Genomic DNA, 139,577 nt, shown 5'->3' with positions numbered 1-139,577 from the left:
GCCAGGGACTGTGTGACAGATGGATGCAAAAGGAGCAAGACTGGAGGCAGAAGGATGGTGGTGATGGTCACAGAAGCAGACGAGTATACCCAATACCACCAAATTGGGGCACCTGGGGGGCTCAGTCAGTGAAGCATCTGCCTTCGGTTCAGGTCAGGAGCCCGGAGTTTCTGGATCAAGTCCCACATCCGGCTTCCTGCTCAACAGGGAGTCTGCCTCTCCCTCTGCCCTTCACCTTGCTGTGCTCTCTCTCTCTCTCAAATAGATACATAAAATCTTTTTTTTTTTAAATGCCACCGAATTGTACAGTTACAATGGTTAAGATAGTAAGTTTTTCTTTTAAGATACTAAGTTTTATGTTATGAGTATATTGCCACAATAACAAAAATGGGGGGATAAGGAAAGACTGGAGATGGGAGAGTCGAGGTCTAGGTCAGTGAGAGAGTCCAGGGAAGAAATGCTACGAGGGTGTCAGACAATCGTGGGAGGTGCTGTCCACGTAGACCATGATGGAGTTGTGCTCAGCACAGCACTGCTTGTGGACAGAACTCTGAGCGTGGCCAACATTGTGGGAGCAGATAACCAAAAGAGGAGGTTGGGAGAGAAATCTGCAGGGCAAGGAGGACAGGACACAAAAGAGGGTACTGTCAAGGAGGCCAGAAAACGGAGGGGCGCCTGGGTGGCTCAGTCGTTAAGCGTCTGCCTTCGGCTCAGGGCGTGATCCCGGCGTTACGGGATCGAGCCCCACATCAGGCTCCTCTGCTGGGAGCCTGCTTCTTCCTCTCCCACTCCCCCTGCTTGTGTTCCCTCTCTCACTGGCTGTCTCTCTCTGTCAAATAAATAAATAAAATCTTAAAAAAAAAAAAGCCCCATAAGAGCCCTACATTAAATCCAGCGACCTTGCTGAACTCCCTTATTAAGTCTGATAGTTGGATTGCAGGGGTTCTTTGGGATTTGTATGTGCACAGCCATGTCATCTGTGAATGACAGCTTCATCTCTTCCTTTCACTTCCAATGCTTTTTATTTCTTTTTCTTACTTTATTGCACTGGTTATAACCTCCAGAATAATAATGACTAGGAAGAGGGATAGCAGGTATCCTTCTCTAGTTCCTGATCTCAGGAGGGAAAGCTTCCACTATTTTACCTTTTTTTTTTTAAAGATTTTATTTATTTATTTATTTATTTATTTATTTGTCAGAGAGAGAGAGAGAGCGGACAAGCAGGGGGGAGTGGCAGGCAGAGGGAGAAGCAGGCTCCCCGCTGAGCAATAAGCCCAAAGCGGAACTCGATCCCAGGACCCTGGGATCATGACCTGAGCCGAAGGCAGACGCTTCACCGATTGAGCCACCCAGGTGCCCCTCAAAATTTTACCATCAAGGATAATGTTTGGTGTAAGTTTTGCATGTACATACTGTTTATCAGATGAAGGAATTTCCATTCTCTTCTAAGTCTACTAAGCATTTATATCATAAATGAGTGTTGAACTGTATTTCTGGTTTCTCTGGCTGACCCCCTGGGAAAGTTACTTAAAACTGTAAACTCTAAAATGACCTCCTGCTTTGGCATTAGATATGTCTGGGTTCAAATTCCAGCTGTACCATTTTCTAGCTGCGACTCTGGGCAATTTAATTCAGTTTCCTCATAGAGAAAATGGAGATAATTATAGTCATTCCCTCATAGAAATCTGCAAATTTTTTTTTTTTTGTAAGCTCAAGAGCCCAAGAGGCTGGTTTTGAAGCAGGGCTAGGGTTTAACATTCAGAGCCCAGGGACTCAGCTCTGAGATACTCTGCAGGGGCTAATGTTCCCAAGAGCCTTGCCATCTTGGGCTCCTCACTCAGGATCTCCCAGAACCCTCCTGATGATGAATGAGGATGGATCTGAGCTCTTCCATCTGCATACTCGCACTTTGCCTCCCACAACTGAGGACACAAACATCTGAGTGGTTGGTCCACCATGATAGCTAGTCTTCAAAGATGGCCCCCATGATGCGTGTTTCCTGGTATTCACTCACGCCCTTCTGTGTGCCCTGCTTTTGAATCTGCGTGAGCTTGTGACTCTCTGGTAACTAAGTGAATGGGCAGAAGGGATACTGCATCATGTCCAAGGCTAGGTCAGAAGAGGCTTTCTAGATTCTGTCTTATTCTTTCGGAACACTCTCTTCAAGACCTGGGCCACCGTATAAGAAGTACTACTACCCTAAGACCACCATGCTGGAAGTGCCACAGATGCGAGCCACATTCTGCAGTCCCAGCTAAGTCCAGCCTTCCGGCCATCCCTACCAAAGCACCACTCATATATGTGAAGCCAACTTGGATTCTCCAGACTGGTACGTCCACCACCTCGTACCACTGAGAGACCTTAGTCAGTCCCACATGGAGCAGAAGACTCGTTCATCCTAGTCTCTCTCCCTTTTTTTTTTTTTTAAGATCTTATTTATTTATTTGACAGAGAGAGACAGGCAGCGAGAGAGGGAACACAAGAGAGGGGAGTGGGAGAGGGAGAAGCAGGCTTTCCGCCGAGCAGGGAGCCCAATGCGGGGCTCGATCCCAGGACCCTGGGATCATGACCTGAGCCAAAGGCAGACACTTAACTGCTGAGCCACCCAGGTGCCCCTCCCTTTTTTTTTTTTTTTAAGATTTTATTTATTTATTGGAGAGACAGAGGAGAGAGCACAGAGGGAGAGGGAGAAGCCAACTCTACGCTGAGCATGGAGCCTGATGCGGGCCTCAATCCCAGGACCCCGGGATCACGACCAGAGCTGAAGGCAGACGCCCAACTGACTGAGCCACCCAGGCACCCCAGCACCCGTTCTAGTCTTGCCCTCATTCCTGGCTCACCAGATCGTGAGATACAGTCACATGGCTGTTATTTTGAGCCACTAAGTTTGGGGGCTGTTCACTGTGCAGCAAGAGATAACTGGGATACCTACCTTACGCGGTCAGTCTTCGTCAGTGAAATGTGCTGAGCAAACCTGTCTCATGCTCGAACCTATGACAGTCCTCCTCTTTGACCCTATTCTAACCACTTGAGTCAACCAGATTCAAATAAGCCATTTTTAAGTACTGAGAAAACAGTGAAAGAAGGAAGTCATTTCGCTCTAAATTTCCTGCAGGCTTTGTACCTTAAGTCCCTCTATTAACAAGGAGGGGCACAAACAGATAATCCTCATAGCAACCCACAAGGTTGGTCCCATGATGTCCGGTTGTTTTTGAAGGTTGAGAAAATGAAGGCTCGAAGAGAATAACTGACTGGCCCCGTATCACACAGTTAGTTAAATGGCCAGCTCGGGACTGGAGCCTGATACTAGACACTACAAACCGAGCCTTTTTTTTTTTTTTTTTTTTTTTTTTTAATCTTGGTTGGGGAACTTGTAGTTGGCAATCAAGGAAACCAATTCATAGCAGGACAAGGAACAGAAGAGAATTGACCAGAAGAACAGAGCAGCACAAGCACAGCCAGGCCTCCCCGGGGGCAGGACCTGGGCACTGAGTCCCCCCCAGGAACCCATCTTTGCCCTCTCTGGGGCCTCATGTTTCTGAAGGCCTTCTGTGACTTTACTGCACTTTATTATTCTGTGCCTTTCTGCAGACCCGCTTTCCCTGGCCCGGCATCCACAGGCTGGAACACAATGGCCCCACGCTCAGGCAGGGCTGACCGCATAACGTGCAGGGCCCAGAACGAAATTAAAATGCAGGGCCCCAGTCAGGGGCAGAGAAGTCAATCTCTGTTTCCCACGTGTTTACCGCCTCCACCCACGGCAGGCGGTGGCCTCCAAGGGATCACAGCCACCACACTGGGACACCCGGTGCCTGGATCGGCAGTGGGTGAGTGGGAGGCCCCCGCGGAGTTGCCAGCCAACCGTGCTGTGGTCCTCCCAGCCCTGGGGAGGGAAGGCTGCCCCCTTGCCCCACCCCCATGTTAGCACTCAGGTCCCTACCAGGGGCAGAGGGTGTGAGGCCGGGCCGGGCTGGAGGAACCGGGGGCTGGGAAGCAGGCATTTGAGAACCCATCTCAGGGAGCTAAACCAGGAAGTGAGACCATGCAGGAGCCGAGGCCCCAAGCCCCTGGTTCATGCTCCAACGTCCCATTAGGCTTCACTTACCAAACGCGAATTAGAAATCACAGTCTTCAGCATGTCAAGAGAGCAACTGCAGAGCATTGAACCCTGAGCGTGGGGCCCTTCTGAGCAGGGGGCTGGGTGATTGCTATAGTCACACACCGTGGAGCCAGCCCTGGCCTGACAGACCAGCTTTCTCTCCCAATCTGCCCTTCCCAACAAAAAGAACAGAAGGGCTCGGCCGGGGGCAGTCTCCCCCTGGAACTACAGCAACATAGAGCCTGCTGGTGACCTGACCTCGGGGAGGAGACGAAGGGCCCCTTCCAGAGAACTGGGGTGCGAACCAGGAACAGGGACCCAAAGGTCCCTCCTGAACCCTCTCCTACCACCTACTAAGTATTTTCCTGCTATCTGCCACATATCTTTGTGCATAGATGACCAGAGGAGGCCAGTCGCCCACCGCAATGGCCACCCCTCCTCCTCCTTTAGTAAGGTGAGGGGGCAAGGCACCCAAGCTAGAAGGTAACACTTCTCATCGTCCCTTGCAGCAAGAAGGGGCCAATGAGACAGACATGGAAATCACTGGGCGAGACTTCTGAGAAATCTTTTTAAAGGAGGCTGACTCAAATGGAAGGGGGCGTCCCATGTGCCCCTTGTTCCTCCCCTTCTTGCTGCTTGAAGGATTTTAAAGCAGTGAGTGGCATGATGAGATGGAGGAGGGGAGTTTGGGGAGAGTGGGTTCAACTGCCTGGCGAAGAGTCCTAGACGATCTGAGTTAAGGCAGGCAGGTGTGTTAAGAGCACAGGATAGATGTTATGGGCGCAGGACCTACATGATTTGATGGCGGGGACCACATCCTGCGCCTTTTGGGTGCCAAGCAGAGTAGAATGTAAGCTCTGTGAGGGCAGGGCTTACCTTTGCATACCCAGACCTAGCAGGATGCCCACCACAAAGTGGCCGATTCTGAAATGTTGTCCAATAACTGAATAGAGAATAAATGAAAAATTTTCCAGAAGAAAGCGGGCTCAAGGGGTCAGGAGTGTCCATGCCCTGGGAAGGAATGATTCTCCAGGATCGCTTCTCTTGCTTCATGCCACCTGTGATTGCCCGCCATCCCCATGCTCAGATCCAGGCCGGGTTGCTTGGGGCCTGGGGGAGACAAGCCCTAGGAATGCCACCCCGCATCGCGCTATTCCCAGCAACGCCACCGACCCTGTTTGCAGGCCCAGTTAATGCGACTGTTTCCACAACATCACTTCCTCTGCAGCGTGAGAAAAGAGGAAGAAAACTCGCTGTGTGACTCTCCTCTTCCCCCAGGGAAAGCACAAAGCTGTTGGAAACAATGAGGGCAGCCCTGTGTAAAGGGGAGACTTTTGTCTGTGCAGTCAGGGGTTGCTGCGTCGGGGACTTCCTGCAGGGACATTCGGCAGCTTTGCAGAGAAATAAATGCTCACATTCAGAATGACCAGCCTAGAACACTTTTATGAGCCTTTTCTCCTCCCCAGGCTGTACACAGATAATAAATCAAATTAGCATCCTGAACCTCCCGTTCAGCATCACTTGTCACCCGTCCCCCTGTACGAGGGGTAAGTGAGTTTCGGCAAGGTTGTTCTCAGCTACAATCGGGCCACGTGGGATGGAGGCCTGTGGCCTCTTTGGAAATCATCTGATGCTTCCAACCTGGGCTGGCCACAGGCTGAGGTCACAGGGTCCTGCTGGTCACTCCAGTACAGATTGTAAAAGAGGCCACAGAAACCCCAGCCTTACGGTCAAGACTGGGTTGTTACTTTGAGAGAAAATAAACGTTTTCATTTCTTGGTTAATAATCCTAGGAACGTGAGCCAAAATAGACAACTGTCAGAAAGGGCAGGAGGAAGGGAGGGAGGGAGGGTGGGCGGGAGGAAGGGAGGGAGGGAGGGTGGGCGGGAGGAAAGGACGGGGTGGGGGGGAGGAGAGGGAGGGAGAACAGACTATATCAATAATCAGAAACAGAAAATAGGCATTTTCCTCTCCCATGTTCTGCCTAATACAGTGACTTACATCACAGATGCATGCAACAGATGTTGGAGGAATCAAACTGGAAAAGAGAAAGTTTGCTTTCAGGTAACCGGAAGTGAAATTTGTCCTCGTTTCGGATTGCCCAGTTAGTGACATAGAAGGGACAACGGGGTAGGTTCAGAAAATGAGGGCGAAAAATAACAATATGATATAAAAGTACATTCTATCGGATTATCTACATAGAGGAAAAAAAAATTTTAATCGCATCCTCTCTTAGGGGCCACCGGAAGGAGGGGGACAGCGCAGAGAGCCAGTGGCAGCTCTCCAAATGGCAGATGTGGTCCCACTGATCAGCGTCTCAGAGCTATTGGCTAAGGGAGACGACTGCCTTCGGACAGATGTGGCCTCACAGCTGGTGAGGGCTGTGACTGAAGCTGGCTGCAGGATGCTGGTGGTCCTGATGTGGTCCATTAGTTTAAAAAAGAACCACTGGGCTGCAAACCACACTTCCCCCACCCCCTCCCAACCACGCTTCTCCACCCCCACCCACCCCATGGAAGGGAAGCCAATGAGCCATGTTTGGGGGGGGGCATATACTCTTTCCTTCTTGCTATATGTTCCGAATCACCTCAAACACTGTTCCAGCCTGCCTGACCCTGAGCAGAAGCCTCCAGAGAAAGAACAGGGTGGGGGAGAAATGGCTGACACCAAGTAAAAGCTGCTTTGGGTATGTGCCCCAGCAAGTTCAAATGCTGCCAGGCTGATTGGCCAGGAGGTGGGGGGGGGGAGGTTAATATATTTTTGAATAAGAGTTTCCTGTTACCTGCAAACACTCAAAAACCAGAGGTTTTATTACGGTAGAACAATCATCTTAGAAAGAACAATAGTTGAGGCTGCTTTCTGGAAAATCACTTGCCTCGCTGGTGCCGTCAGTCAGTCCTTCAGGCGCCCATTCATTCCACCAGTATTTGAGTGCCTACTATGTGCCAACTACAATGCCTCGGGCAAAAAGTAGAGCCCGCAGGTGAACACTAGGTTGTGCAGACGGGTCTGTACTTTTGCTTCCAACGTGAGCATCAGGGCATAATGTTCAACCATCCTGGACTCTGAGTGACCTGGGATCAAATTCTCTCCAAGTCCTTTAACTAAGCTGGGTGACCCTGAGCTAGTTATGTAACTGATCACTCTCTCTGCCTCAGTTTCTTGATCTGCAAAGTTGGAGGGCTTCTGAATACTCAGCCCAAAGCGGAAGTGGGAGCTACTATTAATTATTTAACGCACGCACTCCACCCCACCCCAGCTCTGCTCCGTGCCACAGCCCACCGCTGGGTGGTATTTCTGAGGCTGGCCAGGCCCTCTGCCGCTGGGCCGTGACCCTGGAAATCGGGTCAGGCACGAGTCAAGGCGGCATAAGCGTGGTGTGTGTGGGGGTGGGGGGTGCTTTCTTTGCGCGCGGCTGCAAGCGTTTCCCCAGGGCCTCCGGAGAGTCTGAAAACTCACTTCGGAGGAGAGGAAGGAGCGTGAAGTGGCTCTTTCGATCTGAGACACCCCCTCCTGGAGAAATCACCCCCTCCCCCCAGCCCAGCGCGGAGTGAAATCTTAGAAGCCGCCGCTGCTGGGTTTGAACGGAATGCCGGAGTCGGTGGAAGCCGGAGCTGGTCGGCCCGAAGGTCAGCGAGTTGTTTTGAGTTCTCGTACCCGGAAGGGGGGGCAGGGAGGAGAGGACGCCAGGGCCCGAGAGACCCCGCGTCAGAGCAGAAATTGTTTGTGCTCCGGAACAGGCAGCTCAGCGGAAGCCGCGACGGGGGCGGGTCACGTGCGGCGGTGGCGGCGCAGCTGGCGGGGGAGCCAGGCTGGGACAAGGGCCCGGCCGGACGGGGGTGGCGGTTTTCGCAGCCGAGGGCAGAACCGGCGTGCTCCGGGCGCTGAGAGCGAGCGGCGCCCCGAGTCCGGGGCGAGGCAGGCGCGCGAGTTACGGGGTGGGGTGGGGGGTGCTGGTGTGGGAGCCAGGGTGCTCGGAGCTCCGCGTGCTGCGGCACAGGCGGGACGAGGAATTGCTGGGGGGTGGGGGGGGGTGCGGAAGCGGGCCCCCGAGGCCGGAGTGGCGCTAGCGGGACCGACGCGGAGACCGCGAGGGCGTCTGAACCCCGAGAACGGAGGCGCCGCTCTCGCAGTCGCCGGCCTTGTTTTCTTCTTGCACGCAAATCCCGGAACGACCGGAACCGCCATCCCCGCCTGCGTCCCAGGGGCGCCCCATTCCGCGTGGAGGAGGCTGCATCCCGCCGGGCGGCTCCGGGCCGGGATCGGCTGAGGCCGCGGCCCGGGAAGGCTGCCGAGGTGGCTCCGCGGAGGGTGCGAGCCGAAGCCGTGGTGCACACAACACACACGCCTCCCCCTCCCCCGGAAGAGCCGGCGAGCGAAGGCGCGGGCCGTCTCTGGGGGCTCTCTGGGGACTCCCCGGGGGCGTGCGAGCCGCGCGGCGGCCGCAGAGCGGGAGAGGGTGCTGTAGAGAAACCGTCGGCCCCACCTTGGAAGACAGGAGTGGCCTCGTGGCCAGGGGTGAGGAGTCTCACGCTTCCCCAAAGCGGCGCGCTCTACTCCAGCGTGGGAGGGAAAGGACACAAACTTGGCCACCCGCCAGAGCCCGTGAAGACGGCTGGCTTGGGTGTCCTCCTTCCTCCCCGTGGCCTGAAATGTACCCCTCCCAGCACCGCCGTGGCCCACGAGGTTCAGATCCGAGGCCTGGAAGAGTGGGGGAGTGTGGTCAGGCCTCGGACAGGAAACCCACCCACGTTCCTCTCCGGCGCCACGCGAGGAAGGCGCGGAACAGTTGTCTCGCAAAGTTTCCCGCGTCCCCTCACCCACCCCACCCCTAATCGGGGAAGGGCGGCTTTTCCGGACGTGGGGGCAGGGGATGGCCTCGGAACGGGGAGTGGTGCTAGTTCCTTTTCCCGAGACCCGGGCGCAGGAGAGGGGAGCGGGCCGCCAGCGTGTTCGCGTCCCCAGAGTGGCGGCGCTTGGCCCGCTGCGACGTCTGCTCGGGGTCGCGGGGCAGCGGGAGCCGTGCAGTCTGGGACGACGTGAGACGCCATTTGCATTCCCCTTCCCTCCTGCAGGTTGGCGGGGGCGGGGGTGTCGCCCGCCGCGGAAGCGTATTCCTGGCAGTGACACTGATTAGATGCTGTGTCGGTACGTGCACAGAATCGGGGTGGGCCTTCACCTCTCCTGTGCGCATACACTTTCTGTTGGAAAAGTTGCTGTCCCCCCCCCCCCCCCCCGCTCTCGCCGCACAGCTGCTGTCTCCAGGGCGGAATTAGGCGAGCACGTTTGCTCAGCCCGAGGGAGACAGGATCGCGCCGGCGCGGGGAGGCCGCCGGGCCCGGGCCGCGAAAATCCAGCCCTGGCTTTGCGTCGAGCTGCAGAGTGCGGCGCTTACGCGCGCCGGGCCAGCGGAGGCCTGGTTTCCATCTGCCCCTTTTGCCTCCGTGTTAAGTTCGCCGGGGAAAACCCAATGATCCGTGTAGAGCCCCTCGGAGGGGAACCCACCGCCCCCCCCCCAAGCCCGATTCTGACCGATGGAAAAGATGACAGTATAGGTCAGAGCAGGCTGCCCGCGAGTATTAATGCGGCCGCCTCCGTTCCCGGTGCTTGGGGAGGATGGGCGCCTCGCCAGGAAACCGCCGAAGGGGGAGCCACGAGGGCCGCCTGCCCCTTCCCGGGCTAGAAAACGTGGATTCTTAGAGAGACTAGACAAATGTGGTCAGACAGCTGCGGGAACTTAGCCTATCTAAATACAGGTCGTCCATGTATCTTTCAAGCAAGATCAATTTTTTTTTTTAAATCGAGTACACGTTGAGTCAGCTATAAATACTATGAGAACTGGTTAATCAGTAGATACGAAGGAGAACCTCGCTTTTTTGCTTGGTATGAAACGTATGTGCCGGAGGTGCTGGGCTGAGCACGATGTATCTTGGCACGGCCCGTGTGTGTCCTAAGAAGGCGCGGTCCTCCTTGTTTTCCACCTTGGAGGACTTTTAATATAACTCTAAAAGGGGATTTATTTTAGTTGTAGTTTCTATTTGGAGGTTGCTTACTCCTTGCAAACTCCTGTCTGGGATTGTTTGTACTGCGTAGTAGACTGTCCAGGGTTTTGGCTTTTAAAGCCCACGTCTTTTCGCTTGGCTTTTTTCTTTTCCTGCGTACGTGCAGCTGGGTGCAAGGAAACCCCCCCCCCCCCGCCGCCGCCGCCGCCGCCGCCGCCGCCGCCCCGCAGCCAGCCCTGTGCTGCCACCACCTTCAGTCTCTCGCTTGCGCACCACGCGGCCTCGGAAGAGGGGAAATGTGAACTCTCCGGGTGGCGCTCGAGAACTGGAATTCTGACTTAGGGCTGCGGCTGTGTCCGGGGCGGCGGCTTGGGGGCCGGAGGCTGTGAAGGGGAAGCCCCGTAGGTGACCCTGACGCTTCGGGAGCAAACCTGGAGGCGGCCGCGTCTTTGTCTTCCGCGGGGCTGGCAGCCTGGCACGCACGGTTCCGATAAGGATCAACCGAGAGCGAGAGCGCACCGCCAGCACATTTCAGTGATTGGGCGAATGCCTGCAGCCACGTCAGGGAAAGGCCGTTTGCGTTGTCTCTGAAAAGGAAAAGGCTGTCCCACCTAATGAATTATGGGTGACCCGGGAGAGGCCAGGCCCCAGAGCAAGTGGCGAGGAGGCCTCCTCAGACCTCGTCAGACCCTTCTTCGCCCAGCTCCTCCCCATCGCACAGGAGAGGAAACGGGAAGCTTCTAGAAATCCGAAATCGGGCCAATTCTGTTGACATAAATAGTAATGCATTTATGTGTCCCTAAAATGAGGCCCAGGAATGAGGCCTGCCACATTCCAGCCCTAGACCAGTGTTAAACTCTGGCTAAAGTACATCCCCAGAGGATGTGGCTTTTGCCCAGCCCCTCCAAGAACTGATTTATAGGAGGTGGCCTTGAGCCATCAAAAAAGGGTGGCCTGGGAGAGTCTACTGGAGGTCCTCTCTCCACCAGTGCTGTTTACCCAAGGCCTCAGGGCGAGGGTGGTGGGTAATGGTGCCTGAGCCCTGGCAGAAGCTTCCCATTAATCCAGTCTAAATGAGCACCATTAAAGCGCCCGTTCCTTCCTACGTCACCATCACACACGCAGGCCTTTAAGGCAAAGTGTAGCCCAGTTTGAGCCCATTTTGCCTTCCGGCCCTTTTTTGGTGGCCACGAGTGCCCTTTCCTCTCTGCCCCAGCCCCTGCCGCCACAGGGGCCTTTGGGAACTTGAACCTGGCCGGTTTTTCTTAGCCTCTCCCTAACCAAAGGTAAGAGAGTACCAAATCCCAACAGCACACACACTGTAGTACTGTATGAGAGGCAGCCTTCTAGGTGTTTTACATATTAACTCACATTATCCTCAAGACAACCCTATGAATTAGACACTGTTGTTGGCCTCTTTTTACAGATGAGGTCACTGAAGCCCAGAGCTGTTCAGCAGCTGGCCCAAAGCAACGCAGTTTAGGATAGGGCAGGGATTGCCCTGAGCCGGGGAGGCAGAGCCGGGCTGCTCTCCAGTGTTGTGGAGTGAAGGCGAGCCCTTTGGGGGATGTTTCTAGGTGGACTGCCTGAACCCCTGCCTTCCGAAGGAAAAAGTTATGGGAACAGCTGAGAAGGCCCAACGTCTGGGCCTTATTTTGCAAAAAAGAAAGTTTCGGGGCTTCATACGCTATTGTGGCTCCGCGCTAGAGAAGGGGTCAGAGAAGACAGCGCAAAGGCCCATGCCCCACCTTGCCGCAGAGCATCCGGTGGTCACGTCCACCGGAGGTGACTGGGGGCTGGGAATAGCCGATTGCGGAGGAACTCCTTATCACCAAGTGTCAGTGGTCCTGGGAGGCGGAGCTAAACGGACGCTTGTGGGGGCGGCTGGGCCACACCGGTCCCTGGGCTCCTCCCGCAGAACTGGACCGATGTCATAGCGCCGTCAGCAGCTCCTGGCTCCCCTCCTCTTGAACCGCCAGTCCCGAGCCTGGAGCGGGCGGGGGGGGCGTAGCTGGAGAGGCCAGCCAGTCATTCCCGGTGGGGACGGCTGGTTCTAGGTTGCTCACACCCACCCTGCCTCGCGTAAACATGGGACACCCTTTCCGGGCGAGAGCGCGCGCGCGCAAGCACATACACACACGCGAGCGCGCGCGGGTTCCAAGCGCACAGCCGGCCACCCGGGCCTCCGCCTTCCCTTCCTCCTTTCCGCTAGGGCACTTCGGAAGCCCTCGGCGGCTCTGTGCTGCGCCGGCTGTGGCGGCGTCAGGGTAGAGGGGCCGAGCTGCCCTCCTCTTCCCCAGAGTCAGTGCGCACGCTGCACCCCTGGGGCCTGCAGCCAGGCCTGTGGATCTCCCCTCCACCCTCCCACCCAGACCCCCGCCCCCCGCAAGTGGCGGTGGCTGGCGGGGACCTGTGCACAGTGTTTCCTGATGGCTGGGGGTGGGGGGTGCAAAGGAGACGACCAGGCAGGGGGGTGAGCGCGTGGATGGGGGGTGGCGATAAATCCTCTCTCCCGCGAAGGCTGGCTCGGCCTCCGGCCACCGCTAGCAGGAGTCTACCCCGCACGTCTTGTTTTGGCCGCGGCTTGACGCCCCTGCGTGCCTGGCCAGAGTGTGGGTGTGTGTGTTGGGTGGGGGTTCGTGGTCAGAGCCGGCGCCGGGCTGGGCTGGGCGCCCCCTCGAGCCTTTACTTTTAGCACGCGAGGACTCACGGCCCCGCTGCCCTCGCCACCGCCTGGGCCCGCAGAGGGGCAGGCGGGCCGGCCTAGCCGCACTCGCGGGCGTTGAGAGCGGCTCCGAGGGCCCGGGCCGGCCGCCGAGCCGAGGGAGGGAGCGCAGCAGCCCGCGCGCCTCGAGGCAGAACACACGCCTTTCCCGGAACCTTGAAACCCAGGGGAGCCGCTACCATCTTCGCGTGACGAGCAGCGAGACGCCGGTGATTAAGTGTTTCTTTCCGGCTCCCTCCCCGGGTTGCGGCTCTCCTCCTTTCCACGGGGCTGGGAGAATAAAACCTGGGGAAAAACACAACTGCGCTCTCCACTCGCACTCCGCGTCCTTGCTGGGCTCCCAGGGTGCGTCGAGGCGAGGCGTTCTCGGGCTCCCTCCACCTCGCCTCGCCAAGGATCGAGGTCTAGGGCCACGTGCCTCAGTTTCCACCGGCCTCGGCCCAAATCGGAGAGTCTCATGGCGGGGGGGGGGGGGGGACACGTTACCAAAGCCACCCGATTCCCCCCCTCCCCATCTGCTCTCCTCCCATGGGGATGAAACCTTAACATAGGAATCCCCCACCCACACCAGGGACTAATCCTGCCGCCCCTCCTGGGATTAACTCGGCTCACAGGTCCATAAAACACTTCCTGCGCAGCCAGAGGGTCTGTCTGCAGAAACACTTTAAAATTGTCCTCCCGGGTCTGCAGTCGGAGGCAAGTGAGTAAACAGGAGGCTGTAAGGGCCGATCCTCACAGTTTGCAGGATGGGGAGGAGCGGCCCCAGGTGGGGGCCGTGGGGGCTGTCTCAGCCCTGAAGGTGGCCCAGGACCCAGCAGATAGAGCTCAGGAAAGGACACAGCATTTACCACCGGACACTGATCTGGGGTAGGGTGGGTGCAGGCAGGAGCAGGCAGCCGTCAACTGGCTTCTGGTCCTCACTCGGTGAGGAAGATTGGATCCCTAAAACTTTGTGGGGAGGAGGGGCTCAGGCTCCTTGGCTGGCAAATGGGAACAAGAACGGTGACCCTGCCCAGCTCAGGTGGGATTCTGAGACCCAAAGTGTCAAATCACTTTGTTAAAGGGGCATGACCCCTCCACTTCACTGGGATCAATGTTCAGCCGCTCTTACCCTAGAAAACACAGTGATTTGATCATTAGAAAACAAAACAGAGTAAAAAGCAGCCGTCCCTCAAATCCATGCCGGAATGTAGCAGACCAAGGGAATCCAAAAGCAAGTTAATCTTTTGAACCTCTTTTTCTTTTACATTGCTTCAAATTAAGTTTCTGAAGTGATGGGAGAACCTTTGGAATGTTGTAAGAAAAAGCTCTGTCAAAAAATGGGGGGGTTAAACGGAAAGAAAAAGGACCTTCGAAGTGGCTCAAACCACACTGTGAGAAGAACCCGGATTAAGAAGAGAAATTTGAAGTACCTTTCTAGCTGCTTCAGTCTGTCTGGAGAGCAGATGCCATAGACAGCCACTCCATCCCTCAGGACCCCGGAAGTAGGCCCTGACTCTGGCTTGGTCATCTGAGTACGAGGTGACGTTGGAGTTCAGGGTGGGACAATGAGGAAGGGTAATAATATGCTTAAAATGAACATCAGAAGAAAGACGTAGGCCTGCCTCGGACTCCTGAAGGCCCAGAGCTGCTAAAATTGTGTGCGGGAAGGGGCGCCCCGTGACCTCCCTCCCCACAGATGGACTGACGCAGCGTGACCGGCCCCGGGTGGCACCCAGGGACACTGGGGATAGAGGCCGAGGCGGAGCATTCACCCAGCCTAGCAAGTTGCGGGGTGGGGGGGGGCCTCTGGCTGCACCACCCACCGACCTTCCTCTCCCCTCCCAGGCCCTGAGGCCTCTGGGCAGGGTCAGCTCGCCTCCACCCCACTGCCCCGTGTGCGGCGCCCTCCCCTCCCTGGCATCCAGCCTGGATCCCGAGGCCTCCTCCGCCCTGTAGTCCCGGTCTTCTCCCTCGTGATTCATTTAGCAGCGGTGCAGAAAGCCTGTTTACCTCTGCAGCCCAGGGCGACTCGATCTGCTTAAAAAGCCCTAACGCCAGCGCCGACCAGTAGGGGGGGATTGTCCTATAGATTATTTCTCCCTCCTGGTTTTTTTTTTTTTTTTTTTTTTTTAACGAGAAGGCTTGGTTGGAGAGGGGGTGGGGTGGCGTGTTGCTGCTGTTTTTTAAAACACCGTATTTGAAAGAGAAACAAAAGCCACACAAAAGCCGTTTAGGAGGTAGGAAGGCTGTTTTTACATATAAAAAGTGCAGCGAATACCAAGGGGCCCCCAGCAGTGATAAACTAAATGGTTGGCCGATTCCGCCAATTAGCAGTTAATCTGTTATCTGCGATCTGCAAACAAGTTTTGAGGCTCGAAGGACACCGAATTCCTGTTCCCGTCAACAGGGTTGTAGGGACTCCAATCTGTTGGGCACCTCGGATGCTCTCGGTTTCTGTAACCGGGAATCCAGCTTCCACAAACATGTTTCCCGGGTTGGAGGACAGACTTGAGACCCAGAAAATTCACTTCGGCAGCCGAGGAGCCCCCGCCTGCATCTCCCCTCGGGCCTGAGCTTGTCTATTTGGTTACGATTTCTCCAAATTGGTCTTTACCCCCCTAGTTTCGCAGACCTCCTAATTCTGCGCGTAGTAGGCCTCCAACACATGTGGAATGAATGTCAAAACCTAAAACGAGGCTCTAGACCTGGAAGGCAGCCTGGTGCGCCGCCTCGCCTTCGGAACCCCGTTCTGGTGCCCAGAGCCCCCAGGTCGCCGCAGCCAGTGCGCAGCTTCACCCTGCGCGGGCCGGGCGGGCGGGCGGGGGAGGCCGGGAGGCACGAAGCGCCTGGAGCCTGCACGATGATAAATATTGCGCAGACAGCCCATAAATAATTTGCATTATGTTCAGCTGACAACGCAGGGCGATTAATTTTAATAGCTACATATTTGCCTGGGCTGCTGCTTTCGTAGGCCCGGTAATGAAAGGCGAGAGGCCGCCCTGGCTCCGTGCTCGCGGTCTCAGAAGGCAGCCGGGAGGTGCGGGAGGGACGGACGCGGCGCCTCCTCCATGCAGCCCCCCGGGGAGCCCTCGCCCCAGAGCCCCCCCCCCGCCCTCCACGCCGTGTATGGATGGGGTGCTCGCGCCGCGGGAGCACCCCGGGGCCCGAGCAACAGGAGCCACCATAATGACACTGCACATTTGCCGGTATGGGGAGAGCCACTTGTGGACCAGGAGACCCTCCCCGAGGCGATGCACCCCACCCGGCCCAAGTCCGAAGTGAACTCCGGAGGGGATTTCACGTTCCAGTTTGGTGGCGGTGGGGGATTGCTGATTTTAGGCGCCGCCAAATCGCCGGTGGGCCCCAGCGCGGAGGAGACTTTTCCGCCCTCCGGACCCGGACAAGGGACAGAACAAAGCCCGGCTGCCCACGCGTCCTCTCCGCGCGCGTCCTGAGTCCTGCCGTCCCGCGCCCCGCGGGAGCCCCCCCCCAAAAAATGCTTCCCGAGCTCCTCGGTTTAAAGGACCGAATACATTAAGGACGGAAGAAAGGGTTCGGTGGAGCTTTTAAAAAAGGGGGGCGGGGAGGGGAGCGCAGGGAGGAAGGACACAGCGCAGCGGCCGCCGCGGTCCCGTGGTGGCCGGGTGCGCGCGTGTGCGTGTCTGTGTGTGCGTTCCAATGACAAAGCCCCGCCGCCGCCAGCAAGCTCCTAGCTGCCGGAGCACTGGTGGGGGAGGGGAAGGGGAGGAGGGGAGCCGGCGCTCGCGTAGGTAGCGGGGAATCGAAGCTTCCCCAGAGAAAGAGTTCATTCATGAGCTGGCGGAGGCCTCCTGGCCGGGCCAGGTGGAGCCTCCTGAAGCCAACACCTGTGTATTTCCCTTTTCGGAAAGGGGGGGAGCGCATCGATCATTACCATATTTTAATTGCCTTTAGCAAAGATCATCTCTAATTATGGGTTGCGAGGAGAGTTGGCCAGAGGTCTGTAGCCCTTTATTATCTTTGCGTGTGTGTGTGTGTGTGTGTGTGTGTGTGTGTCGCCACTGAGACAATGCACCCGGCTCTTCTCGAAATGCCAATCCGAGGGTGTCCGTGCGCGCCTGCGAAGCGGTCACGACGTGCTGAATCCACGCAGACAGATCAGGCTGCGTGCACAATAAAAGCCGAGCAGGCGGCGAAGGGCCGCGCAGACCCACGGGTTTTCTTTTTAGAAACGGTGGTGCGAAGAGACTTGACAATAATAACACGCAGCAGGATTAAATCAGGGCGGGAAGAAGAAAATGCATTTTCGTTTCTAGAACCGCGGACTGCGTTTAACCCATCCGATCCCCCGAGAGCTTTTTGTACCCACGTGGAGTCCCGCGCAGGGACAGGTGCTGGGCACTGAGCAGCTCCGGACTGCCTGATGACGTTCTGGGACAGCCACATTATTTTAATATTAATCTCTTCCTTTAATTCAGCATTTTGTCAGTTACAGGGACGTGGAATCCTTAACGATGTCTGTTTGATGGGAAATGGTAACTGGCCAGGCAAAAAGGAGAAAGATGTTGAGGGGGTTTTAGCTTTTAAAAATCTTCATTTCCTTAATTTTTGTCACTTGCGCAAACCCTTGAGGTGTAAGCCTATTTTAATTTCATCGGAGGGAGAAGAGCAGCCGGGAAGGTTGTTGGATGGTCAGGGGTTCTTGGGAGGATATTTTGGAGTTGAGATGTTGGTGATTAGTCAAGAGCTATGTGGTCAGGAGTGGGCAGCAGCCCCTCTGAACTTGACTTTCGCAAAGAATCCTGGCACCTCTGAGCCACCATGCTGTTTCTGGGAGTCCTGCCTGGTGCAGCCAGGGGCTGGGGTCAGGAGCCTTGGAGAATTGGGGGCTTTTGTACTGGCTCTGTTTCCTGCCTGCCACCCCCCACACCTGGCCTCCTGGCCTCACCAGCAGCCAGCTCTGCCCGGAGGAAGGCAGAGCCAGATGACTGGTCCAACCCCCGAGAGACTGCCTGGCTTTCTCCTCCCCTGTAATCAAAACCAGATGCACTGAAGCGCCTTTCATCAGAGGAAGCCCAAAGCCCTTTCACAGGCTTCAATAAAAGCCTTACTAGGGCCTACCAGCCTGCTCAGTGTCTGGGCCCCTGTGCCCATTTCCCAGCTGAGGAAGCCTGGGGCTGCAGCCAGGGGCTAGCTCCTTCTCTGGGACCCCAGAAGCCAAGGACAACTACTCAACCGCTGTGGCCCCTCCAAGGCAAGTAGGGTACTGGGATCCCTGCCAGGTACGCGGGTGCAGACCCCGTGGACAGGAGAAAACAGACATGGGAGGGAAGCCAACAGCTAATGCCTAAGGAAGGACAAGAAGAGTGGCCTATGAGAAGGAACCGAAGGAGCAAAGAAAGTAGAGATGGGCTGGAAAGGTGACGATGATCGGAATATTCAGAAGGGCTCCATGGTACTTGGACCATCTCCCACTCGGCCCCCTTGTGCCACTGTATTGTGGTGTTTCTGTCTCCCCCACTGGACTACAAACCCCCCAAGGGCAGAGATTGTCATATTTATCTTTGCAAGCCCACCTCACGGCCTGGCACAAAATACGTGATCAAAATGAGAGATTAGGGCTCCCGGCTGGCTCAGTCCCTAAGGCGTGTGACTCTCCATCTCTGGGTGGGGCAGTGAGTTCCAGCCCATGTCGCTGGGCATAAAATTCAATATTAAGAAAGTGGGGGGATGCCTGCGTGGCTCAGTTGGTTAAGCAGCTGCCTTTGGCTCAGGTCATGATCCCAGGGGCCTGGGATGGAGTTCCTCCTCCAGCTCCTTGCTCAGCGGGGAGCCTGCTTCTCCCTCTGCCTGCAGCTCCCCCTGCTCCCCCTGCTCGTGCTCTCTGGATCTCTCTCTCTCTGGTGAATACATAAATAAAATCTTTTTTAAAAAATGTTTGGGAGATCACAGGTGTAGTGGAAACTTCTGGAACAAGACACATCTGGGCTTAAGGTGGGAACGTCTGCACCCCCCCCGGGGTTGTATAACCTGAGCCTCAGTTTCCTTATCTGTGAAAAGGGTATGAGAATGCTTACTCCCAAGATTGGGGCAAGATTCGATGAAGTAATTGCATGTAAAACATCAGGAAGATAATAATAAGATTTTAATAAATGTTGTGCCTTGTTCTTGAAGGAGTGAGGGCGAGTTTGGGCTGATATTATTTGGAGTATAGGAAGGAAGTTTCACACAAGGCCCTAGCTGGGCACAGGTCTCAGTGGCCTGGGATTTGGGTCAGAAGAGACAGCTCCAGTAGCCCTGTGAACTGGAGCTATGGGACCTCACCGTCCAAAGGGGGCAGGCAGCCCCACCATGAACTCTGGGAGCCATGCCAGCCTTCGGACTCAGGCTCTGGGGAAAGGGCAGGTCCCAGGCCCTTGGGCTCTCCTCTGCAGGGCTGATTTGGGACTGAGCCCTGGTTGTGCTCGGAGGGTCAGGCCTCCTGGGATGAGCGACCGGCAGATAATCCCAGTTGGTGCTGGCTTTCCGTGGTCCCGGGAACTGTCCCTTCTGCCCGACCTCTGCTCCTGTTTCATGGCTGTATTTGATCTTGGACAAGTTCATCCTCCGGTCTTTGGCAGGGCAGGGCGGGAACGTCGCCTGCTTCTCTTTGCGGCTTGTCTTCTTCCAGCCTTTTAGGCCGCACCCCACCTCTCACCCCGCACCCCACCCCACCGCAGGCACAGTTTGGCAACTTCACATCGCAGGCTCTTTTCTCCTGCTCCATGGCCTCCTTGCTTGTTGGGGGGTGAGGGGGTACCACGTGGGCTCCCCACATCCCCCTCCTCAGTCTTCCACATGCTAGGTTCTTGTAGCCCTCCCCAGGACTCCTCTTCTGAGCCTAGCGCTTCCCCAGGAGGGCCCGCTATGAATTCGGTCCTCGAAGGAGGATGGAGGGAGGGACAGGCCAAAGGGCACCGCTGGGTGATTCTGTGGGTGTGTAGCCTAGCCACTGTGACTCTGAGTACCGTGAATGAAAATGCACGTGTCTGAAGGGTGAGACCGGTGATGTAGGGTGGAGACAAGAAAGGGGAGATGCGGAGTTTGTGGGGGAAGAAACTCAAGCCGACACTCCTTCCTTATTTCCATCCTTCCCCATCCCCGATTGGAGAACCTTCCAGAAGAAGCAAGAAGAATGTGGGGAGAGAAGAGAACGGACGGGAGAGCAAAGCTAGCTGGGTGGCGATGTTTGGTCCTTGGCTCCTGCCCAGTGAACCGGCTCCCTCGTGCAGCCGGTGTAGGTCAGGACGGGACAACAGATAGGGTTCTTTCAACCAGGTCCTTTAGGGAAGCGTGAGATCAGATTTGAGGAACAGGCGGGATTGCATAAAGAACAAGACAGGAGTTATGTCATCGAGGTGGAGGATTTGGGTCGCGATCAAAAATGTCCTGCCCTCCACACTTCCGTTTTTAATCCAGCTCACCTTTTCCCGTGGATTTAACAACACGTTACAAAACCGATTGCCCCTACTTACTATCACAAAAATAAGGGTCATCGTGTGTCCGCTGCAGGGGTGCTCGCCCCGAAGCAATTGACTTCTGCTCGTGGGTTCGGTGGGTCCAGAATTAGGTGGAAAGACTCAAGAGCTGGCAGCTAGAATCGTCTGGGCACGGCTTCCCCCCCACGTCTGGCTGCTGCCTGGAACCTCAGCTCTGTCCCGCCGCACAGACACGGGGCTCTCCATGTGGCCTGGGCTTCCACATGGTGTGGTGGCTTCGGGCCGGTAGGCCTTGAAGTCACACAGGGGCAGCTCAGGGCTCCCAAACCAAGCCTGCCAGCAAACGGGTTGAAAGCTGCATTGCCTCTTCTGACCCGGCCTCAGAAGTCACGTGGTGTCATTTCTACTCTATTGTACTGGTTGCACAGAGTCACAAGCCCATTCAGAGTCACGGGAAAAGGACTTAGACCCTACCTGTCATCGGGAGGAGTGTCAAAGAACTTGTGGCCATGGTGGGGGGGGGCATGCCAGGCACTCCGAGCTTAATGAACAGTGGCTCTAAACAGAATAGTCCACGTTATAATAGGAACTGGTGCTCTCAGGAGGCTGCATAAATTATACAGGGGGTCGCTAGGGGCGCCTGCGCGGCGCAGTTGGCAGAACGTCAGGACTCTTGGTTTCGGCTCAGGTCTGATCTCAGGGTCGTGCGATCGAGCCCTGCGATGTTTGATGCTTGAGTGTTTCTCTCTCCCTCTGCCCCTTCCCCCTGCTCTCTCCCTCTCTCTCCCTCTGCCCCTTCCCCCTGCTCTCTCCCTCTCTCTCAAAATAAATAAATAAATCCTTTTTAAAAAATTATACAAGGGGTGGGGAGGCAGAGAGTTCAAATGAGGCCAGGGTGAAAGAAATAGATCCGTAAAGCAAATATGGATTTTACGAAAAATAGACAATGTCAGAGGACAGCTCTGTCTGTGAGCTTGGGAAGCCTGGGAAGGACGGAGAAGAACTGTGTGCTGGGGGGCGCCTGGGTGGCGCAGTCGTTAAGCGTCTGCCTTCGGCCCAGGGCGTGATCCTGGCGTTCTGGGATCGAGCCCCATGTCAGGCTCCTCCGCTGGGAGCCTGCTTCTTCCTCTCCCACTCCCCCTGCTTGTGTTCCCTCTCTCGCTGGCTGTCTCTCTCTCTGTCAAATAAATAAATAAAATCTTTAAAAAAAAAAAAAAAAAGAACTGTGTGCTGGGATCAGATGGGTTCTAGGCCCTGCAGCGCTGAAAGGGAAAGCGGGTAGAGGACAGGACTTAGCTGCCCCCATCCTTCGCCCTCCATCTTTGGGGGCTCTGTGGCAGCCTTTCATCGCTTCAGACAACAGGATCTGTACTATTTGCTTACAAATCCCTTTTTGTTTTTTCCAGCACACGGGCGTCTCTGTGTTGGTACGAAGCTGGAGATGTAGTCAATGTATGTCCGAGAGTAAGTGTGGAAAAAATAATACATTAGGCTAATAATAAATTACTCTAATACTTAATGTTTGCCCCCTAACCTCAGGTGTGGTTTTAAATATCCAGCGCGGAGAGTGTTGGGGCTGCGCACATCTCTAGGGCCCCAGGTTCTCATTATCTTTGTCTCTCACCCCTGAATGGAGAGTTTGACTTCTAATTTCATGCCAGGGCTTTCACAGGCAACATAATTGTATTTGCCTCTGCCTTTGATCTGCTGCTTGATCCGCTGTTTCATTGTGGCTTGACTAGGAGACAGAGATGGAAACGTGGTGGAAAAACATGATTTTGTTTTGCTTTGGAATTGGCAGTTATTCTTTTCTCTGGCTCCCTTAACGCGACACACCTTCCCTAAATCTGAAATCTAATCATTTTCCCGTGTTTGAAAATCCAAAAGGCATGTGCCCCCTCTGGCATGCTTTCCTTTTTGCTCGTGAAGATTTAATTTTCAGCGAGGCTTGGGGGGCAGGACGCTCATGTTTTAGATCTCCATGAAAACGAAGTCCCTGGGGTTAGCAGAGAACTCCTGGGTGAACTCTGACCCACCTGCCCCTCTCCTGACCTCACCTCGACTTGCCAGGATGTACCTGGCGTACCCGGGCCTCCGCTTCAGGTGATTTCGGTCTGGGGGGGCTGGCCCCTTCTCTTCTGGAGGCCAAAGAAACCCAGATTCAGCAGGAACCTGGCAGGTCAGAACCAAGCAACAGTCAGGGTGGTGCTGAAGTCCGCTGGCTTCTCAGGCGGGGCCGCCACATGGGGTTTTGCAGGCTGTGCCTTGCACAAAGGTCCCCAGCCAAGACAAGGAGCGAGCGCTGGAATTCAGGCCCGGGGCACCTGTCCCCCATTCTTACAAAGTCACCGAGGAGGCTAGTGGTGGTTCTCTTCTCAGGGCAGAGGAGAAATAGATTCTCTGATCCAGAAGAAAAGAGAAACGGTGACACAGGGCAGGACAGGGGTCAAAAGGGCATCTTGGGAGCTAAGTGGGCCCGCCTAAGGCTGCAGACCAAGCCAGTGTTGACCCAGTGGGTTGGAACAGTAGGCCCATTTACTGACTCGCTCTTTGCAGGGTCTAGTGTTCGTGAATTACTGGGTCCCGCCTAGGCTTTCATCTGCAGTGTCTAGTGTTCCTGAATTACTGGGTCCCTCCTGGGCTTTACTTGGAGTTTAAAGAAAAAAAAAAAGACAAGGGTGTCACGCTATCTATGTGTCTTGTTTAGCAAGCAAGGTAGCATTTGGGGGGGGAGGGCGCCATGTTTTTTTTGGTTTTGAATGTGAAGACTTTAAGGGATGTTAGCTGCAGGCCTTTATGGGCTGGGTGTAGGCGTCTGAGCGGTTTGAGGGTAAGACCCTAACAGGTGGTGCAATGTAGTTTGACATCCTAACAAGTTACCTGTGAAAGAAAATGCACACTCCTGTGTAATGGATGGAGATAATTTACATTTAAAAGTGGAAGATGCCTGGCTGTCTCAGTCCTAGAGCATACCACTCTAGATCTTGGGGTCCTGAGTTCAAGCCCCATGTTGGGTGTAGAGATTACTTTAAATAATACAAAGGTAAGGGGCACCTGGGTGGCTCAGTCGTTAAGCGTCTGCCTTCGGCTCAGGGCGTGATCCCGGTGTTCTGGGATCGAGCCCCGCATCGGGCTCTTCCGCTGGGAGCCTGCTTCTTCAGACCTCTCCCACTCCCCCTGCTTGTGTTCCCTCTTCTCGCTGGCTGTCTCTCTCTCTCTGTCAAATAAATAAAATCTTAAAAAAAAAAAAATAATACAAAGGTAAAGACATAAAAATGTCTAAAATAAATAAAAGTGGAAGATTAGGGTGCCTGGCTGGTTCAGTCAGTAGAGCCTGAAACTCTTGATCTCGGGGTCAGGAGTTCCGAGCCCCTTGTTGGGCACAGAGCCTACAAAAAAAAAAAAAAAAAAAAAAAAAAGTGGAAGCTGATCCAGATAAAGCAATTCCTGATCAAAATTAAACAACTCCAGAGAGGGACTTTTTTTTTTTTTTTAAAGATTTTATTTATTTATTCGACAGAGATAGAGACAGCCAGCGAGAGAGGGAACACAAGCAGGGGGAGTGGGAGAGGAAGAAGCAGGCTCATAGCGGAGGAGCCTGATGTGGGGCTCGATCCCAGAACACCGGGATCACGCCCTGAGCCAAAGGCAGACGCTTAACCGCTGTGCCACCCAGGTGCCCCAGAGAGGGACTTTTCTGGTGTCAGCAATAGGCTGCTAGGGAAAGCCTTTGGAAGCCGTCTAAATTAGCCCTGTAATGCCTACTCCTGTTGGTTTCTATACTGGGTGGTATTGGCATTCGGAATTCCATTAATACTTGGAAAGGTATTTTCACAGTAAAGCTGTAAACGGGGTCTCTCTTGAGAAGGACAAATTTGGAGGACTTGTTCTTCCCCTTTAACCAGGAATGTATAGTCTGGGGGCCCTAAATCCATTCACCTCCCTTCCCATTTTCCTCCCCACACTTTCAGTAATTTGGATTGGGTCTGTTGAAGAAAGATAGCTTCTAAGGATGTTAGTTACATCGTCGTGACTGAGAGTTCTCAGAGTTTTAGTCTTCTAAGTGTGTATGGGGGGTACGCTGGGTGGCTCAGTTGGTTAAGCCTCTGACTCTTGATTTCAGCTCAGGTCATGGTCTCAGGGTCGCGGGATCCAGGCTGGTGACCGCTGGCACTGAGCGAGGAGTCTGCTGGAGATTCTCTTTCTCCCTCTCTCTTTGCCCCTCCCCCCTGCTCGCACTCTCTCTCTAAATAAATAAATACAATCTTTTTAAAAACTAATTCATGTGGTTTTTAAAAATTTTTTTTAAAGAGATTGTATTTATTTGAGAGAGAGAGCAAGCAAGAGAGAGAGAGCATGAGCAGGGGAAAGGGGCAGAGTGAAAGGGAGAAGCAGACTCCCTTTGAGCGGGTGTCCCATGCAGGGCTCCATCCCAGGACCCTGGGATCATGACCTGAGCCAAACGCAGACGCTTCACCGACTGAGCCGCCCAGTTGCCCCAGGGTCTTTTTTAATTTTTAAAAAGATTTATTTATTTGAGTGTGAGAGAGATAAAGAGAGAGAGTGCATGCGTGTGGGGGGGGGTAGTGAGGGGCAGAGAAAGAGAGACTCTCAAGCAGACTCCCCGCTGAGTGGGAGGCCAACCAGGGGCTAGATCTTAGGCCAGAGATAAACCCAGCTGAAACCGAGTCAGTCACCCAACTGGTGTACCACCGAGGTGCCTCAGAATGCGTGTGTTTTTAATTTTTAAAAAAATTGTGGAGTTTTTCACAAAGGACTATTTGCCCAAAGTTTATGAAGCCAAATAGTATGCAAAATCTTGGTACAAAAAAGCAGACCCCTCCCTTGTTGGGCCTGTTTCTTCTGGTAGATACCATCATATTTCTAAGTAATGTGTAGATGTGGCCTTCTCTTAAATAATCCATGGTAACTATCATCTGTTGGCCTCCTAGTATAGGAGAGGAGGGTTTTAGTTCTCTACCTCATACTTCCCCCCTCCCACTCTTACAATAGAGCTATATCATAATTTCTTAAGAAATTCATATCCAGTGTTTACTTTGTGACCACATATATATTGTTTATTGCCAAGGCAAATGAGCTTCAGTGATTGCATTTCCTTTGTTGTACATTTTTTTTTCCTGGGGTTAATAATTGCCTCAGTTTTTAATTTGCTTAATTTTCTTTGACCTATGACTAACTTTCCCACACTCCCCAACCTCTGCACAAATCATCTTGGGACAGTTTTCTGCACGTTCACATCCTGGAGACCATCTGCAAACAAATAGGCTGACCTATTTTGTTTTGTGTGTTTTCTTTCATTCCCATTATCTTTCTGTCTGAAAGCTTTCTGGAAGTTTCTAATCCTCCACTTAGTTTTATTTTTAAAAACTTTTCTTTGTATGAGTGTGGTGGGAGTTTTACCGATTTCAAATGGGGGTGTTGTGTTTTGATTGAAAATTGCATCTCTACCATCCAGCTAATGTCGGGAGCCGAGAAATGAATCTGAAGTTTCTGATTCTTGGTATTTTGCTTAGTTTAAATAAACTTTCACCATTTTCCCTAAACATCAACCTTTCAGAAGTGATGACTGTTATTCCCTGGAACCCTGGAACTAGCCAGTGTTAGTAAATTTTTATCTTTTCCTCTCCTCCCCTCCCAGAATGGATTCTACATTTTTAGAAAGTAAAGGTTATTTTAAAAATAATTAATTGGCCGGGGCGCCTGGGTGGCACAGCGGTTAAGCGTCTGCCTTCGGCTCAGGGCGTGATCCCGGTGTTCTGGAATCGAGCCCCACATCAGGCTCCTCCGCTATGAGCCTGCTTCTTCTTCTCCCACTCCCCCTGCTTGTGTTCCCTCTCTCGCTGGCTGTCTCTATCTCTGTCGAATAAATAAATAAAATCTTTAAAAATAAATAATTAATTGGCCCTTCCCCAGGCCATTTACTGCAGGATTCATGCCCTTTGTTTACATTCATTTCACGTTGCCTTTTATTTGTGTTTAGTTAGTCATTTACAAGTCTGCCTTCCCGCCTGGATTGTAAATCACTTGAGGGCCAGGGGTGCCTTTTTAAAAAATTCACTTTTGTACTTTTGGATTCCCCTAGGACCTAACACAGTGCCTTGCCCTTAGCAAGCTCTCCATAAACGCATGTCAAAAAAGTAGACAAATAGAGTGGCAGTCTTCTCCAATCAAGATCCCTTAAAGAGCGGTAACTTTCCAATCTTCTCTTGCCCGGAAAGCGACTGCGAAATCTCTTGAACGGTGGGCACCAGGCCGCAGGCCTCGCTCCCCGCCCCCCTCGACCCTCCGCCCGGGAGTCGCCACCGCACGCCGCAGTCGGGAACAGCAGCCCAAGTTCGGCGGGAGAGGTGACAACGTGTGGACTGTTGCAGGACTCCGGGAACGAGAGGTCGTCTCTCGGGCTTGAAATCCACTCGGGCGGTGCAGCGAGGGGCGACTCCAAGCAGGAGCGGCCGCCCGGGGCCAGGGGTCAGCCGTGCCCCGCGGCGCGGAGGGGGCCACCGGAGGGACAGGGCGCGGCGCCCCGCGCGCTCCCCGGTTGCCCGGGAACGCCCGCGCGGCCGCCTCCGCCCGGCCTGCGGCTCCGCAGTCCCACCGCCGGGGGCAGCGCCGCCCGCGCCGCCCGGGCTAAGATGGCGGCCGGCGAGCAGCCGCGCGGGCCGCCGGCGCCCGGGGTGGCGGGGGAGGCGGGCGGCGCCCCCCGGGAGCCGTTGCGGGCGGCTGTGTTTCCCGGCCGGGCGAAGGCCGATCCTCCTTGGCCCGCAGGGACCACCCCCCCCCCCGAGGACCCGGTCCTGCGACTTCCCCAGACAAGCACCCTGCCAGGCGCTCTACCTGGACGGGCCCTAGAGGGACATTGTATCACCCAACTGCCCCAGACTCGGGTTCCGAGGAGGTAGGGCTAGGCCCTGGCCGAGAGAAGGACTGAGGATGGCAGCCAGAATAGACGTGGTGCACGGAGAGCCAGCGGGTACCACTGGGTGCAGGCCTCGCCCCCCAAGCCATTTCCTCCCGCGTTGGCAGCTCGGCCAGTAAGCCTTGAACACCTATGGTGCACAATTACGCAATGCCAGTGACCGCAGGGAGTGGGGGTCACGCCCGGTGAAGACACGGGGCCCAGAGCTCTTGAAATCAGAATTCTCCTGGAAAATCTGGTACATCCGGTTGTGAAATCCGTAATATCATCTAGTAAAGGCTACAGAACGTGTGCCGCTCGTCACATTGGCTCTGACATCGGTATGCGCACCGTGTAGGCTGCCTTCCTCCTAGGACACTCCAAAACCCGAGGTCCAATTTACCAGAAATGGCATTGATGAATGCGGTGCATTCTGAGTGATCTCGCCTCGGGCTCAGGTTGGGAGGTCAGAAGGCCCCTCCCCCCCCACCCCCGCCCCTGAGGGAGCCGCTGATGCAGGTAGAATCACAATGGTAGGAACAGAGATGTACCTGGGAAAGCTGGCCATTGTCCTCTGTAAACTTCAGGCTGGCACCTCCCATCAGTTCAAGGTTCCATCCAAAGTTTGCGTGTGGCTTATCAGCTCAGCGTGAGAGGCTGAATGTGAACCTTTTTGGGTTTTGTTTTGGTGAAATAAACTCGTTATGCATAAGGTTTGCACAGGCTTTTTATTCTTATGGAGAACACTTCCTCCACCCACCTAGGCAACAGCCACACCAGCCTTTCCTTCCCTCTGCATCCCCTCTTGTAATTACCTCTCTCTTGCCCCACTTTAGGCAGCTCCCGGTGCTTTGTTCAAGGACAGCAATAAACCCGAGACTGGACCTAACCGTCACTGGTCCTGACCTTCCCTCTAGCGGGCCTGGAGCCTGGAGGGCTGTGCTGGCTCTCCCCAGCCGATGAGGGCCCAGGCCACTGCTCGGTTGTCTTTATGAGCGGTTTCTCCCCTCTGCACACTTGTTGGCACTTTTCAGACACAATGCCTTACCAAAAAATAAATCATATGCAAGAAAAAGTTCAAAGCGGCCCTTTGAAGCCAGGCCTCCAGGAGCTGGGGGTCAATCCTGCCAGGGAGCCAACCCTCCCTTTCTAAACCACAGCCAGCGCCATCGAGTTTACCACTGACCACGTGCCCACGGAATTCCTCTAGTAACACCAGCTCGGGTGGCCTGGGCGCACCCACCTCCAGCCCTGTCCAGCCCCACGCCCCTCCTGGGAGGCGCAGTAACCATAAAAGGCACGACAGGCGGTCCACCGAGCAGGTTTGGTGACGACTCTCTGGAGACCGCGGCCTCAAGCGGCAGGCCCCATCTGCAGTGCAGCTGAACGAGTTAAGCTGCCCCAAGCATGAGCGGCCTGGGGTGGGGCCTGGATGAGAAAGAACCAGCGGCAGCTTCAGCAGCTTCCAGCAGCCTCGGTCTCAAGATCCCCTAGTTACAGAACTGCGTGAACCTGACTCTCTTCGTTCCAAGGGCTGTGTGAGAGGCTTGGAAGACCCCCGTTCAGGGGTTGGGGAGGCGGCCTCGGAGCCCCGCCCAGTGTGAAGCTGGGTATGGAGTCGCGGGGAGGGGGTCGCACCCTCAAGGTACCCCCTGGGCGTGTCAGGTGCTTCTGCGCAGAACTAGCAGCAAGGAGCTGCAGCCCCCCCCCCCCCCCGCCCCAGGCTCCTGCGGCCGAGATGAGCCCTGGAGGAGGGCAGGCAAAGGAGGCGCAGCTCTCCGTGCAGCTCCAGACGCGCTAAGGTTACTCGCAGTCTCTGGGACAGTCAGACCCCGCCGAGCCGCCCTTGCCCTCTGCCCTCCGGCACCGGCCGGAACCTGGGCTGAGTGTGCCCCCCCACCCCCGGGACCGCCAGACTCAGTCCTACGCGACCCCGCCTCAGCCTCACAAAGGCCGCGTGCGGCTGGGGCAGAGGAGGAACGGCCGCGACTCTCAGATCTTTAATTACGCCCCTACCCTTCCCCCCACCCCATCGCCGGCTTCCAGCCCTTTAATCAATTTCACGATATTAAATATTAATTTCCCGCCAGCCAGGCTTTCTCGGAGCAGGGGGAAGGGACAGGCAGGGCAGTTCCTAGGAAGGGATGGCTTTGTAGGGTGTGACCCGGGTAGTAGGGCGCCGGGGATGCGCGGGCTCCTAAGTGACCTGCGCCGGCAACTCGGTCAGCGCTTTGCGGCTGGGGAACTTGCAGAGTTATGCAGGCCTCCGAGAGGGGCAGCTAGGTGCGCCGGGAGTCTCAGTGCGCTGGGCGACCGCTTCCTGCTCCGCACCCCCCCGCCCCCAGCCCCAAGTCAGCCTCTCGCGGGCCCGCGGCGCGCAGCGATGATGGATCGCGCCTGGCGGGGGTGATTTGGTGTTGATCGCACATTATCACTGGCAGGTTGGACTGGTTGCTGATGGACGACTTCTAGCGGCAGCAGCAGCAGCGTCTTCAGACACCATGCGGGGACTCGCTTGCTCTGCGAGGGTCTCTCTTTACCCCGCCCCCCTAAACACCCCTCTCACACTTGCCGGCGTAGGAGGACATGAGAGTCGAGCAGGGTCTTGCAGCACCCAAGGCCGCCCGCCCTCGTCCGGGTCCTGGTGTGGGCCACAGGCCGGGCGAGGAGGGGAGCCAGGACGCCTCTCCCACTTCCTCCCATTCCTTCTTCCCTCGCCGCCTGCCCACCCACCCCCCATTCTTTCCTGCTTCCCCATCGAAATCGGGAGGGCCTGGGTCACTCGCCGGGTGGCTTCCCCGCCGCGGGTGCAGGCCGCGGGGCGGGGGGGGGCCGAGGTCCCCCCCGCTCTGCGGCCCCCGCCCCTCTCTGGGGTTCGCAGCACCGCGGCGCTGCGGTGCGCCCCTCCTCGCCTCTTTTTCTAAAGTGCCTGCAGATACAAAAGCGGTTTCGTAATGCCTTCCGTCTGCGAGAGCCGGAGGACCTTGGCTGACCTTTCGGAAACTGATTGCAACTGCCTGTTAACAGCCCGTACTGACCGCACCGAGCAGAGCGGAGGACAATCATTTAAGTGACAGACGGCGAGGTGGCCTCGGCTCAGTTGAGCGGCCTGGTTAAGCCCGCCCCTCCCCCCCCGAGTGCCCCCCCCCCCCAGCCCCGGGCGCACTGCGGGCTGTGGCCCGCGCCCGGGCGGGCGCGCTGTGCGCGTGTGTGTGTGTGTGTGTGTGTGTGTGTGTGTGTGCGCCCGCCCGCCCGCGATTACCGGTTGACGGGTTAACCCTTCGCCGAGCGGCCGGCCGCTTTGAGGCCGGACGCTGTCGGCTTAATCTGCCATCTGCAAAAGAGGAATAAAAGGGCCGCCTCCGCCGACTTTCCCTAATGGATAAACTGTCCCCCCTCAGCGTGACCGGGGCTGCGTCCCCGCTGCTGCCGGGGAAAGATCCCGACCCTCAGCTCTTCCGGCACGTCCCCGGGTCCCCTCCCTGCGCCCCCTCCCTTCCCCGCACAGAAAGACGCCGACACAGAACAGCACAGGGACAGCGCGAGGGGTCTAAAGGCTCCGAGAGACTCGCGGTGCAGTGGACGTGGGTGTTCCCGGTGTTTTCTGTTTTGGAAACTGGAGAAAGGCTGGGGAGGGGTGGGCCCGCACCGGGAAGGCGAGGTGGGGGAGGGGAGGCTGGTGACAGGGCACCTCGGGCTGCGCTCGCTCCCTCTCTCGGGAGAGATCGCCAGCTGCTCTCCAACAGGCAGCGCCCTGAAATCTATTTAAAGAGAGGGAAAGGGGAGGAGAACAAAGGGGGAGGAGGGGGGCGGTGAGCGGAGCCTGGGCGAGAGCGAGCGAGCAGGGAGGATCCGCCGCTCCGCGGGCACATCAAGCGCTCACATCTGTACACTCCGCGATCGATGGGGAGAATGGATAATATTTGTCAGCTGCAGACCTTTCTCTTCCCGGTTCCCGGGGAGGGGAGGGGGCGAGGGAGGGGGAGGGGCGGGCAGACCAGGAGAGAGAGGCCGCCTCAAGGACAGCGCGCTTCCCGCTGCAGCCACACGGAAACCTAGAGCCATGAAAGCCCGGGGATTTTTCTCTTATTATCATTATTAATTATTTTTTATTATTCCACAGCAGCCAGCGAACGCTCGGCGGCGCCCCTCCCCCGCTCGCCTGCCGCCTCCCTTTGTTGATTCTCAGCTGCGAGCGCGGCGGGCCCGAGCCGCCGTCGCCGCCGCTGCCGCCGCCGCCGCCGAGCACGATCTGCTCTTGCGCCCTCGGTCGCAGCTGCGGCCCAGGAAGCCGGGGCTGCGTCCCCGCCCCCCCCACCCCCCACGGCGCGGCAGGCCCCGCGTCCCCCTCCCAGCCGCCCGCCACGAGGCCAGCCCAGCCTCTTCGCTGCTTCTCGCTGCGGCTCCGCGTCCCCAACGCCGAGCAGAGGCGCTGGCTGCTGCCGCCCCGAGCCTCCGGCTGCGCGGGGGCCTTCACCACCCCTCACCCCCCGGCGGCTGCACTCTGATGCCGCCGTCCCCACACATGGTCTTCATTTCGCACACTCGCGGCGTGCTTCCTCTCGGCTCCTCTCCTCGGGGCTTTTCGGAGCGAGGAGGGAGGTTTAGAGGAAGTTAGAAACCCAGCGAGCCCAGGGGAAAGGGGGAAAACCCTCGCTCTCAGTCTGAGCTTCCCAGGCGGAGGGGAGCGCCCCTCGGGGGGTGGGGCAGAGCCTGGGTGCCCTCCCCTTCCTTAGATGCGGGAAGGTGAAGTGAGGGGTGGCGGGCCGGAGGAGGACGGGGAGCTGGGGAGTGAGCTCCAGGTTTGCTTTGGCTCGTCCCCCTGCCCGATCCTACCGGCCAGGGCAGAACTGACCCGCCCTCTCGGAACGGCACAGCGGGCCTGGGAGCCGATCGGATTAGCGGTCATCAAATGAGACCAAAGACACCTCAGACTGTCCCCCCACCTTCCGCGGGGGAGTTCCCTGGGTCTTTGCCCCCTCCCTCCTCCAAGGTGTAAAGCCTGGAGCTGACGCCCCACAGGCCGGGGTCCGGGCCCGCTGTGTGTGTGTGTGTGTGTGTGTGTGTGTGTGTGTGCAGAAAGTTCTAGTCGGGGTTTACTTGTGGCTTCGCGCCCCCACCCCCACTCCCGCTGTCCTCCTGCGATTCCGGGCCAGCCTGCGGCGGCGTCCCCGACTGCTCCGCGGTCCTGGGCAGGGCAGGAAGCTGGCACGGCCGCCGGCTGGGCCGGCGCCACTTGGCCGGGCCGGCTGCTCGCTGGAACTCGCGCGGCACCTTCGCGCCGAGTCGGGTTCCCGGGTCTCCCGCCCAGTCACCCTGAGCGGCTCCCCCACCCCCGCACCCCCCGCTCAGTCAGTCGTCCTCTCTCCGGAGTCTCCCTGTCTCCGCCCGCCCTCTCAGCTTTTCCCCTCCTTGGTCTGTCTCGGGAGCCCCGTAGCGCAGTCAACCGCCCTTCCCGAGATTCAAAAAGAAGTTTTGTGTTTCCCCGGGGGCAGCAGCCTAATGCTTCCCTTGTTTTCCGGAACAAAGCAGACATTCAGTGGGGAGGGGGCAGGCGCTGACTCCTTCCCCTCCCCGCAGCACCCCGCACCCCTGCAGGTTCAGAACGCTCGCTCCCGGGCCCCGGCGGCCTGGGGATGGGGTGAGGGCCCTCTTCCCCCAGGCTCGACTACAAAAGCCGCGCCCCCCGCGCCCCAGCCTCCCCTAGCCTCTGCCAGGAGCCAGAGAGAAGGCGACATGGTGTTTGGGTGAGGTTCCCAGGCCGGGCTGGGAGGGCGCGCACGCAGCTGTTTACAGTGTGCCTGTGCTGCTGGAAGCTCACCCACCGCCGCCTGACAGCGTGGGGCACCCGCGCGCTGCCAGCTCAGAGGAGGCGCGGAGCGGCGAGCCCTCCGGCACTGGCCCGAGGCCTCTGCAGCCCTGGGGCAGGGCGCGCTGGGAAGCTCGAGGTCTCCAGTCGCGCGAGCCTCATCTAGCCCACCGACCGCCCCCTCCTCCCCAACAATGGCCTGAATCGGGTAGTATATCAAAGGGACTTGGGGGGAAGGGGTAAAGAGCTCGCGAGGGGCGCTCAGAGCTGTCCTTGCGCCAGGGTTCTCTGCAGCCCTTCCCCTCCCAGGGGTAAGTTCTCTGGCCGGAGTGAGCAAAGCACTGCACGCCAGCGACTCGGAGATGCCTCTCGCTGCAGAGAGCGTCCCGCCGCCCTACCCTACCGGGTGGACTTCCCCTCACCCCACCCCCGGGGGCCCGCTGCACTGGCAGTGACCACGCGAGCCGGGCCTTGTCCCCGCATTGCTGCCTTAGATGCCGCTCCAGCTCTTCCCCCCTCCCGGCCCCCGGCGCTTCCAGCGCGTCCTGAAACTTGATCCCGTGTCGGAAGGACAGTGTGTAAACACCCGGCGCGCTCCGAGAGCCCGCGGGAGGGGCCGGGCGAGGGCCGCCCGGGCAGCGCCGAAGCCCCGCGCCCTCGCCCGCCGGCTCGCCCCGGGCACGATCGGCGGGGCCGCCGCCTCACTCTCTGCCTTCCCAGTTGGCTTAGTTAATTGGAACCGCCGCCGCCGCCACCGCGGCACCCTGTTGTTGAATTTTCTAGATCGCAACCGTTCAGTCGTGGCTGCCTCCGGCTCCCCTCCCCCTCCCACAGCTGTTATCTCGGCCGGCAACTTGTTGGTGGTGGGGAGGCCCCTCCGCTGACCCTGGCCTCAGACTCTCTTCACCCCAGCAGTTCGGGGGTGTTTCTCTGCGGGGCGTGGGAAGGGAGGTAGAGTCTTATCGAAGAGTGAGGCTTTACGCCAGAATCTGAAGCTCGTTTTGGTGAGCATGAATACTCTCCAGGGGATCCTCTCAGCAGAAAGCCATCGTGCTCGCTGTCTTGCACTGGGAGTAGTGACAGTCCCCGAGGGGCTTCAGGAGCACCTCCAATAGTAACTGCAGTTCATTCCAGGAAGACCTTACCAAGGGGTGGGGGTGTTGGCAGGCACGAAGCTACCCGCTCCACTCCGTCCTGCCCTGCCCCCCAATCCTTCTCAGGCTTTGGGACTTGCTGCACCAGCGAGCTCTCTCCTAAACCGGGGCCTAGCCCATCTGAACCGGACAGGGCCATTTTCCCTCTTGGTTTGAAGTATGGGGTGGGTCCAGGGAGCACTTGTCAGCCTCAGTGGGTTCTGGAGGTGCACCTCCCACAAGCTGGTTCAGGTCTAAGCTTGTGCCAGCAGGCCCTCCTGGGCCTTGGGTCCCCCCAGCTGAGCCTCCCTTCTCCCTTGGCCTCCCTCATGTGGCCTAGCCACATGTCACCACTTGGTGCAGCCGATGGGGTCTACAAACCGTCAGCTCTGCGTGGGTTTACAAGGGGGCCCAGAGCCTGGCCTGATGGCCAAAGGGGAAAGAACTGAGGCAGTCGGATAGTACTGAGGGACTCAAGAAAATGCTGTTCGTGATGCCGCAGCCTTGCCGTATATCCAACATCCACCTTAGAACGACGTGTCCTCTGAGTAGAACTTTTTGCTAGTGGGTTTCACCGGCCCAGGGCCGATGTTGTAAAAGTGGCTGCACCCCCGGCCCGGAAACGCCTAAATACACAGAGGCAAACTCCCAGGGGGCTGGGTCTCTGCAAAACCGCCACGGAGGGGATCTGTAGCAGCCAGAAAGCGTCAGCTTTTCCTGTGACGGTTCTGAGAAGGGCACCCATTCCCTCCCTTTTGATGGTTCTCTGACAACTGTTACGGAACAAAGAGACAAGGCCACTGGCTCATTTTCTAACACCTCTTTCCTTTCCTTCTACCTTCTACCCAGATCGCCCCTTTGGGGTTTCCCCGAGGTGTCCTCTCTCTTTATAACCAGAGCAAGTTTTCCAGCTCAATCCAAATTGATTTGAGCTATGATAAAAAAGGGAATCTGTAAAATTGATATTATAACTTGGTGTCCAGGATGACACCTCAGCAGGTCAAGTTCACCTAGTTCTTTGGCATCTAAAAGCCTCCAGGCCCCTCCAAGCAGATGATCAAAGTGTATTTCCCCACTGCTAGTTTCTCTTCTCTTTCTGGGGGGGGGGGGGATGAATCTGCTCAAAGATGTTTCTTCTCCTTCACCCGTATCCTATCAGTCTGCGAGAACCTTGTTTCTGTGTAGGGTAAAGTGTATTCCTGTGTTTTGATAAAGAAGAGAGTAATTTGTGTTCTTCTTCGGGCCTGAAAAGATAATTATGTGTCCTGGGAGCTTGCTCTTCTCCTGGCTGTTTAACAGACAGTCTAGATTCTCTCGTTCTGGACCAGGAGCGCTTCGGACTTCCAGCCTCCTCCTCGCTGTCCCCTTCCTTCTGTCGCCACCCAGCCATCACCAGGTCCTTGGGTGGGCCACAGGGCGGAAGGGTTTCTGTCTTGAAGCCTGGTGGTGCCTCAGAAGACCTTGCAACTCTGAGTCTGGTAGCAGGCATTCGCGTTTCTTTTACTGTGTAAAGAATATCCTGAGCCATTGGAATTCCTTTTCCATCTCCCTGAAAGCTTATGCCAAGAGCTCCCCATGGGGCCTATGGTGATGGATGTCCAGAGGGCCAGGGGTAGGAGCCATCATGGTGGGAAGAGTTGAGTGCTTGCCCTCAGGACTCAGACCTGACCCAAACCGAAATGCAAACAGCAACCCCCAAACGCAGCTCCATCCACCTGGTCTCTGGCTCAGAAACAAATCCTACCCGCCCCCACCCCGCAACTAGTAAAGACTGGGGAGAGACCATTCCTTCGGCCTCCCTTTAGCTCGACTCACGTTCCGTACAGTGAAGCATACCAGGAAGCTGAGAGGCATCCATCCACTACTCCTCACTTCCCCTGGCGCTGGGCTCGGCTTGGCTGAACTTGCCGTTCCTGTCTTTTTAGAGGAGCTGGTTGTGTTCCCGAAGCAGGATCGCACTGCGCCGCCTCCCCAGGGGTCCTCAGCTATTGATTTTTAATATCCGTATTCAATATTGTGTATTAAATATTGAATCCATGCACGAGAGGATGTGATGCAAATCACCAGCCGTGCCTGAGACTTTAATAGTTGTTTTATTGCCCGGAAACCACAGTTGGACGCAAGGCATCCTGCAGCCGAGGCTGGGGGCGGGGATGACAGGCAGAGAGGAGAGCCGAGCAGACAGCGGAGCCAGGCCTCCCAGAGCTACAAGGCCTCTGGAGCAGCCGCGGCTGAAGGCATGGCCAGGCACTGACAGCTCACCCCTGGGCAGGTGGGCTGGGGGCCAGCTCTCGGGCTGCTACGGAAAGAGTGGCCCGCTCCGTGAGACCTGGGTAGAGGAAGAGGTGTGGGGCTGTGTCCTTCCTTCCTGGACTTCTCTGATGGGACTGCATTCCTGTTCGGCCATCCCCCTTCCCCTGCACGAGGATCTTCACCCAGACACACACACACACACACACACACACACACACACACACACACACAGAGCTGTTGAACAGGAAAGTGAACTTGGGGGCAGGAAACGCAGGCCTTGGGCCTCCTCCACCGCTCTTAGCTCTTATGACCTCGGTACAGCCTCTCTTAACCTCTCTGGGCCCCATTTTCCTCCTCTGCCAGTGGGGGTAATGCTATCTGCCTTACCTCCCTCGCAGCGTGGCAGTGAGGCTGGGGCAAATGATATAATATTCAGGGAAAAGGCTTTTGTAGACTGTCAGGCCCCACGGTAGGCAGGCTGAGGGATTAGTGTTGGCTTTCCCTTTATACTCCCCCTCTCCCGCAGGCTGTGTCTCCCGGGCTGGCTTCTTTCTCTCTGGCATGAGCCCCCTCCTCCATGATGGGCTCCTCGCCTCTTCTCCCTTGGCCACCTCCACTTGGTCTCTGGGGCTCCTGGCTCGGTGTGGCTCTGAGCTCAGACTAGGCAGTCAGGTTTCGAGGACGCCCAGCGGGAGACAGGAAGGGCGAGAACAACTCTGTTTGTGGTGTGTGTGTGTGTGTGTGGTGGGAGGTGGGTGTAACTAGTGTGTACAAGGCCAACAGCCTTGGGAAGGCTCTCTTCTCCGCTGGAGGGAGGACAGGCGTGCTCCGAGGTGGCTGCCCTGGGCTGAGGCACCAGGGTTGGTGGGGTTGGGGGAAGCAGTGAGTTGGGGCCTTTGCTGGCCCAGTGCAGGGGTTGCTGGGCTCACTGTGCGGGCAGTGGGAGGGAGTGGCAGAGAATCTGAGGCTGGGGGCCTCTTCGCCACATTACACTGTTCCTCTCTGAAGTCCAGTCTTGATTCCCGCTTGTTGGAAAGTCAGGGCATGGGGTTTGCCCTAAGAGTCTTAAGATCGGGAAGCCTGAATGTTCCTTGGGTGGAGGGTGGTGGCCCTCCAGCGGCCTCCAAGTCAGGTAAACAGTTGCCTGAGGTCCCCAGGGCGGAGACACGAGTTCGACAAGGGCCGTGCTCCAGCCCTGAGAAAGTACCAAACCCCTCTCACCCAGACCTTTGTCTGGGGCTCTGGGAGTGGCAGAGACCAGAGGGATCTCTATTAGTTTAAGACCACCCCGGGTCCGAGGGAGGCCCAGGCTGACTCGCCAAGCCCGCTCAGGCCCAACAGAGACCAGCTCTGGCAGTAGGCCCCGCCAGGAGTCTGCGTCCTTGTCCCCCGGACGCGTGAACGGGGGTATGCCAGGCCGGGCCTGGCTGCGCACGCCTCCGCGTCGGGGCTTCTGCTGCTGCCTGCGTTTCCGGGTCTGCGGCTGAGCCTCCCCGGCTCTCTCCCGCCGCTTTGTCTCGCTGCCAGCTCTTCGCCTGTCCTCGCCAGTCTCCTGGGTCGGCTGGTCGCGCTCTGCCTCTCCAAGTGCATCTTGGCATTTACGCTGCCTTGCTCTTTGCGCGCGTGTGGCCCCCTTCCCTCGGCCCGGGCTCAGCTCGCCTCTTCCCACCGGCTAGTTGACACTGCCGTGGGATCGCTGAGAGTGTCCACTCCTCATGCCCCCTCCCCCGGCCCAGGCCGACGTGTCCGGGGGCTCTGCGACCTCCGGGATTGAAACATCCCGAGGTTCTGGTTTAGCTCCACCAAAGCAAACCCAAGAGGGTCGGAGTATCCCTCACTGCGTTCCCTGATGCTCCCAGCCCTAGGCAGCAACTGAAGGGGGGCTTAGATGAGACCTACTTTGCAGAGTTAAGGGGGAACTCTTCAGCGACGGACCTCGCGCAGTCTGTGGCGTTCTGCGAACTCTCGAGACTGTAAGCCGCCGAGAATTTGACTACAGGGTTCTGCCTCTGACCCGAAAGTTGGCCAGACGTGTGGGTCCGGGTAGGGGTGTCCTGAGTGCGTGTGCCTGTGAGGATCGCAGGGACTCTCGGTGCATAGCCGCTACAAAGCGGGGGAGGGGGCACTGGCCTCGGGCGCTCGGACTGGGGGGCCAGCCAGGGGCCTGAGAACACCCTAGGCTGCGGGACAGGTGAAGACACCCTTCCGAGCCCGCCCCCTCCCCCTGGGCCCCGCACACGGTCGGCCTTGGAGGCGGAAACGGCGTCCAACTCCTTGAAAGTAAACTTGCCGCGAGGGGAGCGAAGGAGGGAGGGGGCTGGCGGGGGTGTCTGCGTCGGGAAGCCTTGTGTCAAGTTTCAGCCCCTAATGACACTCGGTGGCAAGGTGCCAAGGCCCTGGGAACGGCGGCAGGGGGAAGGGCCGCCGGGGTCGGGGTGAGAGGGACCGCGCCGCGGGGCCGGACCCGCGAACCCCGAGGCGCACCGCGCGCTCTCGGGCCGGAGGAGGCCGGGGGGCGGGGGCGGCGGGCGGGGAGGGGGCGCTCGGAGAGCCGCCTGAGCGGAGAGGAGCGCAGGCATCTTCCGCAATCCATTCATGCACTGAAGCGCGTGCAGAGCTGCTGATCGCTGCCATTGTTACTCGCGGGCGGTGTGGGAGCCGAGCCTCCACTCTGGCGAGAGATAAATGGCCTCTGACAGCCCCTCCTCGCCAAGAGAGCTCCTCGGATTTCACCGCGCGGCGGCTCTCAGGTCTGTGCCTCTCTCGCTTCCCGGTGAGAACCTTTAAATCAGCCTCCCGGCCCTCCCTCCTCCCCGACGCTGCCCCCCGCCTGCTCAGGCCCCGGCAGGGCCCCCGGGGCGCTGCGCGCCGTCTCTGGCCCCCTCCCCATCTTGGGGGGGGGCAAGGTGGGGAGCTCCGGGAGTACCCGGGGGCCGCGGGGGGAGGCGGCTGGCGTCCCCAGCCCCGGGTCCGCACCTCCCCCGGAGCGGAGCCCCGCGCCCCGCCTCCGCGCCCACAAGATGGATCAGGCTACCGTGCGGAGAGCGGGCTGTAAATATTTAAAAAGTCTCTCGCGCGCCGGCGGTAATGGCTTTCGCAGTCGGAATGTGTGCTAGGAGAAGAGAGGAAGGGCGATGTGTGTACAGTGTTGCGAGGTGGGGGAATCGTTCCTACGCCTTCCCCACCGGGTCCGGGGTGGGCTGCAGGTTCCGGCTGCCCGATTTCCCGCCCTCCGCCTCTCCGCCGTCGCGTCCCCCGGTAGCGTCAAGAACGCCAGTCGATAGGGAACTTGAGCATGGAAGGGCGACGCAGGCCCGGACGAGGTGACCTGGAGCCACTATCCCCTTCGGGGTCTCTCAAGGTCCTAGGCTGGGACTGGCTAGAGATTCCCCCGTCCAGGTCCTCTTCTCGCTGGTGCACGGGGGAGGGGGGGAGACGCACAGGTTAGAACCCCCCTGAGTTCGGGCAGTCGCTAAAGCCTGGGCCGGGGTTTCTGCAGCGGGGGCCTGGGCCCTGTCTGTGCCTTTGCTCCCCTCCGCATGCCTCTCTTAAGCCTCGATCCACTCTAAAGGAGAGCCCTTCCCCGCACCCCCCCCCTTTCTGAATCTGAAAGTAGCTTTGTGGCTGCTGGGACAGAAAACCTGGGAGGAGGCGACGCGGAGATATGGGGTGGGGGGCGGTGCCTAGCGCCCAGGCTTAGTGGAGGTCACACGTGGATGTGGAGGGGGGATCATTGGCTTCTCTGGCGAGAGTGGGCCTGGGATCTTTAAGGCCGAACCCGGCCGGATGGGAAAGGTGGGGGAGGGGGCATCCCGTCTTCTCGGCTGGGAGAGGCTTAATGGGCCCACCACAGGGTGTGTGCCGGGTGAGGCCGTCGCCTTGGCCAACAGCCCCTCCCTGGCGGGGCGGGGACGCAGAGTTGCCCAGGGCTGGGGCGGGCCGGGCGCCGCGGGTTCTCCGGGAAGGTTGGAAGGGTGCGCGCCCAGGCTGGGGCAGCCCCCCTGCACTCCTTCGCTCCTTCCGCTCGAGTACCGGCCAAAGTGTGGGTGCTGGCGGCGTGTCAGGGCGCGCCAGGGCCGCTCTCTGCGTTCGAGCGCGTGGAGCTCCCGACTCCCGGCAGCTCCGCGCGCACTCCGGTACCAGGGGCTCGTGTGGTGCCCTGCTCGCTTGTTTGTCTCGTGTGAGCCTCGTAAACCGCCCTGATTTATTACCCAGACTAAATGCTTAATTTGTGAATATGAAACAGATTAAAAGGGGCGGGGGGGAGGGGGGCTTGAGGTCGGCATATTTTAGCAATCAGACCAAAGCAGCCAGGCAGATGTTTCAAATTTGTCGACATTTTCAGGCTCATGTGGAAAGCCAGCCAGAATGGTCAAGAGGTCTTCTCCTTCCTTCAACCTGAGAACTTGGCAGTGATCAAAAAGGAGGTGATTAGTAGCTACAGAGAAAAGACACCGGAAGGCAAGGAGTTAACAGGCTGAGCCCTTCACTTCCAGGATTGGGAATGGGGTTGGGGGGTGGCCCCCGCTGAGAGCTGGTCACAAAGGCAAGAGAGGTCCTGGCTGAAAAGGCTGAAGTCCCAGAAGCCAACTTTGAAGAATAAAGTAGAGGGTCCATTTAAAGTTAATTCAGCAAATAAACTTGATTGGCGATAAAGCAAACAGGAAAGATGGAACCGCCAACTGAAAATGGCCAAAAGACAGTGAAAGTAGTTGGCTGTGGCCGAAACATGTGCTCGTGCCTTTCGCCAGGCAGGTCCCTGCAGCCGGCTGCCTCACACAGGCCTCACCCGAGCACCTTCTCCCTTTTGAAGAGCCCTCGTGTGAACAGGGGATGTTTTTTGGCATTTGTCATTTTTAGGCAACTTCACACGTCAAAGGCAAGCACAGTGTTCTTTTCGGCTCCCTGGTTGCAGCCGCCCAGTGAAGCAGATACAATTTCTATAAATTGGCCTTCTCCTCTGGGTTTTGATTGATCATCACCATATGAGATTATTGAAAGTCTAATGTCTTATTTCACTTTCTCCAAGGGGTGAGGAGGGGAACAGTTTATTGGAAGTCAGGCCACATGAAGACTCTGGTGTTTGTGCAATAGTAATTTCCATTAGCCTGGGTAGAGATCTGCCTCCGGAAACTCTCCCAGGCATCTCCTGCCGGTTCCTCCAAGCCCCCCTCTCCCCCCCACCCCAGGTCTCAGCTTCAGTGGCTCACAGGTACAGTACAAATTAGAGCCTTCTGGAGCCTTTGTCGTGGTAAGGAGAACATGACTGTTGACTACAATAAGGCAGCACGAGACTCATTTTTTAAACATATTTATTATAACTCAAGAATTCCCTCTTGAGAATTGTTTCCCACTCCAAACTTTTTTGTTCCCCTTTTGCCTCGATACCATCTTTCATTTTATTAAAGTTGATTATGGTTCCTCTGCCTTGTCCTCAGCCAGACAAAGGCTTAGGGAAAGTCAGAGAACGTGTTAATTATATGTTTCTTGTAAACCAACTTTTCATTTCCCCCTAACACATTTAGTTGGCTTGGTGTTTAGTTTAACACTCAATTGCTGCAAATATGCTGCTTAAAAATGCTGTCTTTATTAAAACAAATAAATGAATGCAAAGACCTTTCTAATTTCAACTCGCGTGGGCTAGAAACAGAACAGAAAATCGAAATCGAGAGCAAGAACGAAGGAAAGGCAGCGGGGAAGGGAGAGAAAAGAGACCAGGAAACACACACACACACACACACACACACACACACACACACAGTATTCCTTCTGCCCTCCCTCCCCCAGCCATGTTAAACTGGTCCATACAATTGTCCCTCCCTGTGCGCCCTGCAGCTCCCAGCCCTCCTGGATTTTCCATCACTTGGCGCCTAAGGCAATCATTAGCCGAGAATGGACAACCTCTACCTTCTGGCAGCCCATCACTTACCAGCGGGGGGGGGGGGGGGGGGGGGAGGCTGGCTGCAGGCTCCTGTGCAGGGGCTGGGCCCCATTTGCTCAACCTGAGAGGGGTCCTTGGTTCTTGCCCCTGGGTGCATTGGTGCCTAATTAAACTCTATCCAGGGCAACCTTCGCTAAATATACGGAGCCTGAGAGGAAGCTGGGAGGAAAAAGGGGTCATTACCTGGGCAGAGAGAGTGAATCTTCTGAGAGGCAGGAGGACGGGATCCCTCTGATCACACCTTCTGTTTACCCTCAGCAAAGCCTCTGAGTGCGCATTAGCTGTCTTGCTGAAATCAAGGAGAAATGGAAATTAGGAAGGGGAAGGAAAAAAATCCAGAGCCCACAGATAACGAAACGGGGCCTGTGTCACCACCAGGCAGGAGGGAGGTCTACCGTAGCTGCAAACAGACAATGCCGGCTGCAGAAAAATGAGTCGGGTGCCCTTGTGGCATTGGAGTTATCGCTCATGTGCCACGGCCCGGTCGCACGCGGGAGCTGCAGCTGTGTATATAAATGGCTGTGAGGACGGAAAGGAACGGATGTGTCAGGAGCCCAAGGACCAGGTGTGTGTTGTGAAGCTAAACAGACTGTGGAAAAGCAGGGGGCGAATCCTCAGCCGAAGGCCAGGGACCCCCTGAAAGACCTGGGCCCACGCAGGATCCAAATGGCCCAACCTGGGTCATGGTCACTTTACCCAGGGCCGGCGAATGGGAGTGGATGCACGTGTCATAGAACAGTCGAGCTACCAGGGCTTTAATTGAGCCCCGCTTTAACCCAGCTGAAGAAAGCAGTTCAGAGGGTAAAAAAAAAAAAAAAAAAAAAACACTAGCTCAAGGTGACCCATTACTGGCAAAGGTAAGACTCGAACCCAGAGCTCCCTGCTCTGGGAAAGGGAACCCGAGCAGGAGGCTGACTGGTGGTTAGAAGGAGATCCAGGGTGCTCTTGGTCACTGCAGAAGCCCAGTACTTTAGTCATTTAGCATGTATTAAGCACTTGCTGTGTGCAAAGCACTGCTCTGGGTGTATAAGGCCCAGTGCCAGTGCTGTGAGCCCTCCAAGGAATGCACAGGGGAGCCGCAGTCCTTTCTCTGTGCCTGGTAACAAGGGCCTTAAAGGACAAGGGGCGAAGGGGCTGGAGAAGGGAAGAAAGAAGCCGGGCACTCGCAGGGGTCTGCTTTTATACGCAGCCCACAAGGAGGTTTACAGCGGGGCAGTCTGGTTGTGCGACTGCTCTCCCAGGGGTGGAGGTGCAAGAGACCTCTGGATCAGGCCCTTCACCTCACTCTCCTTGCAGGGCCTGCCGGGAGCATGAGTCTAATGCAAATTGGGAAGCGCTCCTTGCAGTTCTCTCTTTTGCCCTGGACAAATAGAAGAGTGTAGCTTATCCCCAAAAGCTCCTGGACAAATGTAGGCTCTCTGGGGGAGCCGGTAAGGGAATACTGCCTCCCTTAACAAAACAAACCCGAGATTCTCCAAGGTTTAGCACTGGAAACGGAATCTCCCAGCAGAGAAGGGGAGCCGGCTTAAGTGCCCCCACTCTGTACCCCCTGGATTCCACCTGCCCCTTGGGGCGCTCACAGTGTGATCACAGGTGCCCTCCCTGCAGCCATCTGGCCTCGGCCCAGCCTCCGCTCTTGGTTTCCCTAAGCAGAGGCGAAACATGCTGGAACCTTCAAAGCACATTCCTAAACACTAAGGGAGATCTGCGGGGAAGTGAAAACAAAGAGGCCAAGGAGCGCTGGAGCAGTTCAGCTTACAGAGTCTGTGGGCCAACAGGGCTGGCCCAAGTTCAGTCAGACTTCCTGGCTGGGGGCCAGCCGGAGCTGGCAGCGTGCCCTTTCCAGCCCACCACTCAGGCCTGCGTTGGCCCCCAGACCTGGGCACACCCTCGCACCCAGCCCAAGCCCTGGGAAGCCCTGCCGTCCCTCGGTGGCCCTCTCAGCCCGCCCTCTCGCCCCTTAGGGTGCTTGTTCCAGTGCCAGTCAACGGTCCCTGGGCCCCTTAGCCTAGAACTTCCCAAGAGTGAGTGCGTTGCCAGTGGGCCAGCCCCTCGGGGTGGCCCAGTGGGTCTGGGGGTGGCCCAGGGCCCCTGATGGGTGACTTCCAGCCTTGAGCAGCCATCTTGGGCAGTGGTGGATACTCGGTCACTGTGGACCCTGGTGCGCCCTGAAAATAGCACGGTGTAGGTGCCGACTTGCGATAAGTGTGACACCCAGGCTCCAAGAAGTACCCGCATATACAACGGGGAGGGCATCAGGCTCATGGCCCTTTATGGAAGGTGAGCACTCATTCAACACCTAGCCCCTCTTGTTTATCGGGCGTTGCATTTGTGGCCATTGGGGTGGCTGGGGGAGACCCCAGGCCCTGGGCCCCTCCTTAGAGAACTTACAATCCCCCCAAGAGAGATGAGCCCCACATAGCCGAAAACCTCACTGTGCTCACACTAATTGAAACCAGGGGAAAGAGCCGCCCTTGGTTTTCCCCTCAGGCATATATTGTTCCAGCCAAAGGGCGGATGGCGTGCTTCTGCCCACTTTCCACAGCTGGATACCCAGACTTCCCCCCAACTCTGAGCTGCCAACCTGCTGAACGGGGACTTAGGCGCGGGGAGTTCTGTGCCCTCTTTCCTGAGGTTCCATCCAGACAATGTCGCGTTAGGGGCAGATGTTAGGGGGAACACCTGCATGTGCCCCCAAATTCTAAGGCTAGATATCAAGGGTGTATAGAGGGAAAGTAAGCGCCACCCACCCCCTTCCTCGGTCATCCAGTTTGTCTCTCTGGGGGGGTCACTGCTCCCCAAATTCTTGCTTACCCTCCCCGAGATCGTCTATTAAGGCTAATTCTTTTAAAAAATTATTTTATTTTTAAAAACCCCAAACCCACAGAAAAATCGAAGGAACAGTACAATGAACACCCATATAGGAAGGCAGATTTTCAAAAGCGCTATATTTATTCAACACGCCTACCCTTGGAAAGAATTCAAAACCCCTTCAAAGATCTGAATTAATTTAACTTTATCTTCAGATGTTAGTTAGGAATACTTTGCCCTCGTAGATACGTCGCTTGTCCATCCTTCCTCCCCGCCCCCCACCCTCAGCCCCTAGCCCCTTGTCCACGTGTCTTGTTCATGGTGGGCCTTTGACAAATCTTGTGGGGTTCAAACAGCAAAGACCACGCAGTAGTTGGCAGGGTGGAGCCACGACTGCCGGCTTGGAAACCTGGCTCTGCCCCCTGACTTAGCTGTGCGGCTTTAGGCAGTTACTCTTAGTGCCTCACTTTGCCCCTCTGTAAAATGGAGGGTAGTAATACGACAGATTTCAGAATGTTGGGAGAATTCAATTGGTGGATGGACAGAAAGCACTTAAAATAGTGCCTGGTATATATATATATATATATTTATATATATATATGTATGTAGGTGCTTAATAGGTACAGGGGAGGCTGGACACTGAAACACATTTGGTATCAACTTTGTTTTGGTGATTGCCCGTGAGTCATTTGGCCCCAGGTTCATTGGTGAGGGTGAGGGAGGCCCAAGGAAACCGGGAATGCAGCTGCATAATCCCGCCCCCCCCCCAGAGAATCGTCCCAGCCCAGCTGTGCTCTGAGCTGAGGCAGAGTGGCGCATACGTGACAAGGCTTTCCCGTGGACAGCTTCCACACTCGTGGAGAGTTTCTAGCCGCGCTTATTAAAAAGGCATTTGGAGGGAAAGTCCCCCCGCCCCCCATTTTCTGGTCTAGCTAGTCACTGCTCTGCTGATAGAAACATCTTCGGAGAAAGAACTAGCATTTACTTGAGGGACAGAGCCAGGAAGAGCATGCCTGTCTCTGTCTCTCTCCGTTTCTCTCTCTCTCTCTCAGGGAGTTTCAGGCTCACAGAAGGCCCGCTTTGGGCCCAAGGTGAGGGTCGGACAGGCCAGCGGGTGCTATCCCAGGAGTCCCCCTGTCTGATAAGCCAGAGAGGGTCTTATGGACCCTCAGACAAAGTTGTCCCAGATGCTCTTCACATAGGAATGGTTGAGTGGTGGATGTCTTAACAGCCAGAGGCAAGAGAGGACGCGGGAAAGATAAAGAAATTTGTTTAAAGGTATACTTTGCTCTGTGCTATAAAATACTGTGCCTAATGTTAGGCTTTGACGGCTGTAATATCTGACCTTGACATTGTAGTGTTTCTGCCATATAATTTAATTAACGTGTGATGCTGGCACGATGCCAGAGAGTCAAACGTTCTGACAGCTCTTGGAAGCCACGTAAGTCCCTTTGAAGTTCCCCCTGGTGAACTAGCACACAGAGAAACCCCCTAAGGTTGAGGACAGCCCCCGATACGCGGTACAGAAATTTAGCTGCGTTGTGGTTACATTGGATGGCACTGGCCAAGCTCCCTCCCAACTCCTTGTCCGGGTTCTAGAGGCCGGCTATGGTTTGTGAGGGCCCCCACCACCGTGAGTGGCTCCTGGAGGACGAAAAACTCATCCCTCATCAGGAACAACATGAGGAGGTCTCCCGTTTGCAGATTTTTCCCCCCAGATGTTTTCTTCTCCCTCCACTTTGCCTATCACCAAATCATCGAGCTTCATACAGGAACATAAATTAGATAAGGGGTGTATTAACTAAGGACAAAGAGGACCATATACCTCCATTCTGCACATAATTAACGCTTACTATGCTCCTACCAAGTCTTTGGGCATTTATAGCACAGAACAAAACAGCATCTTGGCCATTCATAAAACTTCTTTTCACTGGAGAGAGAAAAAGAAGAAATTAACGAGCACAAATATGTACGTAATACTTCAGGTTGCGATAAGTGTTATGAAGAATTCAGAAGGGTGGGGCACCTGGGTGGCTCAGTTGGTCAAGCATCTGACTCTTAATTTCTGCTCAGGTCACGATCTCGGGGTCATGAGATCGAGTCCCAAGTCGGGCTCCACGCTCGGCATGAAGTCTGCTTGTCCTTCTCCCTCTGCCCCTTCCCCTGCTTGCTCGCTTGCTTCCTCCCTCCCTCCCTCTCTCAAATAAATAAGTAAAATCTTTAAAAAAAAGAATTAAGAAGGGTAGGGGACTAGAGAGAGGTGGGGTGTTCTTTGAGATGGTAGACTGTGCATTAGGAGTTTGGGGTTGACAGAATCACGTGCTTAGGTGGCGTATCAGTCAGTGCTCGCCCCAGTAATGCCGTATAACAAAACACCTTAGAACTTGGTTGTTTACATCGATAAGCATTTGTTTCTCACCTCTGTGTCTGTGAGTCACCTGTGGGTTAGCTCTTCTAGACTGTGTTCCATTGGGCTTGGCTCCAAGTGTGGGTTGGGTCCAGTCTCCTACATGCGTCTCTCATCCTCCATGGGCGAGAGGACGACCGGGGCCATGCCTGGTGCGTCCTACTCTCCAGACTTGCACTCTGTTACTTCTGCTTACATTCCATTGGCCAAAAGACGGTCTGCGGCGTGACATCAATGGGATGGGTGGGAGGTACACTCCACCTCTAGCTGAATGAATTGCAAAGTCACGTGAAAAAGGGCGTGGACACAGGGTGGGGTGAAGAATTGGGAACAGCAATGCAATGTGAAACAGATGGTTCAAACCCCAACTATGTATCTCTAGCTATGGTATTCATATATACAAATACGTATATCAAATGATAGAACCGCCTTTGCTGGAATCTTCTGGTTTAGATTAAATTTAAATAAATCCATGCAATAATTACACATTAGCATCCCTGAGGTGATTTATTATGGGACCAGAGGCTTCTGGTCATGGCCACAAACCTCAGAAAACCTGGGAAGATGGACCACAGACCATCCCAGTGCTCAGAGAGAAGACCATGATACAGACCTTCCTTCTTGCCTGGGCTTCCCTTGCAGGTGGGAAAGACCAGAGGAGACCCCCGGATCCAGCAAGTGTCCTTGCTGGCCTCTGAGCGTATCATGGAGTGACAGAAATCTGGAGTAGGCCCCAGGAGGTGTCACATGGGGCCTCACGGTACTACCAGCTAGACGTTGAGTTAGTCCCATTGGCTGTCTAGCACACGTATTCATGTGTTCGTTGTATAAGGGCATAGGTCAAAGATTCCAGAACTTTCTTGCAGCTCCTTTCCTCCTGGCGCGGTCTTCCCTTTCTCATGAATGCCATCCTTGAATAACGTGAGAGGGATCCCTGAGTGTCTCTTCAGAAAGTGATGATGTTTAACATCGGGCCTCTCTTCAATGAATTCCTCCAGGGCTCTGCAGTCAGCCAAGTACTGGAACCTGGCCCTTCCCTTTAGGAAGGAAGGCTTGCTGTTCAATTGATTCCGATGGCTAATGGAATCTAATCGCCTTTGGCCAAAGCGATTCCAATCCAAGGAATCCACCGTATAAAAACTTGAGGTGGCAGCATCAAGATTTCCATCCTGTAAGCAAAGATCATGGAGCCCAGGGGCAGATGTTTAATGGTGGGGCCCCATAGGGATTCAGACCATCTCTTATTTGGGAGAATCCGGGCCCGTCACCACAGGTGTACGAGGTGATCCATCTCCTGTAACTAATCCTAGCCTAGAACTGGAAGGGGGGCCAGCCGGTTATAATCACCTCGCAGACCTGCCGCCGGTGTGCGGTGCGCTGGCCCTACAACTCGGTCTCCGATTCCACTGGCAACGTTGTTCGATTTAACTGGGTCTATCTTGAACTTACCCGTCTCTCAACCTCCCTCGGCTTTGTTGCTTTGTCACTCTCAGTGTTAAATCTCTTCGCAACTCTATGCCAGAGGCCCTTCTGTGTTTCCAGCCTCCTTCCCCATTAGATGATGATAATGACGGTGGTGATGATTCACTTTTTGTCGAAGCAAACTAGCTACCCGGAAAAGCACACATGCCACTAGTGCACGGCTTGAAGGCCACACCCATTTAACGAGCACCCAGATCAGGAAACAGAACATCACCAGCACCCCAGAAATCAGTTCGTGCCCCCTTCCAGGTACAATGGCCCCAAAGATAACTGTTGTTCTAACTACTTTTATATATATATATATATATATATATATATATATATATATATATTTTTTTTTTTTTTTTAAGTAATCTCTACCCCCAACCCCAAGAGCAACAGTCACACGCTCCACCGACTGAGCCAGCTGGGCGCCCCTGTTGTCCTAACTGCCAATAGCATTGATTGGCATTGTCTGATTTGGGACTTGATAGAAACAGAATCTACAATGTGAGCTTTTTGTATCCTGCCTTTTTGTTCCACATCACGCTTATGAATTCCGTCCGCAGTGTGTCTGTGTGGTTCGTTCATTCTCCATGCTGCGTGGCGTCCCACTGTGTGAAGACACCACATTTTATTTATTTGTCCACTGTCCTATTGTTGATGGGCATCTGGGCAGCTTCGCGTTGGAGCTTTTGCTGATCGTGCCGCGATGAACACTTGCGCACCTGCCTTCTAGTGAAGAGATGGCCACGTTTCTGCAGGCTGTATGTATACCCACAAGCTGTATTGCCGGGGTACAACTTGGGCCTCCGTTCAGCTTTAACAGTGCCAGAGTTTTCCGAAGCAGTCGTGCCGATTCGTACTCCTACCACGGAGAATGAGAGTTCTCCTTGCCAGCACTTGGGATTTTCTCTTTTTCCTTTTAGGCATTCCAGTGGACCCTATTCGATTTCAAAGTAATTTCCTTCCTTGAAAATTCTCCCAAGTGTCTCCCATAAAACCGTCATGGGGGAAATGTTAGCTGATGCCCTGGGACCTAAGCGCCTGCGGTTTTCTTGTACTTTTCAGGAAAATCTGAAATGTGGTCCTTGATCTTTATTTTATTTTATTTATTTATTTATTTATTTAAAGATTTTATTTATTTATTTGACAGAGAGATAGCCAGTGAGAGAGGGAACACAAGCAGGGGGAGTGGGAGAGGAGGAAGCAGGCTCCTAGTGGAAGAGCCTGATGTGGGACTCGATCCCAGATCGCCGGGATCACGCCCTGAGCCGAAGGCAGACGCTTAACGACTGCGCTACCCAGGCGCCCCGGTCCTTGATCTTTACAGACGGTAGCTTTTGGAAACAGGGAAAATAAAAAATCTGGATCAAACTTCAAGTCCCAGCTTCCCTTCCTCCAGTCTGGTCCCCCTCTACACTGGTTGCCACAAGCCACAAGCACACTCACCAGGCGGCCCGAGGTTTCCCGATGCCTACCCACGCCCTTCTGCCTACTCTGCCCTTCAAGGGGGCCTCAGCTCCTGCCCCCCCCCCCAGAGTGATCGCCCTCCTCTTCCTGACGCCCGGCTTCAGGCGTACTTCCTTCACAGAGCCCCACGCAAACTGCTGGCTTAAGTTTGATCGTCTCAGATGTCCTCGTGCTCATCGTCACAGCACAAAACTTGTCATCTGGCCTCTCTGTTAGATCTTTAGTTCCTTGATTCAGTTGTACGTTCTTAGATGGCAGGGACCACAGAGCCTAGCAAGGGGCTAACGCACAAGAGTTGTCCACGACATTAGGGCCCAGAAAGTCTGACTAGCATCAGATGAGCACATATCATGAGAGATTTCCTAACACTGCGTATATTTTGAGGAAAAGCTCGTGGTCCCCTCTGACGGTCTATAATAGCTGGGCTGAGCTTCAGGGCCCACAGGCTGGCTCACACTCTGAGTGCTTCAGTGTCACCTCCGGTGTCCGTGTAGAACGCAGAGTCCTGGCCCCGTGCCTGAAAAGTCGGACTGAGGAGGCCTGCGGTAGGGCCTGGCATTCTCTACCTTTTTTTTTTTTTTTAAGATTTATTTATTTTTATTTGAGAGAGAGATAATGGGGGAGGGGCAGAGGGAGAGGGAAGGAAAAGAATCCCAAGCAGACTTCCTGCTGAGCACGGGGCCCGACATGGGACTTGATCTCACGACCTGAGCTGAAACCCAAAGTCGGACGCTTAACCAACTGAGCCACCCGGGCGCCCCTGGCATCCTCTACCTTTAACACCCCCCACAGCTGACCACAGCCAGGTTTGGAAACTAGTTGGGTCTGAAAAGAATGTTCTCTTCTAGAAAATGAGAAAATGTCGGAGGGTGTGGGGAGAGGGGGCTGTGATGGAAGGTTTTGGGCTTAGAGAGATGGTGTTTGAGTCTCGGCTCTTTCGCTTACCACCACGCGTGTGACCATGGGCAAGTTCCTCGACCCCTCTGAGCCTCAGTTTTCTCTTCTGTGAAGTGGGAACAAACACCACGGAGCTGTTTCAGTGCAACGAGTTACCGGGGATTTGTTGGTAATTTGCCGAGAGGAATTCCAGGAAGGGAATTCTCTGGGTGGCTCTCACCTGGGGTACCTCGCATGTGGCTGCAGTCAGATATCACCGGGGGCAGCAGCCATCTAAAAGACGTCCAAGATGGGGCGCTCACATGGCAACTAGTTGATGGGGCCCACTGTCTGGAAGTTTGGTGGGGCTGTTGACTGCGGTGTCTGCGTGTGACTCCCCAGCATGGTGGCTGACTTCTTTCTGACTTCTCCCGGAATGGGTGCCCCAAAAGAGCTGGGAGGAAGTGGCATAGCTTTTTTTCTGACCTAGCCTCTAAGTCTCATGGCGTCACTTCTGCTGTGTTCAAAGCAGTCATGAGCCCATCCAGATTTCTGGGAGTGGGGGCATTGGCTCGCAGTGGGGAGAGGGTCAGTAACCTGCAGCCATGACCTGCGGCCGTGTATCTCGTGGTGTCGTTTTCAAGATGAAATAAGGCCATCTCTTTAAGTGCCGGGCCAGTGTGGATTCCCCTTCTAGAAGGAGGCCTGGGAGCTCACGGGTCAATGTCAGTGCGGGGGGCCAGGTTCACAGTTGCAGTTGTCCATATCTACTGGGCTATAGGGACCAGGTGAAGGGACAATTGTTCTTGGTTTCTAGTCATTTCTAGTCCCTCTGGATAGTTGGTACAGGGCAGCAGTGGGGCACCTTCTGATTCTCTGATGGGGGTTACTGGCTGCAGGAAGTGTCCCGTGGTTCCCTGTGACCGCATATGAGCCCTGCCCATGTGCCTGGTCTCAACTAGAAGCTTTCTGGGCTCCAGATGGGAGCACTGGCTGAGGACACCATGTCTTCAGGAAGACACCCTGGTGTGGGGCCCTCCGGAAGCCCACTTGTGTTAAGATGGTGAACTGAGTGGCAGCTGGAGAGTAGCTTTTGTGGGCACGGTTCTTGTACCTCATGTTCAAGAATGGGTCCCTTCTCTGGCTTTTCTTTCTTCACCCCAGGTCTAGAAAGAGCCCCAGGAGCTGAGGAAGTCAACGAGAGACCATTTGGGCCAGGTCGCAGGCTCCCAGAGGGAGGTGGGGGATGGACTGCCTTCCGGAACTGCCTTCCAGGGTACCTCAGGATGAGGCAACATTAAAAGGGAGACTGGGAAGGCAGGACAGCGCAGGGACAGCCATTATGTGTGTGCTACAAGCTGCTGTCATTTGGGAAGGGGGTGGTTGAGAGCTGTCGCTGAGAAAGGGTCCCATTTACCCCTCTGGCTCACACTCTTATTCTGGAAAAAGGCAATGGAGCCTGTGTCTGGCAGTGTGAGGAAGCTTCTCTGTGTGGTCTTGCCATCCGCTCGCAGCCTCGTGCCTCAGGTGCCCCATCTGTAAAATAGTAGGTCATGAGCTGCCTGCCTCAAGTGTCATGAGGATGAAATGTGAGGGTGCACATTAAGCCCCCCCTTAATGGGGTTGGGCTTCAGGTAGGGATTTGCGTCAGCTGGAGCCAGGGAAGAAGGGAGGGGTAGTGAGGGTGGGTTCAGGGCGGAGCAGAGACCCCGTGTGCTGTTTGTGGTTCCTGCCTCTGAGTAAGGACACTGGAGGAGCTCCCCACCCCCACCCCTACCCCCAGTTCCCCAAGGCCTCCCAGCTCCTGCTTCCCTCCCTCCAGACTGGTTCACCTTCTCCCTGAGCATTTCCCGGGCTGCTCCACCCATCCTTCTGCCTCCTTACATACCTGGCCTGGCCTGGCCGCAGCCCCACCGCTGAGGCCTGCCCCTCCCTACTCTAGTAGAAGACCAGCTCCTCCTGTTTCTACTCACTGGGCCCAAATCGCCATTCTCCTTAAGCTTCAGACCAAACCCTCCGTTTGGGAGTGGGCGCAGCAGCTTTGTGACCTCAGGAGAGCTACTTAACCTCTCTGAGTCAGTTTCCTCATCTACAAAAAAAGATAGTAATTGTGAGTAATGACTTGTTTTGACCGTACTCCCACGAGGATTCAATAAGGGAATGCAGTAAGTATGCACCTGGTACTTAGCAGGTGCCTAATAAATGGCGGCTCTTTTCAGAATGGTGCTATGGGTGTGTATCCAGAAGGTGTTTCATTCAGCCACATTCAGGGATTGGACTGGCAAAGGGGGCCACTTACTGTCAGAGGGTGGATTAAGAAGCAGAGGTCCTCCTCCCGTGATGACTCGGGGAGAGCACCCCTTTATCTGCCTGCCTCCTTTACCTCCTGAGAGGTACCCTGTGCTATGCCCCAGGATGGAAACAGCGGGGACAGACTCGGGGGGGGGGGGCAACCCAGAGGGAGCTGGGAACCCCTGAGGGAAGAAACAGTTCTGGATAGAGGATTTTCTCATCTCCTTGAGGGCTTTGCCCAATATACATGAAACATACCTTCTTCCAAAACTTTTGGACCCTACTCTCTCAATGAGATGTATCAGTTGGTTGTTGCTGTGTAACCAAGTACCCTAATATGGAGTGGCTGAAAACAACAGTGTATCTTCCTCGCTGTTGGGCAGTTCCTGCGCACAGCTGGTTGCTGGAGCGGGTGCACGGGGACAGTCAGCTGGGGGACATCTAGGGGAGGGGACGTAGATTCCACCTTGTCTTAGTTTGCCTGGGCCACCGTAACGAAGTACTACATGCTGGGGGCGGGGAGGGGTGCTGAAATGACAGAAAGGCACTGCCTCACGGTTCTGGACGCTAGGAGTCCAAGATCAAGGTGCCGGCAGGGTTGGCTTCTGAGGCCTCTCTCCTGGGCTTGTACACGGTCACCCTCTCACTGTGTCCTCACATGGTCTTCCCTCTGGGTGGGTCTGTGTCCATATTTCTTTTTATAAGGACACCAGTCAGATTGGATTAGGGCCCACCCTCATGACCACATTTTAATTTAACTAACTCTTTAAAGACCCTAATTCCAAATATACTCATAGTCTGAGGTACTAGGGGTTAGGACTTCAGCATGTGGATTTTGGGGGACACAGTTCAGTCCATGACGCAACCCCTTGGTGGGAGGAGCTACAGAGAAGTGGTGGCCATGTTTAATCTACGACGGGAGGTTGTACAGTACCCAACCATAGCAAATGCTCACGCGTGTCAGTTGCTAGTGTTACTGTCATTACCTTGGCATTGTGAGGTTAGTGAGGTAACACTTCCACTAGTGGCCCTGCCCCCCCCCCCGACTCACCCTCTCCAGCAGTCACTGCCCCTAACCCCTGACAGCAGGCTGCAGGGACCTCAGCCGTCTTGGCCACCAATCTTCCCACTCGCTCAGTTGGCCCTGAGTGGACTGAGTGGGCGGCCTCCCAGAACTGGACAAGCTGGGCTGGCCCCAACAGCCTTTATCACTCCCACACCCTCCCCCCAACATACCCCTCCACCCTACGCCTGACTGGTCACCTCCCCCAGGGTGCCTGGAGTGTCTTTTCCAGGGCATTCTCTCCTGAGAGCACGGAAGCTGTTCCCATAGCACCTGGCTTATACATAGGGGGTGTTTAATAAGCATTTGTAGACTAGGTTTGATTGCAGAATCTTCACGGTCCCCTTAAGGCCCTAGCTCGGATCCCAAAGTCGCAAAGAGCCCAGTGGGACTTGGGAAGGTTTCTTCGATCGCAGCTTCTCTGATGCTCATTCCGCCCCTCCTGCCCCTTACCGGAACCCGTTCCACATCTGCCCGTCCTCACCAGGGGGCCCCTTCTGAAGACGCAGGGTTTTCACCTTGAACCTGACTTGTACGTGCGGTGGATTGATTAGGACGGTGGTGCATTTCTGCTCCCCCTGAACCTCCTTACACACACATGCACGCATGTACGTACACACACACACACACACACACACACACACACACACCCCAGGAGCCATCCTGCGCCCCGGGCAGTATCTCCCCCCAGGCCGTGCCCCTGCACTTCCAGAGCAAGATCAGTGAAGGAAAGTGGGACACAGCTACAGGTGCCGCCATGCCGGGACGTGAGAACACGGGGGAGAAGGCAAGGGGAAGAGATGGCATGCAGTTGGGGGAGGCCGAGCGCCGTATTGGTTGCAGCGCTAATGGGTACCCAGTGCAGCTCAGAGACACAGGGATGGCAGCACCCAACAGAGACGGCCCACAGAGCCCACACTGTGCCAGAGCTGCGGCTCAGCAGGGCAGACGATTTTAGGCCCGTCCGTGAGCACCGTTGTGAGCTGATGGTGAATTTGCAGAAGGCCTCACCGAGAAACAGGCGTGAGTGACGGCAGCATCCCTACTGCCCTACACAGCCCTCCTCGGCCCTCGGGGCTCTGGTGGTGGAGGGTTCCCGAGACCCTTTCGCAGCCCCGTCCGCACCCCACCGCTGCCCACACAGCTTGGCGGCAGGCCAAATGTGACACCCCCTTCGGCGTGGGAGAAGCACGTGCATCCCGAAGGGAAAATCACGCAGGGATTTCAGGAAAGGGACAGAATGGGGATTTCTGGTCCCCATGACCCATTTTGTAAAAGTCGCTGTTTGACCCACAGTGGATGTCTTGAAACCTCTAACAGGAAGGTCAGCAAGTGTCTGAGGCTCCCAGGCCTCAGAGTTGCCCCAGGGCCCAGAAACGAGGTCAGACGTGCTCAGCGCCATGCTGTGGCCCAAAGCTCCTGCCGTGCCAAGCAGTTCTGCTAAGGCAAAATGTGTTTTCCAAACCGTCTGGCTGGTCAGCCAGGCTCGGGGCAGCAGTGGGTAGCAACAGGCTAAGTGTGACGCGCTGGGCTTGGCCCCAGACTCTGGGCCTTTTTAAACCAGCACGCTCTGCTTCGCTCTCTACTCTAAGCTGCCTGCTTGGAAAACATCTCGGCCCGGGTGGTGAGGGATCTAAGCCCTGGTGACAGGGAAGTTGAAATTCTCGCAACCAGCGGCCGAAGGCTCCTGAGAATATCCAGCCACAGATCTGACCACAGGCCAGTTAATGCCCCGTGGCTTCCGCGGCCCTCCAGGCACGGGAGGTGGGACCTTACTGGACAGCGGTGCTCAGAGAATGCCGCCATTGTGAGTGTGCGGGCACGGAAGTAAAGACTAAAGTGAAACAAAAACCAAACCAAACCCACCAGTAAGCCCCCCGCCCTCAAGGAATATATCATCTGAGAAGGGAGGACAGAGACGTACCAGAGGGACTCCCTGGATGTTACAGATAAAAGCAAGGACAACCATACGGAGGGGACAAGAGGTTCCCAGGACAAAGCAGAGAGCCCGCCCTGGCTTCCCGCAACCAGACGGGTGGATCTGTGGCCTGGCCACTGGTGGCCTGCCAGGGAGCCCAGGATACACGGGCCTTCCTCCAGCCCTCCGTTTCTGCATCTGCGAAGCCAGGGGTTTGGCTCAGGGCCAGAAACGTTTCACGGGCAAAGGGGACTCCCAGGGGCCTGGACCCCAGTTCATGCCTCACGGCATGTCATGAGCAGGTGGTCAGCGGGCCCGGCGAAAGGAAGCAGGGTGAGAGGAAGGGTGGGAGAAGGGGGCTCCCGGACGGGGACCCGCGTGCGCAACAGTGGGGAGCGGCTGTGCCTGTACAGGGGGGTAGTGACAAGTCCAATTTGGCTGGAGTGGAAGGAAGTTCCTCTAGAGGAGAGGAAGATAAGAGGAAAGACAGGGTGGGGGCCTGGCCTTCGGCCAATGCTGCCTGCTTTCCGCCCTCACTCTGGAGTCCCGGGCCGCGGGCAGGGCCGCCGGGAAGCTGCACGGTGCATCCTCAGCCGGCGTGGGGGCCTGGCCCTCGGCCAACGCGGCCTGCTCCCTGCCTGAAAGTTTGCTTCTGTTCACGTGATTTTACCCTGTGCCTCCTGGCTGTCTCTGGAACAACCTCGCCGCCCTCCCCTCGCAGCCGCCCTCCCCCCAGCGTGTCCCCACCGTCCCCACCGTCCCCACCCTCCGGCCGCCAGGTCTCCCGCACAGAGCTCCAATACAACCACAAGCCTTATTCTTCCCCAGTCTGTTTCTGTACGTTTTGCTTTATTGTATTTTCTTTTATTTTGTGAACATTTGATTGAAGTGCAGCGCACCGACAGAAAGGTGTATAAATCCTAAGCGTACGGCTTGATGAATTTTTACAAGCTGAACACACGTCAGCCTCCAGGTCAAGATGCGGAGTATTCCCTGCCCCCCGAAGTCCCCGTTGTGCTCCCCCGCCCCATGGTAGCCCCGACGCTGACGTCTGCCACCTTAGATCGGCTTCCACGTTCGATTGGCTTCGCCCCCTGACAATTTGATGAACATGGAACCCTAGTGTGCGTGTTGTTTTGGGGCAGCCTTTCTTTCATGGGGTTCGTCCATGTTGCCTGCCCTTGGCTTTGTAAAAAGAATCTTCCCAAGCAGCTTCCCACTAGAGGCGGGTCACGAAGGCTGAGCTTCCCGAGAGCCCTCCGGCCTATGGAATCCTTCGAGGAAATCTTGGGAGAATCCCTAGTAGAGGCAGTAGAGGGCCCACGGAGACTGGGGGTGGGGGTGGGGGAGCACATGGGTGTTTTGCACAAATGATATGCTAAGCGTTGTTAGGTGCTGCAAGGGGTAACAAAGTGGAAAACGGGGTCAGGAGGGAAGGAAGGGAAGACGAGACTGGGAGCTGGGCCAGGTTATATGTAAGAGGGTCTTGAATGGCCAGGAAGTAGCTCACGCCCGCCCCCAAGGAGGAAGAGACCAAAGGTCTGAGGGGCGTGACTCCTGCCTCCCTAAAGGATGTCTTCCAGGCTCTCCTGGGAGTCTCTCTTTTTAGCTAAAGATTAGAGGAAGGTGGGGTCCTTGCCTTGAGGGAAGAGACTATTGAAGTTTCATTGTCCCAGCGTCTGCGAAGATTTTTCAGTGTGTGTGTGTGTGTGTGTGTGTGTGAGAGAGAGAGAGACAGAGAGAGACAGAGAGAGACAGAGAGAGACAGAGAGAGAAAGTGTGCTTCATTCCTAGGGGGCCTCCTTCCTAGGGGGCCTCCTGCCAGATGGCCAGTGCTGGCTTCCCCCTGCATGATGATGGCAGGGGTAAGAGGTAAGACAGAGGGAGGAGGGTGCCCCAGAGATTGAGATTGGCAGAGACCTTTGAGAAGTCCAGAATCCGAAGTCCAGAGAGGGCGAGTGACTTGCCCAAGGTCACACGCCGAGGGAGCCAGCTTTAGAAACCAGATCTCTTGTCCCTGCCATGGTTCTTTCCATTCCTGCGTACCACCCCCTCACTTTACAAAGAGCCTAGTGTTGCTACCAAAAGAGCTGAATTACCTCATTTTTGAAAGGCGTTATGAATTCAGTTCTATTTTGTGGACCGGGGCAAAGATGCTGTGAGCAGGCATGACATTATAATTCATGTCCCACTTCTTCTATTTATCTTTGCTGGGTTTTGTGTATCTTTGGAAGCAGCCTTAAATCATTATTGGAACAAAGTAGGGCGAAAAATAATAATATATAATTACAAATGAGGAATAGGCTGTGTGATCCTATTAATTGCCTTCCCTGCAATCCTTATTCTTGCTATTTTCAGAATAATTAAAAGATTAGGCTAACATCAGCGGACGTAGTGGGTTAGCACTGAACCCCAAACAGTCACATCACCTACTCCAGAAATGGCCCGGTGCCACCTGCCACCCGCGACTCTCTCCGGGTAACACCAAGGGCTGTGCTCCAATCTGAGTATTTACTCTCTTCAGAGGAGAAACTCTGGCAACGGCTGTAAAATAAACCCCAAAGCAGGGAAGAAGCAGAAGAGAGGAAATACTTGGTGACGCATTAATCATAGTCGTCAGCCCTAGAGTAGAGGACAGAGGCTGGATCGAGCAAAGACAGAACCAAAATTATCTTGGAGACTGATCTTCCCTTCTCTGCGCTCCCTGTGCCAGCCAGCAGCTCAGAAAGGTCCCCGCGCAGCCGCTGGCATTGAATCAGCGAGGGTCAGTCCGTGGGTGCCGCTCACCCTGAACGGCGCCTCATCTTGGAAAGCTACAGAAGAGAAGACGCACCTACCTCAGAGGGACCAGGGGGACAAATTCACTGCCATCATGTCCTCAGGGGACATCGCTGGCATGCAGTGAAGGCCATTTCCTTTCAGATCTGCATAAAGCACCCAATTACGGATGAGCCTATGGAATTGGCAGAGTAATGAAGCTGACCACAGGGGCCTGGAAAGTCTGAAAGACTGCGTGGATTAAAGTTTGGGCTCTAGGAATCAGGCGATGAGTGTCCAGGCAAGCAGGCTAGTTCATTATCCTCTAAAGTCTCGGTTTCTTCATCTGTGAAATGGGGATCATAATAGCACCTTTATTATAGGGTGGTTTTCTATATGAAATGAGATTACTAATGCATATAAAGTGTTTCGAACTGTGCCTGGCGGACACTAAGCTCTTAATAAATCCTAGCTATTGTTTTTCTAAGAGCTGGAAAAAGGTAGTGACCCTTTTCTCCTCAAATCTCAAGAGCTGTCCAGCTTCAGAAAGACTGTGTGGTGGGTTCTTTCTGGATCATCTTTTCCCCTGCTCTAGCTCTCCCCACGCTAAGAGCAGAGTAATGTTTATCAAAGCTCAAAGCAGGAGGGAAAACAACAACAACAACAAACAAAACAAACAACAACGTTGCCCAGCAGTATGAAAGGCCAAGATGGTTTATAATCTTGACAAACGCTGAGCCCTAATGTAGTGCGGGTGGAGGGCAGAAGCTTTCCAAACAGCTAGAGAATCTGCTTGTTCTGGGGAGGAGGGCCTTCCCTTGAACTTGGTCCCACACTTTTTCAAAGCTTAGCTGGGAAGAAGGCAACTCTTCATTCAGATGATAAACTCTTAGGTTCCCATGGTGAACACAACAGATCTACGAGACCTGCTGATCCCAGAAAGAAACGAACTCCTTTTGTGATAGTTCCTGCAGTTGGCGAGTTGCCAGGACGACCCCAGAAGGACATGATTAGAGAAGCTATGTAGGATCTGATCCCAGAAATAGTTTCAGGTTTGGGGGAATAGTGCCTGTGTGTGGGAGGTGAACGATGTATAGTTTGCTGGAAAGAGCCCGGATTTGGAGTCAGGTAGAATCCCTGTAGCCAAGCTCGGCTAGACTAGCTGTGTATTTTTGGAGGGCCATTGTAGAGCTTGCGTTTCCCCAACTATAAAATGTGAATGGTAATACTTTACCCATTGGGTTATTTGGGGTCTTACGGGAGGTCCATAAACAAACATACTGGAAATGTACCTAATAGTAACTGCAAAGAGCAAAGGCCCTCAATAAACAGTAGCTCTTTTTATCACGTAGGAATTATTCATGGTTAAAAAAGACTTGCTTTGCTACCAAATGCATCGTCGTGGCACAGTTACTGTTAGAGGTCAGGTGGCATGGAATCGAGAAGAACTCCAATTGCCTAAGGTCAAGTGTGGCCAGAACCCACTCTTAAGGTTTCTGAGGGTCTCGAGATAGAAAGACAGCCGCAAATCTTTTGCTACCAAGTAAGGCCCAAATGATGGGCAGTAGATGAGGTACTCTAAAGAGGTTCTGGCTTTGGCTCTGGGTTTCTGGTTTGCTCTTGGCTGTCCTCACTCATCTCCTTAAGGATGATATTCTGTGGCATTTAGCAAGGATACTAAGGATGTCCAAGGCCTCACCCCCAGTGGGCACCCCCAGGAACCTTGGCTTCTCTGACAAAGACCTGTATATGTGCTCCCACCAGCTTCCCTTGGATCTCCCCAGACCATAATGGCTCCTATGGCTTCATTCATCCTGCCCTTTCTCAAATTCTTCGGGCTCAATCCTCACTAATTCTCCGGGCTCAATCCTCACCGTAACTACCGAGCCATGCCCTGCAAGCCCAGGCACACCCCCCCTTTTCCTTTAGCACACACCCACAATTGTCTTGCTCTCTTAAATTTGGTTTCTTCTCTTGCCATGATATAGAATATTGACTCAATACCATCTTGCTATGACGGCTGAGTCAGAGGGGGGCTGAGAGTGGCAGCGCGGAGACCGGCTGGAATAATCATCTTTGGTTATTTTTTTTTCTAAGATGTTATTTGTAAGTAATCTCTACACCCAACATGGGGCTTGAACTCACAACCCCAAGATCAAGAGTCCAGGCTCTACTCGACTGAGCCAGCCAGGTGCCCCATAATCCTTGGTTATTATCCAGGCGAATGAAGATGGTGGCCCGGCCTGAGGTGGATGTGGGAGAACGGGAAGTAGGCTTATCGGACGGGACATTGGCAAGTACAAACAGCCCTGCCACTGGAAGAATGAAGTGGGAGAGAAGTCAAGAATGACCGCCCCTCCCCCCGCCCCTCCCCCCAGGATTCTGTTTTAAGTACTTGGGTGGCTGAGACGTTTTCTACAACTGGGGAGGTAATTGGGACAAATGGCGGCATGCAAACAAAGAGCACATTCCCTTTTTAAGGGACAGTTTGTCCAGCTTACCACTCTTTCCCCAGCACCCGTCACAGGGCCTGGAATTTAGTAAACACCCCACATATTTGTAGATGAATTGGTGATTTTAAGAATTCAGTTCTAGGCATGCTGGGAGGCAGTGAAGTCGCATGGCTGCGGACAGGACTCTGGAGATAGAACTGCAGGGGTTTGAATCCTACCTCCAGCATTTTCTGAGCGACCTTGGGAATGTTCTGTAGCCCCTCTTAGTTTCCTCATCTGCAAAATGTGGATAAGGATTAATAGTCAATTTACATAAAGTGCTTACAGGAGTGCTGTCTGCACTATGCAAATGGTAGCTATTGTCATTATTACACCGGCCGTTGATTGCCAAGTTGAGATGTCAGGTCTGCAGCTTGATAGAGGGGTGTGGGATGGGGGGGTTTGTAAGAATCATCAGCAAATAGGTGGTATTTAAAGCCATGGGCACGGATGAGATTGGGGAGGGGCAGGGGGGAGGACCCAGGCCCACAGCAACTAGTAAAGCAGAGAGAGGAACCTAGAAGGAGGCTTGGAGGGAGGATGAAAACCACGTGTGTATGTGTGTATGGCATCTGGGAAGCTAAGAGCAGTTTGATGGGGTGTAGTCAGGGGTGTTCAGTGCTTCCAAGGCCAAAGGAAGGACTGGGAAAATGCCCCCCACCCCTGGCACCAAGGAAGTGACCAGTGATTAGCACTCTCTGCAGAATGGCCAGGAGGCTGGTGTAGGTTGAGATGTCGGTTGACCAATGTGATAAATGATACACGTATATACAGTGAAATTCCAGGAACCTTGGCACAGACAAGGCCCATCTCCCTGCACTGGTAGAAAATGATCTGTAAGATGTAGTGATAAGTTTCATAGGTAAGATACAAAGCAGTTTGTGCGATGTATTCCCATTTCTAAAAATAAAACGGAGGAGGACGTGAATATGTACAGAGAAAGTGGTAGTGGTGGGGGTGCTCCCAGCAGTGTTGAAGATGTTTCCTGCACATACAGATAAATGTCTGTATTCCCCCGAACTTTGTTTTTATACAAACTGTAACATACCCAAATCGTAACATACTATACACATCACTTCCTTCTGCACCTTATGTTTTTCTCTTAACAACAGACCGTAGGGGTCATTTTGTATTAGTCCACAGAGCAGAGCTTAATTTTTAAAACAGCCACAGAATATTTCATCCTATGCATGTACCATCAATGTCATCACTGGACACTTAGGTTGTTTCTAATCTAATGCTGTTACAAACAAAGCTACAATTTTCCCCAAATCATAGAATGACTTCGAAACTAGCTGATCTTGAGTGCACCGGAGGTAAGGGAAATAGAAATGCCACATGGCTGCAGACACCTCTTTCAAGAAGTACAGCTGTGCTAGGGAACGGATAAATAGGGAGCCGGGGAAGGAGATGTGGGGCCAAGGAAGGGCATTCTGAAGATGGGAGATGCTTCAAGGGAATGAATACAACAGGGTAATTCAATAAAGAGTGCAGAGGGTTGGGGGAGGGGGCAGCCAGGAAGAGCCTCTGCCCTGATATTTTAGCAGGTGTAGGAGGGTGACTTAAAATGGTACGAGTCCTCATCCTGGGTGCTGTGGAAACATGAGGATGGATGGATGGATAGATAGACAGACACAGGCCACAAGGGAGTTTCCACTCCAGCAGGGAAGCTACTATGTTTCACAAATCAGTTGCAATATTGTTAGAAAGTGGTTGATTCTGTTTGGAGGTACAAAGATCTACAAACTTCCCACTGAGGTGCCTGCTGGTGGAGTTTGCTCACATTTCCAATGGTTCCCTGGGTTCCTGATAAGACATTAGCTGGGGAGAGGAGAATGATATTTTGCCTGAAATTTGTAGATTTTCCCATAGGGATTAAATGACATGCATGCCCTGGAAGGCTTAAAAAAAATCAGAAATAAATAAATAAAAATCCCAAGAAGAATTTATATTCCTGATGGCTTTGCTGATGGTCTTGTAAATTGTATATTTAATCAAAGGCACTCGAATGTCTTTTTTTTAACTATTGAAGAGCCATTTAAATGTCAACATAAGTGATTCCCTCCCAAATAGTGCTGTTTATACATTACTTCCCCTAATAGACCATAATGATTCATAAGGAGGCATTTCGCGCCTCCAAATTGTAGGCCTATTGAAATATAAATTAAGATGATAAATAATTTGACCTTACCTGAGAGTACTAAGTATTTACATGTGTCAAATACGAAATTACCCTGAATATCAGGGTCCCTAAAAAGGGCTTCCTCTCCTGGCTGAATTCAATAAATGACAAGGGTTTAGAAATTTCCTTTAGTGTGTGTAGGAAGGAGAGGGCATACACAAAGAATGAGCCCGGGGACCCGGCGGTCCTTGCTCTCCAGACTTCCCATTCCGCCGGGGGGTGGGGTGGGGGGGAGCGTGGATTCCCCCCCCCCCAGCCCCGCAGCTCCCGGGGAGTGAAAGGCGGGCGCCGGCCGCCCCCGCACGCTCCGAGTGTTCTGTCTCTCCCCCTCCTCCCGCAACGCCGCTGGAGTTTCTAAACATGGAGTTTGTGCAGGAACTTTGCCAGGCCGAGCTCGCGGCCCTCCGGGGTCCCCGCCGCGGAATTCGCTCAGTCGGCGGCGCCGCGCCGCCTCCCCGCCCCCCACGCCCTCGGGGAGCCGCTGACCCGGCGGGCTCCAGCCCCGCAGAACCGCCCCGCCGGGTTCAGAACCGGAGAAGGCGCGGAACCTCCCGGGCTCAGCGCCCCCACGCGACCCTGCCCGGGCCCCGGAGGGTGGCAGCTGGGCGCCCTCGGCGGGGCCCCGAGCCGAAGCTGCCCGCTGGGCCTGTTTGTTGGCCGCCGCCTGCGCTCGGGGCCCGGGGCTCGGCGAGCTCTCCCCTTCCCGGGCCGGGGCCGAGAAGCGGGGTTCGCCGAGGTGGCAGAGGGGTGCAGGCCGCGGCGGGTAAAGTCGGCCGCTCGCGCCGGGTTTTTGTTTTGTTTTGAAGCCCGGCGTGGGGGAGGGGCAGCACCTTGTCAATGAGAAATTTCCTGTTCGCAAGACTCCGCTTGCAGAGTTTCTGTCCTGCCCTTGAACTGACAAGTGGATCTCGGCAGCGCCAGCCCCCGAGAGTCCATCCAGCCGCGCCGGGCACGCGCGGGGGTGGGGGCGGGGGCACTCGCGCCGTGGCGCCGAGGCCCCGGGAGCCCGGCTGAGCGGGGCCGACGCCTGCCCTCCCGGTTCCCGGGCGCACCCGTGAGTGCCGAGCCGAGCGGTGACTAATCTGCGGCTCCGGTCCTCTTGGCGCGCAGCCCGGGCTCGCCTCCCGCCCCCTCGTCCCGCCCCCCCCCCCCCCGCCGCCGTCGTCCTCCCGGCCCCGCCGCGCCGAGCTCCGCCAGGAGGATCGTGCGGGCCAGCGCTGCCGCCGCCACTGCGTTCCCGAGAGTGTGGGAAGCGGGTCGAGGCAGGCGGCTCCGAGCCGTCTCTCCAGTCGGCCTCCTTCGACCCAAGGCCGAGTGTGCGTGTGTTTCCTTCCCCGTAAGCACTTTGATCAGCGTTTCCTCAGCGCCGCCGAGGAGCCAGGGCGAAGTGGAGCTTTTAACCCCCTGCGTGCCGCCCCACGGTGGGCTCCGTGGGGAGGGCGCCACGGGGAGGCTGGTCGGCACGGGGGCGATCAGTTTGGTTTGGCAAGCCGGAGTATGGAGGAGCCCAACCGGATCTGAGGAGCTTGCCCAAGCATGGCAGGCTCTCTTGGGGAGAGCAGGCCGTGAGGCCCCGGGCACCTCGTTAATGTTCAAGCCCGCCCCGGGGCCGCACAGTAACCCGACCTGCCCGGCGAGGCAAGGTGCGGGCGTGAGAGGCCCAGCAGGCGGAGGCTTCTGGAGGGAATCTAGAGGCCCCGGGGGCGCCCGCCTTCACGCACCCTGTCCGCTGGCGCGTGGACGGCTCCCCACCCGGGGTGGGGGCCTTGCGCTCGCCCCACGCACTGGGCTCTGGCCGCTGCTCCCTCCCTCCGCTGGCCAGGCCTCGCCGGGGAGTTAATGATTGATTTACTGGCTCCGCGCGGCCGGCGCCCTCCCAGCTATTTGTCCAAGCTGAGGAGTTGCTGGCGAGCCGCGCAAAGGCCGGGAGATCGGGGGTCGCCCGGGATGGGAAGCCGCGCTGCCGACGGGAACGAGCGGCCACTTGATTAGCCCCAACTGAGCGGCTCTATCCGTGTCCGGGGCGAGCCCGCTGGAGGCCCGGGCCAGGCGAAGGGAGCATTGGGAAGCGCCACACGTAAACGGGTTGGCAGCTGGTGATTAGGCCGCCCGATTTTATGAGTCATAATGGGCCGCCCGCGCCTGGCCCTCAACCTGCTCGCTGTGGACTCGGCGCGCTGGGGTCCAGGCGGTGGACTGTTCTGGGCCGCGCAGAGGGGAGATGATGCTCTGGGGGGCCTGGGCCGCCGAAGGCGTTGCGCAGGATTTCCTCTCATTTCTCGCAGAAGGCAACACAAACACCCTAAATCAAACCGCTCCGACAACCGAGGGCTCCACACAGACACATCAATAAGGATTTAGCCTCCCGCGTTCGAACGCACTGAAACACTTGTCCTATTTTTATGCAAATGACACCACACAAATAGATCTCGCAGGCCCGGGAGTGGGGCGAGAGGAGGAGGGGCGCCGCCGCCCCAGCCTGGGGGCTGTGAAGGGGGAGGGAGTCCCAAGCCCGCACCCTGGGGCCCGCGCCGGCTTGGGCGCAGCGGGGCTGGTACTGGCCAGGCGGCCCGCCCCGCGCGCGGTGGCTCCCTGCCAGCGCCGCCAAGTCGGCCGCGTCCCCAGGCTGCCTGCAGAGGCGGATTAGGGAAGGAGCGAAGCGAGCCTGTGACTAATCGCGGGGCCTCGGACCGGAGCACCAAGGCCATGTGCGACTGACAGGATCGACACTAGCAGAGGACACGGCGACGCCTCGCTTAATTGCAGGCTTAAAAAATTGCCGCCTGAGCAGCTCCGGTGCGGAGAGCCAAGGCGTGCGCGCTGGGCTGGGGAGCGCGCCAGGGGGGACCTGCGCTCTTGCCCAGGGGAGGGAGGTCTGCCGTTTCCTGGATCCAGGGATCTGGCCCTCCGGTCCTCGACTCTGTAGAGTCGCCCCACCCTTCATGCGGGCCATGCGGCCGAGATGGCCAGTAGAGTACGATCCAGCTCCCAGGCCTAGGTTTCTGACCCTTTTCCTCGTGGAGCCCCCGTCCCCCCCCCCTTCTCGTCCTAGGTCCTATAAAGGAGGCTGTACAGTTGGGGGTGAGAGATTCCAACAAACCCTACTAGAAAAGCCACACATACAAACCACTTTCTTCTCTTCCCTCCCCTTCCTTCTCCACCGGCTGATACAAAGCCCCGAATAACCAAAGGGAGGGAGAGGCCAGTCAGGGCTGCAAGGCCCGAGGTTATCGAGCGCCCCAAAACTCGGGGCTCCCAGACACGCACCCTAGGCTCTTCACCCCTGGTCACAGCTCCTCTGGCTCAGACCTCCTTCCTGGAGCGCTGAGGCCTCTCGGGGGAGAAGGGGGAAGCGTCGGCAGGCCGGCTGGCCTGTGTGTGTGAGGGGAGGGGGGGGGAAGGCGGGGTGGCGGGGAACCCAGCGAGAGAAGTTTCCACCACGCTCTGGTCGGCTGCTGCCAAAATCCCCGGGCCCCTCCCCGCCCGCACCGCCTTCCGTTGGCACCACAAGTTTGGTTTAACGAGAGCTCGGGACAAAAGCAAACGTTTTCTATAGACCCGGAAAACAAAGGGGAAAGAGACGCGCGGGGCCGCCGAGAAGCGGCTGCTAGCGTAATGGTGCCGGGCCGACAGCAGAGCATTAGAACTGCAAAAGCCGCGCGGGCGGGAGGAAGTGCGAGGCGGGAGGCGGGAGCGCGGGGAGGGCGGGCGGGGGAGGGGCGCTGCGCCATGTTTCCGTGTCACCCGCCGAGTCGCCGGCGCTGGGCTCGGTCGCCGGCTCCCGCCTGCCTCCGTAACAGCAGAAAGCGTGCGATTAGCAGCCAGACAGGCGGGGACTCCGGGCCCGCGGGGCCGCCGCACACGCCGCCCGCGGCCCCGGCCTGCGCCCCCCCGCCCGCCGGGTAATCATCCTCCTCGCTGCAGCGCTGTGTGCACTCTCATTAGAGCAGGGAGGCTTTTCTCTGCGCACTCGCTCGGCCCCCGCTGGCAAAACAACGCCTTCCCCGGCCGGGCCCTGGGCCAGGAGCGCCGGGGAGGGCGGAACGGGGGAGGGGGGGGTGAGGCAGGGCAAGCAGCGCAGGTCATCTCGGCCGCCCGATCTCATCGGGGCACAGAGAAGATGCGGAGGGTCCATCCGCCCTCCCCACGCTGAGCGGCAAAGTCCGAACCCCATACCAGCCCCTTCGGGGGAGGGGGAGGGGGAGGAGGTGCCGGTGCCGCCATAACCTACTCTCGTCCCCCGCCGGAGGCTAGAGTCTGGGCCGAGGGGAGAGGAGTGTGTCTGGTTTGGAGAGCGGGGGCGGACACCGGGAAGGTTCCCAAAACAGGTTTTGCCCCATCTGTCTTGCGAACGACCTCTTAAGGACAGAAGTCGGATCCCAGGGGTGGGGGCCCTTCGAGCCCCCAGGAGACCCGAGTCCCCAGGCTTCGAGCTTGATCGCACAGAAGGGGTGGGAGATGGGGGCGGCCGAGACGCGGCTGCGCCTGGCCCAGAGCTTCGGAGCCCCGTGCTCTCCTCCGCGATCTCTGCACACAACAGTAGGCAGCCTCTCCCGGCACCACGCGCCCAGCTGCAGGGCCCCGGGAGCAGGTGTTCCTGCCCGGCCGAAGTGCCGGCTCCGAGCCCCTCCTGTCCCAGCTGCGGGGCTGGAACTGGGGGCGGGGAGGGGTCGGGGGGGGGCTGGTAAGGTGGTCACAGAAGGAGGTCTCCCTAGACCGCGAGAAGGGTCCTCCGGGCTTAATTCGGGATGCCCCGGGGCGAGGGCGGCCGCCTGGGGCCAGGAGGCATGGAGGGTGACGCGCGGCCAGCCCTCGTCTGGAACAACCCTGGGGGCCAGCAGAGGCCGCTCGGGGCGGCGCGAGGGCTTCCGGTCCCGGTGACTGCGGCGGCGGCGACGGCGGCGGCGGGGCGGCTGGGAAGTTCCCGGGGCGGCCGCGAGGAGCACCCTCCCCTGGCTGCTGCCTCCGCGCAGCTTTCGGAGCAGCGCCCTGGGAGCCTCTAGGCGTCTGGCAGCGCCACTCTCGGCTGGAGCGGGGACGGGCTGCGGGGTGGTCCCGGCCCAGCCCCCAGCGCAGAGGGGGAGGCGGGGGCCGGAGACCCCGCGGGAGCTGCGGCGCGCCTCCCTGCCCCCTCTCCTCGCCGCGGCCGCGGCCGCTGATATGGCGGGCACGTGAAGCGCAGCTCGGCGCCCCGGCGCCAGCCAGGGAGCGGCCTGCCCCGGCGGCTCAGCTTACCCGCGGGCCCAGGAACGCGGAACCGAGCCCGGCCGGGTCCCGCAGAGCCCGCGCCCCCGCCCCGCTCCCCGCTCGCTGCGGCCCCGCACCCCTCCCCGCCCGCGCCCGGCCTTGGGGCCGCGCCAGACGGCTCGCCCGAGGGGAACTCAGGCTGACTAATGGGACGCGTGTAGGCCTTACGTGAGGCCCGGCTGTCAGCGGATGCCCGCTCGCTCGGCGCCTACGCCGCGGCCAGGCTTTTCGGGGAAGGGCGAGAGGAGGGGTTTCCCCGCTCGGCGGTTTCGGCTCCCCGGGGGACAATCCGGCCGCGGCTGGCCCCGGGCTGTGGGTCGTGCAGCCTGGCCCGGAGGGGGCAGACTCGGTGTGCGTCCGGCGTCAAGGCGCGAGCCCGGGATGGGGGGCGAGGTGGTGGGAGCCTCGGAGCTCTAAGCCGGTGGTGGGCACTGCGGCTCAGCAACTCGGCCTGGGGCGCCCGCCTTGATGTTTGCGATCTGGAGCTGGCGCCTGGGCTGGGGGGAGTTTACAGGCCGCCCTGCGGGCCTGGAGTTCAATACCGAAACCTCCCTAAACAAATACAAAGTCTTCCGGAAACCCCTTCGTGAAATATTTGTGCGGGGGGTGGGGAGGATTTTACAAAACTGCCCGACAGTCCGGTTCGGCTGAGAGTTCTCGGGTTCTGGGGTGCATAATACCTTTTCCTTCCTTTACAGGGGCCTGCAAAACCCAGCAGAGTTACTATTTCGCACTAACCACCACTTCGTGTTGACATAGTTATAGGACTCCCAAATATAACTCCCTGTTTAGTTTCAACACGCGAGCGCAATGGAGAAACACAAACACTGGTCAGTAACTAAGAGAAGAAAACAGGGCCACGAGCTTGAGGTTGGATGCAGGATAAATCCTCATCACGCATCCCTGGCTTTATTCAGCCTAATTACACTAGTAATCCTACCCCCCCACCACCACGAGAAAGCCTGAAACCCTGTAGTCGAGGTGTGACTTTTCCTGGGGAGCCCCGCCGATGGGGAGGGGGTTGCTGGTGTAGAGGAGGTGGGTTTTAAATGTCACTTCCAAATGAAAATGCTTTCCTTCGGCCTTTTTCTTTTTTTTGATGCAGTTTTCGAAAGGAGCATTTTTGCGAGATAAGAAGTGACCGATCAAAATCGCTGAGGGGAGGTTGTAAGCAGCCGCTTTGCCCCAGCTTAGCGTTATCTTATCTTTCACACTTGCATGGCGGAAAAAAAATTGGCTTATCTTTATCCCCACCCCCTTCTCGCCTTAATTGCTAAAAAACACTGGTGTGTTAAACGGGGAGGAAGGAGGTCTCTGGATTGTCAGTGGAAAAGCAAGATTCAAAATGTGGGTGCGGGAGGGGGAGAGCAAGGGTGGCAGGATTTATTTTTTCTCCCAGACCTTTCTAATACAACTAGAGGGTCCAGTCCAGGATGGAAAGCTTCAATGGCCAGATTTAAAAAAAAAAAAAAAAAATTCTGGGGATGGCCTTGGGTGGTGTGGCTTTCCCTAGGCCTTGCTTTTTTCCATGCTGCGTTTACCAACCTCTCCTTCCCTTCTTGTCTCAAAAGCTGGCAGTGGGTCTCGGGTTGAGGCCTCTCTGCCTTCATTCCTCCTCCCCATACACATCCCCCTTTTGGGGAGGGGGATGCAAGACTGGGACGCTTGGCCTGCTGGAAATCATTAAAATATATGCGAGTGTCTGCAAACACACACTTTTAAATCATGGCGTTTCCCCTCCACGCTGGTATATTTAAACTCCAGAGCGAGCTGGATCTCCTCCCTCTCTCTGAGTCGTTTGTCTGTGTCACCGACAGGCCGCTAATGGCCGGGCTTCCAGGCGCTGTGCATTATGCATTAGCCTTCTTCCTCCGCCGCACACAGAAGGTTCTGTCAGGCCTCGCAACACAAACCACCCTGCGCCCCCCTCCCCCCTCACGGCCAGGCTGAGCGCCTGCTAACGCACTGGGGTCTCAGGGATGGGGAGGGGGCCCCTAGGGGCGAAGGCAGAGCAGAGTGGGCCAGAGGGGGAATGGGAGCAGGTAAAAAGTGCCGTGGACTGGGCCGTGTGGAATCCCCAGGCTGGCGCTGGCCCCAAGCTTTGCTCCTGGCTGACCTTCCCGAGACCACCAACCGGCGCCACTCACCTCTGCGCGCGACTTTGAGGGAGCCTCAGAGGTTTTTAGAGACAGATCAGCGCCGCACTTGCCTCTGCTGGGCCGTACACCCTTTCTGCCCCGAGGGAGGGGCTGGTGGAACCTTCCAGATCCCTCCAGTCCCCGGGTGGTGCCCGTGAAGGAGCTTGGGCTCCCGGTGATGCGTTTCCGCAGGGCTCCCCCCGGAGTGGAGGAGGGAGGCTGGATACAAAATGGCTGGGGAGGAAAGCCAGCCTGCTGGGTCCACAAGCGAGGGGTTTGTGGTTGTCCGCCCCCTCACCCCGGGGTTCCCACTCACTGCCCCCAGCCGCTAAAAGGCGAGCTGGAGGCCCCCTTGCTAAGTAAGCAGGCAGGGCGGGGGGCGGGGCGCGGCGTCCAGGTTTAACTGCGGGAGCGTCTGGCCCCGCGCAGCAGCTTTGAGGGCTCTTCAGCCGGGCCAGGTGGAGCGCAAGACAAGGCCTCCTTGAAGCCGCCGGTATTTATGCTCGTCAGGCTGACACCCATCTACCCAGAGAGCCCCCCAGTGTAAACCAAAGGGCAGCTCACTCACGGGTGCCTGGGTTGGGGGAGCTCAGAGCCTGATACTAATAGAACCCAGACCAGAAATTGCAAGAGGCAGCTGGTACTATAACGTTGGGCCTGCCCCTCGGACCCTCCTCCCCCAAAGGCTCAATAACCCCTCAAAGGCTAGACAGAAAGAGAAGCCATTTTCAACCCAGCGACCCCTGAGTCTAGGAGACTTCTGCCGTGGAAAGCAGCTACCTTTAGATGTTTCTGGATGCCTGAAATCCCAGGAACAAGGATTCCCGGTGCTTGGAGGGTGTAGGCAAGTGAATCTTTTCCGGGCCACTAGGTAAGCCCAGAGTTCTTTTACAAAGTAACCAGGGAAGGCTGTATGTGTTGTTTAAAATAGTTACCATTAAGAGACTAGCTCATACCATATGAAGTAAAAATACATTATCCGTGATCACCCAGATCCCACCTATCACAATAATCAGCCGCATAAATGTGAGAACAGCCTCTGAAGAGCATCACCAAGGGCTTCCAGAGCTTTATGCTTTAGATCTTACACATATGTTACAACTGAACTGCGTCCACAATGCTGGAACCCCACGGTCCACCAAATACCAGGTAAGGACCTCACCATGGGATGGGAGGCCTTTCCCCCAGGCCCAGGAAGTGGTGGAAGGTGTGGAAGGGGCCCTGGCAGAGCTTGCACAATCAGCCTGGGCCAAAAAGGGTGGCCAGGCTCCAGGCCTGCTCCCTGAGGCACCAACCTGCATGCCTAGTTACAGAGCAGGGATAGAATCTGCAGCAGAAGAGTGCCTGAGAGCCTGAGGTCCAGCTGTAGGTTCTAACCAAGAGACCCTTCCAAGGGGACAAGGGGTGGGTGAGGTGGGTGGGAGAGGGGTGGCCTCACACCTCTCCTTTCTGAGCCTGTCTCTTTCTCCACGGCCTGTGCTGCCTCCCCTCCCTTGCGCTCACTCACTGCCTCTCTCCACCTTCTCCTCTGCTTTCATTGAAATCCTCCCCTTGCTGAGTGCTGGGTATAGTGGCCTGACCCCCAGGTCAGCTCCCCGGGGACTCCTGGGAGGGCAGGGGAGGAGGAAGCCCAGGAAGGCCATGGCTGCCCGAACACTCCGCAGGCTCCGAGGTGTCCCCAGCTCCCAGAGTCCCTTCCTGAACGGAGACAAGGGATGGGACTGCCCTGCGTGAGCTTTCTTCTCCTCCTCCCTGGAACAATTCCAACTAACCGGGCCAATAGGTGTAAACTCCCAACCCTCCCCTGCCTTAGAGCACCTCCGGAAAATCTCACATTTTAATTCCCAGTGAGTCACGAACCACCCTCTCCACACACACACTCATGCCTCTTAGGACTCCCTTAATAAGATATTTTAAAAATCCCACAGAGTTGGAAAATGTATCCCTCAGAGATGGAAGCGAAACCCTTTAATCCCACCAGCCCGCACGAGGATACCATGGAGGCCTGGCTCCTTAAAAAAGTGGGGGGGGGGGTTGGTGAATGCTGCAAATTACGTCAAAGGCGAATTTACTGGCCTGTTTGTCTCCAGCATCAAATTTCTCCCACAGTCAGCCCTCCTCGCGGCCCCCTCGCATTTACAGCACCGCACCCCCCCAATTCATTTTAACTCTAGGACTTTTAAAGTTAGACAAACAGGCCCCTTTGTCAGCAGCCCCAGGAGGCCACAGGATTCCGAGAGGCAGCAGGCTCCGTGTCTCGCTTAGTTCCTGGATTTTCCAAAAGTTCTGGACGGTTACATGCAACTCTTAACTCCGAGAAAAGCCTATGCCTGGGGGGAGAGTTGGGGAGGCATGGGAAGGGGAGAGAAGGTGGCCGGGCACAGTGCCAGGGTCTCTGCGGCGGCCTAACCGAGCCGGAAGAGCCTGGCGCGGCTCCACACTCACCCAGGCCAGCTCTCCTGCGCGGCCTCCTGGCCTGGAACCACGTTCGGAGAGTTTCCCCACAAATACCCAACTTCAGCCTTCCCGGTTATTTTAGACTTGTTTTGAATAAAAGGAGTCGCTTCAAAAAGAAATGTTGCTACAACACACAACCAGAGGCCTTTTCTCCAGCTGTGTCTGTAACTCGCATGCGTTCAGTCTAATAACTTTTAATGTCTGGCCCTAAAATGTCTTTATAAAAAATAGCTTTACAGCATAATAGTCCAGGTGTCTTTCTGCTTGTTACCGGAGATTAAAAAAATGTGTGGGTTAGCTTTCAGAGACATCCACCTCCAGAAAGACCGGGAAGAAAAAGGCGTGCATTCCATTATGCAGGCGCGGGTCCTGGAAGTGGTGGCGGCCCAGCAGGGCTGGGCACTGTTCTCTGGGGCACTTGCCTGCCTGTCTTTTACACCAGTTGTTATAAGCAGCTCTGGACCATGAAGATTTAATTCTGCCCGAAGTTTCGGGTTTCAAACGGTAGAGATGTTTCACTTCTGCTTTGAAAAGGGCTCTTTTTATAACTATGTACTGAGAACTAAAACAGAATAAATAACATCGCACCTAACACTAGTCCCGCAGTCAGTATTAAGTCTAATTTTTAAAAGGGCTCTGCTAGCTAGAGCTGATTTTGGCCTTGACCTTGACTTCGTAATCAACTTGAGATGCTTTTGATTATTTTTGGCATGGAGACACTCCAGGATATTTTAAAACTTTCCGTGTGGATTTACAAGCTACCTCCATTTCGGATTGATGTTCTCATCAAGCCTGCACCATCTTGTCCTTAGGCAGAGACCTCCCCCACCCCCAGCATATAAAGGCTCTAGCGAAGAGCCGGGTAGGATCACCTTTTGCCGCGAGGTCCGGGCCCGCGGTCTGGGTGCGGCTAGGCCGGAACACCCCTCCCCCACTCCCACCCCTTCCCGCCAGCTTCACGAACTGGGGCTTCACGGCTCGCCCCAGAGGCTCTGCGCTCCGGGGAGGCCGGAACCTCACCTCTCCGCCTCCCCCTCCCGCCCGCCGGCCCCCGTCCTCCCCCCGCAGCCAGCGCCGCGCCGGGTGCGCTGGAGAAGCTCAATACGTGTCAATTGAATTGAACTGCTGCGGGCGCAGGTTGTACGCCGCCGCCGAGCACCGATCAGCACGACGTTACCGAGTGGAAATTTATGGGGCGAACGGTGTAAGCCAAAAGTTGCTCCCTGCCAAGGAAAATAAAACGCGGGAGATAATCTCCCGAGGCCGGGGTGAGGGGCCAGGATAGAGCCTCCAACCATCTGAGGTGCAGACTACGAAATGCCCGTGAACGGGGAGAAAGTCTGGCGGATCTCCGTTCCCCTGCCGCCCCCACCCCCGCTTCCTTGTGCCCCACTGACTGCCCCCCCCCCGCCTCTCCAAACAATTCCCACACAATTGAAACGTCCGGGGAACTCGGGTGCAGAGTTCGGGCGGAACGGCCACCGGGGATAGGCGTGGTGTTTCCAGGTAGCTCTGGACACCAAAATGGGCCAGGGCTCCTCCCGGACGAAGGGGCGACCCAGGGCGAGGGTGGGAGCCGACGCGCACTCGCCAGGCTCTCCTGGGTCTCGGAGGGGACGCGCGAACGGGAGAGCGCAGCGCTGGTGGCGAGAGGAGGCAGCGGCGGCTGCCGCTGGGGTTTGACAGCTTTGGCTACGCGGAGTGCGAGGCGCTTTATGGTAATTGCGGTCCTCCACTGGCCTTCTGGGTAGCGAGGGGAGTCTCGGCGCGCGGCGGGGAGAGCCGCCCCCGCCGCCCCCCATCCCCTCGGCTCGGGATCAGCGGGCCGCCCTCACCGCCGCCGCCGGAGCCGGTCTCTGGCTCGCCCAGGACGCTCGCCCGGACCGGGTGTGCGCAGCCAACTCTGTCCGAGCGGGGGAGGGGAGGGCAAGGGGCGAGGGGGGGAGCCACCCAAGTGGTCCGGGCTCCCGACCCAGAGAGGCGAAACGCGCTCGGCCGGGAATCGCTGACGGCTGGGGAAACTCGGGCAAACCTTTCCTGGGGAATCACCCCTCTGCAACCCCACCGCCGAGGCGCCGCAGCGGAGGGTGAGCGGAGGCTGGGGGAGCTCAAACTTGCGAGAGCTGGAGGCGGCGGCGGCGGGCGGGCGGCTGTCGCCCGAGCGCTGCGCCTGCGGGGGGAGGGGAGGCGGCTGCTGGGAGGGAGGGAGGGAGGGCGGGCGGAGGGAGGGGGAGGAGGAAGAGGAGGGAACCGGGGAGGGGGACGCGTTGGGATCGCGGCGTGCGGCGGCAGACGGAGCCCGGGCTCCCAACGGCAAGGTGAGGCAGAGCTACGCTCCTCGCTGAACGCGGGCCGAGCTCGGCGGCTGCGGGGGAGACGCGCCGGAGCCCAGACCGCGACCGAGAGCGGGAGCGAGGCGGGCGGCGGCGGAGGGGGAGCCCGCGAGCCGCCGGGCGGGGAGCCCAAGCCGCGCTGTCGCCGCGCAGGGACGACTTGGCCAACACACTCACACACATACACACACACACACACACACACTCACACACTCACACACACCCAGCCCGAGCGGGCGCTCGCGGCGATCCGTCAACATGGCGCTGGGGCTCTTGCCCGAGCGCGGGCGGCAACAGCGGCGGCGCGGGAGCTGCTGAGCCCGGCCGAGCCCGGCCCAGCCCCGGGAGCCCGGAGGATCGCGCGGGGCCGTCGCCACCTGCCCGGAGGCTTTGAGCCCGCCCCGCCCCGCCCCGCCCCCACCCGGCCCAGAGCCCACCCCTCGGCGGGGCCGACCCCGAGGGCAGCCGGCTGGCAGCAGACGGCGAGGGAGACGAGCGAGCGCGGCTCCGCGAGCGGGCTGCGGGCAGCCGGGGACGGCAAACTTTGCTGCTCGCCGCTCTTCCCTGGCCCGGCTCCTTCTCCGCTCGCTAACGTCGCCACCCCACTTTCCTCCAACCCCGCACACCTCTCCCCACCCAGCCATCCGCCCCTCGCTCCTCCGTGCCGCCTCGACTCTGCTCGGGGAGGGGGGGGAGGAAAACTTCAAAGCGCCGGATCGCAGGCTCCCTGCTCACTCCCCGGCCGGGGATTTCAGGTCAGTGCTCGGAACACCTTTCCCCGGGGAGGCCGCGCGGGCGGCGGGCGGGCGCGCGGCGGGCTGCAGTCGGCCCCCTCCCTCGGGGCCCCCGCCCGCAGCGGGTTGCTCCTCCAACACTCTTGCGTACCCCGTGGAGCTCGAAGCTTTCGCCTCGCGCTTCCCTTTGGCTGCTTGGCTCGCTTTCGTTTTTATCTCCTAGCTGTAAGTTATTAAAAATGCAGCCAGCCTAAGCGGCCCCGCGTGGGCACCGGGGAGGGAGGGGCGCGGCGAGGGGCCTGCCGCCTCCCCGGGGGCTGGGAGGAGAGCGGGGAGTTCGCGGAGTGGAAGTTTGCAGCCTGTGTGTGTCTGTGTGCGCGGGAGCGCGGTCACCGCTGAGCGCCGCGAGTCGGGCGCGGGAGGGGGGGCAGCTGGGCTGGAAGCTGGGAAGCTCGGCTCGGCGTTAGCTCGCGAGCAGGAAGGGGAGGGTGGCGGGTTCCCGTCTGCTTTCTTTTTCGACTCGGGAAAGAACTGTAAAAACCCCCAGCCGCCGCCTCGTCTCGCCTCTCCAGGGGCAGGTCGTTCCTCCTAGTGGAACGACGGCGTGTGCGTGCGCGAGGGTGTGTGGCGGGCGCCCCGGGCCGAGCCGAGCTCGACCTGCTGCTGTCGCCGCCGCGCAACTCGGGAGGGGAGTCCCGGGTTTTTTCTTGGCTTGCCCCAAAGCGCGAATCACGTGGATTAAAAAAAAAAAGAAAGAAAGAAAAGAAACTACTAGGAAATCGAGCCGAGCGAGAGGTTCCGATTCGGCCCGCCCGCCCGCCAGGTCAGACGCTTTGTTTTTTAAATGTTCTTCTTAAATTATATTCCGCGACTCCCTCCTCCTCTCACGCCCTCCCCCACGTTGCGGGGTAGGTTTTAAGTTGTGAGCCCCCGGGGGCGGGGGTAGAATGTGCGGGGGCGGCGGCGGGAGGGGGGGCGAGACCTGGGCCCTCCACTGGGCAGCGGGGAGTCTGGTGGGGAAGCTGTTTGGGCGTGTGCGTGTCTGCGGCCGGAGGAAGTTGGTCCCACTCGGAGGGCATGCGGCGCAGAGGCTGAGGGCGAAGAGGAACTTGCGCACCCGGGCGCGATCCTCGGCCGAGGCGGGGAGGGCGAGGCGCCGCCACGCCGCGCCGCGGGGCCCGCGCTCGGAGCAGGCGGGCCGCTGCACCGCAGAGCCTCCGCCAACTCGGGGGCTCTGGGCGGCGGCGACGTGCGCCTGCTGTTTACCAAGCAAGCCCTGGGGCGCCGTGTGCAGAGTAGGACGGCTCAAGGCACGCGTGGTCCCGGCGGGCTTCCCGCACTTTCGGGTGGGCACTTCCCCGGGTCCCTGAGACGGCGGAGTCTGGCCGCGTGTAGGCCGAGGCCGGGCGAGGCTTAATTTGCTGTTAATGAATCTTTTCCAGAAAGTCCGCGATCTCCAGCTTAGAGGCTGCGAGTGCCTGCGCGCGAGGGCGCGCGCCGCCGGCGTCTGAAGGGTGGGGGTTGGGGGAATTGAAGAGCGAAGGAAGGGGGAGGGTTATGTGTATTTAAAAACAAACCTTAAAAAGAAACCAGCGAGCTTCAAATAGGTATTCTCACAGCCTCTCTGTGTCTAGACCAGACAGCTCAGGGTTTTAGCTGTTTTTTTTCTTTTTTTTTCTTCCCTTTTTCTTTTCTTTCTTTCTTTCTTTCTTTCTTTCTTTATTTCTTTTTTGAGAGAAGGCGAGGGGAGGGCTAGGTAGTGGTATTTGTGCTAGGGGTAGCCTCTTCAAAAATCCTTAAAAATGGCCTGTGATTGAAAACCTGGAGGAAATGGCCCACCCCAGAAGGTAGTGGGTGGCGAACGCAGACAGAGTTGGGTATTTCTAGCCATCTGACACTTCCTGTGGCACTGGAAACGGACACCGCGGGCCGAAATCAATCCTTACGAGGTGTTGGATTCGGTTTTGCCAGCGGAATTGCTTGTGTGGAAGGCATATTAATTGTCGGCCTCGGAGACTTCTGTACGTGGGCACTTGGAGAATACGTTTGCTTCTCGACCCTTCCCACTCCACCCCGACCTGTTATCTGGTCTGGGCTTTGCAGTGTCGGTTCTCGTGTTTATTTTGGGCAAGATTTCAGCGCGTGGAGGGACGAGGGGGGTGCGAGATGGCGGTGATTAATATGCCGTCCAGGTTTAATGCGAGGCTGGCCTTCAGTGTGCGGGTATCCGCCGCCCCTCGTCGGGATTGCCTGGGGTAGTTAGGGGAGCGCGCGGGGTTCGGGCGCCAGGCGCTCGGCAGGCAGGTCGGGGCTGGGGCTCGCAGGGCCCCAGCGCTGTCCTTTGAGGCGCTGTCACCAGTAGGTGACTGAGAGTTAATTAGGAAGTGTTCTCCGGATCAATGGGCCGCACAGCTCATTAGCGATTCTCCCCAGCCCTTTGCAGGGCAGGCCGGGCCTCTGCCTCCCACACAGGCCGGGGCCCCGCGGCCCGGGCTTCGGAGAGCGCGGCTGGGAAGTGGGGAGGGACCGTCAGCGAGGGGCGGCGGAGAAGCGAGTGTAACTTCGCCGGGCTGCGCGTTGCGTGCGGCGCCGCGAGGCCCACGCAGCCCGCTCTTTCTTCCTGCTCTCGGTCGCCTCGACTGTGTCTTTAACTCGCTCCTGCTCGCGTCGCTGCCTGGCTGCTCCTCCCCGCCTCCCTCGCCTATCTCTTGTTCTCTAAGCACGAAGCCTGTGCTCCCCGCCCAGTTTGGGATTAGACAAGATAAAAATAGGACTGCCCAGCGCGCAGAGCTGTGACTGCCCCGGCAGCCGGGCTGGCGGGAGCGCCGGGGGCCGGGGCCAGGGCCGGCGAGAACCCGCGGTGCGCTCGGGGCAACCCGCGCCCGTAGGCTCCCACCCCCACCCCGCAGGCGCGGTCACGCTTCTCGGGTTCTGTCCGCCGGGAACCGTGCGAGCAGGGGGACCTGGGCAGGGTCTCCGCGCTCTCGCGGGTGTTGTTGGTGTGCCTCTGATAGATCGGTCTAGACAGGCATGCAGGCTCCCTCCCGGCTGAAGGACGGGAAAGGGGGGGGCGGGCCGCGGAGGCGGCGGCAGACTCCCGTGAGCAGCGAGTGAGCGAGCAAGCCTGCGGGCCCTGCGACCAGGGTGGAGGGAAGGCTGTGAGGATTTCTCTTAACCCTTTAAAGGCAGTGGGGGAGTGTGGGGGGGGTGGGGGCAAAGATCCTTGTAGAAATTCCTGGAGGCAGAGTAGCCCCCTGGAGGGAGGGGGCGGGGCGGGAGTCTGGGCCTAGGGTTTTCCTTTCTCTTCGGTGCTTGCACGTTCACATCCTGGTGCATTGGACTCGATTCTTCGACAAACCAAGCGCAGCTGCTACATGATCTAGTTTGACCCAGGACTTCTCAACGGGAGGGAGGCGTGAACACACACCGTGGGCACCTTCACTGAAGGAACTGAGTTTGGGAGATGGAGATCTAGACCTCCCAGAGAGAATTCGTGCAGACGATCTAGTAATGGGAAGGTCGGCTCAGAGCCGTAGCGGGGTGGGGCCTCTGACCAAGACTGCTGCAGACGGAAGACCTGAGGCTGAAATGCCAGGCCAGTGCATACAGGTATGCGTTGGACACGGCAAAGAGGTCTTTGAGTTGTCTGTATAAATAGACGCACTTTTAACCATGAACTTGTGGGGAGTTAGAATCAGTTATGTACAAGGAGACAGCCTCTAAACAGGAGTTGGATAGGGATGTGTACAAGATTGAGCATTCATATGCACGGACGTGGGGTCGACATTGAACCGGTCTAAAAATGTAACATAACTTTGCAGACGTGGTCTAGTTCTCTCTAGAGGTTGAAATTGGTGGGTGGGTTACCCTATATATAAATAAATCATTAGTTAACACACCTCTCTCTCCTTCCCCATCCTCTTCCTTTTAGGGTTTGTGGTCCAGGGGATCCTCTAGTTATATTTAATCTGCAAACCCATGTTGGTCTAGCCTGGGAATGGGCCACACATTACTGGCAAAGCAAGGATGTAAGTGGTGGGGAGGTGTAGGAGCTAGACAGGAATGTTCAGATTAAGATGTGTGCCTGGATGACATGTGCTGAGACGAATCAAGACACTTGGGCTCCGATGCCCACATGGAACAAGAGATACATGAGAGATAAAGAACTGGCCGAGAAGAATGTAAACACGGGTATGCAAATACAGGGACCTAGAACGATATTCTAAGAGAAAATCCCAGACTTTGTTGAGCTGGAAAGTGGGGCAGAATTTCTGTAAATGCGTTCCAGAGACAAAAACCCATTTAAAGGTGTGAAGAGGGTCACTTGGAAACACAAAAAGCATTCATATGCGTACATCCGTGCTTAGATACACAGGCTGAATAACAGAAACTTCTCCTTGGCCGACGGAGACTTTCCTGCCAGGGGAGAGCAACGTGGGCAAGGAAGTGTGGGCTGCCCAGCCACCTTCGTGCACTCACTCGCAGGGAAAAACTGTGTCGTAGGCTGGAAGGAAACTGAGGGCAAAGCGGCCTATCTAAGGATGGATGGCCCTCGCTCACTAATAGTACTCCTGGTTATAGTTTCTTCCCTTCTGGAAGCAGGGGAGAGGGTATGTGTGGAGCAGGTAGGAGGATCTCCAAGAGATTTTGAGTTCTTGACCTTGAGTGGATGGACTGTGGAGGAAAAAGAGGAGTAGCGTTCAGCCTTGGGTCAGGAGGAATAGATGGTGGCCCTGCTCTGAAGTCCTGTTTGCTGATGTGGCTGTCAGCCTGGTGGACTGATAAAGATAGAACCGAAAGAAGTGCGAAGTACGGCCTCCGGGAGGAATAAAGGGGAGGTATGCTTTCATTTCGGTATGCTTTAATTTTTTTTTTTCTTTTCTGGAGAAGACCTTGCGGGGACGGCCTATGTAGGGTGGATTAGCAGGCGCCTGTGTGACCCCAGACGCTCACGTAAACTAGGCTAGGGTTTGGTTTGCCCGCGGCGTCGATTTGCCGCGGTCCCTCTTTGTCTGAGCCCAGCCGGGAATTCCAGCTTTTATTGGGAAGACCGCACTCGGGTGGAGCCCGCGCCGGGTCGGGCGGGGCAGGGCTGGGCCGCGCGGGCTGGGCGGGAGGCTTGCAGGCCGCCGTGCTGCCCGAACTCCAGGACGGTCCTCAGGAGCGCGAGGCAGCGCTGACAATGCCACCTCGGTGGTTTCCTCGAGGGCGCCGGACCGGCCGAGCTAGCCAGGCGCGGCGGGGCGGGGTGGGGGACCTCGAGGGTCCACTTCGGCCGCCGAGCCCCACCCCTCCCTCCCTCTGGCCCCACCCCTCCCCCCGCCAGCCAGGAACTCAGAAGGCCCTTTGTTAGGCCCCAGGGTCACACCCGTGCCCTGGGGGCCGCAGAGGGGCGGGAGAGCGGTGCTCTCAGCGAGAAAGGACCTTATCCTTGCTCGGAGGCCTCGGCCTCCCGCTCACACGGTTCGGGGAGGGGAGGCCGAGGCTGGCCAAGGCCCGGCCCAGCTGCTTTGCCAGTGTTGTATGGCCCGCAGGATTCCGTCTGTTTGCAAAGCCAGCTGCGCTGCTGGGGCCTAGGTGGCGGCGGCGGGGTTGAGAAGCTGCTGGGGCAGGAGTGGACGGCCTCCTCGGGCCGCCCCGGTGGTAGCCCAGCTGCCTTCGTCGCGGGTACTTGGCCCGAGACTTTCCCCGACCACCAGCCCGGCCCGACGGCTTTTTGCTGGTTGCCCCCAACGTGTTCCTCTGGAAGAGATATCTGATTTTGCGTTGGATGGGAATTCATGAATGATGCTTTTCCGCGATATTTCTGTAGAAGGCCCCCTTTCCCAGCACAAGCTCATCTGTGCCTGTCCCCAGCCGAGGGTCTCGGAAATGAGGGTCCCTCCCTTGGCTATTTTTTAGAGCCACGTCTCCCCAAGCCAGCCACTCCCCCCCAGCACCCACGGGCTCAGCTCCCCGTGATTAGACTAGCGGGGAAGTCCGCTAGAAGATCCTGACAGCATAAAATATAATTTGTGATCTAAAAGACAGTTTCCAGTATAATCTCATTATGCACCACAGACTCCCGGTGTTATTTTGTGGAAGGCGGACAATGATCAATTTACATTGACCCGGGGCTGGGCGAGCTTTTAGATGGTAATTGCCATATTGATTTGCATGCAAAAAGGAGACCTGCTAAAATTAAAGACCGGAAGCTAAATTAAACTAAATTTATTGTCTAGGTGCAAACCAGAGAAACTGCTGGGGGAGGGGGTGAGTCAGGTCGGGGTGCCAGGGGCAGAGCAGGTGAAAGTCCCAGAGAGCTTCTAGAGGTCACAGATTTGGGAGCGATCTTTGCCCTTGTGATTTCATAATGTGAGGAGGGGGACTTGTTTAGGGTATGGGGACCCAGCGGGAAAAAGTTATAAACAGGCACCATTGCACTGAAGGCACTGGGGTCTTTTAATGCTAATAGTAACTGGCCAGGGGAGGAGAGGTTTATAGGGTTATAGGGGTCTTCCTGCACCATTTCCGGCAAGCCCCTATTTCTATTGTTCTACCCGAGCGCTTGCTATCGTGCCGGGGACACCCAAAACTCCTGCAACTAAAGAGTTAAAAAAAAAAAAAAAGCCCACGGCCCTCCCCTCCCCCTCCCCCCCCGCGTAAGTTCTTTCAGAGAGCGCGCGAGTGTGGGGCGCACTGCACGCGCGCCGCGGGCAGGCCGGGACCGTTGGTGGCTGCGGGAGTTCCTTACCGGACGCAGCAGCCCAGCGCTCGGCGGGACGCCGAACGCCTCGGGAAGCCGCCGGCTCCAGGTGGCTCCAGGTGGCTCCGGGTGGCTCCAGGTGGCTCCAGGTGGCTCAAGGTGCGTGTGGGGGGGGGGGGTCTGCCGGGGCCGCTGTCTCGCGGTGCCGGGGCGGGGTCGCCTCCCAGGAGGTTTGGAAGGGCCAGCTCCGAGCTAGGGGCGGGGGCTGGAAATCCTGCCCCGATCGCCAACACCGAAAAGTTTAAAAAAGAGAGAGAGCGAGCCACTGGCCGGGAGCCAGGGGCGGCCGGGCGGCGGGGGCGTGTTCGGTTGGCTAGTGGGGTGAGGACCCGGCGCCGCCATTGCCTCTATCCCTCCGGCTGCCGAGGCCTTTGCCCGCCCATTCGCTCCTGGAGCCGTTTCGCATGTCCGGAGCCTCGGCCTCTTGGAGGAGTCACGGGGCTGGTGCTGGGGCCGGGGCTGGGGCCGGGGCCGGGAAGGCCGCAGGGGCAGCCAACTGTCCGGGGCCCCTGCCCTTCCCGGTCGCCACCGAGCGGAGCGGGAGATGGCCCTGTGGAGCCTGGGTCGTCGGGTGTGAAGAGTTCCGGGAGCCTCCGAAAGCCTGGGGCAGATCTGGAAATTGGGGACGGGGCGGGGTGGCGATGTTTGGCCCCTACCCCCGCTTCTGGGATGAGAAGTTGAAGAAATGAGAGATAACCCAGTCCCTGGCTTGTCTCGGGGCTTGGCCTTTTGTGGGGGACACCCCCCCCCCGCGACCCGGGAAGTCCAGTAGGGCCTGGTATCTTAGGAGCCACTTCCCTCTTAATTTTCTCCCCCACCCTACTTTGGTCCCTGGGGTTTTTCCTTAAAACCCTAGGAAAGGTAAGTGTAGGCACTCTTTCCAAAGGGCTTTGGCTCTGTCTAGATAATTTGATTTATTGCTTTCTGTGGCAAAACTAGGGTGGCAGGCCCAGCCCTAGTACCAGGAGTCAGCACTTTTTACAGAGCTCTGAGAGTAGCGACCCACCTACCCCTGCCTAGTCTGGGCTCTTGGAGGAGGGGAAAGTGGAGCTTTGTTGGAAGCCCTGACCTCACACCAGGGTATTCCAGTGTAGGGAGATATGTAGGAAGTCTCTGGAAATTGGGAAAGACGTCCAGGTGAACTAAGCGATTACTGGGGGTAGGAGACACTTGGTTCTGGTCTCCCTGTGGACTATGTTACATCGGTGTTCAAAGCTTTCTTCTTACCCTGCCCTCGCGTCCAAGGGCTAAGGAAGCTTTCCGAAATTCTTGGGGATTTCAGATGGCACAATTAGACCAATAATTGGCTCCTCTCCGCAACTCCAGGACTGAGTTTGACCGTGGCCCATTTTTACTAGCTGTGTGACCTTGGGGGCAAGTTATTTATGGCCTCTGAGCCTCAGTAAGTTTCTTCATTTGTAAGACTGGGAATAATTATCCACCTTTAGGATCAAAGAAGACTACTTGGCACATAGTAGGCCCCGAGGATTTAGGGATTGCTTTGAATGACTGGTCGTGTTCCTATAGGTTGAGTCTCCCTTGCCCGCTGCCCCCCCCCCTTCCGGAGAGCTCCTGAGACCTGCCTAGGCCAGTGTCCGGGGAGCGACGCAGGTTAAATTCGCCTTCGAGGATATTCCTCCGGTCTGCCTTCGTGGGCTCCTCTTTGTTGTGTTGTAGTTCTTCACATTCTGTGCTCTAAAGGGTTCCATATGAAAGGGCTTGGAGTTTTTTCCCCCCCTAAGTGGGGTCATTATATGGTTAGGAATTGATTCCAGAACCGGGCATCTGGGTGCTCTTTGGCAAGCGTCCCCGTCCTTCTTTCGGGAGAGAGAGGAGCCAGTGGCTGGAGGGGAGAGACCTGGTTGAAAGAGGTGAGGGGGTGGCCTGCAGAGGCCAGAGGTGCTGTGGTTGGTTTGATAGGGATTAAGTCCGGATGTTACGAGGTCTCGGTGTGGTTTTCAATAAAGTCTGCCAGGGATTGCTTCTTTTTTTTTTTTTTTTCTATCGATATGTATTTTAAAAAATTACCAGCATGAGAAGAAAACCAGACCTGTATGGATCCAGGCCGGTAGTAAGCTACTGTGATCAGGTTTCCTACTCGACTCCCAGAGGGGAAGTCAGCGTTTGATTGAAGCTACACTTGGTTCTTGACTCTCAGGGGATGCCTGCTCTGAAACAGGAGCCCTCCCTTTCTCTCCTCCTCTCCCCCCTCCTCCTCCCTCTTTTTCCCTTCTTCCCCTAAAAGCCTTTGTGCTGAAAGAGCTTCAGTAGGCACGAATCCCTGGTCCCTCTCTAAAGAATGCCTTCCAGCCTTTGCTGACATTGTTTTGTGAACAGTGGGTTTTACCAGGCCAGCAGTTTTCCCCGCATCTTAGCTCACTGTTTTAGAGGTAGAGTATGGCGAGGATGCACCCAACTGCCGTGATTTACACATCGTGAAGCTGGGGCCTTGCCTGTCATCTGAAGACAGCCGTAACCTTTGCCCTAGATGGCCCCAGAGGGGGTGAAGGTGGGGAGAGCAAGGACAGGGGGTCGTTGTGGAGGGTCTGTTTGTTTTTCTCCCGCACCAGACGCAGAGGGTGGAGAGGGGGCGAGTCAGGGAGGAGGGACGGTCCAGCTTTGGGTCTGATTTAAAACTTGGTCTAATTGGAGAAGCTCTTAGGCACTCAACAGTTCTGTACAAATGCAAACTTGAAATAGCTCTAGGCCTACGTCATTTAGGGCAGAATAAATGAAGTACAGAAATGTCCAAACTATGCAAATCCTGGAGTTGTCTGCCCTCCCATAAACACATGACAAGTGCCAAGGCATTTCCAGTCAAAACAGCCGTGGAACCAGCAGCCTCCATCCTTTGTATTTATTATTTTATTAACAGCATTTTACACAGCAGTTAACAAGCACAGCCCGGCCTGCTTTGCGCCCCAGCTCTCACTCTCGTCAGACCAGGGGGGAACACTGGCTGCATGGCGGTGGGGAGAGGTGGTTTCTAAAGGAGTGGCTAGCTGGAGGAGTCTCTGCAGATAGGTAAGGAAAAGTAGCATTTGGGGCTGCTTTCTACTGGCCCGAAAGAGAAGAAGGCACCAGTGACCCTTTGGAGGAAGAGATCCTCTCTCCCTCCTCAAGAGGAAAGTTGCACAGATGTGATGTCTGGTCTCTGCTGGGATTCCAGAAGGTGAAACAGTATCGTTTCAGGACCTTCCCTGCCCATCAGTTGTTGGCGATTTTCAAAGAATAAGTATTTGTCTGCTATCGTGAGTCTATATCCTGGTGGAAAGTTTATAACGAAAAGTAATGCCTTTCTTAAGTCATAAAATGAGCCTTGTATGATTATTTAATTAAAATCTATTTAAGGACCGATTAGGCGTGTAATTTGCGCTAATAATGACGATTATGGAAATGTTCGACTTAACCAAAAATCATAAAGGAGACATTTTGATCAGTGGGGCGGCCAGTAAGTATTCAGGGAGTTGGACCATTTTCGAGGCGCCAGAGGCGTCGGGCCGCGGAAAGTGCAGAGCCGCCTGGCCTCTGCGCCCCAGCACGGGGAGCGCCAGGCCTCCCTGCCCCGACCCCAAGCCCTGGCCGGCAGGCCGGGGCAGCCCACGCTTTGCTGAGCATAGAAAGCGACCCTGGGAGTCTGCACCACCTCTCTTCCCAGCCGAGGAAGTGGGGGAGGGGTGCTTCCCCCAGCCACCAGGAGGGGCAAACTCTGGGAGAGGGCTGATAAACCACACAGAAATCCCTGCGACATGGCTGTGCTCTTTCGCCTTTACAATCAGCGGCGACAAACTGCACGCTGCCTTGGCTAGCCTTGGCTGGAGCCTGGAGGGGTGGGGGAAGAAGGGGGGGGTCCCCTTGTTCCGGAGAAACCTGCCAGCTGCTGGGCTTGGTGCGAAGGCAGCGGAGGCAGACACAATGCTGCTGTTGTTGGTTTGATCTCGAACTGTGGATTGTTAGTCTGGCTTTAACTATGTGGTAAGGGGGGAATGTGAAGGCTGTTTACAGCGAGTGCAAATAATGTGACAGCTGTTGGTGCGCGAGCAGCGCTGCGCTTACACAAAGCGTGCACTATGCAGGCCCGCGGAGAGCTGCAGAGGTGGCCGCCGCTTTCTGACCACGGCGTCCTCGGCCTCAGATGAGAGAGAAAGTCAGCCGCGCCGCGCACCGCCCCACACACCCCCCCCACCCCGCCCCAGCACACACCTTTCCGGCTCCCAGAATCGGCGGGGAGGTGCAGGACAGTGTGTGGTGTGGGGAGGTGCAGGACAGTGTGTGGTGTGTCGTGCTTCTTCTGCAGAAGTGATGGGAGAGGGCCCACAGGGTCCTGAGTGTCACTGTCCAGAGGGGTTTGGCCAGAATCGGTGGACTTGGGTCCTCAGGTGCTCATAGGCATGGTTTTTAAGATTCGGGAAAATAACTTCCAGCCCTAAGCGAGCTTGTTGGAAACCATGTGTTATTAACCTAAGGCTTTTCTGGAAGTTGCAGGGGCTCTGGCGGCCCTCGTTTCCCCTCTGTCACTCAGACAAGTTAGAGAGACAGGCGGGCGCTGTGTTCTGTGCACTCATCACTCTTTCCCCAGGCTGGAAACACAAGTGTGTAGGTTCAGGACCCAAAGGGGAGTGTATTGGAGAGTGGGGGGGGGGCGGGGAAGGGGTGCAGTTTGGCTTTTGATTACCCACACCCCTTAACCTTCCCTCGCAAGCCTTCCCATTTCCACGAGCACATTCGCCTTCAGCTGCAGGACGCAGAGGTGCGGCCCTGAGGTGTGCCCACGGCGCCACCCACTCTGACTTAATCAGCTAGATGCCCACAGCCACAGGCCTTCTCTGAGTTTCTGGTCGCCCGCCAGGCACTGGGGGGAGGTGCCGGGGTGGGAGGGAGAGCCGTTGGTGGCAGCAGTCACCCCCTTTGCCGGTCCTGGAGATGTACTGCTGGCCCAGGCCTGTGGGTTCAGGATGGCCAGAGATGTTGGGCCTGCCTCTGGGCTGTCCTGGGGACAAACGGGGGTCAGAGTCGCTCCCCTCCCCCTCCCAAGGCTGGAGCCTTCACAGCCCTGGCCTCCCCGGTTTGGAGGATCATTGAGAGCTGGTTGAATTCTGTATCTCGTCCTTCTCTGTGACTTTGGTCCCTGGGGGTACAGCCTCCAGGATATCTGCAAATTGAGTTCATTGCCCCCAGCCCCCCAGGTCTACCCTCTCTGAGTTTTAACGTGGACTTCTATATCCAGTTGGGTTCCCCAGTGGGGAGCTGGGAGATGCTTCTGGAGTGATACATGAACTTCGGTGCCAGTTCTATAAATTGGTCTCTTTTTATGACGTGTGCCATTTTCTGTAGGAATGTTGCTTGCAAAACGAGTTTCGCCTTGGAGGAAAGGCGGAAAGATAAACAAGCCTGTAACGCCAAAACACTGGCAGTCTTTCCCTCCTTCCAGCTCTCTTAAAGCAGCCGGGCTGTATTTCCAGGATTAGACTCGTGCTTGTGAAGAGGGACTCTGGTTGGCTTTTTTTTTTCCCCAAGCAAATGCAAATTAGAGAAAAATAATTTTCTTTCAACGATATGCAATGTATTAGTCACTTGTTATCGTGCTCCGAGGCAGGCCTCATTTGCGCGTCTGCCAGCTCGCTCACATCTGCTCGGCGCTGTTCGGGGCATTTTAACCTTGGCGGTGTCGTGTCTAGTCCCACGGATCAAGGAGGAGTAATTAAGCTCTGAACAGCTACAAAAATTCACAGGCCCCCATCTATACCGTAGTTGTTGCACAGCTTTGTTTGGGGTGTTCCGAGTTCCAAGATTGAGTAGCAGAAGTGGGGTTTCTTTTGTTCCTTGTCAAGAAAGTGGGAGCCCTTCTCCTCTGACCCTCATGCCCAGCCCTCCCAGAACTCCCGGGCAGCGCACAATCAGCCAAGGAACCCGGCTGCAGATCACAGGACCCCGTGTGTTATGCTTCTTTTATGTGTAAAAGTTCTTTTGTGCCTCCCGTGTACTCCTGGTCCTCTTGTTAATAGTCTTACGATACAGCTTGGTCCTTGGTGGGGGGGGGCATGAATGCCTTGTATTCCTACACAACCCTGGTGGGGATCGCAGTGCGGACACCCCCTCTGGAGTTGTGATACGGATGGTTTGTTCAGGTCGTGCAGACTCCCAGGTGGCAACCCGGCTCTTTTGGGATTAGCCCGAAGGGAGTGTGGAGTGTTTTCTGGGGGGGTTGGTAAGTAAGGGCGTAAGGGTGATTAATTGCATTCCACCTAGTTTCCTGTCCTGGGCTGCCTCCTGTTGAGGGACACCAGCTTCCAGATGGGCCTTCTCTTGCCCACATGGTGGTGTGTGGCACAACCCTGAAAGAAAGTGAAAGGAACAAAAAACCCGAGGGGGTGGCCAGCATCGGTGTCAGGGGAGAAGGGGAAGTGTCCCATGTTGGTCCAACAGCCGGCCCTGGGTTGGGGTGGTGGTGCATGGCAGGGACCCACCCCGGGTTCGGCAGCCACTCTCGCCAAGGATCCTTGCAGGGGCCTCCCCTCCCTGAACCCCTTCCCACTTTACAGTTGGCTACACTTGGCTTGCTGGGGGGGGGGGGCACGTCCTTGGAGAATAACGCTCCAGTCCGCTGGGAAGGACCCCAGGATGATGGCCAGGAGGGGGTCGGGTCTGCGTGCGTCCACTCAAAGTTCCTTTTTGTCAGAGATTCAGCGGCGGGGGCTCGGGAAGGGGGAACCCCAGAGGAGCGCGCGGGCCGCAGGGCCTGAGGGGTTAACTGGGGTCGGGGGGACTGGGGATTGCGGAGGTCGGGCCGCCTCCCGGAGAGAGCCGGAGTTCCTGGAAGGCCGGGCGGGGGCGCGTCGCGAGGGTGTGGGCGTGTGCCGTGGCGCGGCCCCGCGCGGGGACCTCGGTGGAGGAGCCGCGAGGAGGGGCGGGCGAGCCCGGAGCAGCACGGGTGTGTGCGGTGGGAGAGAAAATCCCTTTGTTGCCGACCGATCGCGCTCGGGGCTGAGGCGGGGGAGGGGGCGCCCTTCCCCCGTTCGCCCTCACCGTCGCCGCCGAGGGCCAAGTTCCCCCCCCCTCCCCGCCGACCCACCCGGGTGGCTCTCTGCTCTGACCCAGGCGCCGTGGGAGGAGGCAGGGAAGGTTCTGGTTGCTCGAAAGGTCAGGGCCGCGCGAGTTTCCCATCCTCCTCGCTCCCTCTCCCCTCCTGCTCCGCAGCTCAGTCTGTTACTAATGCAAAACTTGGGGCGTGGGTGGGGACGCCCCCGGAGGCAATGGCCCTGGCTTGGAGTGTGCCAAGAGACAGCGCCTGGGCAGGCTGGATCACTCCTCCCAAACCCGCACCCCCTCCAACACCCTTGGAGGGCGGGTGGACCGAGCCAGTCACCAACCTCATCCACAGCCCTGGAAGCCTGTGGCCCTGTCCCGACGGGGGCCGGGGGGGGGGGGGAAGTCCTGGGGTCCCCTTTGCCTGGCAGCTGCATGCCCTGGGGAAAGCAGCCCAGGAGGACCCGCCCCCGACCGTGCACATCCGGGAGAGCGTTTTCCTCTCATCTTCTACCCCCACACAGCCCCCCTCCCCCCATCCTAAAATAGGAACTTCTTCACCCCTCCCTTCCTTGACACCAGGAGAGAAGTGCTGCTGTGCGTGACTCAGTCTGCTCTTGGAGCAGCCCCAGGAAGGGCTCCCGTGGGGTTCGCTTTGGGCTTTGATGAAATCCACACAACTCTGCTGAAGGTCACCCCTCCCTGGCTTGGCCCCTTCTGTGTCCCTGCCTCAGCCTTCCCACTGCCACACAGAAACTCTGCGGCGATCTGGGGTTGTCACACAACGTGCTTGGTGGAGTCAGATGCCGTTTAATGGGGTTAAACGTGGCGGGTACTAGCTGTTGCCAGGCAAAACTCAAGTCCTTAGTGCAGTTTAATCCTCTGGAAAACACGGTGCCAAATATTTACAGGTGAGGGGAGCAAGGTTGAAGAGGTTCGGCCACCTGCCCAGAGACACGCCGTGGATGAGATTGGGAGCTGGGAGGCCGTGGTGGTGACCCTGTTCCTGCATGCTCGCCACAGAGAACCAGCAATGACGTGAGGGTGGCCCCTTCCCCAGCACAGCCTGGGCACGCATATTTGTCTCCCTGATCCCAGCTCGGCCTTCGGAGCCAGAAGCGCCCCCTCCCGCACCTGCCCAGGCCTTCTTGGCCACTGACTGGTTAACCTCCTGATGGGGGCGAGGGGCGCCAGGTGAGAGACCCTAGGAAGGGGCACCATTCGTGCGTGCGTGGCGTGTGGGAGTTGGGGTGGTTTGATGGCCATGCTTTCCCTTTTGTTGGTGAACTTGACAAACGTGATGTGCAGACTTGAACTGAGCACCGCTTCAAGGGCGGGGGCGGTAAAAGTGGCCTGGTGCCAGGAGGAGAGCCCAGTGGAGAGAAAGGAGGGGTGCCAAGCGTGGTCTGGTGCCACCGCCCCTCCCCTTGCTCATCCCAGCCTCTCACGGTCACTGCCGCTTCCCTTTTCAACCTGCTGTTTGTTGTCTGCCAGGGTAGAGCGCCTTTAAAGAAAAACCAAACAGCTCCCTCCTTTTCCTCAGTGTATGAACGGGTGGAATGGTGGTGGCGGTTGCTGCTCGGGGGCCTGCGTGCCCCTCTTGTCCTGTCAGGGCCTTGGCAGTGCCTCTTCTCAGGGATGACAGCTCCTAATTTTGGTCCCTCTGACCTCTTTCTGCCAGTCAGGCCCTTTCCCCGGTGTCCAAGCCAAGCCTAGTACTCTAAGCATGACCCTTGGCTTCCAGAGCAGATAACTGCCCTCGTCTGTCGAGGGAGACCCAAGCTCTCTTGTGCTTTCAGTGACTGCCGGTCCGGGAGCTGGAGTCCACTGGTGGGGGGGGTGCATTTTGCAAGCCAGGTCTCTCCCCGGAACTGGGTGTTCCAGCAGGCAACCACTACGATTCCTGGTCTGTTCTGTAGAAACCAGACACTCCTCAGTCTCCCCATCTGACCTCTTCTCTCAGCCACCTTCCCCTGCCCTCTCCATCCCTATCGTGCATCCTTGGCCCCCTTCTCTCCACTACTGGAAGAAGGGTTAAACCCCACAGTCAGGGTGTAGCTTAGCAGCTCACATGGAAACAGGTTGGTGCTTGTAAAGTGCTTTTCTTGAGTGACTTCACACATCTTGGCACTTCTAGCCTGCATGTGGAAGAGCGGGCCCGGGGGGGGGGGTGCACGTGGAGAAATAAGGGCAAACAGGCCTCTCATAGCAGCAAAGTGCCTGCTCTGTTTGTCATCTAAATTGCATTATTTGTCCTCTCCACCGTGGCCCAAGGGTCAGCGAAGTCAGTTTTGAAGCACTTTCTCTTAGAGTTAAAAAAAAAAAAAGACCCCAACTATTTCAACAGCCCCTTCTAGAAGTGGAGTGGGATGAGCATCGCTGTATCTCCGCCTCTCAGTCTCTTTGTGTTTCTCACCCCAGTGTCCCCTTAGCTGCCCATCCCAGAGAGATGGGGGAGGGGAGGTCCCCAGCCCCGACCCTGGCGGGGTGGCTGCAGTGTGGCCTCCGCTGAGGAACACGTTCCCGCTGGGCATTCCTGCCGGGGCTCTGGGCTCCTCCGGAGCAGGCTGTCACCCTGGAGAAGGTCCTCCTGCCAGGCAGGGCCCTGGCTCACTGGCCCTTCCCGCTCAGCTCCATCCTCAGCCAGGAACCTGAAGAGTTAAAAGTCTTTAGCTTGTTGCAATGAAATTATGGCTGGCAGTGGCGCCGCTGTTTGTTCAACAGACCTCCACTTTTAAACAGTTCACAAAAAGTTCATGGGGCAGCTAAAGATTGTGTGTGTGTGTGTGTGTGTGTGTGTGTGTGTGTGTGTGGTCAGCAGGACCCAACAATGTACCTCCCCTCACTTGTTTCTTCGTGTTCAGCCTCCTCCCTCTGCCCCCTCCCCAACACTCCCATCGGACCCCAAAGTGTCACCTAAGTGTGTGGCATTACTGTTGAAAAGTCCACAGGAAGGGCCCTGTGGAGGGGTGGGGAGGGGGTGGGGAGAGCTCTGAAAGCACCCTGTGCTCCCAGGTGTCCCTACGTCACATTCACCCTTCCACCAAGTTCGGGCTGCCCGCTTTCCAGAAGAGACCTTCGTGGGGGGGGGCAAAGTAGGATGATGGGGGGCAGCACCCTTCCTGTTTCCTCACTCAGGTGCTCGGAGGTCCTTGTCACAAGGCGCCTACTAAAGGAGGTGGGGAGGTGACAGATTGTTTAAGGAGAGGCCAGTTTGGGGACAGCAGAAGCTTGAGGTCTCAGAGGCACACACACACACTTTTTCCTTCCCTCATCCTTTTCTTAGGGGTTTGATGAGTGACCCTTTTTGCTCCTGGTGTGACTTCTGCATTTCCCCGGGGTGGCCTGGTGCAGTCGGTCCCACTGGTGCAGCTGATGACCAGGACCCTGCACCCGGGAATGCTGCTCCGCCTTCCCCATCAGGCCACCCGGAATGGCTTCCTTTTGTTAGAAGGGGCTGCAGGGGTTAAGGAGGGGACAGTCCCTTGAATGTGCCTTGTGGTCGTCCCTGCACTCGTGGTGGCCTTCCGCCCCAACTCGATGTGTAGGTTTGGAAGAAGGAAGAGAAGCCCGTGAGCCCCCAGGGAACCTTCTTCAGGACCCCGGTTGGTCTTTTCGGGGCACCGTGGCTAGCCCAGTGGAAAGAGAGGGAGGCGCTTCCTGGAGAAGGCGCTGCCTCAGAATCCCACCAGGCCTGCTGCAAGTGCAGATTTCGGCCTCGTCCTCTTCCTCCTCCTCCTCCTCCTCCTCCTCCTTCTCCTCCTCCTCCAGCAGCTTCATTGTTGGGCTCTAACTCTGCGCCGCGTGTGGCTCTTGATTAACAGACGGTGTTCTATGTATAGGGGGCCGACAGGGATACCGGTGGACAAAAGGCCTAGTTAGGACAAAGAACTGCCGAAGGATAGACCAGCCAGGCTTGTGGATTCAGGTCTCCCAGGTGCTCCCCCCACCCCCACCCTCACTTACTCCCAGAAAGAGTCCCCGGACCTGGTGCCTCCAACCCACCCGACCTGGCAGTCTGCTCCTTGTGCTCAAGTGTAAAAGCAAGCATTTGCATATTTTTCCCTGCTAACAAAGGAAATGTGTCGACTTAGGGAACATTTGGGCTTTCGGAAACTGTGTGGGTGGGTGTGTGAGGGAGGAGAAAGAAAAGTTCCCCCGACGATCTGCACACCACTGATTTCACACTCCGCTTTGGGTCCCGTGTAAAGATGGCCCGGCCTGGCCCGGCCTGGCCTGGCCGGACAAGGGGGATGACGACGTGTTTGTGCGCGGGGAATTGCCCAGGGCCATCGGTCCCAGGCATTAAAGGCTCCCCTACTTATTAACCCAGCATTTAACAGCAGGATATGGGCTGAAGCGCAGTCAAAAGAAACGGCTCAACCTCCAAAGAGCAATTAAAATCGTGCACGAGGATAAATCACGCGCCGTGATAATCCTGTTAATAAAATGCAGCTTGTCCTGACCCTTCACTCATGCAGCAAACTAGAATGTGATGTGGGTGGGGGTGGTGGGCACAGAAGGTAAGGAAGGGCGGGGAGAGGTGCTCTCCCCTCCTCTGCCCGGGCAGCCTCCCCCTCCCTGTAGGGGAAAAATGGGGTGGCTTTCACCCGCTCCCAGCGTGCCAGTGGCTCCTAGCCCAGCAGCCTGGGCTGCTAAGACTTCTGCACTCACTAATGATTTCTTGTCCCCAGTGAGCAGGCGTCATGGAATTACTCAACCGCCTCCCTCTGTAGCTCCCAGGCAAAACCACCCGGGGTCGGTGCTTCATCTGATGTAGGGCCGGGTGGGGTGGTTCACCAGCCCACCGACTCTTTTTAACCCTCGATCTGTTAAGTAGCCCACACTGCAGCCCTGGAGATGTGGTAGTTTGGGCTGCCACACCTGAGTCCCCAGGAGTGTGGCTCCCCAGGATGCAGCACTGTATGCTGCCAAGTGTGGTCCCCAAAGGCTGGGAAAGGAGAAGGCAGGCAGGAGTGGCCAGAGGTGGTGGCGATGTGTGTGCAGCTAGCGCGGATCGTGTGTCGTGTGGTCCTTTAACCCCCTCCCCGCCCCGCAGGGAAGTTGCGGGCCGCCCCTGTACCCTTGGAGTCAGGTGTGTTCCCTCACTCCCAGACATCTGTAGAACGTCAGGCACAACCTGACTTCCCAGCTCTGCGTTCTGTATGAATTGCCTAGAAAGAGGGCCTCTCTGGTTCCCTGTTTGGCTCCTCTTTATTCAACCTCCTGGGATTTTTTTTTTTTTTTTTTTAAACAGACTAGACGCTTGAAGAAAAGCTGCCATCCAAGAAGACGACATGCTTTCAGCAACCCCCCTGTATGGGAACGTTCACAGCTGGATGAACAGCGAGAGGGTCCGCATGTGTGGGATCAACGAAGAGAGGTGAATGTGCCTGTCTGGCTGAGGCCGGGGGAGAGAGGGTGGGTGCCGCCCCCCTGCCCCGCCCCCACCCCAAGCTCGGGAGCAGAACCCATTCTAAAGCCCCCCTCACCTTCTCAACAGCCAGAGTGGGCCCAAAAGGGGTGGGGGAGAACGATCTCCCGCCTAGCTGGCGGCCCTTGATTTACAGTTTTAACAGGCAACCCGGCTCAGCGAAGCATTGCCGCCCTTTAAAAGATTAGCCCCTAAAGCGGCCTTTCAGTGCACTTTCGTCCTTAATTTATTATTTCATATTTATGAAGGAGAATTAATCCCAGTCTATATGCTGCTTTAACTCTAAATGTCAGGAGTGTGGGCCCAGGTGGATCGGCATTCGATGTGCTTTTAAAACAAATAGTTTGCTCAGTAATAAATGGGGAGATGGCCACCCCTTACTTCATTTAAGCCCCGAGTTGCTCGGTGTCCTCTGCTACCTGTTCAGCGAGGCCATCGGCTCCTGGTTTCAGTCCCCCGACACTCCGCCGGGCTCCCTAATCAGTAATTTTGGAGTGGATGATGGAAGCCGCTCTTCGGGGTATCCGCTGTTGCTTGTCAGCGATTTTATCCTGGGGATTTGGAAGTTGGCACCGAGCGCTTTCTTTATCGATGCTGTCTGATAACAAGTCCCAGGGCAGCCGCAGCAGCCTGGCACAGATGTGCGGCTTCCTCTGGAGCCTGGAGCAGCTGACATTTGTATGATATTCGTGTGTCTCCCCCGTCATTTTGATAAAGGCAGTCAAATATGGCTTCATTATCACCATGGAAACCAGTTTTGTAGAACATGGTACCTAACTTTGTTTGGGGAAAAGTTTTGAAAGCCTGCCCTCGTGAGGAACACAGAAGTGACTGGTGCGACTGGCCCCGAGACGCCGGCCTTGTGTCTCCGCTTCAGTCCTTGGCCATTGTGCTTCCTCGTGTCTGAGCTCCGGCGGAGGAGCGCCGGAGGGCCTGCTAGGACTGCAGAGCTCAGATCGGCCGCCTCAGCCTCTCTAGAGAAAACAGTGGCGCGGGATCTTCGTTCCCGCGTCGGCCAGCTTGGGGCCCTAGCTGGGATCTCCCGTCCCCGTTGTGCCCTGCCTTCCCTTTGGTTTCTCTCAGCCCAGTTGAAGCACTGTTTGGGGACAGCTTTCAACAGGGGCCGTTGGGGAGAAATTGTTCGGCGAGGGCGGTTTGAGAAATGGAGTTATTAGAAATTGGCCTGTTCTGGGGCGATCTGAGGAAAGAGGGATTAAGTGGGGGGAATGCTTTCACGAAGTTTGGTGTGTCCTTTTTAAATAGGAAAATTCCTGTAAATGATGGTGACGCTTCAAAGGCCAGACTGGAACTAAGGGAAGAAAATCCCTTGAACCACAACGTGGTAAGAGACTCACGGCTTCTGTCTGAATATCAGTGATCTGTAATCCAGCGTGCATTCATTCGAGTGCTGCTAAAGGGCCTTTTGGGGGCGGGGCAGGGGTGTGGTGGGGTGGGGCTGAGTGGGACGCTTCTTCTGCAGGACCCGGCCCTCCCCCGAGCTCTCCTTGGCCCCGCACTCCTTTTGACACCCTGGGCATTTATGTCCTGAGTCCCATACCTAGCAACTGGTGGGATACGTGCCTCCTTTCCTTTGATAAGCCACGCCCCCTCCATGCTCCCTGGAGCTGGATAAATTTCCAGCCTCCAAGTAGACCCTTAGGGTTTCCTTTTCCAGTAAAGTATGAAACACAGACCCGTCCTCACACAGCAGGGAGGGGAAGTCAAAAGACACAACCACAGTTTGACCCATGGCCTCTTTATTGATTTAGAAATGAGACAGCTAAAGTCCTCCTTCCCTGCAATCCCTCCGAAGATTGTTTCTTGTTATGTTAAATAATCACGCCCCCCTACCTCCAGGGGAAAAAAAAAAACACTCCAGTGAGCCCCCCCCCCCCCGCCCCCCACCAAACAGGCCTGGGAGGTTCGGTCTGTACTCACGAGGCTGGTGCTGAGAGTAGCGGAGCTGGTGTCCTCTCTGTTGGCAGCAGAGAATTTGTGCTGAGAAGGTGAATTTTCCAGAGTTAATAGATGACTGAATGTAATGTATGGGCCCCAAGTCTAAAGGGATCAACCTTTTACAGGCTTTCAGGATACTAGTTGAACCGAGGTAAGAAGGCAGGCAGCAAAGGCTTTTGGATAAGTGGGCAGGGGACCCAGGACCCTGTGGAGCCTCTCTGTTTAACCCTTTCTGCTCAGATGTCGAGGCCGATGTCCCATCCAGCTAGCTTCTGGTTTCTCCTGGGGACGGGCCCTACCGCTCTGAGTGAGCGTCGCGAGTAACACCCATCTTCTTCTTCTGCAAAGGTGGACGCCACTACCGCCCATCGGATCGATGGCCTGGCCGCGCTGAGCATGGACCGCACTGGCCTGATCCGGGAAGGGCTGCGCGTCCCCGGCAACATCGTCTATTCTAGCTTGTGTGGACTGGGCTCGGAGAAAGGCCGGGAGGCTGCCACGAGCACTCTAGGTGGGCTTGGGTTCTCTTCCGAGAGAAATCCAGAAATGCAGTTCAAACCGAATACCCCTGAGACGGTGGAGGCTTCCGCTGTCTCCGGAAAAGCCCCCAATGGCTTCAGTGCTATCTACAAAACACCACCCGGAATACAAAAAAGTGCTGTGCCCACAGCAGAAACCCTGGGCTTGGACAGGCCCGCCGGCGACAAACAGAGCCCTCTGAACATCAATGGTGCTAGTTACCTGCGGCTGCCCTGGGTCAGTCCTTACATGGAGGGCGCCACGCCGGCCATCTACCCTTTCCTCGACTCGCCAAATAAGTATTCACTGAACATGTACAAGGCCTTGCTACCTCAGCAGTCCTACAGCTTGGCCCAGCCGCTGTATTCGCCGGTCTGCACCAACGGGGAGCGTTTTCTCTACCTGCCGCCGCCTCACTACGTCAGTCCCCACATCCCGTCATCGCTGGCTTCGCCCATGAGGCTCTCGACCCCTTCGGCCTCCCCAGCCATCCCACCTCTGGTCCACTGCGCAGACAAAAGCCTGCCCTGGAAGATGGGCGTCAGTCCCGGGAACCCCGTTGATTCCCACGCCTACCCCCACATCCAGAACAGTAAACAGCCGAGGGTGCCCTCTGCCAAGGCGGTCACCAGCGGCCTGCCCGGGGACACGGCTCTCCTGCTGCCCCCTTCGCCTCGGCCTTCACCCCGGGTCCACCTTCCCTCCCAGCCCGCCGCAGACACCTACTCGGAATTTCACAAGCACTACGCCAGGATCTCCACCTCGCCCTCCGTCACCCTGTCAAAGCCATACATGACGGTCAGCAGCGAGTTCCCATCGGCCAGGCTCTCCAACGGCAAGTATCCGAAGGGCCCGGAAGGGGCCGAAAGTGCCCAGCCGGTTCCCGGGCACGCCCGGAAGGCGGCGGCTCAAGACAGGAAAGACGGCGGGTCCCCTCCTCTGTTGGAGAAGCAGACGGCTACCAAAGACGTCACCGATAAGCCGCTGGACTTGTCTGCGAAAGTGGTGGACGTGGATGCTTCCAAAGCCGACCACATGAAAAAGATGGCTCCCACGGTCCTCGTGCACAGCAGAGCTGGAAGCGGCTTAGTGCTGTCCGGGGGCGACATTCCGAAAGAAACCCTGTCTCCTCCCGGAAACGGCTGTGCTATCTACAGGTCTGAAATCATTAGCACGGCTCCCTCGTCCTGGGTGGTGCCCGGGCCGAGCCCCAACGAAGAGAACAACGGCAAAAGCCTGCCGCTGAAGAACAAGGCCTTGGACTGGGCGATACCGCAGCAGCGGAGTTCATCGTGTCCCCGCATGGGCGGCACGGACGCCGTGGTCACGAACGTCTCGGGCTCAGTGTCGAGCGCGGGCCGCCCGGCCTCCGCGTCGCCGGCCCCCAATGCCAACGCAGATGGCTGCAAGACCAGCAGGAGCTCCATGGACACCACGCCGTCGGTCATTCAGCACGTGGGCCAGCCCCCGACCACGCCTGCCAAGCACGGAGGCGGCGGCGGCGGCGGCGGCGGCGGTGGCGGCGGTGGCGGTGGTGGTGGTGGTGGCAGCAAGGGTGCCAAAGCCGGCAACCCGGAGCCCAGCTTCAAAGCAAACGAGAATGGCCTCCCGCCCAGCTCGATCTTTCTATCTCCAAACGAGGCGTTTAGGTCCCCACCAATTCCCTACCCCAGAAGTTACCTCCCTTACCCAGCACCTGAGGGCATCGCTATAAGTCCCCTCTCCTTACATGGCAAGGGACCTGTGTACCCTCACCCAGTTTTGCTGCCCAATGGCAGTCTCTTCCCTGGGCACCTTGCCCCCAAGCCTGGGCTGCCCTACGGGCTGCCCACAGGCCGGCCGGAGTTTGTGACCTACCAAGACGCGCTGGGGTTGGGCATGGTGCACCCCATGTTGATACCTCACACGCCCATAGAGATCACTAAGGAGGAGAAACCGGAGAGGAGGTCCCGCTCCCACGAGAGACGCTACGAGGACCCAACCCTCCGGAACCGGTTCTCCGAGATGCTGGAGGCCAGCAGCACCAAGTTACACCCAGAAGTCCCCTCCGACAAGAACCTGAAGCCCAGCCCCAGCTGGAATCAAGGGAAAACTGTCGTCAAGAGCGACAAACTTGTCTACGTAGACCTTCTCCGGGAGGAACCGGATGCTAAAACAGACGCGAATGTGGCCAAGCCGGCCTTCGCGGCCGACAGCGTGGGCCCCAGCGCTGAGCCCGCCAAGCCCCCGGCTGACCCGGCCCTGCAGCCGCACCGCGATTTCGTCGCTCTGAGAGAGGAGTTGGGGCGTATCAGTGATTTCCACGAAGCTTATGCTTTCAAACAGGCTCCGGGCCAGTCAGTCTTCAGCTTAAGCAAGGAGAACATTCCGGCGGGAACCAACAAGGAGAACCTGGGGCTGCCAGTCTCGACTCCCTTCCTGGAGCCAACTCTGGGGAGCGATGGCCCGGCTGTAACTTTTGGGAAAACCCAAGAGGATCCCAAACCATTTTGTGTGGGCAGTGCCCCCCCGAGTGTGGATGTCACCCCCGCCTATACCAAAGATGGAGCCGATGAGGCAGAATCCAGTGATGGCAAAGTTCTCAAACCGAAGCCATCTAAGCTGGCCAAGAGAATCGCGAATTCCGCTGGTTACGTGGGTGACCGATTCAAGTGTGTCACTACCGAACTGTATGCCGATTCTAGCCAGCTCAGCCGGGAGCAGCGCGCCTTGCAGGTGAGCCACCCCCCCCACCCCGCCCCACGCCCCAAATTTCAGTGACTTGACCAGTTGTCAGTTCTGTTTTGTTAATGTGGAAAGAGGATTGGGGGAGTATGGTAGGGCAGGGCGCCGGGCAGATTCGGTTAATGAAGATTATGGTCACGTAAATATATGACATGTGTCCAGTAAGGGGACGTGAGTGGGTAGCACTTAGGAGACTCACGTGTCTGGGTACTTGGCCGTTATTGTGTAGATGCTAAGAGAATTCCACTCAGACGCTGCTAACAGACGTGTTAATGATTGCGAAGGATAGCTAAAGACTGCATGACGTTTACCTATCAGTTGCCTTGATTTCTCTGCCATTACTGTACGTTAACGAATAATGCCTAGCAGTGCTGCTTAGAATGCCTTACGTGATACCTGGTGGAGGTGTGTAGCAGCCGCATGTCTGTGGGATTCGTGCAATTTTTTTTTTTCACCAAAAAAAAAAAAAAGCTCGCTTAAAGGGATAGAGTATGTATTTAACTTGCTAGTGAATGATAGATGTTGTATAGGAATTTCCTTACAATATTTTTACTTTTGATTAAAAGATAAATAAAGCCAAATTGTGTTGCAATGTTAAGAAAAAAATTGGTTTATGCTTATAAAAATGGATGAAGTTATCTAAATGATCCATTGAGTGCCCATTTTAATTACATAGATGGAAGGATTACAAGAGGACAGTATTTTATGTCTACCCGCTGCTTACTGTGAGGTCAGTTCTTCAAATTTTTATTACTAGAATCTTACATAAACCTTTTGAGTTAAATTTCATTTCCAAATATACAAAGGGAAGTTTGTGGGCCATGGTCGTCTTTATTCATTGTGCATTTTGTTTTCTTTTCTGTTGTGTTTTTGTTTTGTTTTCTTTGCGTTGTGTTTTTGTTTTGTTTTTATTTACCTTCAAAAAGAGAATGTCTCTGTGCCATGGTATATGTATGGGTATACATACACAACGCATATATATCTATATACATATGGCTTTACGAGTAACGACTGTGTGATTACTTACGTATAGCTATTCTTACATTTTTATCTGTTACGTTTTAAAATATCTCAGTTGTATCATAAATTGTGGTTGGTATTGGGCAAACTTTTCTTTGCAACTGCTTTCCTTTAAGGTAAGGCAAATGAAATAGCTTTGATGGTAAGGTGTTGTGTTTTTTTTTTTCCCGTCTCCGTTCTCTTTCTAGCGTGCAATGATGCGCTTCTCAGAGCTGGAGATGAAGGAGAGAGAAGGTGGCCACCCCACAGCCAAAGACTCCGAGGTGTGCAAATTCAGCCCCGCCGACTGGGACAGGTTGAAAGGAAGTCAGGACAAAAAGCCAAAGTCGGTCGCCCTGGAAGAGGCCATTGCCGACCAGAATGACAATGAGAGATGTAAGTAAACCCAAGCAGCTTGTGTGTGTGTGTGGGGGGGCAGTGCTCCCAGAGCTTCGGAGGGGTGTGTGATGGGACGCGGTTCACTGCAGCGGCCCTACGGCCAGTGAGCCGCGCAGAGAAATAGGCCGTTCTCGAGGGCCGAGGAGGGAAGGGCTGATTGTCCGTTCGAACGTGGTGGCGTCCAGGGATGAGGCACCCGTGAAAGATGATTTCTTGGGACGCATCTCCTTTTCCAGAGAAACGCCAGTCCTATAGCTAGTAGCTGTCTGATACGATTTAAGTGGGAGAATGGCAGCGAGGGAAGAAATGTGGCCATGTGTATTGTGTGCTGTTCCGTGGCGGGTACAGGTACGGTTCCCTTCCCTTCCCTTCTTTTTTGTACCAGTGGGATGATACTTCAGCTGGCGGCACTTCCCCCCCCACCACAGGGACAGTCTCCCATGGAATGGAGAATACTCGTATTCTCCTTCCAGAGGCAGAAGTTTTGTTAAAATGGGACGGAGGCTGATGGAGGCACCATAGCGATGAGATCATTATTTTCGGTGGCAGGTGTGTTGGCCATGGTTAGATGGTGACAGCGTGATCCGGGGGCGTGGTATAAAGGAGAGGGGGTCCTTCCCAGCAGACAGAGGTTGTATTCTGTTGGGGAGGCAGAATGGAGGGAAAGCTGGTGCTTTTCTCAAGTCACTCTTGGGGCCCAGCAGCTGGTCCCCCACTGTGGTGTGGGTCATGAGATTTGCTCGCGAGACTTCCCTGGCTGATATGGTGTGTGGGTAGAAAGTGGAGAAGGTCTTTTTCCATGCGTGTGGCTGAATGTCAAGGAGACAATGGGTGCAGAACCCTCTTGACACAGGACAGTCAAGGATGGGAGGTGCATCTGTGAGCTCTGTGCTATTAGGCATCATGGGTTTGGTGTTCATTGGCGCCTGATGGAGTTTGGGAGAATTTGTGGTCCTGGAGAGGGCGCTTCTCGCTGCCTAGGGCACAGACCCCTTCTCCGTCTGTACAGCACCCCCCCCTCAGCCTTTGGGTCAAAGGTCTGTGTCCAGGTTTCTGGGTAGGCCACACCAGGACCAGTTTGTTTTACTTCAGTCTCCAAAGAAGGGAGTTTTTGTCGTTAGTCAGTGGTGGGGACTCTGAGGCACCTGAAGTAAAGATTTCCTTAGTCTTCTACCTCAGGGGGATGGATAGGGGAACATGGAGGGTCCGAGCCGCTCTGGAGTAAAGCGGCAAAGAACGCCTTCCTCCATGCTCTCATGCTCGCTCTAGGCAGCCTTTTTTTCCGACTTGCCCATAATGCCAGCTGGGGAAGCCTCTCAGGGAGACGTGGTAGAGGTGGGCAAAGCCAAGTTAACGGCTAGGTGCCTCTCTGAAGAGAGGGAACGGGTGAGGTAGGCTGGAGCAAGGGAGCAAGAAGTTAGCCAGACTTGAGTCTCTTGCCCATTGTGTGGGTTTCTGGTAACATGGCCAGATCCGGGGGTGGGTCTGCTCGTCCCACCTCACTCACCCTGGCCTTCTTCCCAGGGAAGTTTGTGTCCTCCACATCTTTCCTAATGAACCTAGAGACGAGTACCCAGTCTGGTCAATGGAGAGCAGAGCCCAGATGATTTCAAAGGCCTCTCTTCTCCCCTCCCGAGTCCCTCCAGGCTCAGACCAACGGGTTCTTTTCCTGGAGCACCCAGGACATGACCCAGCAAGGCATAGGTCATCACCAAGGGCAGGAGAAGGATTGGGGAAGAGGTGGGGGTGGGGCTCATTTCTGAAGATCGGGACAACGAAGGAGGTGGGTCACCGTCCCCAGTCTTCTGGGGACTTGTGGTTTGTGGTTGGTCAAGAGGGGTACCCTAGAGGAACCGTTGTCCTTGCTGTCACCTCCTCATCTGGGGGACAGCAGGTGCTGGATCCATTCAGCTACTAATTAATGGGTCTTCTTGACCCTTTCTCCCTCATGTCTCATGCCCTGCTCCACACTGGCTCTTTCCTCCAGGGGTCCACGTGGTTGAGAGCCAGGCTGTGAGCACGTGGAAGCTAGGGGGGTGGGGGTAGCCAGGGGCTGTGAAGAGGGTAGAGGATGCCTTCCAGATGCCTTCCCTCTTCCAGGGCAGCCCTCCCCTCCCGCAGACCCTAGGAGCTTCTGAGATGGCGGGTGCTTCCTGCTTGGCCTCGGCTGGGCAGACATGGGTGCACATGGGTGCATCTCGTTGGGAGGGGCTGGCTTAAGAAGAGCGAATGAAGTCGGAAACAACGGTCAGGACTTTCATCTGCTGTTTATTTTTTATTTTTATTTTTTTTTTAAAGATTTTATTTATTTATTCGACAGAGATAGAGACAGCCAGCGAGAGAGGGAACACAAGCAGGGGGAGTGGGAGAGGAAGAAGCAGGCTCCTAGCAGAGGAACCTGATGTGGGGCTTGATCCCATAACGCTGGGATCACGCCCTGAGCCGAAGGCAGATGCTTAACCACTGTGCCACCAAGGCGCCCCTCATCTGCTGTTTATGGTAGTCGGGGTGGTCAGATTCAGTTTTTATTTTAGAAGTCCAGCCAATGCCTTAGGAGGCTTCGCAGACTTGGAAGCTTATCCATAGAGGAACCGTCAGTGGCATTTCGAAGGTGGGGAGGGACAAGGAGACTATTGGTCCCTTCCCCCGTGAACTGGGAGTGATGGTCTCCCTTGGCGGCCACTTGACTAGAGCAGAGCCAGGACCTGCTCCGTGGTGATACCTGGGCAGGACCTGGAAGAAGTCTCAGTCAAAAGACTTGACGAAACTTCTCTGGGGCCGAGCACCTGCATGTTCGTAAACTGCGTCGAGTTTGGAACCCGAGGTTCCCCGTGCCCCTTTTGTAGAGAGCGTGAGTTTCCACAGGCTTAGCCTTTGCTGGAGGAGCTATAGTTCCGTGCAGAGGAGGGACTTTCCATCACGGGGACCCGCCCACCTTGTTTAGGGCTCACGGGGGCCTGGTCCCCCACAGTGGGGAGGGTGCTTGGCTGCCCCGGTGAGGCGTTAATGTTGCCACGGCGATGTTTCTGTGAGGTGGCGCTATGGCACAACCATGGTAAGTTGTGGGATGTAGGCGCTGCGAGTCACGGGACCGCGCTGCAGAGAGCAAGTGTTAAGCCACGAACAACACAGCCACATTCACGGCTGCTTAGATCACGTGACCAAGAGCACATGCCTTCCCACTTGTAGAAGGGCTGAAAGTAGCAGCGATGGCGGCCCCGGGGGTTAGGACCCCTGTGTATCTAGCTCTCTGTCTCCTTTGCTTTCAAGGGTAACCCCACGAGCTATGGCTAGAATAGCTTCGTCGCCGAGCTCTGGGTCAGACGTGTGACATGGAGTCTCCCCCCTTAGCCGGTGGCCATGTGTCTCTTAGACAGTCATGGTGGGTGCTCTTCAGGAGTCTTTGGGGGGGGGGCCTTCACTGAGTCCAATTGGGATCTTTGCCCCGAGAGGCTCGGGAGTTGGGGAAAGGTTGGCGGGACCTAGTTTGGGGAAAGATCCTCTTGCAAAATAGGGATTCAGAAGGCAGCTCAGCTATGTTGCGTGGGCAGGTGATTTCATTGACCCGTGACTTGAGTCGCGGAAGGGTTCCTGGTAATGAGCCACAAGCGTTACATCGTGGGGTCCCTGGGACGCGGCAGGAGGGGATAGTCTGCCTGGAAGGTCAAGCACAGGAGCGCCCTCCCCTGCTGAGCGGGAGCAGCGGGCAAGGTGTGGCTTTGCTGCCTGTCTTGGTGGGTGAAGGGGCGCCCTCTGCCCTCAGGCAGCTTTTACCAGCTGGAGAGCCCGGAGGACACGGAGGGGAAGGGCTCTTGTCCGCGTGTTGGGGCGCTGTGGTGCAGCGAGGAACAGGGAGACGAGGTCTCCAGTCAGTCACTGCTTGCTGACCCCGCGAAAGGCCGGGAAGGTGGGGTCGAAATGCACCGCACGGTTGGAAGTTTGCAGCCAGGGTGAAGACCCCCGGAAAGCCGCCTCCTGGAGTAAGACGCGCCTCTTCAGACAAGTTGGGGCTGTTAACAGATAGAGGTGATTATGGGACCAGCAGTTAAAGTGTAAAATATGGAAGCGGAATCTTGGGATGGAGAGAGGTGTAAATGGATCAGGGCACATCTCAGGTGTGGACAGAGGCGGCCAGGGCCCCACGCAGCGTCCATCACCTCCCGGTTACCCCTGCTTTCAAATCACCTGCTTCAAGCCATCTTTCCTACCTGGGGTAGGGGGATGATGCATCCACTAAATTAACTTTAAAATTGTGCACTGATCCCCAGCGCCTCCCCTGGGGCTTGCTGGGAAGGCTGGCCGAGGCTGGCCAGAGACGTCAAATAGTGTTAACCAGGAGGGCTCATGTCTGAAAATTTCCTGTGGTGGGGCTAACATTCAAGCTAGTCTGACGGTCTTGGCATCCTTCCGTTCGTTAAAGTGATTTCTCCAGCCTTTTTCTTAGCTGGGCCCGGCCTGTGTTTATGAAGCCCACCCCCAGGACGCAGCTTGCGGTAATAGTCCCACTTTACAACTGAAGGGGGCCGAGTTGTAAAGTAGCGCTGTTACTGCCAGAGCAGTTAAGAGGGTCACAGAGCAGCAGGCACGCGCGAGGCGCAGCCTGCCCCCTTTGCTTGCCCGGGCCCAGCCCAGGCCGGCGGTCATCCCGGCTGCCCACTGAGCTCTGTGTCGGGACGCTGCCGTGACAAGACCCACATGGTTGGGTCCTTCCACCATGGAGAGCACAGGCTAGCCAAGGCCAGGGAGAACCCCCCCCCCACACACACACCTGACCACCACTAACTGGTGGTGATGCCCCCAAGAAAAAGCCGATCAGGGAAGCAGCTGGGCTGGTCAGGAGCGGGAGTGATATTTGAAGTGGCCGGGGGTGGGATGGGTTGGGCACATGAAGAGTGTGTTTCTGGCATCGTCTAGGGATGGACTCGAGCAGTTCTGCTCAGTGTGACCGGAATACCCAGCCCCCACTCCTTAACATCGCAGGGATGCTTATGGAATTCTTTTGTGTATTAGAAGAAAGGTGACCCAGACCGTCGATGAGCCATTTCTTAGGCTAGAGCCGCAGCAGCGCGTGATGTCAAGCTGAGGCGATGTGAGGAAAGGTCCCGAGTCCGTGCCCGGTCGAGCAGGAGGAGGCCACGTGGCATAGGGAGCGCTAGAGCAAGAGCAGCTCACCAGACCTGGCGCAATGGGACACACCTGACGGCAAAGGGGGCGGGGCCTGGGGTTTGGAATGTCCTCAGGTGCTTTCGTGTGAAGGAAGGCATGAAAGGAGTGCCAGGTGGGGTAACTGGCGGCCCCCTGGGTGTGCGTGGTGTCACCGAGGAGTTGGGGGACTAACGTAAGCTTTTTCCCCTCCCCGGACGGGAGAAAGACACGGGGACACGTGGTAATCAGGTTGAGTTCTTCGAAATTGGCCTTGACCCTTGTGTGCACACCAGGAAGCCTCTCCTTTGGCTTCCCCGGGCTCCTCTTCCCGTCGCCCTTGGTCCCAGCTTCTCTGCCTGCCAACACTCCCCGCGCCAGCCCTCTTCACTGTCTCCCGGTTGACCCAAGGGGGCACGGATGCGATCCCTTCTGCAGATGACATGTAGGAGCTATTTGTTCTCTTTATTACAGAGCCTTCCTTTTATTTCAAAATAATGCCCTCAGCAAATGTTTCCCGAGAGAGTTCTTCGGTCAGCCCTGGCTTGGTTGGCTCTTGCCGCGGGGTCACCTGCCCCCTGTGGGAAAGGGCCCCGGGAGGGACCTAAGCGTCATCGAAGTTGCGGCGATGCCTCATCTTCCCAGTCTCCTCGTGCCCCAACTAGAAGAAGGTAGAAGGAGAAAGTTGAGCGTCGTATGTCTCTGCTTTCTGCTTTACTTGCCGATGGGCTTTGTGCTTGGAGTGCGTGAGGCCCCCGGTCTTCCGGAGAAGGGTCTGTTGGTGGCAGGTTAGCACGGGCACGGAGGTCCTGCCTTCTCACGGTGACCTTTGAGCCTTCATTCCTTGTACTCCTGTCTCCCCGCCCACCCCAGGCGAATACAGTGCTGGCAACAAGCACGATCCTTTTGAAGCTCCAGAGGACAAAGATCTTCCTGTGGAGAAATACTTCGTGGACAGGCAGCCCGTGAGCGAGCCACCCACTGACCAGGCGGCTGTGGACATGCCGCACAGCCCCACCCTCCGGCTGGACAGAAAGCGCAAAGTCTCAGGTGACAGCAGCCACACCGAGACAGCCGCGGAAGAGCTGCCGGAGGACGCTCTGCTGAAAGCCAAGCGGAGACGAGTCTCGAAAGGTGAGCTCGGTCGGCTTCGGCTGCCTGCGCATGCGGCCCCAGGAGGACAGCCCCAAGCTGTGCTGCACCCCCTAGCCGCGGGGCGCCCCGGGGGAGTCCCTAGTGCCGAGCCGTGGAGGTCCCCCGTTCCCCCCCTCCCCCGCCCTGGAGCCCCGGGGAAGCCGCTCACGCCTCCCCTGTCCCCAAAGCAAGATGCAGGAGCTCGAGCCCAAAGATGGCCAAAGATGAATAAGTCCCCTCCCGAGAGACTTGGTGACCGGCTCAAGCAGAGGCAGTGACCACTCACTCCCCTTCCCTCCCCCACCCCTATTAGTGATGCATAAGACACTTTGTTCCCCCCCCAGGGGGCTTTTTGATTAATTTGTAGTTATTTCTCCATTAGATGACGGGCCTGAGAGGGAAATGACAAACAGTTCCTCTAACCACTTAGAAGAGCCACATTGTAGTGAGCTGACCAAGCTGAAGGTGTGCATTGAATTAACAGGGCTCCATCCTAAAAAGCAACGCCACTTGCTGCACCTTAGAGAACGCTGGGAGCAGCAGGTGTCGGCAGCAGAGAGCAAACCTGGCCGCCAGGGCAGGAAGGAAGTGACCCAGGCGCTTCAGCCTGAGGTCACCGCCCAGGGCAATAACAGCCCCGAAGAGAAACCCGGCAGGAAAAGGGCTGAGGCCAAAGGCAACAGAAGCTGGTCGGAGGAGTCCCTCAAATCCAGTGACAATGAACAAGGTACGCAGAGGCCGCCCCGCTCCTGGAGGGTGGGTCACCTGCCTTCCGTGGGGAAGGGCCCTGGGAGAGCCGAGCGCCAGAGAAACGGACGGACCAGGATGTGGCAGGCGGGGGTGCTTTCCTTCAAGGTCCTTCCAGCCTCCGCCCTTGCCTTGGGAATATACAGTGAGGGGCTCAGGAGGGAGCTTGTCTTCCTGGCTCCTGCTCTGGGCCCGGGCCTGGGCAGGAAGGGGAGGTCCGGGTGACCCCGTGGGGCTGGCCAGCACCCTCTGTCCAGCCTTAGCCTGTGTCCGCTCGCTTAGGTCCAGAGCACGCAGCCCCCGAGCCCCCCCCCCTCCACGTGGGTGGGGGTGGGAGATCTGGAAGGGCTGGCTCCTGCCCTCCTGTCCCGGTCCTTTGAGGAAACTTGGGGCCGTTTGGCGTTTTGTGGGTTAACCTATTTGCTGTTTGAATGTGGGATAATTAAAATATTAATGCTTTGGAAACATAATTGGTATATCTTTAAAAACTGAAGCCGCTCCAGTGATCAGTGCTAACAATGGGCTTTTCTTTCCACACCGGCTACAACTGTGTAACGCCCGCTTCTTTTCCCCCTCCTTCCTTCCCCCCCGCCACCCCCTCCGGATTTAGGCTTGCCTGTGTTCTCCGGCTCTCCGCCCATGAAGAGCCTTTCATCCACCAATGCGAGCGGCAAAAAGCAGACTCAGCCAAGCTGCACGCCAGCCTCGAGGCCGCCTGCCAAACAGCAGAAAATTAAAGAAAGCCAGAAGACAGATGTGCTGTGCACAGACGAAGAAGAGGATTGCCAGGCTGCCTCCCTGCTGCAGAAATACACCGACAACAGCGAGAAACCATCCGGGAAGAGACTGTGCAAAACCAAGCATCTGATCCCTCAGGAGCCCAGGCAGGGCCTGTCGCTGACGGGGGACTACTATGTGGAGAACGCGGACGGCAAGGTACCTCTTGCCCCTCTGCTCCCCGCTGGGCTGGGGACAGAGCGTCCCTTTTCCCACGTTCCTCCCCGAACGTCACTCCTGCCCCCCTCACGAGGTCCCCTCCACACAAGCCCATCTTCTCCCCCAAAACAAAAGCCAAGGGAAAGGTCCTTCCTCTGCTCAGGTCTGTCACTCGGGGAGGAGGGCCGGAGAAGCCGGTGCGTGACGCCGGGCTTAACTGCGCGCTCCATCCGGTTTTGTGACAGGTGACCGTCCGGAGGTTCCGGAAGCGGCCTGAGCCCAGTTCCGACTACGATCTGTCACCAGCCAAGCAGGACCAGAAGCCCTTCGACCGTTTGCAACAGTTGCTACCAGCTTCCCAGTCCTCACAGCTGCCACGCTCCAGCTCCCCTCCAGAGACCACCCAGTCGCGCCCGATGCCTCCAGAAGCACGGAGACTCATCGTCAACAAGAACGCGGGCGAGACCCTCTTGCAACGGGCCGCCAGGCTCGGCTACGAGGTGAGGGGCCTTGGGGGGTCCAGCGGGGTCCGGGCAGGGACTCGGAGCGCAGCCCCCTCCTCATCCGGGGCTGGGCCGGGTGTTCCAGCAGGATGTTTGCGTCCGCCCCACTCGCGCTCCCCGCTCCCGTCTCCTTGCTGGCGTGTTCAGTCGCCATGTGAAAAGAAAGGCCTCTGATGTTCACTTCGTGTTCAGGCAGGTAGCTGCTTCGGCACCCTCCAGTCTCGCTACTTATCTCTGATACAAAATCTGACATAACCCAGGGCTTGGCGACTGGGGGAATTTTAATGAGCCCTTGCGGATTCTGATTAGCAAGGGGGAGAGAAGTTATTAGCTCTATTTTGGGTTGCTTGTGCTGTTCCGGACAAAGTGGTGCCCCTGGTGGGAACGGGCGGGAGATGTCTGGGTAGGGGTTGGGGTTGGGGGGCAGACCTGAAGAGTTTTTTTTTCTGAGCGTGGGTTGGAGGGGGGGTGGCTGAGGGCTGCCGAGGGGGAGGGGGACGGGGACTCCGGCTGTGCCTAAGACTCACCGCCCCTCCCCCACCCTGCTCCTCTCCCAGACCTGCTCAGGCTGGAGTTGCCCTCTGAGAGATAGATTACCCCCTCTGCCCTGCGCGGCTCCCCCACCACACTTGTCAGATGAAATTGTGATGTAATAGCCCACAGGGCAAAGGCATTTTTTATGCTGGCATCAGCCCTCTGGGAGTTGAATGGTGGAAATAAAAGAGGACTCGGCATGCTGAGTGTGGAGGTGTGGACGAGCGCCGCCGTGGCAGGGCCTGTGCTGGCCCGGAGTCCTGGCCCCCACACCCTGGCCAGCTCTGTGCTTCCGTCCACTGTGTGGGGGAGCCCTTCCTGGTGTGACCGCCTTGACCCCCAAGCCAGCCCCCCCCCCCTCCCCGGGCATGACTGTATAGGAAGCACCAGTGATTTCTTAGTTTGGGGGTAGTTTTGGGGATCCGTTAAATGTGCTATTGTTTGTACCAGCGTTCCTCTTCTGGATTGCCTGGAGAGAACTCTCTCGAATGATTTTTGGTTAGGGGAGGTGAAATCCCCGTGGCAGCCGGTTGGCTTCCCGCGAGCTGAGAGCTGCAGCACCTAGGATGACCAGGCCGATACCATACCCAGTGCTGAGCTAGAGCCCGCGTGCCCGTGCCCCGCCTTCGCTCCTCTGCGCGTGATTGGTCCTCACTGAGAAAAGGGACCTGTGCTCCCGGCAGACGCTGGATGAGAGGAGGAACAGCAGGAGGGCAGGGCTCCCCGCCTCTCCTCTGATCTTGGCATTTCCAACAGTCTCCATTAGGGACCAAAGACCCTTGTTGGTCCTCTAGGGAAGCTTCCATTTTGGTTTTTGTGGAACCAGTGGGTCTGAGGCCTGGACCAAGGGGGCACTTACTCGACCTGTGTGCTTTTAAGCTACGTACCGGGCCTTTGATGGCACCTGAAGCCTTGGAAATGTTTATGTCAGGACAGCTGGGTTTTGTTTTGTTTTCCCCCTTCACACCTAAAGTTCAGTATGTAAGTTGCATAGACCGCCGGTGGGATGCTGAACTAGGATTTAACTAGGATTTCATTGGGCAGAATTTAAAATATTGGGAAGATGGCCAGTTGGATTTCCCAGTCTAAATCTTTGAAAACTGAAGGACAATCTGTTTAACCCCAAAAAGGCACGTTTCACGAAGGCATGGATTTGGGAGGGTCTTCCAAAGGTCAGTCTTTCCCACTGAGTTTCTGCTTAGCTGGAGATACTGTGTGTCGTAAAAAAGGCCATCGGAACTTTGTGTTGTGGTTATCTGGTCCTTAAGGTTCAGAAACACCCTCCGTGTTAAGTAGACCACTTGCGTGGCTGGAGACACTTGAAGCTTTCCCTCCCGATGAAAAGGCTTCTGTTTCTTAGGCTAAAATGCCAGTGTGCAACCACATGCTTGTGCGTTTAGTGGTGATGGTTAAATTTTCTATGAATTGAATAAATCATGTTTTTAAAAAAGTTAATGAGGCATTTAATTAATTAACAATGTCGGGTTTATGGCCTTTATGGTTACATTTTGCGGTTAATGGCATTCGGCTTATAGCCGCTTAACAGAGAATTGTCCAACGAAAACAGTGTAATTTTGTTTGGAAATGGGTGGGCTGCCCTTCCAACCCTCCCATTTCTAGTGTCAAAAATCAGCCAAGAACTGGGTCGGGTAGGCCAACTTGCCCAGCCTCGTTGCCATTATCTCTGTGGCTGACAGCAGTGGCCAGCAGCGAGGAGGGTGTAGTTCGTTAAGCCGGGTTGACCCTAACAGAGCGGGCCTCGCGGGACGCTCATCGCAGCTGGATTGCATCCCTCTCAAAGGGGCCCCCTTGGGCCCTCTGACTCTTCCCAGCTGACCAGGTGCTGGAAGACTTGAGCTAGTACTTGGTGTTCATTGCACTTGGGGCTTAACCTCTCTGGACCTCTGTTTCCCCAAGCGTGGAATGAGAACAGTACCACCTTCCCTTCCGGCTGTCCCGTAGCTTACTGTGGGGTAACAGGTGACATCCTTATTTGGGGAGACCGAGAAGCGCTATAAATAGCACAGTGCAGTTAGGGCAGCCCGTGGCCGGCGAGTGCCTGCTGCCTTCTGCCTTCTGCCTCTCCTGCCGCCTTCCAGAAGAGAGTCGACTTACCCATCAGCTTGGCCATCCTTTCATCTCGAAGTACCCTCGAATCAGCCCAGTAGCGATGGAGGTTTCCAGGTGAAGGCCATGATTGTCAGAGCAAATAAACCCTGGGTTGATAGGACACCAGGCAGGCCGCCGGGACCCGGGTAAATTGATCCGCGCACAGCAGTCGGTGGCGCTTAGACCTGATCCCAGAGCCACGTGACGAGGCCTCTCCCTGGCTGGGGCACACAACTCGTTAGCTTGCAGCCGTCCACCCGAGCCTGGAGTGAGGGCTGCCAAAAGAGCAGCAGCTTCATGCGGTATCCTGGATACCGGGGCTCAGGGCAGGTGGCCTGGGAGCCCAGAGGATTGTGGGCTTTCTGGCAGGTTGGGCTCCGAACGAAGAAACGCATCTGTGGGCATTCCTTCTTTCTTCCTCCTTCAGTTTTGGAGGGGAGCTGCCGTGGTGACCTGAAGCCACAGGGCACCGATGGCCAGGTTTACCAGCATGCAGCATTAAGTTCACAGGGTGAGCATATGAACATTCTAGTTAGCTCCCAAGTAAATGGTCACTTCTGATTGATGGGTCCCCGGAAGGGCACAGAAGGTTTGCCCACCTTACATCTGCGGGTGGCTGGAATGACCCCTGTTTGGGGTTTAACAGATGCGTTATTTCAAAGGTGTCACAGGGAGACCTGCTCTGACCCCATCCAGCTCCCCCTCAGCAAGGAGACTGTGTGTAGGCTGGCCCCGCCTACCCCCAGCTCTGGGAACCTGACAGCTCTCTGCTGGGCATGACTTGTAGGAAAACAGTGTCGTGTGTTTTCCGGTGGCAAACGCTGTTCTATGTGTTTGAAAACTTTCTTAATCAAGGTAATAAAACATGGAATAAATTACTGCTCTGCTTACCGGGAGCGGTTCATATTAATATTTTAACACACCAAAGAAGTCAGATTAATAACAGTGATTCTAATGCAAACCGTTGACATAGAATATCTTCTGAGACGGTGGGGGAAGGGTAGGCTTGTTTTATTTAGTTCTCCAGATGTGTAGGTTGCAGCGTGTGGTTTTTCGGATCCCTGTCATTAACTTAAGTAACTATGAAAATGTTACATATGGATCCGGCTCCCAGGGGGGTGGCGGAGGTGAAATAGACGTGGGGTTATCTGAAGTATTCTGTGTGCTTTCTCGACGTCGTGCAGAGAGAGCGCGTCTCTTGTTGTACCCTACTTACCCTGCAAGCGGGAGCGTGGGAGGACCTGGCTAACCTGACGCGCCATCCCTCCCTCTCTACGTGAAGGAATGTTCTCCCGGCTGATCTAATCTCTGTGCATTGGTCATCCACACTTTTATCTAGACTTGGGTTTCTATCCACTGCCACTTACTGAATGGACCCATTGACTCCATTACACGTGCTCTTGCCACCTCCCCAGCAACCCCCTCCCCCCGCTCCCCGCTGCCTCCCCCGGGGGCACACGCCTCTGAGGTCAGCCGCGCAGGGTTCCTGGTGCAGCGGTCTGATGGCGTCCCCCTCTCCCCATCCCCGACCACAGGAGGTGGTCTTGTACTGCCTGGAGAACAAGATCTGTGACGTGAACCATCGAGACAACGCGGGTTACTGCGCCCTGCATGAGGCTTGTGCGAGGGGGTGGCTCAACATCGTGCGACACCTGCTCGAGTACGGCGCGGACGTCAACTGCAGTGCCCAGGACGGAACCAGGTCAGTGGTGGTGGCTCTCGGGGGCAGGGGGAAACCCCAGAAGGAAAGACGGGGAGAGGTAACCTAAGCGCATTGATGGCTGAGTCTTCTAGAGTGGAATTGAACAGACCTTTCTGGCAAACGTCAATAGAACATTTATAAAAATTACTAAGGTTGCCCTGGATAGAAGGCCCTGAAGAAGTCGGAGCCTGCGTGATAACTGAGGGTGTTGGCTTTTTTAAGACCCTGCACCCTTTGTCAGTATCTACGAAATCACCTTATTTAAAATACATGTGAATTGATAGTCTCAGGAATACAGACAGAGGGTCAGCGGCCACTGGCTCCGTAGGACCTGCCCTGTCCTTGACCTTGGGTCAGAGGCCCAGGTCGGAGTCAGCCCAAGCGTCTTTCCTGCTTGTGTGTGGGATGCAACCGGGAGGCGGGGCGGAGGGCTTTGCTGGCAGGCGTAAAATGAGCAAAACCGCAAGGTATTTGGTGTCTCATGGTTTCCGAGTAGTGTTCCCTCAGCATGGGACTGCGGGCAGCGTTCTGACCCCAGTGGACACGGGCGGGAAGATTCTGTACCCTTCTGAGAGCTCACCCCCCAGGGACTCTGCTTCGGGGCCAGAGGCGTGATCATCTGTCTCCAGGCTGCCAGAGCGCAGACTTCTGGAAAGGCTCCACTTTGCACCTAGTTTCCTTTTTAAAAAGGAGTAGGGGGGCGCCTGGGTGGCAGAGCGGTTAAGCGTCTGCCTTCGGCTCAGGGCGTGATCCCAGCGTTATGGGATCGAGCCCCACATCAGGCTCCTCCGCTATGAGCCTGCTTCTTCCTCTCCCACTCCCCCTGCTTGTGTTCCCTCTCTCGCTGGCTGTCTCTCTCTGTCAAATAAATAAAATAAAAAATAAAAAAAAAATAAAATAAAATAAAAAGGAGTAGGATTTTTTTTTTTTTTAAACGGTAGAACAGTTGCTTGGCATTTTGGCTTCCATAATGGTGTGATCCCCACCACCACCCCCCCCCCCCGCGCGCACCATAAATTCTTTTGTCCCCAGCCTGTGTCACTACTTAAGTTCATTGAAAACGGTCTCAGTTTAGCTTGAGTTTCCTCCTCGGGCCCTGGGTTAAAACAGATTCGTATTTGAGAATTAGGCTTGAAATGGTCCTTTCACCTGCGTTGGAAAGGGTTACATGTAGAAATAACAAGAGTAGGTCATTGCTTGACCGTGGGCCGCTCCCGGTGCCTCCGTTCCCCTATCCGGAATGGCCGCGCACGCCTCCAGTTTTGCCCGTCGTCAGAGGCGAGCGCGGATTTAACCCCCCGCGCGTCTCTTCTAGACCTCTCCATGATGCCGTTGAGAACGATCACTTGGAAATTGTCCGCTTGCTCCTCTCCTATGGTGCTGACCCCACTCTGGCTACGTACTCAGGTAGAACCATCATGAAGATGACCCACAGCGAACTGATGGAGAAGTTTTTAACAGGTACGACAGAGTTCCAGAAATGGCCTTAGTCCAGCCATTTAGATGGCTTCTTCACTCCCGTCTGTCCGGGGCCTACCCCCTCACTTACGGGGCGCACCCTTCCTCACCTTATCTATGCTTGCTGGGGAAAGTTAGTCTGCCAGAGAAGGGCTACGTGATTCAGAGAAGAGATGCGCACTGTCTTCGCTCGCGAGGACCGAGAACATTCTTAGCTTGCCAGCCTAGCTTTTTTGGCGGGCCAGGGGCAGTAAGGGTGGTCCGTGGGTCAGGAAGGCGGGTGGACACGGGTAAGTAGGTTCTGGACCCTTGTGGCCGAGAGCAGGGTATTGGAAGTGCACCCGAGAGGGAGGGCTGTGGGCTAGACAGGAATCACACACCAGCCCCCACAGGGAAGTGCCCCCTACCGCGGCCAGTGTTTCATTCCTCCCCGCGGGGTTTATCTTGTTTTTCTCTCTCCAGATTATTTAAATGACCTACAGGGTCGCAGTGACGAAGACTCCAGTGGCTCTTGGGAGTTCTACGGTAGCTCTGTGTGTGGTGAGTACCTGTCCGTTCTCGTTCGGTGGCGAGTGAATGAGCGACAGAACATTTCTCTCGCGCGTGGGTGAGGGGTGGCGGGCGGCGGGTGCCGTAAGCAGGGCAGAGTTGGGCAAGACTTTCTAAAGAGTCCTCTTCTGACAACAGCGGGCCTCTCGCGGCAGCTTGCTGATCTCTTGTCCCTCTTGTTTGCCGTCCATTAGAACCAGATGATGAAAGCGGATATGATGTTTTAGCGAACCCCCCGGGACCGGAGGACCAGGATGACGACGACGAGGCCTACAGCGATGTGTTTGAATTTGAGTTTTCAGAAAGCCCCCTCTTACCGTGTTACAACATCCAAGTGTCCGTCGCTCAGGGGTGAGCATGGCTGTCACGTGCTTGAGGGAGGCTGAGCTGCTGGGGGGCCAGAGTTAGAGACCCCTTTTGGCAGATGGCGGCCGGGCGGGCAGGCGGGTGAATGAATCCTCAGTGGCCACGAACCACCCATCCTGCAGTAGATCCTTTCTGGAAAAGGTGTGGAGCGGAGGACAGGATGGTCTAACTGCCCTTATCAGGGACCGCCCACTGCGTACCCCAGCCCCAGCCCAGAGGACATTGAATTCAGTGGCTGGAATTTCACAGAAGAGTTGGGGCAACTTAGATCCTTAGGTCACTGAACTTTTTCGGAAAGGGGTCCTCTTCAGGAGCCCCCCGCCACAGGCCACCGTAGGGACCTTCCACGGCACTTGAGGTCTCCTGGCCTGTGCTGGTGCACCCCCTTCTCGTGTGAGACTGAAAAGAATGGTATGTGGTATCTGGGCTCTGGAGTGTCGTCAGATTTGGTGAGACCCAGTCTTGCCCCCAGGGTTGGGCCATTGGGCTGCCGATGACCAATCCCTTGGAGGGGGTGTACCCCACAGGCTGGCGGGCTGTGTGTTGACACAGGTGCTTAAGGAGTAGCCACCTCCTCGGGCTCCGAGGCCGTAAGCACGTGGGCTGCTAGAGCGACACCGTAGTCGTAACAAGCCGCATACAGCGTGGCCAGGCGCACGGAAGGAATGGAACACCTTCTTTCTCGGAAACGCGCCTCCCAGAGCACGGAGGCACGGGGCTGGAGCGTGGGGAAGGGAGTGCAAGGCGGCCAGCGCTCTGTGATGCTCGTGCTCCTTTCGGGAGGAGGGGACAGGACAGGACAGGAGAGACCAGGAGGTCTCCGGGAATGGCTCTCGGGCTGGGGCACAGGAGGCTTCCCACAGTGACAGCGGGGCACTCGCCTTGGAGAGTGGTGACCCGAGCTGTGGCCACTGTTTGCCTGGCAGCCTCTGGCAGCACTGTGACACCCCGAGGTGAGGCTCCTTCCGAGGTACCGTCCCTGCTCCCGTCTGAGTCGGCCTGTCCTCTCTTGGCGGTCGATTAGCAAATCCAGACGGGTCCCACGTTGTCACCTCCGGAAGTAGCTCTCCTAGGGATGGTGAGACACCGGGCCGGGGCGGCAGTGTCCCAGCAGAAGTGACACCCCCCCCTTCCCGGCCGGCCCATCGGCGCGGGGGTTCCGAGTACGGAGTGCATTCAGGTTGGCCCAGAAACCTTGAACCGCTCTCCTGTCTCGTCCGCAGGCCTCGAAACTGGCTGTTGCTTTCGGACGTGCTCAAGAAGCTGAAAATGTCCTCCCGCATCTTCCGCTGCAATTTCCCGAACGTGGAAATCGTCACCATCGCCGAGGCCGAATTTTACCGGCAAGTGTCGGCAAGTCTCTTGTTCTCCTGCTCCAAAGACCTGGAGGCCTTTAACCCCGAGAGCAAGGAGCTCTTAGATCTGGTGGAGTTCACCAGCGAGCTGCAGACTCTGCTGGGCTCGTCCATGGAGTGGCTGCACCCCAGCGACATGGTGTCGGACGACTACTGGTGAGCTCGCCGCGCCCGCCATGTACAGTGTGTCATAGTGTTAATCTTTGTGCATATGTGTCATAATACGACTATTTCTGTAAAGAAAGGACACTATTACATATGAAAATATCTCTTCTTTATATAAGAGAAACGACTCCAGTCAGAAGGACTTAGCAACATGTCGTGTTGTTCTGTTTTTTTGTTCTTGTTTTTTCCTTTTTAAACTTCTCAGTCAGTTTTTATGAAGTTGTTATAATGTTTCTTTACTTTTCAAATGCACACCTGCTTTTTGGGATATGTTCGTTTTTACCTGGAACATGAGTTTCTTTTCATTTCTTTTTTAAGGAAAAAAAAAATGAGGAAAAGGAGCTGGGACACTTGGACTCAGTGTCACACACAGCTCCCGTGACAGCGACCGCCACCGTTTCAGGTGTGGCCAGAGCCACGGGGTTGGTTTGGGGGCGTGAACTGGGTGAAGGCACTTGGCGATTGTTGTAACTTTATGTTTTGTTTACAGAGGACCTGCTCAGGCCAGGTCAGTGCTATTGGATATAATCCGGTAGCGTGTAATATAAATTCAAACCGTACCCACACACAACAACTAATTGTATGAAACTTTTATATCCTAATTTAAAAGCTGTGAAACTAGTTTTCACGCATCAAACCGGATTGTTTATATGTTTAAACATTTTATGCTCTTATTTAAAGAAGACTTTGAGCTATTTTTTTCTGTACCCTGTAAAATATTGAAAACTAACATCATATGTTGAGGTTGCTTGGAAATGTACATAAAAGTAAACTTTTCTGAACGGTGTGTTTATGTCTGAAACCTGTGCTCTAACTTTGTAAGTATTTATATTTTACAAACATTTTCTTAAAAGGCAATAAACCTGTTGAGGAAAGGAGAAAACCGAAGGATCTTGCGTCCTGTGTTTCCTACGACATTACCGTTGTCACAGATGCTTCTTGAAGTGATGCTGGTGGTCAGTCCCCTACAGAGGACTTCAGGGGAATTTATAGTCTCTGGAAACCAAAGCGGACAGAGCATTTCAGGGGAGTTAGACTCAGAACACGGTTTGGAGTCCTAGCCTAAAAGCTCAGTACATGTGCCTGTATTTTGATGTCTCTCAGATCCTTCTCAGCTTTTATTCTTGGTGCCCGAGTACAGCCTTACATTGTCTTTGGCCGTGACCGATGGCGTTAACTCCATCCTGGCCGACCCTTCATCGTTAAGGAGTGATCCTTCCAGAAACCGAGGGGTCGCATCCCTTCTCCCTCCAGACCTCATGTTTTTTTGTTACTTCTTATGGTCCAGGCCTGTAGTTTTGACCACCCTGCCACTCTGCTGCTCTTCCCTTTCCAGCAGTATCCATGCTGGGTTTCTCTCAGTTGGCACTCAGTTTCTGTCCCACGTCCTTCTACGTCCTTCCTTCATTGCAGAGGCTGGAAAGCTGAGAGCTACTAGACTCTCTTGCAGCTAGGATCTCAGCGTCCCTTCAGTTTGGAGGGAGAGGCATCTTCCTGCTCTGGTAGCTGCTGACAAGAGAGCTCACCGAGACATGTTGGCCGGTTGGAGTGACCAGACCAGCCTTCCAACATTGGGTCTTCAGAAGCAGTCGTGGCTGTGCAGCTGCTTTCTGATGCCTGGATGACAACCCTGGCAGATTGTTCTGGAACCCAGTGATCCCTCCCAAAGATTTTATAAGCATGTGATTCCTTGTATCAAATCCATTGGTGCTCACAATGCCCCAGGTGCTCTCTAGGCGTGCGTGGAACTCGGAGAACACGAAGGCGAAGCGGAGGGAAGGAGGGCTTGGGGGGCTGGGAGGAGGCCACGGAGATGATGTACTCGAGTGGGGTCTTGAAGCGTGCAAAGGGCAAGGTGGGCAGGCCTCAGCAGGAGGGACCAGCGAGGCGGAGCTGGGAAGGGGGACATCCAGTGCCGTCGGATAAGCCAGTGTGCAGAATGACAGCCCCTTGTTGGGGAAGACTTAGAGTACCTGTAACATCCGGGATGTATCCTGAAGACAAAGGCAGCGAACAAGCGGTTTTGATCTATTAATGCTTCCAGTGAGAAAGAAATCCACCATACTTTTGGCTAACGGGGGTGGGGGGGTGTGGCCAAAAAAAAAAAAAGAGTCATTTGTAAATAAATAAATAAATAAATAAATAAATAAAAGTTGTTTTGAGCAGCACAAAAAAAGAAAGAAAACAATCATACGTTCCAGAAATACAGCCTCCTGTCCTCCATCCCCAGCCACCTTTTCCTCCCATCCCCCACTCCGGTATCAAAACGACTGGTAATCGTTTGCCAAATTCTTGTTTTTTAGGAAGTCCCAACAGCAGGTGAGAGTGGCAAAAAGGAAAAGGCAAACAGCAAGACCGGTCACCCAGACCCGCGGAAGTAATCTAAGCAAAAGAGGACGGGCGAGCCCAGACTACTGCAGGCAGCGAGGGGCTCCCGCGGGCCCACATTAAAGCAAAGAATGCCAGGGCGCGTGCCTCTTTGTATTTCTATTTGGGCGGGAGGCACAGGGAGGGCCTGAGCCCAGCTGAGGTTCCATCCCGAATGAAGGGCATTTCTATGAATGAAGCCAAGAAAACGGGTGGGAGCCCTAGGTCCAAGGATGGACGGGGGAGCAATGAGCTTGGTTCAGGCAACACAGGAGGCGGTGGTTCCGGAGGAACATGACAGCATAAAGATCGCGATGCCAACACATTGACCTCAGGTAGAGGGGAGATGGCATAGGCGTCCAAGCTCCCCTGTGGGAATCGAGGGGACATGGGTGTCGACCACATCACTCGGTGTAGACAGTGAAAACGCGGTGTAAGACACGGAGACCCCCGTGGCTGCGGTGAGATCACAGGGAGAGGGGGGCACTTGCTGCTTAGCTGGGGGGTTGGGGGTGGGGAGTGGCAGGGTGGTTCCTTCCACTTCTGAAGGTGTCTCTAAAGGTGTCCTGTCCTCCTCCTCCTGGCTGGACTGTGCTTGTGACCGCTGGAGCCGGAACAGCCACCTTTGACCCAGGAACGTGCGAGTCAAGCTCTCGGGGTGTTGGGCGGGGCCTGGGTCACTGAGGCCCTGGTGCAACAGGGCCACCACCCCAGCCCTGCCTGGCTTCTCTGTGGGAGACAAGGAAGTGATGATGTTGAGCCAGGTCACTGTTAAGTTTTGAGTTTTTCTCCCACTGCGGCCAAATCTGATCTCATATGCTTACCACCGGTGCGAACTTGGGCGTGGTACTCTCAGCCTGGTTCTCTCGTGGCAAATTGGCCTCATGGTTGTTCATAGTAAAGGACCAAAGACATCCCAGTGTCTGTCAGCCGGGTTCTGGGTGAATGAACCGGTACATTCCTGCGAGGGATTGAGGACCGGCTCTCTGAATTTCTTCAGAATGTTCTCCGGCGTAGATCGTTAAATGAAAAGACAAGGTGAAGAACAGTACGCGTGGTTTCCTGCTATTTAAGATGGGGATGGGGAGTTCAGCATAGACACGTATCTGCTTTATTTTTAAAAATGAAACACCTTTGAAAAAATGCTTACATCTGGGGGAAATAGAACGGGCTGCAAGGGAAAGAGGATGGAAGCTATACACCTAAACTTCCTCAGTGTGTACATTTGACTTTAGAGTTCACATAGTTTTCGTTTTCTTTTCTTTTTTTTTTTTAAGATTTTATTTATTTATTTGACAGAGAGACAGCCAGCGAGAGAGGGAACACAGCAGGGGAGTGGGAGAGGAAGAAGCAGGCTCCCAGCGGAGGAGCCCGATGCAGGGCTCGATCCCAGGACTCCCGGATCACGCCCTGAGCCGGAGGCAGACGCTTAATGACTGAGCCACCCAGGCGCCCCCAGAGTTTCCGTAGTTTTCAACTCTCAGCAATGCCTACAAATCAAAAAGCAAAATGCAGCCAGCCTAACTTGGACCCGGTTGGTAGCACAACCACACAGAGAACTATTTCAAGTGACTTTAGAGCATGATCAATTGATGATATCATCCTTTGTGGTTTTACCCTGGGGACAGAAAAGGGCAAAAAACATTTCCAATCTCTTTTCAGTAATCCTATCCTTGGTGGTAGTGTCTGCATTGTTATTCGGAGCCGGTCCTGTTTGCGTTGTGAGATAGAGCAAAAAGTACCTGTTGTCGGGAACTGAGATGTCCAGCACCTGAGAAAGGAGACGTAAATGTGGGATTCGTGAGGCTGAATACAGAGTATGCAGTCCTGAAGCTGAGTTAGAAGTACAATCACTATCAAGTCAGGATGAATTTTATCTTAAAATATTCCAGGGCGCCCGGCTGGCTCAGTGGGCAGAGCACGCGACTCTTGATCTCAGGGTTGGAAGTTGGAGCCCCACGCTGGGTGCAGAGATTACTTAAAATCTTTGAAAAATATATTTCGTATATATATATATTTTTTATATATGTATTTTTTCTCTCTCTCTCTCTCTCTCTATATATATATATATTTTTTTTCATAGCTCTGTCCACTGAAAAGGCCTAGAAACAATGACCTATAGAAATGGGCACCACTAGGTCCCAGACTGTGGTTTCTAAATACCTTATCCCACTACAAAGAAGTGAGCTTCCTTGGAGAAATGGTTGATTGACTGCAGTTTGGGGAGGAAGACAGCTGGAGGGGAGTATGGACATACACGATAAGCTGGGGGGACTTGGTCAAAAAGACACAACCGTGCCCTTGGAGAAGCCCCCAATAGGATACATATGGGCTGCTTTGAGCATCAGTGACGATAGTTGCAATGAATAGAAATACGCACGAATATGTTCAAATTGTGAGTTTATAAAGGTACGCAAAGCCAGCCCCCTTGATCCCCTTTTGGAGGAGTGTTGGGGAAAACCGCATCATTTGAAAACTGGCAAACAAAGGGAGAGAACCGAGCATTTCCCCTGCCTTTCCTATATGAAAGGCAATGTGTTGCTGTGTGACAATATCCCAGCCAGCTCCTGAAGACATGACAGAATGCTACCAGCTTACGACCCTTAACGAAACAGCAGATCTAGCCAATGATTGTTTATGCATGCCAACGTGACCAAAAATAAAGGAAAATGCAAAAAAGGAACAACCGGGCTTTGTGAGTCTCCTGATGGGAAAACACCTTCACCTCCTATGAAGTTGTATTGCCAAAAATTTGAACCTGAAGACTCGTCAAGCCTCTAGAGCAGTGCTCCCCAATTAGAAATACGTGAGCCACATATGTAATTTAGAATTTTCTAGTAGCTACATTTTAAAATGTGAAGAGAAACAGGTGAAGCGAATTTTTCTATTTTACCTTAATATACCCAAGTATTACCATTTCAACATGCAATCACTGCAGAAATTAATGACATATTTCACTTTTGTTTTTCTGCACTTAGACTTTTAAAAAATCCAATGTATAGGGGCGCCTGGGTGGCTCCGTCGGTTAAGCATTTGCCTTTGGCTCAGGTCATGATCCCGGGGTCCTGGGATCGAGCCCCAGTCGGGCTCCCTGCTCAGCGGGGAGTCTGCTTCTCCCTCTGCCTCTGCTGCCGCTCCCCCGCTTGTGCTCTCTCTCTCTCTCTCTCAGATAAATGAAATCTTTTTTTTAAATGAACTTTAAAAAAATCCAACATATATTTTACACACACACCACTGTTCAATTTCAACTGGCCACATTTCAAGTGCACAGTAGCCCCACGTGGCTGGCGGCTACCACAGTGGACGATAGGTCTAGATCTCTTCGCAATTTACAGGACACACAGCAGACAGAAGAACGTGGTAGGACGCTATGGGCATGTATTCAGCAAAAGCCAGTCTGAGGCTCTATAAGGCACATGACTCAGTTTCTTCAAATAAACTGTAAGGGGAAAACAGATGGAGGGGAACCTATAGACTAAAAGACTTAAGCACTAAGAGTGGTGGAATATGGATCTTAGAGTCTGATTTGAACAGACAAACTAAAAAACAAAATATCTGTGAAAACCAGGGTTGCCTGCCTGGCTCAGTTGATAGAGCACGTGACTCTTGATCTCGGGGTCCTGAGTTCGAGCCCCACATTGGGCGTTGTGCTTACTTAAAAATAAATTGGGGCACCTGGGTGGCTCAGTCGATTAAGCCTCTGTCTTCGGCTCAGGTCATAGCTGCGTGTCGGGCTCCCCGCTCAGCGGGGAGTCGGCTTCCCCTTCTGCCCCTCACCCCACTCTTGCTCTCTCTCTCTAGCTCTCTCTCTCTCTCCGTCTCCGATAAATAAGTAAAAGCTTTAAAAAATAATAATACATAAATAAATAGAATTTTAAAAATACATATTTGTGAAAACCAGGGAACTAGGAACACTGAACATTTTTTGGTGGCATCCTTATCTTTTAGTAATATATGCTAAAATACTTATGAGTGAAATAACAAGATATCTGGGATTTGCACCCAAGTCATCTGGGAGGAGGGCAAGGAAGAGGTAGAGCTGAAATCAGCCAGATCACCAGTCGGTAATTGTTGAAGCTGGTGATGGGCACAGGGGGGTTATTTCCATTATACTCTTTTTCTCATTTTGGTTATATTTGAAATTTTCCACAATAAAAAAAAAATGTTATGGGGCGCCTGTCAGGCTCAGTTAATAGAACAGGTGACTCTTGATCTCACAGTTGTGAGTCTTCCTTAAAATAAAAGAAGTTTAAAAATTTTTTCTTTACATGAGTATCAATACCTATCTTTCAGAGTTGTTGTGAAGAATAGATGAGATAAATGAGATAATACGTGTAGATTACCAAGCACGATGCCCAAATAGACAGTAGGCACTGGATAAATGTTTAGGTTCCTCCTTTTAAAAATGTTGGACACTTGGGGTGCCTGGCTGGCTCAGTTGGTAGAGCCTGGTCTCAGGGTTGTAAATTTGAGCCCCATTGGGTGTAGAGATTACTTAAAAATAAAAGAATCCTGGGGGCGCCTGGGTGACATAGTCGTTAAGCATCTGCCTTCGGCTCAGGGCGTGATCCCGGCGTTCTGGGATCGAGACCCACATCAGGCTTCTCTGCTATGAGCCTGTTTCTTCTTCTCCCACTCCCCCTGCTTGTGTTCCTTCTCTCGCTGGCTGTCTCTCTGTCAAATAAATAAATAAAATCTTTAAAAATAAATAAATAATAAAAATAAAAGAATCCTGGGGCACCTGGGTGGCTCAGTTGGTTAAGCATCTGCCTTTGGCTCCGGTTGTGATCCTGGGAGTCCCGGGATTGAGCCCTGCGCCAGGTTCCCCACTCAGCAGGAAGTTGGCTTCTCCTTCTGCCCGTCACACTGCTCGTGCTGTCTTCTTTCTCACTCTCTCGCTCTCTCTCAAATAAATAAAATCTTTTTTAAAAATCTTAAAATAAATAAAAGTCATTCAAGTCAATTAAAAAGTCATACACTTTTAAAAAATAGACCCTGAAATGAGCCTGCCCCTTCCCACACAGTTTGTAAATTTCTGCAAGCTAGATTTGTGGGGTTTTTTTTATCTCAACCATCTGGCGATGACCTGTTTGCTGGAAAACGCAAGGAAACCATGGCGAATGCTAGTTCTTAATGGCAAAGGCTAGAGGGGTCACAGAAGGGGCCAGACTTCCCTGTGTATGCCGATTATATAGTTTTAAGTGGTGTAAATATCCAAAAGCCAAAAATAAAAATAAATGAATGAGGGCAAATGCTGAATTTGAATGTAAACAGGAACAAACTAAACTTTGTATCACATTGACAACATCGCCCCACAGAAAAAAGGTAACTGAAGTAAGTCTGGAACTAGTACACGGAGTGTTCATTCTTAGCGGAATGTACTCTGACCGAACCATCCAGGCGCACCCCCCGCCTTTTGTTTCTTTTTTTCTTTTTTTTTTCTTTTTTTTTTTTTTTTAAAGATTTTATTCATTTATTTGACAGAGAGACAGCCAGCGAGAGAGGGAACACAGCAGGGGGGAGTGGGAGAGGAAGAAGCAGGCTCCCAGCGGAGGAGCCCGATGTGGGACTCGATCCCGGAACGCCGAGATCACGCCCTGAGCCGAAGGCAGACGCTTAACGACTGCGCCACCCAGGCGCCCCTTGTTTCTTTTTTTCTTTTTCTTTCTTTCTTTCTTTCTTTCTTTCTTTCTTTCTTTCTTTCTAAGTAGGCTCATGGAGCCTAACTATGTGGAATGTATTCTAAGGACCAAAATAACTGCAAAGATATCTTGAACTCTACTTAGCAGATCTCTTGTAGTGGTATTTGTATTATTCTGAAAGTATTTTACGTGCATCGTAGGACAAAGCAAAGATATTGGTGATGTTGGAAACCACCGTGTGAGAAGGGAAATATGAATATAGAATGGAGGGAAGAGAAAGTACCTTGTGATGTTGGATTTGAATTGTCCACTCAAGAGTTAAACAAAACAAATACAGTGTGGATTTTTAAGTTCCGTCCACTAAAAAAGCCTAAAAAACATCGACACTCCAGTAACAATGAGCACATCTAGCACCAAGTTCTTGGTTTCTAAATACCATTCTCCTCCGTTAAGAACCAGGAAGTGCTTGAAGAAATGGCTGACCCCGGCTCTGTAGCAGGGAGCCTACAAGGCGAGCCTTGCCTGTGGAGGAACAGACTGACACACGTGTTGAGTCAGGACACGGCATCACCTCCGCAGTGTTCTTGTCAAAAACGTGTAACCTGAATCCAGTCATGAGGAGACAGATAAATCCAGACTGTGGGGGCATTCTGCAAGACAACTGACCTGGCCTTCCTTTATTTTAATTTTTTAATCCATGTCATGAAAAGCAAAAGCAGAAGGGAATGTTCTAGATTAGAGAAGATGAAGACACAAGGCAATCAAATGCAACACATGAACCTAGATAGAATTCTAGGACACAGAAGAAACCATTATAAAACTCTTGAGGGGGCACCCGGGTGGCTCAGCTGGTTAAGCATCCGACTCTTGGTTTTGGCTCAGGTCATGATCTCAGGGGCGTGAGGTTAGGGAGAGAAGACTCGGCACAGTGTCTGCTTGGGATTCTCTCTCTCTCTTTCTCTCCCTCTGTCCTTTGCACTCTCCCTCTCTCGCTCTCTCTCTAAAAATAAATAAATGAAATCTTTAAAAAAATAAATAAAACACTTCGGGGACTACTGGAGAAATTTTTAAAAATCGGTCTTAAGGAGGTATAATGTACATACAATAAAAGACCCCCCTTTCAACGTACAGTTCTATGAGTTTGGACAATTTCACACCCTGTAACCACCACTCCCAGTCAAGCACCCAACACGTCCATCACCCCCCAAAGGTTTCCTGGTGCCTCTTTGCTTTCAGGGATCCCCTCAACCCAGGCAACAACTGATGTGGTTTCTTCACTATAGAGTTAAATGGGAAATTGAAATAAAGGCTATAAATTAGAGGGTATTACTGAATAAACGTAAATTTTCTTAGTGATAGTGATTTTCTTTCTTTCTAGTTATGTAAGAAAATGTTCCTTTGGGACATCTGGGTGGCTCAATCGGTTAAGCGTCTGCCTTTGGCTCTGGTTGTGATCCCAGGGTCCTGGGATGGAGTCCCGCATCCGGCTCCTTGCTCAGCGGGGAGTCTGCTTCTCCCTCTCCCTCTGCTCCTCCCCCACTTGTGCTCCTAATCTCTCTCTCTCTCTCTGACAAATACTTAAAATAATTGAAAAAAATAGTTCTTTTTAAACATTTTTAAATTAGTTAATTAATTTAAAAGATCTTATTTATTTATTTGACAGAGCAAGGGAGCACAAGCAGGGGGAGCAGCAGAGGCAGAGGGAGAAGCAGGCTCCCTGCTGAGCAAGGAGCCTGATGTGGGGCTCGATCCTAGGACCCTGGGATCATGACCTGAGCTGAAGGCAGATGCTTCACTGACTGAGCCACCCAGCGCCCCTGCAAGAAAATGTTCTTATTCTGGGGTGATGTACGCTAGGGTGTTTAGGGATGAATTTTCATGACATCTGTAATTTTCTTTCAAATGGTTCAGCAAAAAGTACACACACACACAGATAACAAAAGCATGGCAAAATATTACTAATTGTGAATTGAAGTAAAGGGTATATTAAACTGTTCTTTCAACTTTTCTATAGATTTGAAATTTTTCAAAATAATAAGTTGAGGGGGAAAAAGGAAAAAAATTGTAATTTTCATCTCAGCCTTTTTTCACTGCCTCTCAAAGCGGCTTCCTGAGAGATAGATGAGACAAAGGCAGGTTAAAACATTTATTACCTTGTCACTCTTCTCCTGTTTTCTAAAAAGTATTAGGATGCTGCCAGAAACAGAAAGCCCAAGAGGTTTTGCGCCCCTCTCCATTAAGGCCCCTCCTGAAGCCCAGGTTCAGAGTTTGGGGGGTCGGTTGTGGGTCTGCTTTTGGGGGAGGGGGTGTCTCTCCTTCTCATGCTGAAGGACCCCCTGTCTTAATTCAATCAGGCTGCCACAAGAACAAAGTATGGAGAGTGGGTGGCTCTTAAACATTGGAGATTTTTTAAAATTATGTGTTTATTTGAGAGAGAGAGAGAGCGCGCGAGCGTGAGCAGGGGCAGAGGCAAAGGGAGAAGCCGACTCTCTGCGGAGCAGGGGGCCCGGTGCGGGACTCGGTCCCAGGACCGCGGGATCATGACCTGAGCCGGAGGCAGACCCTTCTCCGACAGAACCACCCAGGCACCCCAACCGGCTGCTTTCTTACCGTGTCCTCACTCGGTGGAAAAGTACCGGCCAGCCCCGTGGCCTCTTTTATCAGGGCACTAACCCCATCCGTGAGGGCTCCACGCTCACGACCTCGGCACCTGCCGAGGGCTCCGCCTCCTAAGACCATCACCCGAGGGGTAGGGTTTGGACAGGTGAATTTTGGCCAGGGTTGGGGCCACGTTCAGTTCCTAATGCCCTCCTTCCCTGAGCCCCCTGGTTTGGACCAACAGACTTCTGAGGGGGGATTGGGCAGCCGGGTATCCATCAGAGCAGAGGGGTCCTCGTTAAGTCCCTGCAGACAGGCAGCCAGAGCCAAGCCGCCGACCAGAGCTGCCCTGCCCTCCTGGATCCCGCACCACGTTGAGGCCAAGGCCACACTTGCTGTGGGCTCTTCCCAGCCAGGGACGGAGCATAGCAGCCGCCCTGACGCGTACTCACTCTGGCAAGACGGGGGCGGTAGGGGGGGTGCTGGAGGGGGTTCCCCAGTGGGCGACTGGCCTTAGGACCCAACGGCGCCGGCTTAACTGGAAGGGGGCTACATCAGAGTCCTACCCACCCCGCCTTCCTTCCCTTGCCCTCTGCGACTGTCCCACCCGCCCAGGTGTGAAGGCTCCCCTCACCTCTTCCTTCTTTTTAAGATTTCATTTACTTATTTGTCAGAGAGAGGGGGAACACAAGCCGGGGGAGCAGCGGGCAGAGGGAGAAGCAGACTCCCCGCCGAGCAAGGAACCTGCATGGGGACTCGATTCCAGGACTCTGGGATCATGACCTGAGCTGAAGGCAGCCACTTCACCGAGGGAGCCACCCAGGTGCCCCTCCCCCCCTTTCCCTGCTTTCTCCTCCAAGACTCGATTTCCTGTCCTATTGCAGTATGCGCCGGCCTCTTGGAGGACCTAAACGCACACACTTTCCCTCTATCCCACGTTCTATGAGAAAGGACTGGGACCAGGGTCAGCAGGGGCCGCATCTGCTTTTGGAAGCTGGTGTTTTTCCTCGGTGTGCTTATGTTAAAAAGAGGTGTGCTTATGTTAAAAAGAGGAAGAGAAGGAAAAAGAATGGAAAGGCCGGGTCTAGATGAGTGGGCAGGCCAGGGAAGGCCTGTCCCGGGAGGGAGTGTCTGAGCAGAGGAATGGATAAATACCTTGGCTTACAGTCAACCAGTGTGATACTAGACCCCAGCTACAGCAACCAAGGCAGATGCGTGTCACAGACGTAACTGATCAAAATAGAAGGTAATTTACAGAAGAATGTGCGTGGCATGACACGTTTATGTAACATTACAAATAGGCACAATCCCCTGTTACAGTCTTAATGGGTTTCTGACTAGTTAGTAAAGATATAAAAACAAGAAGAGAAGTCATACATACCTAATTCAGGATAGCTGTCACCTGGGGGGCAGTAGAGGGAGGGAAATGGTTACCAGATGGGGGAGGGGGGCAGGGAGGGGAAGGAGGAGGAGGAAAAAAGGAAGGGAGGGAGGGAGAAGAGAGAAAGAAAGAAGGAAAGAAAGAAAGGAAAGAAAGGAGAAAGAAAGAAAGAAAGAAAGAAAGAAAGAAAGAAAGAAAGAAAGAAAGAAAGAAAAGAAGGAAAAAAGAAAAAGAAGAAAGTAAGCGAGTGAGCCAGCGACCAGGCTCAGGATATAAACTTTGGAAGCAGAAGTTTCTTCTGACAGAAACCTGTGTGGTGCTTAAAATAACAGAAGTAAACAGTTTCTGGTCTTGAGGCACATCCTATGTCTACAATCCCAGAAGGAAAATCCTAAGAGTTTGCAATTATCTCTTATCTGCTTGGCTTTTCTCTACAGATGAATCTTGCTGGCGGGTGGGAGCCTGACCCTGAACACAGTTTGGAGGCAACTCCGAGACTTGGTGATTGGCCCAAGGCTTAACTTTTGCCTCTGCCTCGGCTACCCCCAACTCGGCTGGATTTGCAAGGTCCATACAAGTGCTAACAGCGCTCCCCACCAAAGGCTTCGGGCTAAAAAGGCGGAGACCTTTCTAAGTTGGCCTGGCGGCTGTGTTACCAGGCTGGTATTTTTCAGATACACAAGTTTAAGCCAAGAATATAGGCTTCAGAAGCCTCAAAAAGAAGCCAAAGGAAGATTACTGTCACTCCTTCCTTCCACTGCCTCTCTCTTTCCCCATCTTTCGCTTGATTCCTTCTAATATTTTATTTTTTTCTTAAGTAGGACCCCAGACCCATCGTGGGGCCCGAACTCACGACCCTATGTTCAATAGTCACAGTACAGACTGAGCCAGCCGGGCGCCCCTCATTTGATTCCTTCTACCCGTTCTGCCCTCCCTGCTGGCCCCTGTTCCACTTGTGACAGCTGCAAAAAAGTCACCCCATCTTACTACATTTTATTATGATTCTCTGCAGATATGCCCGTTGTCCTTTTTTAGAGTGTTAGCTCATTCTTCTGAAAGAAGGATAAAAAAAGGTCAATAACCTGATAGGAAAATGCGTAGGATGTGATTAGAAGGGTCATAGAAAATAATGCAGATGGCTCAAACATCTGAAAAGATTCCGGGGTCCTGGGATCCCCCTCCCTCTGCTTTCCACACTGCCTGCCACTCCCTTGTGTGTGTGCTCTGGCTCTCTCTCCGTCAAATGAATAAATAAAATGTCTTTTTTAAGATTTTATTTGTTTACTTGAGAGAGAGGGAGAGGGAGAGGGCAAAGCAGACTCTCTGGTGAGCAGAGAGCCTGATACAGGGCTCGATCCCAGGACCCCAAGACCATGACCCGAGCCGAAGGCAGAGGCTCAACTGACTGAGCCACCCAGGCACCCTAAATAAATAAAATCTTTACCCAAAAAATGTTAAATAGAAAATTTCCCAGGAGCCTGCCCTGGCAATTCCGCTCCTAGACGTGTACCTAAGAGATACAAGGACATGTGTCCACAGAAACACTTGTACACATTCGTAGCAGTGTGATTCCTACAAGCCAAAGAGTAGATGGAAACCAGATGCCCATCCACTAACGAATGACGGATAAATGTGAAAACGCCGTCGAACCAAGCAAGGGAATATGATTCAGCCATCAAAAGGAAGGCGGGTGGGGCGCCCGGGTAGCGCAGTCGTTAGGCGGCTGCCTTCGGCTCAGGGCATGATCCCGGCGTTATGGGATCGAGCCCCACATCAGGCTCCTCCGCTGGGAGCCTGCTTCTTCCTCTCCCACTCCCCCTGCTTGTGTTCCCTCTCTCGCTGGCTGTCTCTCTCTCTCTCTGGCAAATAAATAAATAAAATCTTAAAAAAAAAAAAAAAGGAAGGCAGGAGCGGCACCTGCTACATCACGGATGGGCCGTGAACATGTGATGCTGAGGGAAAGCAGCCAGACCTACGCGGCCACGCAGTGTACGATTCCACGCACATGCGATGTCCAGAACAGGCCAGTCCACAGAGGCAGAAAGTAGATCAGCGCCTGCCAGAGGCTGGGGGGAGGGTGGAGAGAGGCGAGTATGGGGCTCTTTTGGGGTGACGAAAGTCTTCTGAAATTGATCATGCCATGTCTTCGGACTTTTCAGAGGAGAAGCCGGTCATCCGGGTTTTATGGGAGCCCTCACAGTCGTTCTTGACGTTGATAAAAACATTGTGTTGGCCAAATAAAACCGTCCCGGTGAGGCCCCGGGGCTCACCGGTTTGCAAACTCCGGTGAACGGCCTGGAGATTTTTTTCACTCACGTAAAAATACGGCATAAACACTTCCAGAATCGTGCTTGGTCTGGATGACGTACCCCCTGGGTAGGGGCACAGAGACCACTTCCAGAGCATCTGCCTCAAATGTTCCCCAGAGAAACAGTGCAGTGAGGCCAGCAAGCCTGGGGTCTTACTTAATTTCCTGAGAAATAAATAAATGAATCCAGTGTAACGGCAGGAGTTTAAAAAATTCTTTTAATTTAAAAATTTTAAATTTTTTATTATACAAATGAACTGCAAGCCCATGGGGGTAGGAGGCAGGGTTTGGGTGATGATGCTTTCAACTTCCTTTTTCTGTGCATCTATCTGGGTTTTTTTTTTTTTTTAATGTGCTTTATAAGCAGCTTTTAAAACAATATATGGCAAACACCTTTCAGTGTGAATGAGTATACTTCTTTGTCAATATTTTTGATGGCCAACGTGGTATTTTATTGTCCTAGGATGTATTTAATCAACACTCTGCTATACCAGTAAGGAATAGCTTTGGATTTGAGGGCCAAAACCAAAAGGGTGAACAATAGCAGCACGTGAATAAAATAATAGTGGCCTAAATAAGATAGAAGGGCTTTTTTTTTTATTTAACAAGATAGAATTTTAAAACTCTTTCACATCAAGAAAGTCTAGAGGTAAGCACTGCTGTGTGGGCATACCAACTTTTGGCTCTGTCTCTCTCCACATGTTGCTTTTACCTCATGGTTTGATGAAGCTGCCAGAGCGCTGGCCATCATATCCACATTCCAGACAGCAGGGGGAAGGAAGGGTCATACCCACCTCCTATAAGATATCTCCCAGAAGTCTTCTCCAACAGCTCCGTTTATGTGCCGTGGATGAGAATTTAGTCACCCACTCATAGCTAGCTGCAAGGGAGGCTGGAAATAGAGCTTTGACCTTTAGACATCCTAGTGTCCGAACGGTGGCCTCTTTTTTTTTTTTTTGAGCGAGTAGGCTCTACCCCCAACATGGGGCTTGAACTCACGACCCCGAGATCAAGAGTCTCATGCTCTCCGGACTGAGCCAGCCAGGCGCCCCTAAACTGTGGCCTCTAGATACCATTTTCCACTGAAAAGAATCAGGGCTTTTCGGACAACTGGCTGATTCCAGACCTGGGGCTGAAAGTACCAGCTGAGTCTAGAACATCTTACACTAGAAAGCAAGGAAACTTTCCAAGTTTGACATGGATTCTGTGAAAAGAGCGTGTCTCTTGTCAGGCAGCTGTATTACTATAGCCTTTCTGGGCCGCATAACCGACCCTCATCCTAGCTGATATAGGAGTTTACCTTGAGAAGGAGGAGCAGAGGGGCTCCTGGGGGCTCAGTCGGTGAAGCGTCTGCCTTCAGCTCAGGTCATGATCCCAGGGTCCCTGGGATCGAGCCCCACATCAGCCTCCTTGCTCAGAAGGAGCCTGCTTCTCCCTCTCCCTCTGCTGCTCCCCTGCCCTGCTTGTGCTCTCTCTCTCTGACAAATCAATAAATAAAATCTCCAAAAAATAAAATAAAATGTGCATTGTCTCCTTCACCCCGTTTCTATTGCTCAAGTACCACACACCCAACATTCCCCTCCACCGTTTTTATTGAAATGTAACATATAGAAAAGTACATAAATCATAAATATACACATTGATGAATACATGAGTCTTAACAAAGTGAACATACCCGTGTAACCCACGCTCAGATGAAAGAGAACGTGACCAGCACCCAGAAGGCCCCTTGTGCCCCCTTCCGATTGCCTCCCCACCAGCGATAACTCCTAGCTCGTTGTCTGGCGTGAGAGAGACATGTGACCAGTTTTTATATTTTCTATAAACGGAAGCATGCTGTGCGTATTCTTTCATGTTCGGCTTCTTCGGCTGGACGTGTGATTTGGGAGATGTGGCCCACGTGGTGAGGCGCGACTGTAGTTCACTCCTCCCTGTGTAGTGTTGTTCCGCTCTGCGAACAGTCCACGACTTCTCAGGCCACCGGAGCGCTGACAGTTGCCTTATATTTGAGTCCCAACAAAATCTCTCGCTTTGGAGAACACCATCAATGACTATTTCGAACAACAAAGTGGTGTTTGGGGAAGACCCATTAACCCGAATTGGCCTCAATCAATACAGGTCACCTAACAGAACTGGTTTACAGAAAAGAAAAAAGGAAGGAAGGAAGGAAGGAAGGAAGGAAGGAAGAGGAAGATGGGAGGGAGGAAGGGAGGGAGGAAGGAAGGAGGGAAGGAAGGAGGGAAGGCAGGCAGGCCAGCAGGCAGGCGTTCGGGCCGCTGTAGCAGACCACCATAGACTGGGCGGCTTATAAACACATTTATTTCTCACCGTCTGGAGGCTGGGAAGTCCAAGATCAAGGCGCTGGGAGACTCAGAGACTGGTGAGAGCTGGCTTCCAGGTTCATAGACGGTAGTCCTCTTTTTACTGTGTCCTCAAATGGCTGAAGGGAATAGGGCGCTTCCGGAAGCTTCTTTTAGAAGGCACTAATCCCTTTCAGGAGGGCTGTACCCTCAGGACCTAATCACCACCCGAAGGCCCGCCTCTTATTGCCATCAGCTCTGGGGGTTAGGTGTCTGCAGAGGGATTTGTCGGAGGAGGCAGAAAGGAGACACGTTCGGTCCGTTGCAGAGGCAAAGAAGCTTAACGAAGGTTTAGTCATTATTCCTGGTTACCATACGAACATTGGGCGTTGTCGTGAATCAGTCATTTAGCGCTTGCTTTCCAAGGCAACAGTCCGTGGGGCGATTGTGGGGGCCACAAATGCACACAGAAAGAAAGCATGAAAGAAAGACGGAGCCTAATGGTTGGACAATGAGTACCTGTAACTTTGGATAAAATTTCTTTTTTTTTTTTAAAGATTTTTTATTTATTTATTCAACAGAGATAGAGACAGCCAGCGAGAGAGGGAACACAAGCAGGGGGAGTGGGAGAGGAAGAAGCAGGCTCCCAGCGGAGGAGCCTGATGTGGGGCTCGATCCCACAACGCCGGGATCACGCCCTGAGCTGAAGGCAGACGTTTAACCGCTGTGCCACCCGGGCGCCCCTTGGATAAAATTTCTGCGCAGAAAAGTGTAGGGCCTCAAACTACTCGGTGGGCTGGAAAGCCGCGTCAGGGGATGGGTGCCGTGGAGCGCAGGAGGAAATCACCAATGTCAATGATTTGTGGGAAGTTTGCATAACAGAGCTTTGGGATGTGACAGTTGAAGAGGCAAAACATTTCAACTAATACATCATTACTTTTTTAAAAGATTTTATTTATTTGACAGAGAGAAACAGCGAGAGAGGGAACACCAGCAAGGGAAGACGGAGAGGGAGAAGCAGGCTTCCCGCCAAGCAGGGAGCCCGATGCGGGGCTCGATCCCGGGACCCTGAGATCATGACCTGAGCCGAAGGTGGACGCTTAATGGCTGAGCCACCGAGGCACCCCTCAACTAATACATTATTTGAATAATATGTGCTTTTATGTACATATAGGTAACTATGATGGTTTAAAAGATACGTCTACAAATTCTTTAACACCTCTCCCTTCAAGGGGTAGAGTCAACTTCTCTTTTCTTTGTCTGTGGGCTAGACCCATAGCTGGCTTCTAGTGAATAGAATAAAGGGGACATGGGGCGCCTGGCTGGCTGAGTCGGTGAAACACCCAACTCTTGATTTTGGTGCAGGTCCTGACCTCATGGCTCGTGAGAATGGAGCCCTGTGTCGGGGCCCTGCGCTCAGCACAAGTCTGCTTGGATATCCTCTTCCTCTGTCCCTTCCCCCACTTGCATTATCTCTCTCTCTCTCTCTCTCTCAAATAAATAAATAGATCTTAAAAAAAAAACACCCAAATCCCACAGATCTGTGATATAGTCATTGTGACCACAAATTCTTTGATGCTTCCCTCATTGAGAGGTGGAGTCTATGTTTCCCCCGCCTTGTAACCAGGCTGACCTTAAAGAGATTTGCTTGAGCAATAGAACAGGGCAGAAGGGACATTCTGGAACTTTCTTTTCCTTTTTTTTTTGTGTGTGTAATTGAGGTGCAATTGACAATAACCTCATATTCATTTCAGATGTACAACACACAGATGTCATACTTGAATATATTGTGAGACCCTGCAAGTCTAGGTAACATCTTGTAACATTTTGTATAGTTACAAAATTGGTTTTTTTTCTTGTTTTTTTTGTTTTTTTTAAAGATTTTATTTATTTATTCGACAGAGATAGAGACAGCCAGCGAGAGAGGGAACACAAGCAGGGGGAGTGGGAGAGGAAGAAGCAGGCTCACAGCAGAGGAGCCTGATGTGGGGCTCGATCCCGTAACGCCGGGATCACGCCCTGAGCCGAAGGCAGATGCTTAACCGCTGTGCCACCCAGGCGCCCCGGTTTTTTTTCTTGTGATGAGAACTTTTAAGATTTACTTTCGTAGCAACTTTCAAATATGTAATACTATCGGTATTATTAACTACTGTTGCCATGCTGACGTTACGTCTCCATGACTTGGTTATTTTATAACTGGAAGTGTGTATCTTGTGACCCCTTTCACCCATTTCGCCCACTCCACATTCTGGAAATTCTAAGGCTTGGTCAGAAGAAGCCTGGCAGATTCTTCCTTATTCCCTGGAACACTCTTTGTATTTTTTTAAGAGAGAGAAAGAGAGGGAGTGGGGATGGGGGGAAGGGCAGAAGGACTAGCAGACTCCCCACTGAAAGCTGACAGGGGGCTCGATCCCAGTACCCTGGGATCATGACCTGAGCCGAAGTCAGATGCTTCACCGATGGAGCCACCAAGGGGCCCCTGGAGCAGTGTTTTTGGAGCTGTGAGCCGCTATGTATGAAGTCCCCGTAGCAGCGTTTGCTGTGATGGAGAGCTCGCTTGGACAGGGCACATGGAGACTCTAGGGTACTGCTTCGAAGCACAGACAAAGGCCCAAGGAGCCCCAGGCCTTTGGATCATCCCATCTGAGGCCCCCGGCATTGCCTGGAATAGAGAGACAAGACAGTCCGCCAAGTCCTGCCCACACTGCAGGTTCGAGAGCAAAAGAAATGATCGTTGCTGTTTCCAGCCGCTAAATTTGGAGGCAATTTGTTACATGGCAAAGATAACCGGAACACTAATTGATGTGCCTCTTTAATTAGGAATTAAATAACGAGATCTAGCAGGTCTAACAAATACCATAATTTCGCATTAGTGATGAGTGTAATCAATATATTGAGATATTGGCATCAGCGGTAATGTCATATGAAAGTATCTGGGATTTTGATCGGTGACCAAGTCACAGGTGCTACTCATACAGTTGTAATCGTTACTTACGCGTATGATGAAAGGAAATGTTAACTTTCGGTGAAAGACGAATGAAAAGAACAATGAAAAGATTTTCTGCCCAAGTTCACAAGTCCCCCGAATTCTAGCTGCAGATGCCAAGTTAAGAAGCCCTATTTTAGAGAGAAATCGGGGCATCCCTTTGATGACTGATTCTGTCCTTCTTAAGAATTCAGTGAGGTTGCTTTTATAGACAGCTGAACAGACTGTATTTTTAAATGTGTTTTACCGGAAGCTTTAAAAATACCCGTTTTTCATTCTTCTCACTTTCTGATGTTCTTTCTCATTTTTCTTCTGCGGCAGCTCTTGCTGTCCCTTAGCACTTTCTTCCTCTCCGTCCCCAGAATCCAGTGGGTCAGCCCCCCCCCAGCCCCCCCCCCCCCAGCCCCGTGCCCCTGGCCTGGACCACACAGAGGGTTCCTCCAGTCTTCAGTCATGCCCCCTGCCACCCACCCACTGGCCTGCTCACAGGGGTGCTTCCTAGAGCACGAATGCAAGCCCGGCCTCTCCAGCTCCC

General features: G+C 55.2%; 2 protein-coding genes across 8 annotated transcripts; one reads left to right on the top strand and one right to left on the bottom strand.

Moving 5' to 3' along the window:
• Positions 1 to 39,640: 39,640 nt before the first annotated feature.
• On the bottom strand, positions 39,641 to 84,109 carry LOC113265820 (collagen alpha-1(III) chain-like). The gene is made up of 12 exons (XM_048213789.1): positions 84,049 to 84,109; positions 83,692 to 83,917; positions 82,419 to 82,713; positions 77,941 to 78,324; positions 75,941 to 76,061; positions 75,479 to 75,583; positions 74,764 to 74,979; positions 68,463 to 69,204; positions 66,568 to 66,679; positions 65,771 to 66,009; positions 64,354 to 65,278; positions 39,641 to 39,787 (listed from the first exon to the last, which is right to left on the bottom strand). The coding sequence occupies exons 1-12, from the start codon at positions 84,107 to 84,109 to the stop codon at positions 39,641 to 39,643; spliced, it is 3,573 nt and encodes a 1,190-aa protein (XP_048069746.1).
• BCOR (BCL6 corepressor) lies at positions 75,846 to 120,345 on the top strand. Of its 7 annotated transcripts, none has more exons than XM_044389365.3 (15): positions 75,846 to 75,978; positions 95,987 to 96,112; positions 97,427 to 97,505; positions 98,468 to 101,353; positions 102,039 to 102,092; positions 102,571 to 102,757; positions 108,776 to 109,036; positions 109,419 to 109,763; positions 110,394 to 110,719; positions 110,965 to 111,219; positions 115,401 to 115,567; positions 116,883 to 117,028; positions 117,488 to 117,565; positions 117,769 to 117,925; positions 119,164 to 120,345. In XM_044389365.3, the coding sequence occupies exons 2-15, from the start codon at positions 96,027 to 96,029 to the stop codon at positions 119,453 to 119,455; spliced, it is 5,319 nt and encodes a 1,772-aa protein (XP_044245300.2). In that variant the 5' UTR covers positions 75,846 to 75,978; positions 95,987 to 96,026; the 3' UTR covers positions 119,456 to 120,345. The 7 variants fall into 7 exon arrangements, with proteins under 7 accessions (XP_044245300.2, XP_048069387.1, XP_026369088.2 ...); XM_048213430.2 differs by lacking the exon at positions 75,846 to 75,978 and adding an exon at positions 76,139 to 76,209 and having other exon boundaries at positions 109,521 to 109,763; XM_026513303.4 differs by lacking the exon at positions 75,846 to 75,978 and adding an exon at positions 76,139 to 76,209.
• The last annotated feature ends 19,232 nt before the right edge of the window (positions 120,346 to 139,577 follow it).

The sequence above is a fragment of the Ursus arctos genome, chromosome X, assembly GCF_023065955.2.
Source record: "Ursus arctos isolate Adak ecotype North America chromosome X, UrsArc2.0, whole genome shotgun sequence".
NCBI lineage: Eukaryota > Metazoa > Chordata > Mammalia > Carnivora > Ursidae > Ursus > Ursus arctos.
The sequence above is the reverse complement of the archived record's forward strand: the minus strand, read 5'-3'. Positions and strand labels throughout refer to the sequence as shown.

Coding starts and splice junctions, on each gene's coding strand:
- BCOR (XM_044389365.3), top strand. CDS start 96,027: ATGCTTTCAGCAACCCCCCTGTATGGGAACGTTCACAGCTGGATGAAC. Junction 115,568..116,882: donor AGTGCCCAGGACGGAACCAG/GTCAGTGGTGGT, acceptor CGTCTCTTCTAG/ACCTCTCCATGATGCCGTTG. Junction 117,566..117,768: donor CTACGGTAGCTCTGTGTGTG/GTGAGTACCTGT, acceptor GCCGTCCATTAG/AACCAGATGATGAAAGCGGA.
- LOC113265820 (XM_048213789.1), bottom strand. CDS start 84,109: ATGCGAAACGGCTCCAGGAGCGAATGGGCGGGCAAAGGCCTCGGCAGC. Junction 83,918..84,048: donor CGGCAGCCGGAGGGATAGAG/GCAATGGCGGCG, acceptor CGATCGGGGCAG/GATTTCCAGCCCCCGCCCCT. Junction 39,788..64,353: donor AGAGACAGAACACTCGGAGC/GTGCGGGGGCGG, acceptor CCCGTGCACCAG/CGAGAAGAGGACCTGGACGG.